The sequence below is a fragment of the Rattus norvegicus genome, chromosome 18 (assembly GCF_036323735.1).
Source record: "Rattus norvegicus strain BN/NHsdMcwi chromosome 18, GRCr8, whole genome shotgun sequence".
NCBI classification, from domain to species: Eukaryota; Metazoa; Chordata; class Mammalia; order Rodentia; family Muridae; genus Rattus; species Rattus norvegicus.
The window spans coordinates 1252336-1383503 of NC_086036.1; the positions used below are offsets into that span (position 1 = coordinate 1252336).

The window sequence follows — 131168 nt, forward strand, 5'->3', positions numbered from 1 at the left end:
GGGGTAACTTGCTGTAGCTTCTATGTAAGTACTTGCTATTTTGCCTTTCACCATTAAATCAAATGACTAGCTAGCCTCTTTCCTTAAACCTCCATAACTGATCTCTGCTAACTTCAATCTCTTCTTTCCCTTTCAGAACTCACAGAATTGAAGATTTAGGTAATTTTGTGATTACCCTCCGAGATGAAGTATTGTGCAGATATGAAATTCTTTATAGACCCTTCCACTTTATCAATAATAAATAAACCTATCTCAATTCTATTTGTATGTTTACTGGAATAACAATTTCCTTCAACAAATTTTAATTTGGATTTACAACTTGCCTAGCTGGACCATAGCCCCACTTTGGGTCAATCTCCGTTTTTTAGTAAACTTTCCTTACTAAGCTTAGTCACTCCATGTAAGCCTTAATGCTATTCTCTATTGACTTGAACATTTAAGCATTCATTGCTTATTTAATTTCAATATTGTGTTAAAGAATATATGATTTGTGGGGCAATAACACACATTTATGGATTAAAACTAAACATTTATTAAAAATCATTAAAAACAAAGTCATTCCGGATTACCATGGCAGAAAATAATGTAAAAATTTATGAAAATCAATATGACAGAGATGTGCCTCAGCAGGTAAGACTGTATACCACACAAGCCTGGCCGTGAGTTCAATCCCTAGGATCCATGTGAAAATGAAAGGAGAGATCAGACCAGAGGCACACTCCCATGTGTGTTCCTCCCCAGGAAGACAATAAACAGTGTCAGACATATAAAGTGAAAACAAACTGCAGGGGGAAATCATTCCGAGAGCTGTTCAAGTTAGGGCTACCACAAATATTCCATCTGTAAAACAAAACAAAAAACAAAACCCTGATCACCTTACAAAGTACAATAAATCAAGAATAACATAATGAATGTTTATCTGGTAGTACGGTGTTTCTCATGAGTGAAACTTGCTTGAGTATTTTTCTGTCCTTTTACACTGTAACTATTCCTTTATATTTTTTTAAACCTTATTTTTAGACAGGGTTGCTTTATTATGTAGCTCTCGTTGGCCTGGAACTCTTTACGTAAACCAAGCTGGCTGTGAACTCCCAGGGATCTGCCTGCTTCTGCCACACCCAGTCAAGAATGATACTAAGTGATCTTTATGACATGAAATCCATTCATTTTTTAAAGAAACATTTATTTATTTATTTTTCTTGGATATTTTATGTATTTCCATTTCAAATGTTATCCCCTTTCCCCCCCTCCCATTCCTCCACCCCTGCTTCTATGAGGATGCTCCCACTCCCACCTACCCACTCCTACCTCACTGCCCTGGCATTATCCTACACTGGGGAAATGAGTCTTCACAGGGCCAAGGGTTTTTCCTTCTATTGATGCTGGACAATATGAGGCTGGAGTCATGGATCTGTCCATGTGTACTCATTGGTTGTTAGTCCCTGGGAGCTCTGGTGGGGTTCGGTTGGTTGATATTATTGTTTTCCAATGGGGCTACAAATGTGTCTAGCTGGGCCAGCTCTGGCTGTAGATGTCAGGTGCTAATAATACTAGAAGATACCAAATGGCTGCAGTCCTTGGACCAAGAAACACTACTAAAACCAAAAGCTGCAGATAAGTCATGGATGAATCACAAATCTTTCTAGCCTTGATAAAATAGTACAAAACCATTTTTGCATGGATAAAGGAATACACAGCTAAAATATGGAAATGCTTACAGAAGGATATCAAACAGTCTGGATTTTATGTTTATGATAGCTGTAATACTGTCATCTAACTTTCCTAAAATTATATGTATTCATTTTACCTTTTTGAAAACAAGGGGGTCTTTCTATATATCCCAGACTGGTGTCAAGTTCATAACTTTCCTGCTTTACTTATCTAAGTACCTGGAATTATAGGCACACATCATCACATCCTGCATATTCTTGAATTACTGTTCTTAAATACTCAACTTCCCAAGTCATATAAATATTAAGCTAGATCTATCCATGTTTTGACATCTGATTTAATCAGCATAATTTATTTTTACTACTTTGTTTTCTGAAATAGGGTCTCTCGTGGCCCAGACTGGCCTAGAACTCACTATATAGCCAATCAAACCCAGGGCTTCACCACTGATAAGCAAACACTCTACCAACACGAGTTGCATCCTCAAACCCATCTCCCATCATAATTTATACTTAAAGGGGCTGCCCATTCCCATTGGACAAATCATATAATGGTGTACTAAATACAGCCTCTCAAAAGGTCTCAGTAAAATTGTACAGGAATTTTAATCCAGCAACACGACTTCTCTGATCACATTCAAAGACGTTTTAGATCTGTGTGATCTAGCTAGAATATAGTCATGCCCTTTAATCCCAAATATTTACATCTAATTGATGGATAAAGTGACCAATCAGAGAAAGATTTGACAAAATGAGTCAGAGATAGGATATGCTCACTCTCATGGAAGCTATTTAAGAGCAGCACAGGGAGTCAGTCAGTCAGTTGAGTGAGTGAGGAGTTCAGTCAACTGGGAATCAGTGCAGGGTAGTGGAGTTGAGTTTATTCGTGAGTTCGGCACAAGTCAGCAGAGGCAGTTGAGCCCAGAGAATAAGGAGCCAGAAGATTAGGACAAATTGCCAGCATTAGTTTGAGGCCAAGCAGAACAATTCACTAAGAAGCTGAGGGAAGCCAGATTGAATTAGTCAGCTTGGAGAATTTGAGCCAGAGCAGCTAAGTTGAACTAGCTAGCCAGAGTTCAGAAAGAACAAGAAAGGGTGAGCTTATTCAACAGTAAGTCTCAGAGATGACAATCACATCAGGTAAATAAAAGTTACTTTTACAAAAATTGAATCCCAGTCACCCAAACAGTGCTATGGTTTGAATTCAGATGTCCCCCACAGGCTCATGTGTTTGCACACCAGGTCCTCAAATGGTAGCACTATTTTGATGGACTGTGGAACCTTAGATTTTGGATTTAGGCCACTAAGTACAGACCACTAAGGGTTACAACCTGGCCCTACTTGCTTTGTGCTCTATGCTTCCTGATCTGTGACAATATCAACCAGCTGTGCTGTAGTTCCTACTTCCATGAACCATTCCATTCCAGCCACATGGCAGATGATATCCTCTGCACCATGAGACAAAATAACTTTCTCTTCCCATCTGTTATTCCTGTCAGGCATTTTTGTCACAGCTATAGAAAAAACCTAACACAATTGACCAATCCTAAAAATATACCTTATACATTGGCTTTTCTGTTTCATTGTTCCCAGTTCCACTGCCCTTCTTCCTTGGAAAACCTTCAGAGTAAATTACCTGGACAGAAGAACTCAGTGTTCAGTGATAACTCAGACTAAAATAATAATCTTTTTTTTTTCTCTCTACAACTGCTCGGCTGACATTAGAGCCACTAGTAATGTAACACTAGAAAAGACTCTCACTGTATCTCTCCAGTCAGTGTGGGGATAAGATTCATATTCTCATCCACGTCCACTGAATTCAGCTTTCACCCTATGTATAGATTCACAAAGTACTGCTTAGAGGCAAATCCAGCTACTAACTTCATTAGGCTCATGGGGACCCTGGATCATCAGTTGATCCCATTCAGGACGTCTGTGGCCCAAATTCATTTTGAGTTTGAAAAATGAAAAGGAAATTTAAGTAATTGCAAATGAATTGCCCCTCAGTTCTTGCATTAATCAGATGAGACTGATAAGAGATCAAGTCTAACTTTTAATAGCATTAGGCTATTATAGAAAGGATTTACTGGGTTCATGCAACTTAGACGGATGGGTAGAGCTATACTTGAACATGAAATAATTCAGAGCTCAAGCTGCTACAATCCATATCTCCATCCCATTTAAGATCCTACTCCCCCCGCCCTTTAAATTTTCTCAACCCATCTTTCAACTGTTTCATGTGTTGACCCCATTTTTCTCTGAGGCTAAGCATCCTCCAAGCAGTAAGAAAGATGTATCAGTTCAAAATTCATCACAGCCCTTGAAGTAACAAGATAGTGCTGCCACAGTGCGTCTGCTTCTTCAGGCAAACTGGCTTCTCGCGAGCGCTACCTTCCGGTGCCGCCCCTGAAACTGCACCAAGCCGTCATTCGTCTGCCGAGAAAACCAGCCTTGTCTGTGCCCAGGGCGGAGCTGACTGCGCGAGACACCCTAGACCGCTCCATTCTAGTGTGGTCCCAGAGCCCGGCCTATGAGTCATACGGCTGAGCCAGATTGCACCGGAGAATATCACCGCTGGCCACTCTAGCTGTGTGTGCCGGGCCGTCTCGTTGCTCCCAACCTGACGTCATCACTGTGAGCCGCAGTACGGTGGTGGGCACGCGCAACCAAGATGTCTCCGACGCCGGCGCTTTTCAGTTTGCCCGAGGCGCGGACGCGGTTTACGGTGAGCTTGGGGGCTGACGGCCGTGGTTCTGACCTGGTTCTATTCTTTTCCTTTCTCTCGCTGAAAATTTCCAAGAGACCGAAGGATTTTCACAGCTGGGTCTGCTCCTGGCCCTTTCCGGGACTGACATTAAGGGAAAGGCACACTGACTACTCGTCTGTGGGTCCTCTGCCCCTCCGCTGGCGAATCCCTGGTTCTTGCCGTTTTCTTGCGGGCGAGCATGGAAACTTCACCCATAGATTAGCTCAGTCAGCTTCAGCTCATCTAGCTGGGCGGAGCAGGTTTCTCGGGCAGGAGCCCTGAAGTCTGTTTCCGCCCCGCCTCCTACACTACCTGGTGGCTAATCTAGCAGTCAGTTAGTCAGTTTAGCCCCCCTTCGTCTTGCTCATTTCATCCAGAGATGGATAAGGAGCTCCTAACCGGGAAGAGGCAAACTGATCACCTTGGGAAGGGTTACCAACTCCGAAGAGTTACCAGCTGCTGTTTCGTTTTGCCTGTTTGGGAAAAGGTTGTTGAGCATTTAGGAAACACTTTATGATGGTTTATGTGTCAGAGTAACACTAAAAGTTTTTTTTTTTTTTTTTTTTTTTGTCTCTAGTGCGTGAGCTAGAAACTAAGACACCTCTAACCCCTCAAAAAACAAAATTAAGTTGACTGACTTTTCTCGTTTTTCTGACTTTAAGTCCACGGTCCTTTTTCTGTTGTCCATCACAGCAATATATGTATAAAGAACACTCTTATAAGCTATTGGGCCCATAATCTATACCATCTGTACTAAGATTACATGCACGTTTCGACTTAGATATGTAACTGTGTTTAGGTAATTGTACTGATGCCAGAAGGAAACTTATGTGAGAGAAAAGAGATTCTTCATAATCAGTAGTTGTTTTAACCATTTTCTGCTTTGCAAGGTGTTTGGTTTTGAAAGATTATGCCTTGCTTATGTCATTAGAGACGTTTTCTTCTGTTACAGTAGCCCTGAAAGGAACATCTCCCTCCGACCCTTTTTCTCAGTCCTGGGAGTAGAAGCAAAGAACTCCACTACTGAACTACAGCACTGTTTAATTAGGGATCATTTAGATTAGTAGTTCTCGGCTTTGCTGTGTGGTATTGCCATGTAGAGATCTTGTGAAATGAAGATACTTATTCATTAAGCCAGAGATTCTGGGTGTTTGGAGACAGGGTTTTCTGTGAGGCCTTAGCTGTCCTAGAACTAGAGGTCTCCCTGCCTCTGCCACCTGAGTGCTGGGATTAAAGGTGCGTACTAGATTGCCCTGCTTAGATTCTGCATTTTTTAATAAGTTCCCATGCAGTGCCACTGCCACTGATAATAGCAAGGATCTATCTGCAGCGCCACTCATTTTAACTGGTGAGGGTGGGGAATCAAAAAGAGAATGAACCCCAGGTTATTCAACTTACCTAGTGATGGAGCCAGTAATGGACACTTAACACACATCGAAGCCTTTATGAAGTAATAAGACAGCTTTCCAAATATATGCAATATTTTTGTCCTGTATAAATTATGGCCAGTTTAAGACAATCATTTATTTATTCATCCTTAAGATTTCCCTGGTACTGTGTCAGCTGAGCAAAACGCTTGGAAGTAGTAGGCCTTGAGCTGAATCTGAAAGAATATATAGATTTTGAATGAACAGATAGAAAGAACAGCGTGAGAATGTGAACATGCTGAAATGAGATTGATAGGAAATGTCTTTAAACACAGCCATGCTTCAGTGTATTTTTAGAGAGTGGGTGTAAGGCTGGTAACCATAGAGTAATGTGGGAAGTAGGTCTTAAGGGAGCTACAACATTTGAAAACCAAACATGTAATTCATGAACCAAACTGAATTGGTGTTGTTTAGACAGGGTTTTGTTATGTAGCCCAAGCTAGGCTGGGAACTCAGAATTCAGGTTGACCTTAAGCTGATTGTTTCCAGTGCTGGTTGCAGGATGCCCCATTAAACTTAGCAAGTTTTTTTTTTTTTTTAAAGCAGGAAGTGTGCATGGATATGATATATAGGAAAGGGGAACCTGTGATGCAAATGTCAAATTAGCTCTTGCCAGTTTCATGTGACAAAGATCAGGATCATTAAGTTGCATTAGAAACAAAAGTTAATAAAAATGACTGGCAGAAAATGTTTCTTAGTTAAAAACATTTTTTTAGTTAGAAAGACTTATAATTAATGAACAGTAAATTTTCATAAACAACAAAAGCTTTTTATTTACTTGTCATTTTTATTTTTGTAGAAATCTACCAGAGAAGCCTTGAATAACAAAACTATCAAGCCATTGTTGAATGCCTTCAGTCAGTTACCTGGCAGGTAAAGTGCAATGTTCATAAAAAGGACTTTATGAATGTTTATAATAGTGAACTGTTTGTGAAATGAAGGTATTTATGTTTTTAATAGTGAAAATGAAAAAAAATGTACCCTTGACCAAGCTTTCAGAGGCGTTCTGGAAGAAGAAATTGTAAGTATTTCCCTCTTTATTTGTTAAAATTTGCTGGCCAGTTAATAAGTCATGTTATTAGAAATTGCTTTATTGTTGGAATGGATGTTTCATGACATGTTTTCTGAGCATGAACACTCTGCCTTTAGAAGCTGTATTGAGTAGGATAGTCCTAATTTAGGCTCTTGATAGCTCAGGTACAGTTTAAGGTTTTGATGATAAGAAAAATTTTGACATTCAGTCTTAAAGAGCAAGAAGTAAAGACTGACTTGGGAAGATGCCCCAGCAAGTCAAGGCACTTGCTACAGAGCTCCATGTCCTGACTTTGATCTCTAGAACCTAGATGTTGGAAGGAGAGAACTCCTGCAAATTGTCCTCTGACCTCCATACACATACAGAATGCACACAGGTATACAAAATACATTTTTTTAAAAGTAGACTCTCACTTTGTTAGATAAATGATGACACACCGTGTAAAGGCATAAGCAGTCTAGTTCAAGGATGTTAAGCCAGAGTGAGGATTACATGTCCTCATTTTCTTGTGGGATTTTCCTCAGCTATAAACATACATAAGTAACTAAGGCTTGTTTAACTTTGCTGATGAAATTTAACCATGAAGAATCTAAATATTGCCTTTAGCAGGGATCCTGAATGAAAGAAAAATTTTTAACATTTATTTTTGATTAAGGAGAAATTGGGGCCCGTGGTGATAGATTCTCTTCTGATGGCCATAATATAATAGTATCCCCCCTTTTTCTCAGATAATTTTGGGTCAGACCAAGTGATCACTTTTTCAGACTTAAAAAAATCTTTTTTTCATCACTTCTCTGTTATGAGGTGCTGAGAAAGTCCCTTTTCTTTCAGAGCTTCAGTTCTGTTTGTAAGAAGAGCAGTAACATTCTGTTGGTGCCGTGTAACAGCACAGAGAGCAGTCAGAGTGCTCACTGTTGCAGTCACCTTCCTACAGAAGGCCCTCAGCTAATGCTCCAGGGTTAACATGGATTCAAGCCAGGCCCTGCTTTTGTCCTGCTGTTGACTTACTCACAGCCTTAGAACTTCTATACCCAATAAGCTTAAAACCTTAGTCAGGTAAAAGTTAACATTTCCCGAGCCCACTGGATTTTGATTGACTCACTCTTTACTGCTTGACACACTTCTATAGTGTTCATGGTTTTTCATCTTACAAAATAACTTTGTGTAAGATATTTTTATTCCTGAATGTATTACTGCTTAATTTCATAGAACTTGTCTTTATTGTTAACAAATTAGTCCAAATTCTTGCTTCTAAATAAAATTGTTTCTCTGTTGGTAGATAAATCATTCAGCATGTGAGAACGTTTTAGCTATTATTTCTCTTGCCATTGGGGGAGTAACAGAAAGTAAGTATTTTTCTCTTTCTTTTTAAAGTTGTTTTATATCTGACCAGTTTTATTTAAGAATCTCAAGATACCTCTACCTCTGTCTAGTTTTGTTCATTCTTTATGTGTGGTGCTAGAGACCAAGCATTAGCACCTCATGCATGCTCTTCTCCCACTGACCTACATTCACAGCCCCCTGTTCATTGACTTCTACCTTTGCCAAGAATTTGTTCATACTTATTTCTCATCTCTATCATGTCATGTACATTTGCAATTTCCTTGTATTTCAGGTGTTTTAACCATGTACAAATACTTACTGAGCACTTATTGTATGCATAGTACTATGTTAAGATTTGGAGATTCAGTGATGAGTAAATTGTAGAGCCCACCTGTAAGAGTCTAGAGGTTAATGGAGGACAGAAATGTGTGACTGTTACTGTGCTATAAGTGCTGTGGTTAAAGTGTGTTGATTATAATGAAGTGAACGTGGCTCTCTAAATTAAAATCTAAAGGAATCAGGAAGAATTTTAAAAAGGAAGATGAATTGGGATCCATAACATCTACCTATAATCTAGCACTTGTCAGGCTGAATCAGGACAATCAGAAATTTGAGACAAAATAAGACAAAATGAAAAAAGGAATATCTGGCCTACAAATAGGAACATAAGGGATTAAGTTTGCCAGAAATAGAGGAGATAGTTATACAAAGACCAAGTTCAGCATAGCTAGAAAATTGTATGAAATGAGAATGGCAAAAAAAAAAAAAAGTGTGGGTTAGTTTAAAGACCAGTGTATCTCATACGGATAGACACCCTTAGAACAGTAAGTGCATTGGGGTAGATTGCTAGCAGAAAAACTAGGAAGAGGTCTATTAAGAAAAACGGCAGTGGGGTGCTGGGAGATGCTCATGAGCTAAGATTACTTGCTGCTCTTGCAGAGGACCTATGTTCAGTTCCAGCATCTATGACAGGCAGCTCATAACTACCTATACCTCCAGCTTCATAGGATATGAAGTCCTCTTCTGGCCTCTGCACATGTGGGGTGCACATACATATACTCAGGAATATACACATACATATAAAATAAATAAATCTTCTGTAAAAATATATCAGTGCCATACAAGTATAAGATTGGTTTAAGACTTTAAACACAGGACATAGGCACATAGAGCCTGATACATGATAAGATCTTGTTAAATATTTTCAGAAAGTGAAATGAAAAACAGTTCATCAATATTTCTTAACCCTATGGTTCAAATTTCATTTGATTAATTTAAATAATATATGCAAAGATGGCCTTTGAACCTGTTAAGTATCATTTGTATCACATTCTTTTGATGCTTTATATACCTAGAGCACACAAGGTAAAAATGGTTTCCCAGTGTCAAAGTGAGCTGTTTTGTAAATCTAACTTCCTCAATTTTGATTTACTTACTAAACTTTTGTGTAAGCTGTTTATTAGTTATTCATTTGTTTATTCAGTAAACAGTTTTCCTCACCTGTTCCTCCATTTATAATATGTGCTTAGCTCATTGACTTACTATATTACTTAAGATTGGTGATGTCTTTACTACAAACTGGGAGCTATGCCTAGAACTTTAGAAAAACACGGACTTCTCTATTTAAGCTGCAAATAAAGGCTTAAATACAATTTTCTGCAAGGGAAAGTCTTATTTTTGAAGAGATTATTATTAGTAATACTTTGTTTTGGGTTTCCAGTTTGTCCATAAATAGGTTTAATTCAGCTTGACACATACTTATTGAACTTCTATTCAATGTCAAACAGTTGATGACTGAAACATTCGTTATTGATTTTAGAGGCATATAGTAACTTTCACTTTATTATTACTTTGTAATTTGCCTGTCCTTGGATTCTTTTTCTTGGGTCGGAAGGCAGTGTCACTAGCTCTTCATTGATTTGTACCCCATTTGCAGGTGTCTGTACTGCGTCCACACCATTTGTGCTATTGGGAGATGTCTTGGACTGCCTTCCTTTGGATCAGTGTGACACAATATTCACTTTTGTCGAAAAAAATGTTGCCACTTGGAAGTCAGTAAGTGCCTTGGTTTACTTTCCTGCTAATACTAGCAGTGTAGAGATAGAATTCAGAAGACAATTTTGTTTGTGCTTTATTTGCTGGTAATTCTAATATTGGTGGTTGCCAAAACATTTGTCCCTATGAAAAAATTATATATTATGTTTTCTTGGGAGAACTAAATAAGAATTAGATATAGAGAAAATTTTGAACTACAAAACTTAAAGTAATTTGAAAGTACAACTTTTCAATCAGGCATAGTATTGTAAAGTTATGAGGTATAGGTAGGTAGGAAAGCTGTGTTCCAAGCTAGCCTGCCCAACACAGGGAGAACTTGTCTCAAATAAAGAAGGCTAGGGGACGGCTTAGCAGTTTAGAGTACTTGTTACTCCTTTGGAGAACCTGGATTTAATTCCCAGCACTCACACATGGTGGCTTACCATCATCCATAACTCCAGTACAGGGCCATCTGATGCCCTCTTCTAACCTTTGGGCAAACACCATACACACATGTGGTATACATACATACATGCAGAAAAACACTCATAAAATAAATGAGTGTAAATTTTTTTTACAATTTTTTTATTGGATATTTTTTATTTACATTTCAAATGTTATCCCCTTTCCTGGTTTCCCGACCATAAGCTCCCTAATCCATACCCCCTTCCCCTTCTTCTATGAGGTCATTTCCCCACCCACCATTCCTCTACACTGGGGCATCGAGCCTTGGCAGAGCCAAGGGCTTCTCCTCTGCTACATATGCAGCTGGAGCCATGGGTCTGTCCATGTGTACTCTTTGGACGGTGGTTTAGTCCCTGGGAGTTGGCTGGTATTGTTGTTATGGGGTTGCAAACCCCTTCAGCTCCTTCAATCCTTTCTCTAACTCCTCTACTAATGGGACCCCATTCTCAGTTCAATGGTTGGCTGTGAGCATCCGCCTCTGTATTTGTCATGCTCTGACAGAACCTCTCAGGAGACAGCTATATCAGGCTCCTGTCAGCATGCACTTCTTGGCGTCAGCAATATTGTTTGGGTTTGGTAGCTGAATATGGGCTGGATCCCCAGGTGGGACAGTCTCTGAATGGCCTTTCCTTCAGTCTCTGCTCCAAACTTTGTCTCTGTATTTCCTCCTATGAATATTTTTGTTTCCCCTTCTAAGAAGGAATGAAGCATCTGCACTTTGGTTGTCTTTCTTCTTGAGCTTCATGTGATCTGTGGATTATATCTTTGGTAATCTGAGCTTTTGGGCTAATAGCCATTAGGTTACCTCATTCAGGATAATATTTTCTAGTTCCATCCATTTGCCTATGAATTTCAGGAAGTCATTGTTTTTGATAGCTGAGTAGTACTCCATTGTGTAGATGTACCACATTTTCTGTATCCATTCCTCTGTTGAGGGACATCTGGGTTCTTTCCAGCTTCTGGCTATTATAAATAAAGATGCAGTGAACATAGTGGAGCACGTGTCTTTGTTGTATGTTGGAGCATCTTTTGGGTATATGCCCAGGAGTGATATAGCTGGGTCCTCAGGTAGTGCAATGTCCAATTTTCTGAGGAACCTCCAGACGGATTTCCAGAGTGGTTGTACCAGCTTGCAATCCCACCAATAATGAAGGAGTGTTCCTCTTTTTCCACATCCTTGCCAGCATCTGTTGTCCCCTGAGTTTTTGATCTTAGCCATTCTAACAGGAGTGAGGTGGAATCTCAGATGTTTAGATCTGCATTTCCCTGGTGAGTAAAGATGTTGAACATTTCTTAAGGTGCTTCTTAGTCATTCAACATTTCTCAGTTGAGAATTCTTTGTTTAGCTCTGTACCCCATTTTTTTTTTCTTTCTTTTTTTCGGAGCTGGGGACCGAACCCAGGGCCTTGTGCTTGCTAGGCAAGCGCTCTACCACTGAGCTAAATCCCCAACCCCTTGTACCCCACTTTTTAATAGGATTATTTGATTCTCTGGAGTCTATCTTCTTGAGTTCTTTGTATATATTAGATATTAGCCCTCTATCAGATATAGGAAAAGTAAAGATCTTAAAGGTAAAGCAAGCACACACACACACACACACTTCTAGGTGTTTACTAGTTATTCAACACATACTGTCATACATATTCAAATGAAAATGCTTTGAAATAAGTTAAAGTAGTGAAACAGACTTATATATTAGTACTCTTTCATAGTTTAATCCCTATGACTTACTGAATGGAGTGGGCAACTTCCAAAGTATAGTAATAATTTTGGTCTTAATTTCAGAATACATTCTATTCTGCTGGCAAAAATTATTTACTGCGTATGTGCAATGGTAAGTAATTCAGTATTAAGTTACTGCTTCTAAAACTGTGACTGTGACCAGAAGAATAGGTGGATTATGATTTAACAGTGAAGGTATCTTAAAGGTAGATTAGGGTCTTGGTTTTTAAGTTGTCCTATTTATTAAACTCATCATTCACTTTCACTGACTTGTCCACAGAACTTTGTTTCTAACTTACTTTCTTTGACAATAACTGCTACTTCCATTTTAAGAACCCTTGCTTCAGAAAAATTCTGAACAAATAGTTAAAAACTCAAGTACAATTATAATAAACATAAAATCATCTCTTCTCTTCAACATTCATTTCTGAACATTGTTAGATCTCCTCAGAAGATTGTCTAAATCTCAGAATACAGTTTTCTGTGGAAGAATTCAGCTCTTTTTGGCCAGACTTTTTCCACTATCCGAGAAATCAGGTAAGGTTTTATACATTATATTCTTTTTTAAGGAAATCTCTCCCAGTTTTTATTGGAGTAAAATCGTCATAATATGAAAACTTAACATAAATTTTTGAAAGCTTAGAAAATTGCTTTATTTTCTTGTAAATTCACCAGTTCTAGCTATGATATAATCTGAAATTCCAAGTTTACTAAAAATGTGCTACTGAATCATAGTAATATATGTAGGTATGAACTATTTTGTCTATATTTCATTTCATAATATAAGCCTATTCTGTCTCCATTTCTCCTACAGTGATTGCTGTTTAGTTATATTTAACTCCTTTAATTTTAGAATTTTTTAAACAAAAAATTGATATTTCATATCTATGAGCGCTTTATCTGCACATGTATATATGCATACCATGTGTATGTTGCCCATGGAGCTGGCATTACAGGTGGTTGTAAGCCACCTATGTAGAGGCTTTGTCCTCTGTAAGAGCAGCAAGTGCTCTTGCCCCACTTCAGTTATCTCTCCAGCCCCTATTTCACAATGTTCTATTGTGAAATGTAACTCATTGCAAAGTATGTAACATAAATGAAATGATGAAGCAAATACTTATAGAACCATTGCTTGGCTCCAAAACTGGAGCCTTCCCTGTCTTAGATCTATTCAGATGCACCAGATTTTAATCTCTTTGATTTGGTTTTTCCCTGCCTTTAATATATTATTGTGATGATTGTATTAAAACATGATGTACATACAATGGTGCATGCCTATAGTAAGCTTATAGAATATGTTAATGGTGGATTTGTGTGCTTTCTTCTTGTCATGCTAGGTCTAGGTTTTCTCTTTCCTAGTCATTTCTAGCTTAGTCTTAATATGTGTATACTACTTCCTTCTGTGGTCATTATCCCTTAGTCTTTTCTTCCTTTTTTCTTTTTTTTAAGATTTATATATTATATATAAGTACACTGTCACTGTCTTCAGACACACCAGAAGAGGGCATCAGATCCCATTACAGATGGTTGTGAGCCACCATGTGGTTGCTGGGAATTGAACTCAGGACCTCTGGAAGAGCAGTCGGTGCTCTTAACCGCTGAGCCATCTCTTAGGCCCTCATCTTTTCATTAGTACAGAACTTGTCGTAATAAGATTTCTAATGTTGCAATAAACACTATCATCAACAGTAACTTGGGGAAGAAAGGATTTATTTCAGCTTCCAACTCCCATCACACTCCATCTCTAAGAGAATTTAGGGCAAGAACTCAAGGCAGGAACCTAAAGGCAGGAAGTGACACAAACTGTAGTGCAACATACTGGCTTGCTCCTTATGGCTTGCTCATTTTGCCTTTTTTCCTCCTTTGAGACAAGATCTCACTATATAGTTCTGTCTGTCCTGGAACTCACTTTGTAGACCAGGCTGGCCGTGAACTCACTGCCTCTGCCTCCTGAGTGCTAGGATTAAAAGCCACTACTATACCTAATACATCACAATACATCACAATACTACACACAATACATCAGTTTCCTTTTTTACATACTCTGATACTAGAGCAGCACAGCCCGTCGTGGCACATCCCACAATGGGCTGCCCTTCTCTCCCCCTTTAATCACTAATTAAGAAGATGCCATATAGGCTTGCCTACAGGCCAATCTTATAGAGACATTTTCTCAACTGTGACTTCCTCTTCTCAGATGATTTTAACTTATGTCAAGTTGACACACACACCAAACACACAAAGAACTGTTATCATACATAACATCTTTTTCATGAAATCTTATTTTCTCTTTAATTCTTGTATTAGTTCAGTGGCTTTAAAATGCTAGGTTGATACTAGATAGATTTCATTTCATTTGTAATAATCTTCTAGTCTCATTCTTTGTTATTCTTTTTAAACTTTTTTATAACCGTGTGTGTGTGTGTACATGTATATATATGAAGATCAAAGGACAACTTATAGGCATCAGTTCCCTCCTACCATGTCGGTCCTGGGGATTGAATTCATGTTATCAGGCTAAGCCATTTTATGACCCTCGTCCTATGTTCTATAGACTAATCAGATGTCTGACTTTTGAAAGAGAATGTTTTTACTGCTTTTAAGATGTTCTTTGATTTTACTCTGATATGTGTATTGTGGATTGCTTTTTACCTAATATTCTTTGGATTTGTTGACATTTTAAATTTGGATTCATGTCTTTTACCACTTTCTAAAAATTGTAGTGATTACATCTTATCATTTTATAAATGCCTTTTTTTCTATTTTTGCATCTCCAATTATATATGATCTATTCTTTGACTGTTTCTGTAGTACAACCACTTTATGACTAGCTTACAAAATAAATGAGATTCATACTATAGTTATTTTGTTTGGGTTTGACAATTACTGGTGGGAAGGGAGGTTGTGATCCTTAATCTTCTCTTCTAACTGCTGGCCTGGCAATCTTACCAGCAGTATATCCCATGCTTGCTGTTTTTCATGGAGGCATCCTTCTCTCCTCTTGTTCTTCCTCCTCTTCCTGGCCTCTCCTCACTCCCCTCTCTTCTCCACCCCAACCAGGTAACTCAGAACCCACCTACCTCTAATCCCGCTAGTAATTGACTGTAGCCAATTTTATATAACCAATTGTTTTAAATCAAGGAACAAGGTTTGCACAACAAAAGCTTATAATCAAGAGAATTCACTAGCAGGCCTAGACATTGGGTATAAAATTTACCATCACAGTACATAGCAACAGATCACACCTCAACAAGTATCCTGTCTTTTATTCTACCTACTTACCTTCCTATCTGAATATTAATATTAATCTGTCTCTCTTCATTACACTCATTTCTGGGAGGTCTTTTCACTTTTTTAGCCTTTTACTCCCTGTTGATACTTTGAACTTTGTTTTCTAGATTTAAAATAAGGTAAACATTTTTTTGTTTATATCTGATCATTTCACTGATCATTTCAGTGTCTTTTATTTTTGTAATATCTTTTTTGTCTTTTTTTGTTTTTAACTTAAAATGTCTTATGTTTCTCCTAACTGTCATGTTTTGGTTTTTTTGTTTGTTTGTTTGTTTTTTGAGAAAAATAGTTTTGAGCCCCAGGATGGGGGCATTTCTTTAGAGAGGGTTTTTTATTGCTTGTATATGGTGCCTCTGAGCTCAGGGCCTGTTACTCTCAACATCATCCAGAGAATTCAGCACCAGGTTACAGCTTTTCACTGTTACCTAAAGATGTAGAGTTGAGGATGGCTTAATAAGAGATTTCTCCATTTATTAGATTTTTCTTCTTCTTTTGGTCCAAAAAACTACTAATAGAACAATTGAGTTTCACATCTGACTCTTTGTGACAGGAATTATAAGGTTAATAGAGATATCTGAATATTATTAAGTAATATCATTGGTGTCTAACTCTAATACAGTTATTAACACTAAGAAATCCACATTGCTACAGTACTCTTTCCAGAAGCTTGATCACCCCTTGCCTTTTTTATTCCAGGATCCACGTTACATTTCATCTTCATGTTTCCTAGTCTTTCCAGTCACAGTCCCTTAGTCTTTCTTGTCATTAGTGACTGGACACATAGGAATTGAAGTTAGACTTTTGAAGAACAGAGAGGGAACTTTTGTACCTTCTCAAAGCATCACTTTGAAGTTGACGTTGACATGTCTTATACTGGCAGTGTTAGGATCACTCACTGTTTAGTTAAGATGGTGTCTCCTATTTGTCCCTGTATATTAGGATAGCAGCGTTTCCCTTTGTGATCTATAATTCTTAAGAGGAGGGGTATTTTAAGACAATACACAGATACTTCTTTTCTCCTTAATCTTTGTCTGCTAATATCCATCAGTGGATCTTGCCTGATATGAATATTATTAGGCCATCATGGCAATTTTCTTACTTTTTCTATGTTATTAATGGTGATCCTTCCATAAGGGAAAATTGTCTTCTCACTGGCATATTAGTTTAGTTACCTCTTTCCAAATGAACTGTGGGTACTTATTCCTTGAATTATAATGTCATATTGTCCAGACCTCCCCAGCAGCAGTTTCCAGCCCCTATGCCCTGTTAATGGAATGTCCCTAGAGATGGAACAAGATAAAGGTCACCTACCCCAGAGTCCCCTAATATACTTTAAATCAGTCCTGCGAGCTCATTTGTTGTCTGTCTTAGTAACAGGATACCTCAACATGCTGGACTTCAGTAGAATAAAACACTCTTTTTGTTTACATACTATTTGAGTCCAGGGCTTGATTCTTCAGCAAATCGTGGACTTTTACAATATATTAATTTTTTCCTCTCATTGTTCCTGTTTCTGCCACTGGGAGCTCCTTCAGATTTTCTTATATATATATATTATTACTCAGGCTCATCTCTGTTTCCTTTCCCAGCCTTGGAGTTGCCCACTTTCCAGAGAGCTTTTTATTTCAGAATGGTAGTTAAAGCCAAGATCTGGGCCCTAAATAAAATCCAGGGTCTGAACCTAAGATACATTTATTGTGTCTAGACACTCTCAGCAGGCAGAGCAAGGAAAAGCTAAATAATTTGGCCATCTTTATAGTATTTTAATAAATTATATTCTCTCAAACTGAAATAAATGTTTTAGCAAAATTCTAAATACTATATATTCTGTGGATTTGTTTTGAATTTTGTGAATAAAAAGGACTAACTCAGCCTGGTATAGTAGCACATGACTATTTCTAGTACTCAAGATACTCAGGTAGAAAACTGACAGTGCATTTGCATGAAAATCTCTTTTCCTTAGGTCTTAATTTGCAAAGTCAGTTTAACCTGGAAAACATCACTGTTTTCAATACAAATGAACAGGAGAGCACCCTGGGTCAAAAGGTAAGTCTCATAAGAAACCTTCTCACAGAGCATTCTTAGAAGTTTTTGTTAAGATAATGGGTATAAATAGGGCCTTTAAATCACCAAAAATTTAAAAATTGTTATTAGTTTGTGTGTATGTGAGCATGTAGGGAACAGACACATAGAAATCAGAAGACAGCTGTGTGAAATTGATCCTACCCTTCTTCCTCTGTGTAAATCTCAAGGTTTGGATTTGGGTGACTAGGCTTGCACAGCAAATGAATTTACCTGCTGAGAGATCGCATTTGGTCCTTCATTTTTTTTAACACATTAAAATAATATGTGTTATGTGTAGAAATTTCAAACCATATTTAGAATACAAAGGATATTGACTGTAATCAAAATTAGATCATGTTATTGAGTAGCTTGTCCTCTGTTAAAGTCGATGTTAGAGAAGTTGTGCTCAGCTCTTTCATGGACATAATTATAAGGTAATTATAGAGGGAGGTTGTTTTCCACTTTGAACATTATCTATGGTTTTTACATGTTTTCTGTAAGTGCGTATTATTTCTATAACCGCTCCTAATATTCACTATCTAATCTTATAAGACTTTTTTTGAATACTTATACAAAGTAATGTTATTTTTTCCTAAATAAGATGATATACTATATAAAGTTCTTAATTTCATTTTCTTTATTAAACTGATATGTTTCAGTTTAATTACAGATTAGATTCTAGAATGGATGTACAATAATTTCTTGTTAGTACACTTTTAAATCATGTTTCGTGTTGTTTTGTTTTTTAATTTTAAGTCAGGGTCTCATATAGCCCAAGCTGCTCTTGAACTCACTGTATAGCTGGAGATGACCTTGTGCTCTTGATCCTCCTGCCTTCATCTCCCAATGCTGGCTTGTGTTACCCTGCCCAGCTCAAATAGTATGTAGTACAAAAAAATTGTTAACATTAGAGTGAACTGTGTGTATAATTACTAACCCGTACACATATCTCCTTAGGATAAGTGAAATTGCTTAGCCAAAATGTACATGCATTTCAGATTTTGTTGTTACTTCTCAGAAAAAGTACATCCATAAGTATTACTTCCCTTACTGATAAGGGAAGACGGCCTGTGCATTTTTCTACAGCCTTAACACCCATGTTAGCGTCTATCTTTTAGTAGTAATGGTGGTGGTGGTGGTGGTGGTGGTGGTGGTGGTGGTGGTTAGGGTGGTGGTGGTGGTGGTGGTGGTAGTAGTAGTAGTAGTAGTAGTAGTAGTAGTATACTATTTGTTTCAGTGATGAAAACAATATTTGAAAAATAAGGCATGTTTTGTGCCTTTACACATGGCCATGTTATGTTATTGTCAAACTACTCTTGGTTTCCTCTCATCTAAAATGCCCATTGCCTTAAAGATTCTAGGTCTGAACAATTACTGTAACTAGGCTTCCCTAATAATAGTTGTGTAGCAATATAGAAATAACACGTCATCTTTGGCTCAATGACTACTTGATGACAGAATGGGTTTTGTTTTGTTTTATTCAGCATACTGAGGATAGAGAGGAAGGGATGGATGTAGAAGAAGGTGAAATGGGAGATGATGAAGCCCCCACGACTTGGTAAGTTTTTAGAGCTTTGATTTCCTGATTTACATAGATAACCCTTTAATGACATATCACATACTGGAATGAAGATACAGACAAGGAGGGGAAGTAATGCTTATAGGTTTTTATTATATATATCCCTTTATGTGTGCTAAGTAAAATAATAAATCCTGAGTCACTAGTAGGCTGTTATCAGTTGCCTTCTAAATTATGGGCAAATACTTAAAACTGTTTGAGCAGCCCATCTTACACATACCCTAACCATGGCAACCTTAGCCCCTCGTTTTTTTCCTTCCATTAAACTATGGGCCTGGTACTCATGGTAAGTGTACTGACTTAATGACATGTAAAGAATTAGAGTCCTCCGTTTCTCTTTTTCTTACTCTTTGAGTTCTGAGCCTTTGTTGCATAGTGCTAGTTTAGAAGCTGTGATGAGAATGGGGACCAGAAGACCAGAGTCTTCCTGGGCTGTCAGAATAGTACTCATCCATGTCTGAAACAATAGGCAATACTGTCAGTTGTAAATAAAAGAATTTCTATAATTGCTGTTGAGAATACTTGTTCTTATAGAGGAACCAGATTTGGTTCCCAGCACCCACATGGTGGCTTACAACTATATAATAGTCCAGTTCTAGGGGAAACTGATGCCCTCTTCTGATCTCATAATGCATATACATCCTTACATGTAAAACTGTTGTACTATTATTATTAACTAACCTAAAATAAGAGAGCTGACTTCATGGCTGGACTTGGTGGCACTTTAATCTTAGCCTTTGGGAGCTAAAGCAAGTAGATCTCTATGCCTTTAAGGCCAGCTCAGTCTACATAGCAAGTATCAGGCCAGCTAGGGCTGAACAGTGAGACCCTCCCTCAAAAAGTAAAAATAATAACCACTACCACCACCAAAAAAAACTAGATTACAAAGCATAACATTATTCATAAATTTATAATATGGAGTCTATTTTAGATTTGATTCAAATAATAAATAAATGTTTTGTTCTTCTTTTTTTGTTTTTCCTCGAACTCGTAGCTACAGACAGGTGTGAGCCACCATGTGGGTGCTTGGAATTGAACCCGGGTCCTCTGGAAGAGCAGCCAATCCTCTTAAGCTCTGAGCCATCTCTCCAGCCCCTGAATAAATATTTTTATACTAAAATTCATGTATAAGATTCTGTAAAATGGTTCAGTGGACCAGGAATGTTAATGTAAACCTGTAATCCCAGTACCTTAGAGGATAAGACTGCCCTGAATTTGCAGGCACCTTGGGTAATATAGTAAGATTCTGTCTCAAAATAATGACACCAAAAATGTTCAACACTTTTTTTTTTTTTTGTCTTTTTCGGAGCTGAGGACCAAACCCAGGACTTTGCACTTACTAGGCAAGCGTTCTACCACGGAGCTAAATCCCCAACCAACACTTTTTTTTAAAAAAATTGTTTTTTAAAACATTTAGTTTAAAATACTTAGGTAATATTCTATTGTTTTGTTGTTCATATTATGATGAATATTCCTTTGTTGACCATACTGTTCTTAAAATTCTAAGCTCAAGAGACCTTCCTGCCTCATATCGAAATGTCTGGGTTTGACTGCATCTTACTTCAGAGTTAGACAGTAACTCTTACCTCTAATTTGTTATTGCTTACAAATGTAATAAGTTGGGCCTGTTGGTATAGGCCTATAATCCTATTCTCATCCTGCTGGGAAGGCTGAGGTAGGAAGGTCCAAGGTTCAGAGTATGCCAGATCCTCTTTAAACAATTTCCCTATGGATAAGTTTATGTACTTTTACATTTGTGGATTTATTTGTTTAGTGTGTATGTACATGCATGTGCCAGAACACAAAAGCAAAGGTCAGAGGACACCTGGTAGCAGTCAGTTCTCTTTTTCCATTATGTGGATGGAAAGATTGCAAAAACCTGCCTTTTTGGAAAAAAAAAAAAAAAAAAGCTGGGGGTAGTAGTGGTACGTTGCCTTTAATCCTAGCAGAGGAAAGCAAGACAAGTGGATCTCTGTGAGTTCAAGGCCCCAGGGTTGCAAAGAGAAACCCTGTCTCAAAAAACAACAGAACATAACAAAAAGCAAATGCAGCAAAGGATGAAGCTCAGTACTTGAGTACTTGCCTGTCACATTGTGGACATCCTGTTCCATAACATTGTGCACACAAGAGTGTGCAAGTATGCGTGCATGTGCGTTATATACCTTGTGTGGGTAAATAGGAAATCTGTAAGTTTCTAAAGAATAGTACAAGTCGACAGTAAATTGGTATTAAAGAGTTGGAGGTAGCTCAGTGAAGTTCTTACCTGGCAAACACAAACCCTAGATTCAACCCTCAACATCAGAAGACCAACTCATTTAGCCATAAAAACATATATCAAGCAAAGGGAACTATAACCATCAAGTGGGAGGTATTTTAATGCCTCAACTATAAAAGTTTCTCAGTATATTGATACTGCTTGAAAATTTACTATAGTTGGGGATTTGGCTCAGTGGCAGAGCGCTTGCCTAGGAAGCGCAAGGCCCTGGGTTCAGTCCCCAGCTCCGAAAAAAAGAACCAAAGAAAATTTACTATAGAATGGGGGTATATCTCAATGGCAAAGTATTTGCTGAGTTCAATTCCCCCCCCAGTACCACAGAAAATATGTGAAACTGATACCCCACCACCAAGCCAGTTAAAGAAGGTTGGAAATGACGATTGGCAACTTGCAATAAAATTCTTCTTCAGAGGGTAAGGGAATACACTTAGGGGATGAAATTGTGGGGAACTAAGTTTGAATCCTCAGAACCCATGTAGAACCAGGCACTATAGCATGCATCTGTACTCCCAGAGCTCCTACAAAAGAATATCTGAAAGCTTACAGATCAGCTAACCTATTGTACACTGCAGCAAACAACAGAGTCTCTGCCTTGAAGAAGGTAGAAAGCAAAGACCTACACCCAATGTGTTGTCTTCCAATGTCCACACATGTACCTGCACTCACACACATAGACAGCATATATCAGAAACCCACATACACATGCACACACAAATAAAGATAGCTAAAAACAAAAGATCCTTTTTTTTTTTTTTTTTTTTGGTTCTTTTTTTCGGAGCTGGGGACCGAACCCAGGGCCTTGCGCTTCCTAGGTAAGCGCTCTACCACTGAGCTAAATCCCCAGCCCCAAAAGATCCTTTTTAAAAAAAGGGTTTGTTTTTTATATGTATGTGCATCTGTGTGTAGATATGTGCACAAGTGCAGGTGCCTTAGGAGGCTAGAGAGGTGTCTACTTACAACTGAAGTTTCATGCAGTTTTGAGCTGCCATATGTGCCTAATGTAGCTGTCTAGCTGAGCTCCAGTCCTCTGCAAGACACTCAGGGCTGTTAACTGCTGAACCATCTCTCCAGCCCTTAAATAAACAAAAGATTCTTATTGGTGTCAAACATTAAATTATATGTAGATCTTCTAGTTCCTGAGACAAAGATGAACATATGAATGGTTGCATGATTCTCTCTGCTAGCAATAACTTTTCATTTTTCTTAGGAAGAATCCCCTGGTCCCCTGATATATAGTATCGTAGCCAAATTGGAAATTGAATTAGTAATGCAATAATGAAGTTACTGGAGAAAGATAGTACTTACTCATGGGGTGGCCTAGGAACTCATTTCTCCCTTGTTTTTCAGCATGTTTGTCCTTTTCCCTAAAGTGCAAGAACACAGATGTTAAAACATGGCCCACATATTGCACATATGACTTCTTCCAACTAATTTCACATAGCCACTCCTAGCAGCAAGAAAGATCAAAAGTCATTAATCTTTCATTCTAAAGAGCCATGTCAAAATTCAGGGGCTCTACCAGTATATTAGAGGGTCAATTGAGGTTTTCTAATCCCTTCAGACTGTTTCTAAAAGTTTATATCATTTTTTTTAATATATACTTTTTAGGGGATAGAAACTTTTTATGAGCTTCTGAAAAAGTTTTGTGGCCCAGGGAAAAAGACTTATATGACTGTCAAATAATTTAAGTGATTTAATACATTATTTATTTTATAGTTCTATTCCAATTGATTACAACCTGTACAGAAAATTCTGGTCACTTCAGGATTACTTCAGGAACCCAGTACAATGCTATGAGAAGATTTCTTGGAAAACTTTTCTCAAGGTGAGTCACAGACCTCTGAAGCTGATACTTCACAGATACTGGCAGAGGTAGACTTTATCTTGTTCAAATATTTTTCACTATAAAACTCCCTCTGATAGTTTGATACCTATTATAATATACAGAAACTAAATTGTGAATTGATTCTTTTTTTCTTTTTTCTTTCTTAAGGATTTATTTATATATAAGCACTCTTTAGCTGTTTTCAGATACAAAAGAGGGCATCTGATCTCATTATAGATTGTTGTGAGCCACCATGTGGTTGCTGAGATTTGAACTCAGGACCTCTGGAAGAGCATTCAGTGCTCTTAACCACTGAGCCATCTCTCCAGCCCGTGAATTGATTCTTTTTTTTTTTTTTTTTTTGGTTCTTTTTTTCGGAGCTGGGGAACCGAACCCAGGGCCTTGCGCTTCCTAGGTAAGCGCTCTACCACTGAGCTAAATCCCCAGCCCCTGGTGAATTGATTCTTAACCACTGATTTTTGTGGTATAGTTTTTAAGTGCCTTTAGGTTTAAACGTTAGTAATTAAAACCTCCAAGGGTTTATTTTTTTATAATAATTGCTGTCAATATAAAGTGATGATTTTATTTTTCAGGATGTCTTCTCTATTTGAAGTGTTTTTGAAGAACACACACCAAAATTTATTGAGAGACAGGGAGCAAAGCCCACAGAAGGGAGCGAGCTTGAAAGAAGTTGCCCTGCTCAATTGTTGTTTTACTCTAGTTGTCCTATTAAAACAGAGTTCATAAAACTATAGCCCCACACCAAGTCAGTCTACTTTATAAAGAGGTTTGTTGGACTACAGCCATGAAGGTTCATTTATCTGTGGTTTTCCTACAATGTTGTGGCAAGTTGAGTATTTGGAACTGAGAACATTCATGCCACAAAGCCCAAAATACTTGCTGTATTCACCTTTAGAAAACATTAGCCAACCCTGTCTTAGAAGAATCCCCATATATGTCTTGTAGACATGGAAGATTGTGATTCAAATAAAAAACATAGATAGTTTTTAAAGCAACATAAGTGTTCTGTGTTAATTTATATGCATCTTAGAGGAATGGCACCTTCCAAATTGAGGTTAAAATAGTGAGATAAGGGAGTTTCTTCTCAGTTGAATTACCATCTTATTGATTTGTTAGTCTTTGCACATAAAACTGCTTTGAGGTTTCCATAGCTGGTTAAACAATCGATTTTATTGCTAAGTTTTTTAAAGTTCTTTAACAGTTTTAACACATGAATTTTAGGCATTTTTACCCTGTTCCTTTCCATTACCACCACTCCCAAACCTTCCTTCCCTGCAAGTTCTCTTCTTTCTTTCATGTCTTCTCTCTGCATCTGACCCAGCTAAGTTTAATTAGATTTGCTTGCATGCATGTGAAGGAGTTACTTACCTGAATATAGCAGTGAATCAGTGGCTATACCCGGAAGGAAATGATCTGCTCTCCTCAATATCCATTAGCTGCTGGCAGACCTGCAGGGTGAAGGGGACTTAAGGGTTCTTCCCCAGTTCATGATCCGAGTGCTGACAGGCTCAGTGTCATGCAGCTCCTGAGCAGGTAACCACAGCTGTAGTGAGGTCTTGAGTACAATAGCTATGTCCTATCCAGAAGGTAGCTTTTTGCTGCCTTTCTCACCTAGTCCTCTGACCTTTACATCTTTCAGCCCCTACTTCTACCATGGTCTCTGCACTTGGTGGTGATGACATATATGTTCCCCTTAGGGCTTGAGCCTCTCACATTTTGGCCACTTCAGGGATTCTGTATCAACTATTCCCTGTTGCAGTAAGAGTCTTCTCTGATGAAATCCAAGCACATCACTAGTTTGTTCATATAAACACGAGCCTTTAAAATGCAATGACAACTGGAGAGTTGGCTCAGTGGTTAAGGGCCCTGACTGCTCTTCCAGAAGACCCAAGTTCAAAATCCCAGCACCAACATGACAGCTCATACTTGTCTGTAACTCCAAGATCTGATATCCTCACACAGACATGTAGGCAAAATACCAATGTACATTTAAAAAAAGAAAAAAAAGGAATACACTATACAGTGACATCATCAGCACTTAGCAAAACAATTCACTGGTAAATTTTTATATACAACAGCTCTTCATATCAGTAGGTTCTATGGCGTAAGTCATCCATAGATTTAAAATATTTGGAAAATTTGTGCCTATACTGACTACATGCAGACTGATTTCTTTTAAAAGTATTTTCATAGCATTTACATTGTATTAGATTCTACCATGGTATGAGATGATTTAGTGAATTATATAGGAAGGTATGTATAGATACTATGCCATAAATGAGACATTTCAGTAGCTTAAGATTTTTTATCCCAGAGACAGTGGATACCCAGGGGAGATGATTGTGCTATCAAAGCATATCTTTTTCTGTTTGCTGCAAAAGTCTTTATTTCCTAAAGATAGATTGATTGATTGGTTGATTGATTGATTGATTGATTGATTTAATGTGAGTACAGTGTTGCTCTCAGACACACCAGATCCCATTAGAGATGGTTGTGAGCCACCATGTGGTTGCTGGGAATTGAACTCAGGACTTCTGGAAGAGCAGCCAGTGCTCTTAACTGCTAAGCCATCTCTCCAGCCCTGCTACAAAAATCTTATAATTCTTGAGGAATAGTGTTTATTCCTGCTTTTAAATATTATGAAATCTCATTCAAAAGTGCTTTTACATCCCCTCCCCATGTTGCTGTTAGAATTTTTTATGCCTTTTTGAAAATATGCCTTACATTATACATGTTGACTGGGAATAAATTCTAAAGTATTCGATAGAGAAAAATCACTGAATGAATTTTTTGTTAGTGTCAAAGGATACTTTTTTCTTTACAGTATTCTGAAGAAGTTTTAGCTGTCTTTAAAAGTTATAAATTAGATGATACTCAAGCCTCCAGGAAGAAGATGGAAGAACTGAAAACAGGAGGGGAGCACGTGTACTTCGCAAAGTTCTTAACAAGCGAGAAGGTATGCGTCCTCTTCCTCACTGAGTATGCGTCCTCTTCTCCACTAAACTTGAGTCCTCTTCCCCACTGAGTATGCGTCCTCTTCTCCACTAAGTATGCGTCCTCTTCCCCACTGAGTGTGCGTCCTCTTCCCCACTGAGTATGCGTCCTCTTCCCCACTGAGTAACATGCAGAGTCTGTTTGTGCTTAGTAGCATTGCTTTTTACTTCTGGTTATAGCCAAGATTAGTTTTAGTTTGAGATTTCTACTTCTTACTTGAATAAGACCAATTTAGTAACGAAGTTTTTCTCCATTAAGTCACTTTAGAAGACTTACTTTAGAACCAAAGTACCTGATTACTTTGAAGTGTATATATTTTAAATTTTAAGTTAGGATTTAATTTGTATTTATAAAAATTTTTTGCAATTCATTTATTATATAGTTAAAATAAGGAGCTTTAAAGTTCCCTGTTGATTTTATATGCATTTCAGTGAGTTTTGTTCAAAGTGGCACATTGAATTTATGTTTTGACTTACTCCTTTTGTGGCAAACATATAGGAATGGCAAGTAAGGTATAAAAAGAGAACACAAAAAAGAAAGCCGTGCTTCCAGAAATAAGTATCTCCATAGATTAGAAAGAGCATATTATGCCCAGTGGTAGTGGCACATGCCTTTAATTCCACCCAGCATTTGAGAGACAGAAACAGGAAGTTTCTTTTCTTAGTTCTAACTAAGACCAACCTGCTCTACAGAATTGAGTTCCAGCACAGCCAGGGATACACAGAAAAATCCTGTCGCAGAAACAAAATAAAAATACTAAATAAATAAATTAATAATAAGGAAATAGCAAGGCATGAGCTTGAAACTGAAGACAAGAGCTAAAACAGAAGCCATGGAGGGGTGCTGCTTGCTGGCTTGCTCTCCATCACTTGCTCAGCATGTTTTCTTAAAGAACTTAGGACCACCAGCAATTTAGGTACTGCTTCCTCCAGATGCCTCTTAGTGTTTCTTAGACAAATGACTATTGCTTAGGCAAGTGAATGGTGAATTAGCAAGGTCTGGAGAACTGCCTTATGAAAAAAACTGATGTGTTTTGTTTTATTCATGAACCAGATAGCAGTTGAACATGAAAAAGAGTTAAGTATATGGTTCTGGAGATTTGGAACAAGATCTGGGTTAAGAGTATAGATTTGGGATTTGATTAGTTTTTAAGTTGCAAATAATGTATACAGTGTATGAAATCAGCTGGAGAGGAGAGTATAGATTAGAAAGAGAAGTGTGAAATCAAAGTCTGAAGAAAACCAAGACTTAATGAGTAGGAAAGAGGGTGGGGAGAAATAGAAGACTGAGGGTGGACTCAGAAAGGAGTGGGGAATGTAGAAGATTGAGAAAGCAGGGATGACTACTAAATAGGAAAGCTTGAGTTTATGGGGTCCAAGCATGCCCAGTAGAATGGAACTAGTCCTCAGACTCCTATACTCACCAGCATATACTCATCAGCATATGCTCATCAGCATATGCTCATCAGCATATGCTCATCAGCATATACCCATCAGCATATACTCACTAGTGATCTCACTACAGAACGGTAAGAAAGCCAGATCAGCAGGTAAAGAACAAATTAAAAACCATAGATAGAATGGTTGGTTTGCAAACTCAGATCTCTACAGAAACGTGACAAGGCCGTTATCACTCAAGCACTTGTGGCCATTGTACTAGGGGCCTCCCCTGGAATTTGGTTATCTTGCTCAGGACTCTCTCTGTATCTGAGTTCTCTGCTCCTGCACCTCATGGATCTGTGGATCCATTGCACTGGGATGAGAGAGACTCATTGATCCTTTGATCAGCCCTTCCACATCACTGAGGTTTCCTCATTGCACGCGATAGGGTGATCATGACTGCTATAAAATAATATAAATTATAAGGGTGAGATGTAGAGGGCCGCAATAACATTCGCCACCACTAGATGGCGCTGGCTTCCACTGCGCCCCACGTGGAAGGCCAGGATAGCCTCCGCCATTACAAGATGGCACCAGCCTTCACCGTGCCAGCCGGCTCCCTTTCAGAAAGTTAACTGTGCGCATGTGCAAGAGTGCCTTCGTGCCAGGTCTTTGCCCACTCCGGGGCGTGCCTTATGAGATCATGGGTAAACAACCAATCAGATGTGGATGCGCCGCACTAGGGTGTATATAAGCGCGCCATGTTGGCGCGGCGGGCCCTTCCTCTATAAGATTATAATAAAGTTGGTCACAGTAAGGAAAAAAAAAAACCATAGATAGAGCTGGTTCTTTTGTCTTTGTCATTTGGGGAGGGTGAAGCAAGTATGGTGAGGTATCTTTCAGGGAAGCTGAATATTAACAAAATGGAACTTGGAAAGGAGAAAGAGAAGGTAAAAGGGTCCAGGAGGCATGGATAACAAATGGGACTTGGCTAGACTGAGGCATACAGATGAAAGGATTTTCTTTGAGCAGGAAGGTGCAGCAGAAGCAGATGAGAAAGCAGGTCTAGTAGCTGAAGCTAAGTTATACTTTGGGGAGGAAGCAAGAAGTTAAATTGCTTCCGATTAAACAAATTTCTTTTCCTCTTGGAAGGCAAATAGAAATTGAGGAGAAATAAGTAGTGTTTTTGGAAAATGGAAAGGTTTTAAATAGTTGCCGTGGGGAATAGAATAGGTGGCTTTAAAGAATAAAGATTGCTGAGTAAAATAAGGATATCTATCCCCTTAGGGTATCAGTAGTAACAGTGTTTGCCCAGCCACATCATTTGTCTGTTTGTTCATTCAAACAGCTTAGCTTTCTACCTGGGTAGATATGGAGAAGGTGACTGCAGTTGTCATAATCAAGTTGTGGGCTTGGTAGATGTGACAGACTGTGGTACAAAAGTGTTTAGTAAGTGCTTGAAAATGGTTTAGCCAAATCTGACCCACAAATTAATTATGTTTTTGTTTTTTCTACTTTAAGTGCTTATGTAAGTATTTACACAATACTCTTAAAGTACTTCTTGGCCCACAACACCATAAGGAAACCTCTTCCTGACAACTAAACCAAAATCCAGTTATAATAAAACCAGTGTGGGATTCGCTGTTTTTATTATCAGCAGAAAACAGAAAGCTCAGGGACTCTCTGAAGTATTAGATACACTGGGAGCAGCTCAGGGTGAGCCCTGAAAGGCTGTGAGATTATAATTGCTCCTCATGGACAGGACTATGAGAGGAAGACTCCAGAGCTGAAATGACTGAGTGATCAGTAGTCTAACTTGTAACCAGGCAACAAACATCAAAGTAGAAGGGCTGTCAGATGGGGTGGAATCCAGAAGCTAAGAGCCTTTGTGATACCAGTAAAGCCAGTTGGGATCTAGAGGAAAGGAAGACTACTGGTGTGCCATTCACATGTGGGAGGGTAAACATGAAAAATTACAGAATCAGATATTCATTTCCCAAAGCTGAGCTAAGGCCGGTTGTAGTTAAGACAACAATGGAGCTTGTTGAGTCATAAGTGTAGAAGAAGGTGCTAGTACTAGAACAGCCTGATATGTGGCAGGCTATTAAAACATACCAGCTGAAGCTGAGCCAATAGAACCTGGGACTTTGAATTCAAAGCCAGTCACTAGGGTTTTCTGATACTGTACTGATAATTCATTTAGAATTAGGCAACTTCCCACTGTTCATCTAGGTCAAAAAAAAAAGGCAGAGCTACAAGTGTGTAGAAAGTCTTTAGTAATCCTTGAGCTCGAGGCAGGGGTTATCAGAATGTCTTTCCTTTTCACCACCACTCTCAAAGAAGAAGCAGCCAGGTGGTAGGTGCTAGAGAACGCCCTTGGTAATGATCCTTGGTCACTCTACTCTATGTTCTGTAATACAGTTAAAATGCAGTTTAGTTCTCCAAAATCTAAAGAGAAAAGGCCCATTTTTAATTTACATATAATTTCTTTCTTGCTTCTGCTTCAACCCTACCTCTTTGCGGGGCCATAAAATGAGTGGTGCCCTTGCCTCTCTCTTCTTGGGCTGAGCAAGGAAGAAGCTCTATGCATTTTTTTTTTTAATGAAACAATCTTCCATTTCTACGACTGTATAATTTATGCTTTTAGTGCTTTTACTCATACTTGGTTTTGATGTGTTGTTTTTCTGTGTGTGCTTATATTTTGAATAGTTGATGGATTTACAACTGAGTGACAGTAACTTTCGTCGACACATCCTGTTGCAGTATCTCATTTTATTTCAGTATCTCAAGGGACAGGTCAAATTCAAAAGGTAAGTTAATATGTGTAGTATATATACAATGACAATGGGAAGACCTTGCAAAGAATTTTTCATGTTTTAGGCCCATAGGCCATAGGGTTTTGGAGACAGGGTTTCTATCTGTAACCCTGGCTGTCCTGAAACTTGATCTATAAACCAGGCTGGCCTCTAACTCAGATCTGCTTGCCTCTGCCTCCTTAGTGCTGGGATTAAAGGTGTACGACATCACTACCTAGCATATTTTTTTAATTAAAAATTACTATTACAGGGCTGGAGAGATGGCTCAGTGGTTAAGAGCACTGTCTGCTCTTCCAGAGGCCCTGAGTTCAAACCCCAGCACCCACATGGTGGCTCACAACCATTATAGTGAGATCTGGTGCCCTCTGCTGGTGTGTCTGAAAACAACTACAGTGTATTCATACACATACAATAAATCTTTAAAAAAAAAAATTACTATTACAGGGAGGGGTGTCATGGTGCACCTGTAGAGATCCGAGGACACCTTTCAAAAGTCAGTTCTTTATCATAGGATCTGGGTATGAAATTCAGGTTCAGATTTGCACAGCTTTTACCCACTGAGCGATCTATCTCGCTGGCTACTACATACCTAAAAGTACTTCTGCTGCAGCAACCAGACCACTAGTTGGGAACTTTTAGATATATGATACTTGTTTTAGGCAAAGTGTCAAAATATACATTTGCTAATGTGAGCCTCCTGTAGAGTTCCAGACTTTCCCAGTCTTTGTTTCTAGTGCATGACAGTCTCTGTTACCTCACGTAGGTACATGCTAAATTGTAAACTAAGGAAATAACACCTTCTAATAGCAAAACCTTCTAGGATATTAGAACTGAAAGAACCAAAGAAGATCTCGAAACAAAAGTGAATTCTAGGCACTAGGCTCAGTTGGTGAAGTGACTGACACGAAAACATGAGAATCCAAATTCATTCTCCAGCACCTATACAGACAGGTACAAGACACACCTTGTAATCTCAATGATGCAGATGTGAAGACAGGAGAGTCTCTGAGGCTTGCTGGCCACCTAGCCTAGTCTAACATTGAATACCATGATACCCTTTCCCCACAAACAAGGTGAAAGGCACTTGAGGAATAACACTCAGGATTGACCTCGGCCCCCATACACTACGCCCTACACACTGTTCTGCTGTTTTAGGTTTTCACGCAGCCTCGTCAGGATCTCTTGTGTCTAAGCCCTGCCAACAGAAAGCATACCATTTGTTCTTTTCTTCCGTAATTGAAGCCAGAGCCTGTTGCTTGTACACAAATCGATGCATAAAGGGCATGGCATTGTTGCCTGCCGGATCAATAGTCCCATGTCAGCACTTGTGCAGCTCCTTCAGAACTGTCGTCAAGTGGCACATGATACCCACCCAAAAAATGTAATTTTTTATTTTTCTATTTCAAAGTTTAGTGTAGTGTGATGTAGAAAGATCAAGGACTTGAAATCATACATAGGTTGAATTCAAGCTTTGGGCTTTAGGGAAGTCACTAGATCACTGTATTCTCTTTAATATGTGCATGAAATGGTTCTGCAGATTCAGATGACAGTGCTAGCTGTCTTTGTTGATGGCTTTGAAGCAATTAGTGGATAGTTAATGGGAGCTGTTAACAATTTTGAGTTTTGCCAATATTCTTTTCCATTACATTTTGAGTCCGTTTTAAAGGAAAATATAACATGTCTATATGAATATGTATCATATAGAACATTATGTTAATGTTTTCTCGGATTTTTTTTTCTTTTTTTTTCTTTTCGGAGCTGGGGACCGAACCCAGGGCCTTGTGCTTGCTAGGCAAGTGCTCTACCACTGAGCTAAATCCCCAACCCCGTTTTCTCAGATTTTTATCTCTGTTAAATGTATGAAATATTTATTACTCTGTGGTCAGAACAGTTAATTGAATGTCTTATTTGCCTTTATATTTTCATGACTTCAATTTTAACACCTGACCATGAAATGTAAGAATTTTCTCAATATTCCCCGTATTTGTCATGGTTCTTGGTAATTTTCCACACAGTGTGGTTAAGGTGCCATGAATAGCCTCAACATGAAAATACTATAACACAGAATGCATTTGTTCTTTCCCTAGTTCAAATTATGTTTTAACTGATGAGCAATCACTCTGGATTGAAGATACTACCAAGTCAGTCTACCAAGTAAGTCCAACATGCAACAACCCATGATTGAAAAAATGGAAATTTAGAATTTTCTTTGTTTCAGCCCCAAATAGGAAAATAAGGATAAAGTTAAGCTCAGGTACAAGAACACAAACACTTCTTGGTTCTCTGCCTACAAACCACTCCTATGATGCAGAAAGTTGTTGAAACCTTAGTATATTCTTTCTAATCACAGCTGCTATCTGAAAATCCCCCTGATGGAGAAAGATTTTCAAAGATGGTAGAGGTATGTATTTGATCATTAGTTTTCTTATTACTGAATTATGATTTCAAAATATTGTTATGCAGAGATGTCTCTTGTTTATCCTAGCATATATTAAACACTGAAGAAAATTGGAACTCATGGAAAAATGAAGGTTGCCCAAGTTTTGTGAAAGAAAGGTAATAAGTTGATTGAACACAGGATAAGTTGGTGTTATTGAAAATGCTGTGTCTGTTTGCCCTACAATGCAGTTATTTTGTCTTCTGTCTGATAAGTGTTCTATCATACTATGAAGCATTTATATTTTAGGGTAAAAGAAATACTTAGCTCCCAAAACTTACAGTTTTGCTGTAAGTAGAATTAAATAAATACAGGAGCTTGTGCACATTAGGCAAATGCTTAACACACATCCATATACAGTCCCCAGAATATGAATGTTTTGTTCACAGAGCATCAGATACCAAGCCCACAAGAGTGGTACGGAAGAGAGCAGCCCCAGAAGACTTCTTAGGCAAAGGGCCCAATAAGAAAATCCTGATTGGAAAGTATGTTACTCATTTTCCTATGTTCTTGATTGCTATTTGAAAATATTATGAATAGAACTCTCCAGTTTGGCTGAGGAGATAGCTCAGCTGTTAAGGCTAGGCTCATAACCAAAAAGACAGAAACTCTGTACATGAACTTGTATTTTGTGTGTGTGTGTGTGTGTGTGTGTGTGTGTGTGTGTGTAACTAAAGCTAACCATAGCCCGTTGCTCAAAACTGTCATTATGTGAATTCATGTAACTACTTAAGCCTTCCTGTTGTCTCCCACTTTGAAAGCCCTTGGCTTTAGGCTCTGCCATCTTTTCTGTGTCATGGACAGTACAACTGTCTGGGCCAGTGCAGTTCACTTATATTTACTGAAAGGGTACTGATCATTCAGGTCTGTCACCTTTCAGTTAATCCTCCATTCTTCATTATTATTGAATAGTTTCTGAGAAATGGTTATAATTATATACTTACATAGAAATGACTATCACCACCCCCAGACCCACTACTTATGTTACATATGCAGTTTTATGACATACTGTGAGGATGCTATCAATACAAAATTATGTCTGCCTTATTTTGTAGTGAGGAGCTAACAAGGCTTTGGAATCTCTGTCCTGATAACATGGAAGCCTGTAAATCAGAGACAAGGCAAGTGTAAAACTTTTATTAGTTTTCTCAATGTTCAGTGAAGTATAATAAAATCTTTCCTTAGGAATGATCAAAGCTTAAAAGTTTATTGTGGTTAAATTTGGGCCTGGCAGAATATGGTTTACTTTAAAACACTTAAAAATGCTGATAAATTTTTAGAAATCATAAAAAAATAAAAGTTTCACAAAGAAATGGGAACTCAACACCAAAAGAGTAACTTAGTTAGGGTTGACTTGGTATTCCAAGAGAGTAAGCAGTGAGGTGGTCCAGTCTCACAGAGATACTCACAGAGATACGCAGAGATGCAGGAGACGAGCCTAGGTTTGGTCTCCTGACTTAGGAGACGCCGCCCGCAAAGGAAGGGAAGCAGCGGAAGGCAAGAGCAGGACACACTTCCCTGGAAGTGGAAATGGAAACCTTTGGTTTCCTGAGAAACAAGAACATGTCATGTAGCTCACATTTCCAGGACCAGCCGCAATTGGGAACCCAAAGCTAAAATTGTCAGCTAGGAAATCGTAGGCTGGTGGTAAAACCTGTCTGAAGGTCAGACCTCCAGATGGAGCTCTTAACACAGGGAAAAGCCTAAAAAACTTATCATCCAAATTTACAGTCAAGGAAACAATCTACCATGAGTTTCATAAAGAATCAAAAGAGATGGCTCAGTGGTTAATAATGCTGGCTGTTCTTCCAGAGGACCCGAGATCTATTCATCACACTCATTCTCTCCAGTCCTAGGGGATCCAACACCCTCTTCTGGCACCAAGGACACAAGTGGTACACAGATGTACATGAAGACAAAATACTCATACATACTCATAAATAAGTAAATAAAGCTAGAATCAGGTAAAGGCTGTAGAGTTATTTTTCAGATAATTAAGAAGTAGCAGCTAAAAACAAGAAAAACTTGGCACTGTCAAAAAGACCAGATAATCAGATGTGGTGGTAGCTCATTACTGTAATCCCATCAGCTGGAGACTTGTTAAAAAATAATACAATACAGAGTTGAGCAAAAACCCAGCAGAGAGAACACATGGGTGTGAAAGAAGCACTGCTTAAGATCAGGACGAAATAGTCATAATTCATAAATTTCGTTCAAGATGTCTATGTATGTGAAAAATGAAGGATGAATGAAAAGAGAAAACAGGTTACAAAAGTAAAATTAAACTAACAGCAGGCTTCAGAAACAAAATCAGAAGACAGTGGAATAAGAGCCTCAAAGAACTGTAATAACAGTATGTAATTTCTAAAGTAAATGAGTGTAAAAAAGGGGGGGGGGGGACAGACAGACCGATTGACCCAAAGGTACACAGAGAAAAAGTTAAATTCAAATGAACAAAAATCAGTCATCCTGGTGTGAAGACAGAATGATAGGTATTTTAAATTTTTATCTACATATTGATAAGACACGGTAAAAACAAAGATATGAAAATGTTAAAACTAAGAATAAAAGGTGTCATGGACAGAGCTTAAGACAGATATCAGAAGTTGAAATTCTCTTACTTGCTGATGAACTTCAGATGCCATTCACTGTTTGCTACCTTTGTTTATCACCATTTTGTTAAAAGGAATAGTACAGTCTATCAGAGTGCATGGTTTGATGAAATAGTGAATAATTTTTAGACCTATACCTTCTTTATTGTCCCATTTCAGAATTGAGCTTTCAGTCTCTTATCTTCTTAAAGAGATCTAGAGAGTCCCTGCATTTAGGTCTTAGGTGTAATTAACACACATGGATACTGTTAAACTCATATTGCCACCATTTTAGAGTATTACACATAAACCTCACTGTTTACTTTACAATGACCAGAGAATACATGCCAACTTTGGAGGAGTTCTTTGAAGAAGCCATTGAACAAGCAGATCCTGAAAACATGGTTGAAAGTGAATATAAGTAAGTAATGTTATAATGAAACGATGCTAATTTTCAGCATGTTTTCTTAGGAATCCTCTTATCCTACAGTTAAGTCAGCAGAGTAGTGCTTTTAGGTGAGTTTATGCATGCAGTTCACATTGCTACAGAACTTCTTTATTTTGTAGTGTCTATTCCTTTTGGCTCTCAAACATGATGAAGTTGAAGAACTCTCATCATCCCTCATCCCATACCTCCTCCTGACCTTTATGAATGTTTGTTCTCTACAACTGTCTCTCCCTGCTAACCAGTTTAGTTTTTGTCCTCCCTTCCTCACCCACCTCACTTTCTTTTCATCCCATCTACTTAATTGAGGCTGTGTTCCCTGTCACTCCACTGCAACAGCTCCCACAGTATTTTTTTCCTTTTAAGCTCCCAACAGCATCTGTTAGCAGACCTGTCTCAGTATTGGTAGAACCGCTCACACTAACCTTGCTGCCTTACTCAAAATTCCTGTGGTAACGTCTAAGAGGCAGTCTTTTATCTAAAGTGTCCCATGTGACAGCACAGTTTTAGTTTTTAGGAAGGTGTTCTGGAGTTGTGATTTAAAGGCAGAGGCCCTCCTGTCAGAATGCATAGGATTCCCCTCCCATGTACCACTTACTGGCCAGATATCTGGTTCTAACAAATGATCCCTGTGCCCCGTTTCTCATTTGCTACATAATAACCACTCATTTCACAGATTCCTTATTCAAAATACTTGAAGCTATATGTGTTTTCAGGTTTGTCCAGATTTGGAACATTTTAGACTCCAGCAGATAAGACAAACTAGACTTTGAGTCAAACAGGAGTGTGAAATAACCGAAGCTCACCTCTGGTGCCATACAATGTGGGACAGCTCACCAGTTGTCTCTCTCACTGTCTCCTTGCTTCTGTGTAACTGCATGAGTGGTTCTTTGTACAGTGTCTATCTAACAGCCAGGACATTGACTTGCTAAAATAAAGCAAAATATTATATAGACTTTCAAATTATAAGATGGTACACTTTGCTGTTATTTGCAATAGAACATAAATTTGTGACTCATTGTGTGAAAATAACTATGGAACTGGTTACAAGGCTGACATCTCTTCTTATAGAGCCGTAAATAATTCAAATTATGGATGGAGAGCTCTCAGACTCTTAGCCCGGAGAAGCCCTCACTTCTTCCAGCCAACTAACCAGCAGTTTAAGAGTCTGCCAGAGTATCTTGAAAACATGGTGATAAAGCTAGCCAAGGAACTACCAGTAAGTGATGTACTTCATTTTCCCCATTTCCTTACTAGATATTATCTCCTTTAAAACTATTATCATTATTTGAGCAGAATTCAGTTTAGGTTTTCCTACAAAATTAGTTGTCTGCAGACCCCCATGTTTTAGAATGGGAGCAAGGATGTTGTTGAATTTACAGAGAAAAAGTAAAACATAGAGATATCGGTAATTTTCTGTGCAGTATGCAATTTACCCAAAGTACTACTATTTTCAGTAAACTAGATCAGATTTTCCTCTTTACTAGTGTTTTACTGTCTTTTGTCAAAAGCAGGATCTAAGAGTAACAGAAGGTCACCTGGCAGAGCCTTCCCCACTGTTTCCTTACAGTATGGTAATGGTGGACATGGTCAATCCCTGTCACCCCTTAGACAGAACTGCCTTAAAGCTTAGGTGTTTGCAAACCTGCCTGCCCATGCTTCTCACTCTTTCTACCTAAGATCTTTTATCTTCAGAAACTGAAGTTCTTTTAAACATTGTTCTTCATTTACTATAGCCCCCTTCTGAAGAAATAAAAACAGGTGAGGATGAAGATGAGGAAGATAATGATGCTTTACTAAAGGAAAATGAAAGTAAGAATTGAATTTTTTTGGCTGTTTTACAAAATTGGAAAAGACTGGGGGATCTTTGTTATTTAATTTGATTTACTTCTCAGTTCTACCATTTTATCTTACTTTTGACTTAAAATAAGTTAAAAACATTGGTCACTTAAAGTCCATTTTATAGAATGAAATTTGGAGATGATAATTTTAAAAGGCAAAGAAGATGGGTGCTTTAAAAGGATGTATACAGTCTATGGAAATTTTCAAGTTTTAAAGTTTTAGGGGATTAGTAACCCACTGGTAATTCTAGCTTTGCTGTTCTTTCCGATATTTTAAATGCACATCTCTATATTTTGCACATAATTTATATCCCCTGTTTTCTAGGTCCTGATGTTCGGCGAGATAAACCTCTAACAGGGGAACAGATAGAGTCATTTGCCAACAAACTTGGTGAGCAGTGGAAGATTTTGGCTCCTTACCTGGAAATTAAAGACTCTGACATTAGGCAGATTGAATGTGACAGTGAGGACATGAAGATGAGAGCCAAACAGCTCCTTGTTGCCTGGCAAGATCAAGAAGGAGTTCACGCAACAACTGATAACCTGATTGGTGCACTGAACAAGTCTGGGTTAAGTGACCTTGCAGAAAGTCTAACTAATGACACTGAAACAAACAGTTAGCTTTCTTTCTTTCTCTCCTTTTTTATTGAACAGTGATTAAGATTTTGTTACCAAGCAGCATTTGATAAAAGGTTCACTGGTTTTGGTAAACAATAAACACTTTTATAACAGCTGTTGTACAGTTAGCTGGTGCTCAAAAAACCACATACCGAACAGGCATTGGAGTATAGGAGGACAGGGTGGGAAAATGGCCAAAGTAAAAGGACCACAAGATCACAGACGACTTTTTGTAAGTATTTTTATAATGAAGTTAAATGAGTACTATTTATGAGTATGTTAGAGTCCTGTCCCAAATTAGTTTCCTGCATGCTATCAGTTATAAAATGTATTCTGAAATCACAAGATGACACTTCTGAAACCTTAGGACTGGAAAGCTGGAAAGCAGAGGATTGGCAAAGGATGGATAGTTTAAGTGTTTTACTGGCAGTCTGCCATGTTTACTCTACTACAGCAAGAGTCCAGACTGATAGCCAGGGGCCCTGCAAACCATTTGCTGTTTGGCCAATACAGAAAATGTTTGCTAGCCTCTAACTTTATGTGAAGTGGAGTCTAAGACCCAACTACTCCTTTAGCTTTATAAAGATTACTTGACATCCTCAAGTCTCTAAACACCCAGGGATTCCTGTCAGTTGACTTGTGAAAATACACTGTATGTAGCAGAGCATGTGCGGTGCTGGCTGAAGGTTCATGTTCTGTTCCCATACAACATTTCCTGTGGGTGTTTGGTGTCTGGTGAAGGTTAAAAGTGTCCTTGCCTGGACCATGCACACTCCACTAGCTGGGGAAGCAGTGGCTGCGCACAGCTCCAGCTTCCTGGTACCCTCTGCACTAAGCAAATTAAGGCATGCTCAGGAACTGAAAGGGAGAATGGATTTTTTGCCTCTTCTCTCTTACATTCAAGGATGCATTCTAAAATACTAAACACCTTATTTAAAACAACACTGGAAATCCAATTTCTACTTTAAAGAATTCTCTTTGGAATGCTTTTCTAGGTCAAATAAACTATCGAGAAGCTTTTTGTATAATAGTTTTTAATTCTCAGTGCACTCTAAACATGGTTTTGGTGTATTTGTTGTAAACCCACCTCACCTGGTTTAGTGGGAAAACACAGGTGCCAAGTTACTTCCTTCTCCAACTAGCCAATGAGACTGAGTAAAACCATTACAGTACACATTCCATGTAAGTTAGCAAACTTTACAAACCTGAAATGCTGGCTTACCCACAGTGTTACAGAGTTATTATCTAATAAAAATCTTGGGTACTTTACAGAGCATTAGAACATATAGTCCAAAATGTCATAATATTCCCAAAATTTTATTATTAATCAACTCAAATCGACCAACTTGCTACAATATTCAACATTTGGTCCTTTCCTTAGATTGCTAAGGAAATTAAGGTTCCTGAAACATAAACAACAGGTATGTGAGGTAATGAAACTGATCACAGAATTCAGTGTCCAAAGGAATTCATCACTTTTACAACTTTGTGTTTCTTTTGAAATAACACTGGCCAACCTAAAGTTTCTTGTATTTTAAATGGATGTTTAACTGCTTAGATTATTAGCTATTTGCAGAAACTGTATAGTATTGAATTCATCTGACTCTTCAGCCAAGCTCTAATACTAAAAAGAGACCAGGTCAAAAGTTGTTAATCCCTCTTTTTCCTTATTTTTAATTATTAAATATCCTTGGTTTCTAAAAATAAGCAACCAGAGCTTGTTTATACATATGATTACCACAAAGACCAATGCAAAGTTACACATAAACCACAGCACATTAGAGACACAATAATAAGTGTATAATCAAGTGTGTTCGTATTAATCACAATTTATTGTAAAGTCATGAAAGGCCAGCAACAGTCAGTCTGGACAATACTTGATTGCACCCAGTTGATGGGATGTGGACAGCAGCACTGAGTTACACGATGAGAGCAACACTTCATTTTCCACCTCCTAGGAAAATATTGGTTAGATAAGGCAAAGGACGGGCAGCTACTGAACGGTGATATTAACCATGCAAGAACAACACATAGGTGTGCAATAAACATCATTGCTAAATCTTGGGTTGAATAGGCAAGGGATAAAATGGATTTCAGCCAAGAATTTGTAACAATTAATGCAAAAGATTTTAAAGAATGTCTTGTAGCTACCTTTACATTAGGTAGCACCCAAACGTAATTATCTGTAGTCTTAAGATTGATGATACACAAGTGGCTTGGTTCTGTTCTCATTCTCTTTAGAGCTCAAGATTATAGAAATATTCAAAACAAAAAAAAAAAACCACCACATACACACATTTATATCACACCTAGGCATAAATAGCTAAATTGAAGGTTACTGTTCACTGTCTTCTTCCATTATTTCAACCCTTCGAGGCCCATAAAGTAGAACATAAGCAATGTGCCAGTCTCCACCTCCAGACAGTCGCAGAATATCTTCTGGTGTTACAATGCTGACCTTATCGTCATCAAATTTGATCCATTCATCTAAATTAAGAAGATACACACCATTATTTTCAGAGTTCTGGTGCAAAAGGAACTGATTGGATATACAATGCTCCCCCTGACTATGAACAGCTCTCCAAATGTGGCTGTACCCTAGGCCATGCAGGTTCAATATAATTTCAAGAGTTCCATGACATCACAGCTATCTCAATACTACTTCTAGAGCATGATCTGCCATTCTACTGTCACTGATTACAGCACACACTACGTTCTCCAAAGCTTCATGATGTGTGCCAATGCGAGTATGAACACAGACAATACAAACGGAAGTAGGAGTTTCCCTGGTAGCCAAGTACTTGCTCAGCATATGCAAGATACCTTTGGTTTGATCCCAGTATCATTAAAAAAAAAAAAAAAAAAAAGAATCCAGCCATATTAAGCTGGACAACAAGACAACAAAAATATAAATCCATACCACTTCATGATTTTTTTCCTTTGCAAATTGTCGTTTTAAGCTAACTTTCTCAGCCGTTAACTGCTGATATTATAAATTTGGATATAAAGAAAGAAGCAAACTTTGAGGCCCTTAATACTGAGAAGGTACTAGGGAGTTTACTCAGTGACATGACACACACATGAAAATCTGAGTTTGATCTCCAGGTAAAAGCTGTGTGTGATGGCTCCTGACTACATCCCTAGTGCTGAGGCGCTAGGGAAAGCAGCAGTTACCTGGGCTCCCTGACTAGCCAGTCTGGCTCAACCTAGCTCTAGGCTCAGCAAGGAGCTGTCAAGAAAATGCTAAAGGAAGATATCCAACATGGACACATGCACCCATAGGCACATGCACGCACGCACGCACGCGCACACACACACACACACACACACACACACACCTGCATAAAGACTAGGCAATTATTCATTTTTAAAAGGCATGAAGTTCACAAACAGAAACACACCCACAATGCTATGAAGTTTGCAATAAAGTAGTTAACAACTGTAATAGTACTCTTACCTTCTTTTCTTTTCACCCATGATACATAATGACCCGAAGAACTAGATCTTCCCTGGTGAGTTAACACTGCTTGTAAGTCATAGTAGCCACAATTATTGGAGCCAATATCTTAAAAGAGAAGGGATTCAATTAAAACAGGCAACAAATAGACGTGCTCTTCTCAAAGTAACAATTATCAAGTTGAGATTGGAGAAACACTGCTCTACTGAATTCCATTAAATACTACTGTGCAGAGCTACAATTAAGTTTCAAGTACCACTTTATTTAAGTTACATTCGGAAATTATTTGTCAAGAACCCTGAATTAGGCCAGGAATGGTGGCTCATGTCTATCACACCAATACTTGGGGAGCTAAGGTAGAATAGAAATAACCTTGAGACCACCTTTATCTACATGGTGAATTCCAGACAATTCTGGACTACACTGAGTAAATCCATACCACTTCATGATTTTTTTCCTTTGCAATTTGTCATTTTAAGCTAACTTTCTCAGCTATAACTGCTGAGTACACAGAGCGCATGAAATCTGATTAAAAAGATAAATAATAAAACATGCAATCTAACTAATACAATCGAACTGAGACATCCACTTACCATCAGCAAATGAAAAGGGTTCATACTTAATCTCTTTTGGAGGACTATTCTTGTCGTTCTAAAGAGAAAAATCTTAATTTTAAATTGTGATATTGGAAATGAGCATACATTATTGTTGAGTACTTATATATTTACACTGTCTACAAATCATTGAATCACAGACAACATAATGGTCTGCCTTGTGAAGTAATTAAGCAATAAACTATACTTACCATAAAAACTATAAAGTCAAAGGCTCTACTCTTCAATAATATGCAATATTACCACAGTACAATAACGTGTTGCCTGGATATATGGCTAAAGTTAAGCCACTAACTAAAATTTTTAACAAAGCAGAGGTCTGGCAGTGAGGTTGACGTACTCTAGAATAGCAAAATAAAATAACTCCATGACTTTATCCGCATGCTATTAGCCAAACTTGTTGGAAATAATCCATGTCTGTGAACCTGCAGGAGCAAAAGCTACCTTAAAACAAAAATAAACAAAAAAAAAAAAAAACAAAACAAGCTCAGTAAAGTTTCTGCACTTGATCAAAGCCATGCCAGCTTCAAGCAGTATGATTAACTAAAATGACGGAAGAATTTAATAAAAATCCACTGCCTCAACTCATCTGACTAATGGGGAAAATTTAAACAGGCCTCAAATCAAATAAAAATAACAGAAAACAGGAAACTCAACAAAACAGGGCCAGACCTTAAAATGATCAGTAAAATTGGGAACCCTCAAGAAAAGAGACAAATTATAGTTAACAGTAAAGAAATGGGCTAGATTTACCCTACAGACATGAAAACAGTTAATACAAATCACCCAGAACAATTCCATAGACAAATGGGACCTGCTAAATGAAGTTATAGTCAATTATGTAAGAACAGCAAATACATTATGAAACAAGTGACTCAATCCTGTACCTGTCCTGTAGTTTCAGAAAACTGAATCAAACCTTTGAAAACTAAAAAGTCTCCAAACATTATTTCCACAATTACATCAAATAGAAAGCAATTCTACCCAGTCTATTTGGACAATAGAACAATGGGGGGGGGGGGGAACAATAGCTCAGAATTTCAGATCAACATCAACAAAGCAAATGATGCCACTTGCAAAAGCATTAAAAAGAACAAACTGGAGATCACAAGTCCAGTCCTTATAAGGAACCTGTATTTGTTATATACGATACTGTGGGCACATGCCTGAAATCCGCTGGAATCAGGAGGATCAGGAGTTCAAGCTTGCCTCAACTATCTAGCAAATTCATGGCCAGCCTGGACCCCATGAATCCCATCTTATAAAAAAAAAAAAAATTGTAGTATGGCCAAAGAACAGATATACAAAGGATTAGAATAAAACTGAAAGCTTCATAAACACATTCACATCTATTGTCAACCAATTATCTACAAAGATGCCAGGGTATAGTCAATTGGCAAATACTAGGTTTTCTTTCTTTCTTTCTTCTTCCTTCTTTCTTTCTTTCTTTCTTTCTTTCTTTCTTTCTTTCTTTCTTTGTTTAATATCCTGGAGATCTGGATATTCAGACCCAAAATAATGGATCTGAACATCTTATCCCACAGAAATTAAATGAACCAACCACGTACCTAAATAAACAAGCTATCAAACTCAAACTTTTTCTTTGCCATGAGGAGAATGACGAGATAAAATGACAGCCTGAGAGAAACACTTGCAATCTGCATAGCTAAGAATTATAATCTACAACAGAACAGACAGTTCAGCAGAGGACACACATGGCAACCAAAACATGAAAAAGTCAAAATCATTAAGGCAGTACCACAAACTTAACCATCTGCTCAAATGTAAACTTAACAGCAGCAAAAGGTAGTCAGAGCATGAGTCAGTCAGGCATTGCTGACAGAAATAAAAAGCAGGTATCATTTGGTACTTTCTTGACAAACTGGGTATGCTACCACCATGCAACACAGCAAATACACTTTTGGATATTCATTTCAGAGAAATTAAACTCCTGCTTACACTAATTTCTGCAAGCAAACATTTTACCAGCTCTATTCATAATAGACAACTGAAAATGTGGAGTCAATTCAAAGTTTATGTCAAAAAAATTGGGAGTTTAATTTCATATAATAACTTTCTTAAAATTACAAAATCATAGAAACATGATGAAAGATGAAACTAAGGTATGTATATTCTGTACTCCCCACTAAAATGCCTCACAAGGAATATCACCACATAGAGAAATGCAGACTTCATGCAGAGCAAAGATGATAGAGCTGCTTCACCACTGCAGAGCAATGCTTCCTGCACTACGTTAGTGCATCTACAGCTCTAAGAGACCCGCATCAAGATATTTACACCTCCTAACTGAAATGCAGGCTGATGGTTTCTTTCTCTCTTTTTTTTGACCAAGTCTTGATTTTTATTACTTTAAAAAGTTGCATATTTATTTTGCTTTCTGACTCTGTGCTTGTGCCTTCAACACTTTCAAAATGATCTTCTGCTCCTCAGTAAGGAAAGCCCGCTTGATCCTGTCATGGACACTCTTGGTGCACATGGAACTACCATAGGCCCTGCTAACCTGCTTCTTTGTCCTAGACAATCTGATAAGGTTTGGGTCTCACAGTGTGAACTCTTCACAGTCTGCCTAGTCATTCACATGAGGATTTAGGTGCTTTCCCAACCTTCTTGGTGTAAAGGTAAACCATCCTGTTGCCAGGGTTTGAGACTGCCTTGTTTTGTTAGAGGCTGTATCGGAGGACGGCCTATAGTATGTTAAACGCTGGACCATCCTGAGTGCCTCTAAGCACCGTCCCCGGAAGAGGAAAAGGAAAAAGGCCTGATCATTTCATAGTAGCAATTCCTGGGCACTAAATGAAGATTTAAATGGCAGTGGTAAAAATACAGCAAAAGGAACCTACTGCATTTGGTTGCTGATTCACTTTTTTATCTTCTAGATCCTTGAATTTTGACCGAAAAGAGATCATTTTCTCTTGAAGTTCCGGTGTACAGAGTTCATACACATCCAACATGAGAGGAAATTTAACATCCTATAACAAACCAAAAACAAAAATACAAATGCAAAAGCACAATTATTTAGTATATATATATATATAGCTCTTCCTTCCTTCCTTCCTTCCTTCCTTCCTTCCTTCCTTCCTTCCTTCCCTTTTAATGCAGGGTTTTTTCTGTGTAGCCCTGGCTGTCCTGGAACTCAGAGATCCGCCTGTCTCTGCCTCCCAAGTTCTAGGAATAAAGGCATGTGCCACCACCGCCTGGCCATAGAACACTTTCAAAATAATACTTTCATAAGTCAAGTAAAGTTGAAAATGAATCTGTGATGTTACAGTGGAACCCATGAAATTGGGAAGCAATAGTGCTATAAGGCTGAGGGAACATAGAAGGAAAGAGTGAGTAGATCTAATTGAAACAAATTACATGAATAGTCAAAGTTCCCAACACTGAAAAAAAATTAAAGAATGATCTGATTCTAACTTTTATACAGTAACTACTTTTCATGATCTTTTCCCATTAAATAATCAAGCCCATACACATGACCACAGAAGCTGCACTTGTATGACAGAACACTGATTCAGAATAGGTAAGATACTACACATGTAATAGGTCCCAATGTGGTGTTTAAAAACAATTTTATGGGGTTGGGGGATTTAGCTCAGTGGTAGAGCCCTTGCCTAGCAAGCGCAAGGCCCTGGGTTCGGTTCCCAGCTCCAAAAAAAAAAAAAAACAATTTTATACACAACACTGAAACAGTTAAAGAACATATTAAAATAGTTACAGTAAACAAAAAAGGCCCAAGCTATATTTAACCTTCACATATAACTAACAGAAAATGTGAATTTCAGCCCATAGGGTAGATTCATACACCTCTTCCAAAGGAAGACTACACACAACTAGACTACACAGTTCAAGGAATCAACACTTAAGCTCTGTGGTGCTTAAATGCAATTACAGTGTGCTTACTGCATCCTTCCTCATTTCCAATCTAATCCAGGGCAGAGTTTCTGGGGATTTCAAGAACTAATAATTATCTGTGAATCTTTTGAAAAATATAAAATGTATGCTCTAAGGCTTAAATGTTTGAGACTGCAGGAAGAAGCCAGGCATGTGTGAAACAAATGGATAATGCATAATTCCAATAAATTGTGAGCTAAGAATCACCTCTAACCACCTCAAAGCTATCCTTAATAGGATAAATAAATCTAATGCATGCTGGGAATTGCATTCAAAGGATTTTATTTAATATACAGACTAAAATTCATTACTAACCTTAAGAACTTTGGCGTTCACAGATTCTTTCTCTTTATAAAAAAATCGAACCATCTGAATAGTTAAGTAAGCAGGTAGCCGGCTGATCTTAGACTAAGGGAGAGAAATGAGAAAAATTCTTTAATATCTAAGGCCATGTAAGGGGTTACATTTTTGGGGTTTTGGGGGGTATAAAAACAAAGACTTTATATTAACTAGCACCCTCTCTCTTTTCTGCATATGTGTGTAGTGTGGGTGAGCATCTGCGTGTGCATTTGCATGCATGTTGACAAGTGTGTAGGCACTTGTATATGTGCCAAGAGCACATGTGTGAATGTGCATGGAGTCACTGTTCCAACTAGTCCAACCAGCCAGCTCCACCTCCAGCACCCTGGGACTAGAGCCAGGAAGCCATGCCTACCCAGCTATTTACATGAGCTCTGAGGCTCCAAATTCCAGTTCTCAGGTTTCCATAGCAAGTTTTCCTACTGAGCCACCTCCTCCCCTTGAACCCTTTCAATGAGATGGAACTCAATCTCAAAAAGAAATGCGTAACTTACAGATTTGATGTACAAAGCATTTCTCTGCAATGTTGGAGACTGTTTAGTAATTTCTTCCTGAAGTCGCTAAAAAAAGGCATTACAAACAACCAAACATCAGATTTAAAAACTATTCCCTACAACATAAAACCACGTATCTAACTTTTAAAAACAGCACTATACAGTACATACATCAGTGGATTTATCCCAACAAACAACAATTAGAATAAACATGATAGAGGAGGCTTCTTTAAATAATTTGCTCAACACTTCTAAGGAATCATATAATATATACTATTAAAAAGCCCTCTGAGGGGGTCAAGGACACCACAAGAACACAGCTCACAGAATTAACTAAGCACAGCTCATAGGGGCTCCCAGAGATGGAAGTGACAATCAGAAAGCCTGACATGGGTTTGAGCTATGCCCTCTGCACATGCTTTGGTTGTATAGCGTGGTATTCTTGTAGAACTCACACAGTGGGAGTGAGGGTATCTCTGATTCTTCTGCCTACTTTGGGACCTTCTTCTTCCTACTGGGTTACCTCATCTAGTCAATACTAGGGGAAGTACCTAGTCTTATTGCAACTTGATATGCCATGTTTGGTTGATATCCCTGGGAGGTCTGCCCTCTTCTGAACTGAAATGGAGTAGATAGAGGGGAACAGGGGAAGGAAGTGAGACTGAAAGTGCGATTGGGGCGGGGGAACCGCAGTTAGGATGTACTATAGAAGAGGAAAATGAATTAATAAAAGAACAAAAAATGGCTCTGAATACAATATTGCTCTAAGCCAAGAAGCCATATTGTTATTTTATTAAATAATAAGGCCTTCTGTCACCCTATATCTATGAATTATCAGAATACTCACACTAGAAATTTAGAGAATGTAGGAAACCCTTGTTCTTCATGCATTACATATGAAAACCTGCCACCATCAATTAGGTTAATTTTAAATCTGAGAAGAATTAACAAAGAAAACTTGCTAATCTTAGGCAGCAATTCTCAACTTATGCATCACAACCTCTTTGGGAGATGAACCACCCTTTCACAGGCATTGGACATCAGATAACCTGCAAATCAGATTATTTACATATGATTCATAACAGTAGCAAAATTACAGTTATAAAGTAACAAAAATAATTTTATGAGTGTTCCACCACAACATGAGGAATTTTACTGAAGGGCCACAGATTAGGAAAGTTGAGAATCATTGATCTAAGGGATGTGAGAAAAGCTTTGGGTATCATTTATTTCCTCTGGTCACATTTGTCTCCATTTTCAGAGTGATGCAAAAATGACACAAATTAGTGCATGCTGAAAACCTGGGAAACAATCTGGCATATAGCTCATCTGTAATAAAGATTCTCTAATATTGCACTATGATAATATATATACATATAAATTAGCAAAGCTAAACAAATATGAACTAGAAAACTTGCTAATCTTAGGCAAGTTTATAATTTAGTATCTTACAAATGTGTAATTTAAAGTCTATCTGGTTTCTATAAAAATCACCAATCACATTATAAAAGGAACCACTGTGGAGCTTTAACACATAACTATGCAAAGGTGAAACATGGAGTAAAACAACTTAAAATCTAAACAAATAGCTATGTCCTGGTAGTGGTGTGTGCCTTTATTTCCAGCACTGAGGAGGCAGGTGGAGGCCAGCCTGATCTACATAGTAATGTCCAGGATAGCCAGGACTACACAGAGAAGCCCAAATAAGAAAAAAAAAGATTTAAACAAATAATAAAAATCTTTAAAATTATGAAGAAAATAATTCAAAAATATGTTTTCAATCAAGTATAGCTAGAAGTAGGTGTGGTGGAACACAGTAAGCCCAGCACCACAGAAGAGAAGCCAGGAGGCCTGTAAAGTGCTGGGCTTATATGCACACATGCACACATACACTAGCTATCAAGTGCTGGGCTTGTATGCACACATGCACTAGCTATCAAGTCATCACCTAGGACTCCCAAGTACACCTTTGCTATAATTATACAAAATTAAGAAAACTACCTACAGGATCCTTGCCAAATCGTTCATTTTGTAACTCAATAACATTCATTTTATTTTGTATGTCCTCTAAATGGAATTCAGGAATGTGTGAAACTATTGTTAATGTTTCATGAGATAAAAGCCCAACTGAAGTGTGACTCTCAAATACACAGGTAACTCCTGGTATACAGAACAGCTGTGCTTTATTAATGACGCCATGAGCAATGAAATAGTAAACACCAAGCCAACTCCAGGAGAAGCCTGGGCAGATTCTTGCAGACTTTGGGCCACCTTTCCATCAACCAATCAGCAGATAACCTATGGGGTGTTTCCATGAGAAGATATCTTTCCTTACCTACAGTGTTGAACCTACATCATAGCGCATCAACCAATCAGCAGATAACCTATGAGGTGTTTCCATGTAAAGATATCAGATAACAGATAACCAATCAGCAGATAACCTATGGGGTGTTTCCATGAGAAGATATCAGATAACAGATAACAGATAACCAAATCAGCAGATAACCAATGGGGTGTTTCCATGTGAAGGTATCTTTCCTTACCTACAGTGTTGAACGTACATCACAGCACCCTAACTCACCCTCAAACCAAATGCATTTTCTTCTTCGTAAGGCACACTACAGTATCCTCATACTTAGGAATGCTGTATGCTAGTGATAAATTGTAAACACCAAAATTACCAACAAAAATAAAGTTAAAAATTTGACTTTACAAATGAATTTTAGCCAAGAGGCATATCCACAAATAAGAAATCTACAAATAAGATTTAACCATGATTTCCTTACCAATTTAAGCCCTGTGAAAAGATACTTCACTTCCTGGTTAATGAAACAACTAAGTTGAAGTTGATTTTCCTTTCCTTTGGTGACCTCTTCTTCTTCAGATTCTGTACATTTCATGCTTTGCAAATTAAGGAACGGCGACAGATATTCAATTTTTTAATTAATCTTGAAAAAAATAAGCTGTCATAGAATTCGTAATAGTCATTTGTTAATTTATTCTAAATATTAGTCTCCCAATAAATATTCTCTGCAACATGCTTAAGAATGTTCATTTGCCTATCAACTTTACCAAAAACTGAGTATGCGTTTAAGAGAAACAAGAACTCTTACAAAATAGACATTGTCATTATAATTCTTATGTATCTCCATAATCCAAAGATGACAGAGATAATCTCCAAATTTCTACCCTTAACCAAGAAAACAAGTTCCTTGAGTTCATGTACATTATTAATAGACCAATTTCTCATAACTGAAACTTCTCTGAGATAAATTAATGAGACACACAGAAAAACATGTTCTTAAGAAAAAAGAATAATGAATATCCTTAAGATATATACATTTATCTAAAGCTCAAAAATCTCTAAAGTACTATTTTATTAATTTCTAATTCTCACTATTTTAAGTTTTTAGACATAGAAACCTGAGGCCTCCAGTGCCAATTAGCCAACTATGCTTTTTAGTGACAACTGCTTTTTAAAAATTATGAAAATCTATACATATCTTGGCTCAAAAAGGATACGTAGTTTCAAACTCAACACCAAAAAACTGATCAATTAAGCTTTTCTTTTTAGAAGGTGTGACTGCTGATGCAGATGAAGACTCGGTCTGCAAAATTAAAAAGAAAATTCGAATTTTACTTTTTGTAGATTTCAACACAATTCAGTTTGCTAATACATAAGATTTTTAAATGAGAACTTTTTTATATTTCATGCTGATTCAAAAACATTACCAAAAGATTAAACATGTAGACAAACAGTAATAGGTTATGTTTAGAAATAGAATAAAATGCAAGTCCTCAAGTTTTTAGGCATAGAATTTTAGGCTGATCATCTAAAGTATTGCAGAAGATACTTATTTTTTTTAAGGTTTGTTTACTTATATGAATACTCTATATAAATGTATGCTTACATGACAGAAAAGGGCATCAATCTCATTATAGACAGTTGTGCGACACCATGTGATGTCTGGAAATTGATCATAACCTCTGGACTAGTAATCCAGTTTTCTTAACTGCGGAGCCTGATATCTTACCTATTAAGATGGATTGATTTAAACCCTTTCAGATGAAAAGACAGAAAGAAAATTAAAATAAAACACAAAGTTGTTGAGGTTTGGTCTGTTGCTATGTAGTGTGTTTCATTTTGTAGTGTTTGGAGAACACATTGATACATACTACAACTAATACATGTTCAGAGTTCCAATGGACTTCTACCTTGAGTTCTGAGAAGGATGATTCTGAGACTGTACATTTATTAGAAATGATGGCTATCTTAGAGATGCCTTTACAGACTGAAACTGATGCTCAGACATAAGAGTACAATTGTATGGACATTATGGCATGAAGCCTATTCTAAACATAGCATACAGTCCTACAGGTCAAGCCATCATAAAAAGACCTAACAGGACTCTGAAAAAAATGCTCATAGAACAGAAGGGGTATCTTTCCCCAAAGATGGTTTAAAATGTGCTTTGGTGACTAAATATTTTAAAAGCTAATGAAAAAAATAGCACAAATGCTAAGAGACACTGGATTTTAGAAAGAACTGCTAAATTAGATCAGCCTATAGAAGTCCTAATTCCAAAATGAGAGAAAGGAAATTATGTTGTGTTGGGAAGAAGATTTTAATTTGTTCCAAGAGGAAAAGAAAAGCTCTATCTTCTATCCAAATTACTGAAAATAAGGCTTGACTGGAGAAGACCCCTGAAGATCTTGGCTATAGACAAATAGGATATTAGCAAGATCAACAAGACAGGTAATGCATGCACTGATCCTGCTACTTGAGAGCAGCTGAGTCTGGCTGAGACCAAATAAAAACGTTTTTGTATAGCCAATAAATCTTATTTCTTATTGACTTCAAAATTCACAAGACTTTTCATACCATTCTTTTAAATGGTATAGATAAAAATTGATATTACAATCTCATATAATCCAAAATAACTTTTATAGAAAAGTTGTCTTTCACCTGCTCAAACCTAGACTGAGAAGAAAATCATCTTTAACTGATCCGTGTACCCTGCATATTCCATACAATGTCTTTGTGGAACTCGGTATTGCTTACAACGTTTGTCACTATAAGGTGAAACAGAGAGCATCCCTGACAGGATTCACCCTCAGGGATGCTGAGATACTAAACCTGCTGTTTCAGCTCCCTGCGTGATCCAAACAACTGAATCAAAGCTGTTTCCTCTGAAGACTGGATACTTTCAAAACAGCCTAGGACCAGACTTTCAGACTGTTCCAACAGGGACTTCATTTAAGCCTGCACTTTCTCAACATACAGAGATTAGACAACAAAAGCTATACTAGCTTTCTTTTTTTTTTTCTTTTTTTTTTTTTTTTGGTTCTTTTTTTTTCGGAGCTGGGGACCGAACCCAGGGCCTTGCGCTTCCTAGGTAAGCGCTCTACCACTGAGCTAAATCCCCAGCCCCTATACTAGCTTTCTTAAAACTAACCATTTTTCTACTTTTCTTGGGCCTCTAAAAAAGGAATTCTTCCTCCACAATTCAGCAGCAAACAATTATAAGAACACTGTCTCAGGCCCTTAACTTGGGATAGAGTGTTTTGGTCATTTTATGAGTTACAGATGGTCATTTTTAGGGATGATTACAAATAATTATGGTTTTAAATAGGGAGGAAACAAAATAGGGAGCTTAGGCTCAGGGATTTCTACCTTTCTTTCTTTCCAAGGTAACGGAAAGGAGAATGAAAAAAGAGGGGATATATAAATATTGTAAGAAACTAGACAAATAGGCGTAATTATTGGATCTACTCTTAAACCAAAAAACATTTCATAGACATAATCTTACATTGATAGAAATCTTTATATTTTGAAAAAGTTATATTTTGTTACATTAGTACAGAATGTTGTTAAGTGATACAGGTTTAAGGTTTTCATTGGTATACATTTTGTATATTGATACAAAATTTAAGATTAACTTTGTTATGATATAATATATGTATGTTTCAACTGTTAGATAGGAATTGTGCCTATGAACCTCATTTAAAATTACAAGGTTTAATCCCATTCCTTTTGGTAGCTGCTATTATAAACTGTTTAGGATAATTAAGTGATGCAAACTAACAGTCATTCAATTAAATTCATGGTCTTGTCAGATACTAGTCTGGATTATCACAGAAATATATGCCTGGGTGGTCCAGATAATAGGTAGCTGGAGACAGGCAATATCTGCTTGTTCAGATATGTTATGAAGAGAAAGATGGTCTTCACACCCTCAGAGACTCACAAATATAGCATGTCAAATGTTTTTATTCATTTAAGGCTTTTTTGAATTGAGACACATCAGCTCCTGGCAGCACCCCATTAGACCTGGAAGAAGATGATGAGAATCAAAAGGCCTCCATATGGAGTTGTTTCAATTGTGGCAAGCTAGCGACTGTGCAAGAAAATGCCCTAACTTTATCTGTAGACAGAATGCTGCTGTCCAGAATGGACAAAGTGCAGCTCTGCCCATACAGGGTAAGCTAGTCCTTCATATTTCCTGCTTCGCAAAAGGTCTGTCAGATATTCTGGGTCAGAAGTCCGAAAATAAATGCTCCAGTCTCGTAGAGAATATTGGGGACTGTTCAGGTAGTCAGCTGTCTCTGTCATTTCTATGATTTTTGGAAGCTGCATACTTGTGCTTCATATATACTCAGGTAATATTTATTTCCTTCTCAGGTCTCTAAAAGCCATAGTCTCACTACAAGCTTACGTTATTTAGGATTTAAGATATTCTAGGTCTGGGGTTGGGGATTTAGCTCGGTGGTAGAGCGCTTGCCTAGCAAGCGCAAGCCCTGGGTTCGGTCCCCAGCTCCGAAAAAAAGAAAAGAAAAAAAAAAAAAAAAAAGCTATTCTAGGTCTAAGAAGTTAGTTTTAGGATGGTAATACAAGTTAGGATAAAAATTTAGATACAGAACCTTAAACTCACCATGATAAGATAGATAATAGAATACTTTCTCGTGAGTTGCCAAGTATGAACAGACTGGATTTTTTAATATATCTCTTACATAATTTCATAATTGTTCCTAGGCTATGTTGTTTATTATTATAAGAGAAAGAGCCTATTTATTTAGACAAAAAAAGGAGAAGGATTGTTGAGGTTTGGTCTGTTGCTATGTATTTTAATACTCAATTCTATACTCAGAAGTCTAGGTCTAACAGTGAATTCTCATACTGGAGGGATTAAAGGTAGGTGCTTTTGAGTTACCTGGTTGGAGGTAGAAAAGAGACAGGAGTGAGGAAAGACCAAGTAGAAAAGGAGAAAGAACAAGAGAGGAGGAAGCCGCCATGATGGGAGCACATGTCTAGGTGAAACAGCAAGTATTTGGGGTAAACTGCTGGGGACATGGCCAGGCCAGCAGTAAGAATAGTTAGTAGATTAGGGTGACCCCCAGTAATTGTCAAAACCAAATAAAATAACCAGTCTGAGTCTTATTTGTAAGCTAGCTGGGGATAAGCCTAAATTGGCACAAAGTGGCATTAGGAAAATCTCTAATCACAAATACACTTCACTTACCTCTCTAGCAGAATCATCCTCTATGGCTTCTAGTTTCTGTTGCAGGACTCTCATCATTTGTATCCAGCACTCGTTAGCATCCTGTGATGTAAAATGAGACAGGGTTTAATCTATAAAATTTTTTCAAGCTATTGTTTCCTTAGGGAAGGAAGATAATTTCTTCTTTAAAATACTCAAGCAGATTTTTTTTTCTTTTCTTTTCTTTTTTCAGAGCTGGGAACCAAACCCAGGGCCTTGTGCTAATTTCTTTAAAATACTCAAGCAGATCTGGGTATGATGATGCACACTTAGAATCCTACCCTTGGTAGGCAGAGGTAGGACTGCCACAAATCCAAGGCTGTCTGATCTACACATAATCCCAGGCAAGTTGGGGTTACACAGGAAAACCCTGTCTCAAAGCAAACACTATTAACTGGACACAGCAATACACATCTTGTTCTTGGTACTCAGAAGGCATGAGGTAAGAAGATGGCCATCAGTTGGAGGCCAGCCTGAGTTACACACATCTAAGTTGGAGGCCAGCCTGAGTTACATACCAAGACTCTATCTCAACAGGTAACTCCTGCTGCCAAATTTGATAACCTGAGTTTGATCCTTGAGATCCACATGGTATAAAGGGAAAACTGATCCCTGACCCCAGAACGCTGTCCTTTAACCTCCATATGTGCACAGTGCCACACATATTCCAAGCCCACACACATACACACATTCCACACAAAATGAATAGAAATGTAATTCCAATTTTTTTTTAATTTTTAAACATTTATCTGTGTGCACGTTCCTGTGTGTATGGATGCCACAAAGACCTTAAAGAGGGTGTTATATCACTGGAACTGGAGCTGAGAGCCACCTGATTTGGGTGCTGAGAACCAAACCTGGGTCCTCTGAAGAGCAGCAAGCACTCTCAACCACTGGGCCATGCCTTCATACCTTAATTATTGCTCAGTCATTCACAAAAAAATAACAGCTTTAGTCAAACTAGTATAAGATTTTTCAAAAAGAATTTCAGAAGATTCGTCCACAAATTTCGTGCTCCTAATTGCACTACACTACTGCAGATATTTCAAAATGTGAGTGAATACAAAAGGTCCAAGAAGTGAACACATACACACAGGAAGAGAGATTTACATGTAGGGCTGGAGCTAGAGAAAGGGTGAAAGCTGAAGACTGGGGAAGGGGCCACAGAGTGGTGAGACCTAAAAGAGACACCGTTACATAAACGACAATCAAGAACAAGAACAAATCAGTACAAAGAAAGGGTTTTCATACATTTAAACAAGAGGGAGGAGCCATAGGCTGGAGAAAAATGAGCAAGTCATATATATGTGATAAAATCAGAGGCATCAAAAGGATTTAGACTGGGGCAGAAAATCACTCATAGTGGTTATCTTATTGGTACCAAATAACCAATTTCTAATATTCACTTTTTGCTTCATGTGTATGTGTGCATGTGTAAGTGTATGACTCATGTGTGAGTGCCTACAGAGAACACAGCAGCATGTTTTCCTGGAACTGTAGTTAAAGAGTAGTTGTGAGCTACCCCAATATGGGTGCTAGGAACAGAACTTGGGTCTTATGGAAGAGCAACAACAAATGCTCATAAACCTTTACAAAAGTGGGACTCGGGAAGAGTGTCATCTGTTTCTCCAACCCCAAATCCCACTTATTTTTAATTTATCTATTCTGGGAGGGTAGAAATCAAACCCAGAGTTTCATTTCTGCTAAGGAAGTGCCTAATCATTTAGCTGTACCCCTCCTCTTATTTCAATGTTTAAAACGACACTTAGGCCTGTGTGACAAAATGTTAAAAACTATTAAAACAGGATTAAAACAACATCAAGATGACCAGCTAAGATTATAGACACACACTAGACAAGAGATACTGATATGAACAAGAGTAGACTGATACCTGTGTGTCCAAATACACTCCAATTACTATACTGAGTACAAAAACCCTGGATTAGAGAGACAACTAAGTGAGGAAAATCCTTGCTGTCCAAGCATAGGACCTGAGTTTGAATGCCCAGAACCCATGTCAAAGTCAGACCTGTAGCTTGAGCATTGAAATTCCAGTGCTACCATTAGAGAGACTCCTCAGCAGCCTGTATGCCAGCTAACCTGGAGTACACAGTAGAAAAACAAGAGTGGCCATCTTAAGTTGGAAATCAAGGACCAACACCAGAAGTTATCATCTGACCATCAGATGCATACCGTGACATGTATGCACCCACATTTACACATAAACACACAAAGATAATGTAAATTATTACAAGATGAGAAAGACATGTCACTCTTTACCTGCTGAAGATACTGCCCTTGTTCGCCCTTCTCTGCAAACTGTGGAAAAGCCATGTGCAGAAACTGCAGCAGAATAATAGGTGGGATACTAGAAGAAGTTTTATCCATGGAATCAAACAAATCTCTAAGAGCTTAAAAAGAAAACAAACATTGGTTAAGAAAAAAAGTAACACATTTAATACGTGGTTGTTTTTGTAGTAAAAATGTTCTAAAATTGTACAACACTATAAATACTGATGGACACATTTCAAATGGATGATTTATTTGATATTCCAGGTTAGCCCTGGCCTTGTCATCATCCTGCCTCAGTCTCCTAAGTATTGGGATTCTAGACATGGGACTACCATGCCTGCACTTCATTAGTTTATTTTTCAAGAAAAAAAAAAATCTATCACTGGTTTATAATCTGGATATAGTCCAAGCTTCTTAGTGCAAAGGTAAAGATACTCAAATATGAATGAAGTGACATACAAAAAGAGAAATTTGTTGCTATTTGTTTGTCAATCTGTTTTGAGGCAGGGTCTCTATGTAGCCTGGCTATCCTTAAACTCACAGAGATCTACCTGCCTTTGACTCCTAAACACTGGGATTAAAGACTTGTGGTACCACACCCAATAACACCACTACCACCACCTCCCACCTCCCCTCTCCTCCTCTTCTTCCTCTTCCTCCTTCTTCTTCATTTTTTTTTTCAAATAAAAAAGTACTATGGCTTTACCTGAAAAGATGGTTTAAGAGGTAAAGATGCTTGTTGCCAAGTCTAAAAAATGGGAGCTCAATTCCCCCTAGGACCCATACAATCTAAGGAGAGAACCAACTCAGTAAGTTGTCCCTCTGACCCTACATGCACACATGTATAAAGTAAACTTTACTAAATATTACAGCCCCTCAGTACATATACTGACCTGCAGTAATATACTGTGCTGAAGCCATTTCCCCTGAAGCTCTCAAGGCACCTGCATACCTAGGAAAATTAAATATAACATGATTGAATTCATCCTGAAATTAAAATGAGAAGAAATTAGTTAAAAGAATTTATTAGATACCCTTGAATTCAAATTTCTCAAAGTATTTTTTCCCTTCTGGTCTTAAAATGAACCTTGACTGGCTATTTAAGTTTAAAAGCCAGGAGCTGTGAGAGATAGATTTAAGAAAACTGGCTGCTCTTCCAGAGTACCCAAGTTCAATTCCCAGCACCAACACAGCAGCTCACAATTGTCTGTAACTCCTGTTCCTACAGGGAAAACACCAATGTACATAAAAAATAAAAATAAATTATAAATATACACATTAAACTCTACACTAACTTCCTATATAATACTGCTTAGAGCAAAAGCCATATACCTACTTTCAGCATTAACTTGTCTAACAAATTAAGTAAGTCATTGTCAGCTCAAAGTCCTAGTATAGAGTTTCTACTTTCACTTTCAACTTTATGATGCTCAGTTAATTTACAACACAGAACATGAAGTAAACAAAGGAAAAAAAAACTTAACCATGGTCACTGCTCACCCATAACCTTTCTATAAACAATCTCAATCTCCATTCATGACAAAGTCACTATGGTAAAACACAGTTTTCCTAACCTATCCACTAGAGTAACTAACATAAGAGACCAACCAGAACTAAAGTATGATCAACCTTCATGAATCTATCTCAATGTTAGGTTGAGTGAAAAGCTAATCCAAAAGAAAGCCTGCATGATCCATTTGTACTCCAGAACTGCAAAGTAACATGAAAGCTTAAGTTGCTGGAGGTATGTGGGGGGAATGAGGATTATTAACTGTAGAAAAAGCATTAACTTCTAGAATATGAAATGTTCCAGTTTGACAGGAAAACAGATTACAGAGCATTCACAGCTCTCAGAACCAATCAAATCCAGCAAGGAAAAAAAATAAACTATCAAATCAAACATGACTGACATGTATCCCTATAGACATAAAGTATATCTCAATTTAAAAACATAAAAGCAATTTGCTTACATTAATAGGACGAAAAAGGGCACAAAAAAGATGTTAAATTGGCTCCAGCTCAAGAGCTTTGCTTTCCAGTCATCATTCCTAACTTTCAGAACTACAATGATGAAACCTTTCTCTTTTTCTTTTTTTAAACTAACAGGACCATATGGAGGCAGGGGACAGAGAACATCTTTAAGAAACTTCAGAATCTCAAAGAAATCACTGTAGGACAAATGTACAAATCAGAGCCAAGCACTGTTTGGAAATGTGAGAGATTGTGGTACAATGAAGTCTGTCCCAAACCATAACACATAATTTTTCATAAACTGCAGATAAAAGCACAGAAAGTTTGAAAAGTTGATCCAAACATTTTGGGCTGGAGAGCTGGCTCAGCACTTTAGAGGTCCTCTTGCAGAGGATCCAGGTTCAATTCACAGTACCCACATGGCAGCTCAAAACCATCTCTAACTCCAGTTCCTGTCCCTGGACTCCCAGGGACATACGAGGCCTTTTTCTGGCCTCCAAGGAAATCAGAAACACCTGTGGTGCAGATGTATATGCAGGCAACGCACTCAATATACACAAAACACTAGTTCAAAATTATATCTGAAAAGTTCTAATTTAGTTAAACTAAAAGTGCCTAATTGATCACCCCACATTCAAAAAAAAAAAAAAGAAACAGAAAATTGTTTTAGAAAATTAAAAATAAAGGAAAATCTAAAAACTACTAGGAAAAAAGAATACCAACTACTCTCAGACCAGAAAGTCATAAGAAACCTTAGAGAAATAATTACTGAAAAAACATAATTTTGACCTAGGATATTTGCACCAAGAAAAATGGGTAAAGTAAACCCATATTTTAAAAAATTACAAAAGGCATGCTATAATTTATATCAGGCCATGTTATTAAGCAAGAATAACAATAAAAAAGTACTAAAGAGAGCTGGAGAGCTGGCCGAACAGTTAACAACATTGTCTACTCTTCCAGAAGTCCTAAATTTAATCCTCAGCAACCACCTATAATGGAATCTGATGCCCTCTTCTGGTGTGCAGGTGTACACACAGATAGAGCACTCATACATAAATAAATCTTTTTAAAGAAGGAAAAAATTACTAAAGAATAAAATAAAACTGTAGGTATCAAGAACTGAGTAATTTGAATGTATGTATTCTCCTTAAGATCTTTCAATAAGGGGGGGGGGGGATCTTTCAATAAAGGCTCCCAATTGCCACTTTATAAACTACAACTTTATTTTTTTATCATCATCATCATCATCATCATCATCATCATCATCATCATCATCATCATCACTACTATTGTGTGCACATGCAGTGCATGCATGCCACAACTGAGAGAACAACTATCAGGAGTCAGTTCTCTCCTGCGAATCCTGGCCCACCACGTGACCTGGTACTGAACTTAGGGTATGCAGCAAGCATACCAACTGAGACATATCACTGATCCCCTAGGGCACTTTTTAAGGATTCATTAATTTTATTTGGTGTGCATTAAGTGTTTTGTCCGCATATATGTATGTACATCAATGCATGTGTCTGGTGCCTACAGGAAGCAGAAGAGGGTGTCAGATCCCCTGGACTAGTTAGAGAGATAGTTGCCATGTGGACGCTTGGAAGTAAATACAGATCTCTATAGGAGCAGTTATGTGCTCTTAATTATTGGGCCATCTATCTAAGCCCTGTTTTTTAACTTACATTCATTGAGAGGAGATTTATAGACACATTCATAGGTTCTCAAGGCATATGACTTTTATTTACTTGTATGATGGTATATAAAAACAAAGTTTCCATTCTTTAAAACTACCATTCAACTAGCATAGTTAAATATACAGGTAAAGTGAACAAAATTAAAAGTCCAGATATAGAAGCTGGAGAGATGGCTCAGTGGTTAAGAGCAGCATCGACTGCTCTTCCAGAGGTCCTGAGTTCAAATCCCAGCAACCACATGGTGGCTCAGAACCATCTGTAATGGGATCCAATGCCCTCTTCTGGTTTGTCTGAAAACAGCTACAGTGCGCTCACATACATAAAATAAATAAATCTTTAAAAAAAAAAGTCCAGATATAAATGATTGTTAACAAAGCTCCTAACACAACTGAATGAATTAGAACAGTCTTTGACAAACACTGCTGGAAGAACTACATTATATATGTGCAAAAAAGATGGAGTAAGACATATACTTCCTACCATACACAAAAATTAACTAATGGTCCACACGCCTCAAGAAATATTCCTCTTCCCTAAAAAAGGAAATGTGGCCAAGTATGGTAGACCACATCTTTAATCCCAGCACAAGTAGAGGCAGGTGAATTTCTACAAATGCAGCACCAGCCAGGTCTATCTAGTGACCCAGGAAAGCCAGAGACCCTGTCTCAAAAAAAAAAAAAAAAAAAAAAAGCATAGTTTGTGATGTTATATTACAGAGTTAATTTCTAACCTGATACCAAAAGTATGAGATAAAATAAGAAATTAAAATTAAACATTAAAGTGTATTTTAAGTTTACTCCATGTGCGCGCGTGTGCTGCAGTGCACACGTGAGGATTAAAGGACTTTCAGGAGCTCATTCTCTACTTCGTTGAGGAAAGTGTTATAGCATACTCCAGCTAGCCAGCTTATAAGCTTCCACCTTAATGACGTGCCTGTCTTTGTGCCTCCCACTCAGCCACAGAAGTGCTGGATTACAGATGCAATTTACATAGGGACCACACTCAGACCAACCATAGTCACCCACTGGGCCATCTCCCCAGCTCGTACATTAAAATAATTTTTAATGTGGGGTAAACATACAATTCACAAAGTTAAACAACTCAGAATACAGAAGTACTTGCAAATTAGCCAATAAGTCAATTTAGAATATATTTTGAAAATCATAACTAAATTTTGTTAAAAGGGCAAATAATTAAAAAACAGACCAAGGATTTTAAAAGATATTTTCTACACATATACAAATGTCCAATAGGCAACTGAAAAGACGTTGCGGTAAAAATTTTTTAAAGAATTTTAAAAAATGGTGGAACCATTCCCACGCGTACTAGTTCCCTCACTAGTTCCAGTCCAGTGGGACATTGGAACTAGCACTAATTTATCTCAGCAGCTCCACGCTGCCCCCAAGTATCTCTGACCCAGGCTGCTGCCACACCAGTTTCGTACAGAGACCACCTACCTCGCAGCTCTCTTACTGTGGAGTCTGTTCACATTTCCAGCCCTGGTCTCAGCAGCTACCCTCTCATAACTTTCTGCCACTGATGTTTACATTCCCAACATCCGCCCCCTAGTAGTTATGGTATAAACTCCCAACAACTCGTAACCCAACAGTCAGATTTATATGTTAAATTCTCAAACTACAATACATCCACACAATAAACTTACAACCAATTGATAAGGATATAAACTGTCCACCTAGATAAGATAAATTTGCTTACAGAAATCCATCCCAACTACCTTGGCAACGCAAGACAGTCTGGATCTGGGTCATCTTTCTCCATCTCCATCTTGATTCTCCTTCCTTCTCCTTCTCCTTCTCCCGCCTTACAAAAGCTTTGTCCCCGCCTTATTTTTTTACTGTCCAATCATAGCCTTGACCTAACTAGTGCCAGCCCTCACCTGCACACTGACATCAACCTACACAAAGATGCTCATCATCATTAGACACTGGGAACATAAACAAGAGCATTCATCAGTCGGCATGCCACACCTGCAGGATGGCTGCAGTCCCAGTCAGACTGTGACAGGCGGAGAGATTACAACTGGTAAAGTGTAAAATCCTGCAGCCTCTCTGGAATTAATGTCATGAGTTTCTCAAATCTGGACAGTTATCCAATGACTAAGCAATCCATTCCTATGTACAGAAGTAAGAGAAATGAATGTCTAAACCTCTGACACGAATGCCTGCGGTAGTCTGAGAAACGTCTCCCACAGGCTCATGTGTTTGGACACAGCCCCCAGTTCATGGTGCTGTTTGGGGAAGCTATGAACTTGCTGGAGTAAGTACATCATTTGGGGTGGCTTTAAGAGTGCTAACACTTCCTGTTTGCCATGTCTGCTTCCTGTTCTGTTCCTGCAGCCATTCCTCTTTGCTGCCATACCTTTCCCACAATTAAAGACACTGTGAGTCTAGAGCTATAAGTCAAAATAAACCTGTCGGTACCTGGCATGCCTCATGGCCAGCAGGGAAGCAAGGTGGATCAAAACTTCCAGAATGCGACCTTAGGGTTTATTTTTCTTACACATTTGAGCATAGTAAAACTTTGGGAAAAAGTTTCCATGTGACAATTATCACAACAAAGCTTTAGGCATAGTTTTATCAAAACTCCCTATCAATGCAGCAAAGCACCTGTGACCTTTACACTAAGAATGAGCTATATTGACTAATGAATAGTACTCGGGGGAAGGATATAAGAAAGATTTGTAATAAACATTAAGGATACAGTCTATTGATGGAGGATACAAAGTACATGGGGCCTCTATCGTAACGATGAGTTCTAGTCACTGACAAACTAAGCTCAGAATAAGAGCTAACCAATGCTCAGGATATGGGGGATTCAGGAAGGCTGGCTCCACAGAACAGCATAAAGATCTCAAGGTTAAACATCCACTCCAGCCTTCAACCAGGCATCAGTGATTTTCTTCCTTTGAAGAAAAACAGGACCGAGTGTTCAACAAATCTGGTTCTTCCAATGATTTCTTTAACGTGTCTCCTACATGAGCCCTTTCTTTAAGCTGCAAATTTAGTCATAGTATTTTATGACAGCATTAGGAAATTAACACAATGTCCATGCCAGCATTATTCATGACAGAGTAGACAACCATCCAAATGCCTATCAACAGAATAATTAAATAAAGTTTTATATGCATATACCTAGAAATAGTAACAGAGTAATACATGTTCTTCATGAGTAAACCTTTGAAACTTTATGGAAAAAGAATAAAACCAACTGGAAGACCACACATTATATGGTGTGTGTGTGTATATATACATATGTGTGTGTGTGTATGTATATGTATGTATATATGTATGTTGCTGAAGGTGGTGGAAAAATAAAAGTGACTACATTGAGCACGCGCTTTTCCTTTGTTTGACCTCACATGTAGACCAGAGACATTAAGGTATGCACTATCATGTCTGGCCACATTTCCTTTCTTAGAAGAAAGGAGGGTTTCAAACTTAGTGTGGTAATAGTTGTACAAGTCTGTGAATAAACACTATGATAAATGAGTATCTCGAAGAGGTTGCCATGGAAGACACCATGCCACTCACCCAAAAGAGAACCACCTTTACCCAGAGACCATTTTTTTTTTTTTAATTTGGGAGGGGAAGAGGCATTTGTTTGTTTGTTTTGAGACAGAGATTCTGAATTCCCTCTGTAGACCAGGCTGGCCTCAAACTAAGGTATTTTCCTGCCTCTGCCTGGGATTAAAGATGTGCAGCCACTACTTCCTGGCTTTAACAAAGTCTTTCCAGTCTTACCTTTTAAGGGCGTCTTTGAGTTCAGGCACAGAGCGAATACACTGAACTGTAGCGTTCATGTAACAAGTGTTACCGAGGTTTGTCAATCCACACGGCAACTCCATCTAATAGAAGGGGATGGAGTAAGATAAACACACTTATAAAATCACATGACATACTTTAATCACTAAAGTTCACACTCTGCGTCAGGAATCATTTACCAGTCCTATTAACTAAAACAGTCTCATTTCCCCCAACAGAAAAATTTTACTTGCATCATGTTGGCAAGAATTCTGTTTAATTATTGTCTAGAAAGTAAGAGGACAAGCCTATCAATTCACCTGGCCAAAAACAAAAACAAAAACAAAAAACAAAAAACAAATAGGTAACAAAACAGGTAGAAAGACTTAAAAACGAGTACACAAAACAAACACACAAATGAGCTGGGCTGGGTAGTGCATGCCTGTAATCTCCATACTCAGAAGAAAGACTGAGAAGACTTTGTTTACAGCCGTGGATTCAGGGTTGTCTGGGTAACACAGCGAGTCTCAGCCTCAAAAGATCCTCCCTCACTTCAAAGAAGATGTGCATAATAGTAGGTGTTTGCTCACTTTAATTTGTCTACTGATTTTATATTTACTCTGAGACAGCGGCCAGGCCACGCTTGGCGGGAGAGCACTTGCTTGAGCTTGCCCTTATTTTGATCCTCAGTAATATTTTTTTTAAAAAATGAAGATAAACTGCATTTAACATGGAAGGTTTTAAGTTTTTAAATATCCTATCATTTAAACTACTCTTTGATCCTGCTTTAAGTAGTAAATATTTCAAATGAATTATCTTCCCAATGTATATTTACTATGTATCAATTTATATCTGTATATTTATGTGCGCTTTTTATAACACCTTCATCTGTAAACTAATGTTTTGGGGTTTTGGGGTTTTTTTGTTTTTTTTTAAGGTTTATTTATTGTATGTATGTGAGTACACTGTTGCTGTCTTCAGACACACCAGAAAAGATCATCAGATCCCGTTACAGATGGTTGTGAGCCATCATGTGGTTGTTGGGAATTAAACTCAAGACCTCTGGTAGAGTAGTCAATGCTCTTAACCACTGAGCCATCTCTCCAGCCCAAATAACTTTTTTAAATATATTTAATTAATAATTATATTTAATATTAACTTTTATTAATATATTTCATAGCTTTGAAACATCAAAGCATAAGCCCTGAATTAGAAATCTCATATGTAATGCTAAATGTAAATTAAGTTTAAGTTAAAATCACTTCTAAATTGAGAAAAGCAACAATAATCAAAGTATACAATATTAAGGAACTCCTGAGTTTTATGATGACCTGACTATAGGACAAATTTAAGCTAGTTACAAAAATATTAAAATTCTACCTATTGCTAACATTATACATCAACGTGAATAATTAGAACCTTTAGATACTACTTTCTGGAAGACATCTTAATAACTGTCCTTCAAAAAGTAGTGACCCAACAAAAAATCTGGTATGTCTTACAGCAGTTGCTAACTGTTCTTCTGTCATGTCTTCTACGAAGACAGTTTTAGCAGAGGGTTCTTCTGGAAGAGCATCTGCTGACCCCATCATTAGTACAGTCATTCCCTGTTACAAAAGAAATAAATTCATGAAAATACTTCAAAACTGATAATGTTATGCTCATAAAGGAAATCTCAAAAGCACCCATACTACAGCATGTCTCCACTAGCTGAAAAAAGGAAATCTGCAACAGCAGGCGTTGGCAACCTAGCCCTGGTGGGAGTTAGCAGTGACTTTAAACGGGCCTGTTTCTTTAGTCAGGTGAGCAGTATCTATGAGCTGGGCGCCATGGCACATACCTTAATCCCAGCACTTGGAGGTCACAACATGGAGTACTCTGAGTTCCAGTTCAGTCTGGACTCCATAGCAAGTTCCAGGCCAGCTATGGTAATATGGTGATAACCTGCCTCAAAACAACAACAAACCAATGACTGGTCCAACTTGAGGCTCCCATACTATGACAGGGAACCCATGCCTGACATGCTTGGGTGGCCAGGAACCAGAGGCTGGATAGCCCAGAAACCTAGGACAGAACCAAACTCAACTGGCCAAAAAAAAAAGTCAGTGAAATGATTACTAATGATATTCTGCTATACTCACAGATTGGTGCCTAGCCCAACTGTCAGAGAGGCTTCATCCTGCAACTGATGCAGAGTTGAGCAGATACAGAGACTCACAGTCAAACATTAGGCAGAACTCAGAGAACTCCGCAGAAGAGGAAGGATTATAGGAGCCAGAGGGGTCAAGGACACCACAAGAATATAGCCCACAGAATCAACTGAGCAGAGCTCATTGGGCTTCTCAGGAAGCTTGAATGGGTCTGGACTAGGTCCTCTGCACATACATTATGGTTGTATAGCTTAGTGTTCTTGAGGAACTCCTAATATTGGGGATGAGGGTTGTCTCTGACTCTTTTGCCTGCTCCTTTTCCTTCTACTGGGTTACCTCATCTATGCTGTGTTTGGTTGATATTCCTGAGGCCTGTCCTTTTCTGAAGGGAAACAGAGGAGTGGATCTAGGGAAGAGGGCAGGTGGGAAAGAGGGCTGAAAAGAGTAGAGGGGAAACTGCAGTCAGGATTTAAACAACAACAAACCCATACACACAAAGACTATCTATGTGTATCAATAACTTTCAAACCTTCATTTTATTTTTTTCCATGGACTTTTTATAATACATTACCAAAGCATGACTAAGGAAATTTCTTCCAGAACTGTCTAAGGATGCAAAATTTAAATATACTCAGTATAAAAACAGGAAACAATATTAAGCTAGGCATGATGGCACATACCTATATGTTCTAATCCTAGAACTTGGGAGACAGAAGGAGGATCTGAAAATCCATGGGCGTAGGGCATCTTTAAAAGTCATCCTACAGGACTGGGAAAATAAATAACTCAATAGGCAAAGGACTTGCCATGAAGAAAGGATATGAGTTTGAGTAGACACAACTCATAAAACAAGACACACTAGCATACATCTCTCATCCCAGTGCTCCGAGGCAAGAAAGGAACCACATACAGGAAAATCCCCAGAAGAGCAGGGTCCAACTCTCCTGGCTGACACAGCAGCAAACAAAGAGACCCTGTCTCAAACATGGTGGAAGACAAGGACTGATGCTCAATGTTCTCTCTCCCTCCCTTAAAAATATCCTCACCGAAAAAACTAATGTAGGAAAAAAGGAAAAGTTACAAATCTCTTAAGAAAATTAAAAATAATCACACACAAGGAAAATCCTGGTCCAAAAGATCTCACTGGTAAATTACTTTATATATGTAAAGAACATCTACTCTTTAACATAAATTATTTCATATATGTAAAGAACATCTAATCTTTAACTCATTGAGAAATACTTCCCTAACTCTCTTAATGAGCTCAGCATAATTCTGACAATAAAATTAAATACGTAATAAAATAAAAATATAGACTATCCAGGTGTGGTGGCACAGGCCTCTAATCCCAGCACCAGGAGGCAAAGGCAAGAAGATTAGTTCAAAGCCATTCATCCTCCACTACTGAGTGCAAGGCTAACCAGAGTCTCAAAATAAGTAACTAAATCAATATAGAAATGAAGACTAACAAGTCTCACAAACATACATGCAAACATCCTAATTAAGAATTGGAACCCAGGCTGCAGAGATGGCTCAGTGGTAAAGAGCACTGAGTGCTCTTCCAGAGGTCCTAAGTTCAATTCCCAGCAACCACATGGTGGCTCACAACCATCTGTAATAGGATCCAATGCTCTCTTCTGGTGTATTGGAAGTGCAGCTGCAGTGCACTCTAATACATTAAATGAATAAATCTTAAAAAAATAAAATAAAATAACTAGAACCCAGCAATATATTAAGGAAGTAAATGTTTCTTCCTCGTTAACAATCACAATACTCTAGATACTGTCTGTGAACCACTGGGCCCTGAAACTCCTTTAGAACCATACAATCATAAATACTATCACAAATAAATCTCATTTCTGAATACACCTGATACTCTGTATTATAATATTATATATTCCACTGAGTGATGCTAGTTCTCAAGGTAATCACTCCTGAAAATACCAAGTCAGAAACTGGGCTAGGTACTTTTCTCAATTTTTTTATTTATGATTTTTAATTTTGTGTGTGTGTGTGTGTGTGTGTGTGTGTGTGTACACAACATGTAATGGTCAGAGGACAATTTGCAAAGGTCAGTTCTCTCATTCTACCATATGAGTTCCAGGGATTGAACTCAGGTCCTTGGGCTTAGCTGCAACACCCTTCCTTACCCACAAAGTCAATTGCCAATTCACTTTGTAATTATTTTTACATGAATGAATAATATTTTAAGTGTCTGTTTTAATATCTCAATATGATACATATCAATGGATAAAGTCCACATACAAAATCCCCTTTGGGGTTAATTGCATTTTTTTCTTTGACATGGAGTCTTATTATAGAGTCCTGGTTGATCTGGAACTCCCAGAGATCTACCTAGCTCTGCCTCCAGAGTGCAGGGATTAAAGGCATGTATACCATATCCACCAGACACACACTTTACATTTTTTGAGGCTGAAGCAAGACTGCCTGAGCCTAGGAGTTCAGAGCCAGCCTAGGCAACATACAGAAATATCAGGTGGTAGGAATGGGTTGAGAATCAATGAGAGCACACTGGGCGTGCACCTCAGTGTTAAAAGAACTTGCCTAGCATGCACTAGACCCAAAGTTCCATCCCCAGTCCAAAGGGCAGAGGATGGGTGATAAGTAACAATGATACTGAACGAAGTATAAAAAAATAAAATAAAATAATCAGATGATCATTTTAACAAGAAACAGAAAAAAGACTTAACATTTAACAGTCATTCATAATTTTAAATGTTAGTGAGTTGAGATAAAATCTCCACTTTTACAATTTTCTATTAAGTAGTATACTAGAAATTCTACTAAGAATTCAGGGAAAAAACAAAACAGAAGTTATTTGTTTTAGCAATTATACTTCAATAAAAGATACAAAAACTAAAACGGAAAGAGCAAACTCGTTATGGAAGATACTATTCCTGTGTATGTAAAGGCAAAGCAATTTCCAAAAACATTACTGGAATATCAAGTGAAGTAAGATCATAGAATAAGAATAAAATAGAAAAAAAATCAATCATATTTTTATGCACTACCCATAAACATTGAGAAACAATTTTAAAAATACTGCTCCAACTGCAACAGAACATTAAATTCTTTTGTTAAATTCTAACAAAAGCCAGGCAAGGTCTCTACACTGAAACACAACTCTGTTGTGAACAAAACAGGTACCAACACACTCTAAGACTCTCAAGACACGGTACTCAGAGTGGGTCCATCCTCTGCAAATTGGTCTAAACACCCATGTATTTTCAAACAAAATTAACTTGTGGAAACTGATTTCTTCTAAAATTATAACTGAATAGAAAAATATTTTTGAAAATAGAAAAAATATAGAGAACTCACAGTCTTATTGTTTCATACTTACTTGTCTTTGTTCTCAAGACCATAAACTAATATAACTTTAATCAGCTAGATCAATGAGACAAGAGCTCATAGACCTGTAGTCGATTTTCAAGAAAGACTAAAATGATCAGTTAGGGTTAAAAAGAAAAAGAATTATAATAAATGGTGCTGAACAACTGGAAATACACATTTAAACGGGGACCTTGAGATTTATTTTGGAGAGACAACTGGCTCAATTCATTGTAATGAGTGTTCTTAATACTTACATTTTTCATTTTGATGTTTCCCCAGTCATCATCCTATTTCAAAGACAAACAAAAATGTTTAACTACCTCTGCACAATTTTAAATTTGAAGTTACCTCAAAATAAAATTTATATGCCTGCTGCAAAACTAGAAATGCTTGACTTGTACATCTCATGTTTTTATGCCTTTAAACTTAAACCTCTTTGATGCTCTGTTCCCTTAGTTTTAAATATAAATAATATACAATTCAAAATTAATGAAAAATCATAAAAGTCTGGTATAGAAGATATATGCGGTAAACGTTAATTATTATTAGTCAGTTTTGTTTGGTTAGTATTTTCTGCTATATTCAAAGTATCCCATTAGGACACAGCCCAGCATAAACTAGTTACCCAAGTCCCTGAAGGCCAAAGCGCTTCATAGAATCTGTGAAGTAAAGCAAGTTTTCATCAATATCTTTATCTATATCCAACCATCGAGGCAGGCAGTCTTTATCCTTAAAGACTGTTCTTCAGAATGTCACATCGAGCCCAATAAAAATAGTTTTCACTATCCTTATGGGTATTATGAACAATAAGAGGAAACGAAAACAAAAACAAACAAACAAAAAAAAAACCTCATTGTTTTTGACCCTCCATCAAGGGCTACTAAGCTTGAACTCTTACTATAGAGTTTGTATGATCATTCCAAAGGGGAAAATGGGTTTTTTCTCCTTTTAAATAAACACTATTCCTTCCAGCTCTAGATAGATATTAGATACCAATTACTCTCTTTTCTTTTTTCTTTTTCAAAAGTTTATGTGCAAGAGTGGGTTTGCCATATCAACATGAGGTATCAGATCTCCTGGAGTTACAGATAGTTAGTTGTAGGCTGCCATGTGGGTGCTGGGAATTGAACCAGGTCCTCTGGAAAAACAGTCAGTGTTCTTAACCACTGAGCATCTTTCCAGCCCCTGACAGCAATTACTCTTAAGAGAAAAAGACTCTTCTTTAAAATGTAGACTATGAGAAAAGGTAAAAATAATGTATAAAATATATCCCATTACTTGAGAACCAGGGCTTTGATGAAGCTGTTAAATTAAGTTTTAACATTCAAATACATACTACAACAGCACATTCTGTAGGGTTTAAAAAAAATTCCTACTGCTGCCATTTTTATTATTCTGTAGTTCATGTGTGTGGGTGTTTTGCATGCTCTGGGAAACCAGAAGGGGCTTAAATTATAGACAGTGATGGGTCCCCAAGGCAGGTGCTGGGACTCTAACCTGACTCCTCTATAAGTGAAACAAGTGCTCCTAACTACTGAGCCATCTCTCCAATCTTAGTTATATACTTATAACAGATAAAATTTTCTATCCCTTTATATAAAATTACTAAAGATATATCAATCCATTTTATACTAATCCAAACAAAAATAAAATTAACATCTTCATACCAAAAAAACTCAAACATTACAGAGAATTAAAACATGCTGTAGTCCTGACCACTGGAGGTATCTACTAAATAAAATTTTAAATGACACTTTCTAATGCTGTATTTTGAAACACACATGATGCTCTTCACCAACACAACATCACTAGAACAGTATAAATGGGAAGCAGGAGCAGGCAGGTTTGAGAGTTTAACCAGCCTGGTTGGGGACAGCCTGAGAAGATTCAGATCAGTCAGGACTACATCATGGGATCATGTCTCCAACAGCCATAGTCTCTAGCATTCGTTCTGTTAAGCAGCATTTATGACATTTTACATCAGTTTTACCTTCAGGGTTCCTCCTTTCACCATAACTTTTTGTCTGGCTGGCTGGACTCCAGTCAATGCAAAAAGCTGGGCCTTGAACACCATTGGAGGTTCATCAGTATTCAATTCTACACCTTCAAATTTCTCCTTTCCCCATTTTACTGTAACTGTAAACAAAAACATAATTATTTTTCAATTACATACTTCTCAAATTTACAGACCTCAAATTTAGAAAATCATTAGGGAATAACCTTTTAAAGGTGAAAATATACCAGGTCTGAGTTCCAAGCCAGCCAAGACATCACAGAAAGACCCTGTTTCAATCCCACCCCTACTCACCAAAGTCAAAGTGTGTCCTTTGTTGTTTCATTCCCAATGAGTAATAATTGAGTAACACTCAATGGATCCAAAACTAAACTTTACTGGATCTAACTCACTTCCCATTATCTAAATACAAGTGTGTTGAGAGTACAGCTCAGTGGTACAGCATCTGCATAATTCCCAGTGCTGTAGGCTAAGGGAAAGCGAAGGCAGGAGGACAAAAAGAAAGGGAAAGAGGAAAGAAGAGGAGGGGAGACTGACTGACTTGAGAAGTGACTGATAACTAATGGTGCAAACTTGATTAATAAATACTCAAGAATTCTACATCATCCTGCAACAATCTCTGTAAACTAAGGTGAACCTCTAAACACTGAATTATTTCTCAAAGTTTCTGGCCTTCATGATGTGGGTAGCCTTAAAGCAGTAGCTCTCAACCTTCCTAATGCTTCCTAATTCTAGCATTAGAAACTTTAATACAGTTCCTCATGTTGTGGTGACCCCCAACCATTAAATTATTTCCATTTCTACTTTACAATTGTAATTTCGCTACTGTGTTTTTCGAAGGTCTTAGGCAGTCCCTATTAAAGGGTCAAGATCCACAGGTTAAAAACCATTGGTTTAAACCAATACATACAGTTAGAACAAAAGAGAATTTCTGAGAAAATAAATCTTGAGAGAATAAAAGAGTGTTGAGAATAGGGTAAGGAATTATATAATTCATGTTGGATATGTGGATACACATCTTTAATCCTAGCACTCAGGAGGCAGGAGGCAGAGAGAGGTGAGTTCATTGACAGCCTTTCCAGAGTTCCAGGCCAAGATATGCATGAGAGGTTTCCTCAATTGAGATAGAAGGGGGGGGGGGGATTATAGAAATTCTTGGGCCTATGAGATGGTTCAGTGGATAAAGTTTGGCCCTTGGCTCACAAGTCTAATGACCAGCATTCAATCTCCAGATCTCATAGTGGAAAGACAGAACCAACCCCTGAAAGTAGACTTCTGACCTCCAAATGTGTACCTACAAATACACAGGTGCATTTGCATGTGCGCATGCATGCAAACACCCACACCCCCAACACACACACCCCATTTTTTGAAAAAGTATTACAATTCTAGACTATAAGAAAGGCATAAGAAAAATGAAAATTTGTTTCCCAAGCAAGAGGTATTCAAATATTCAAAACTCTAAATATACTTTAGCTACATAAAATAGCTGTTTTCACCCAATTTGGTGGTTTCTTGAGGTTTAAAATCTTAGCATATAGCTGAGACTGGGCTCAATTTTGTAATTCCTTTGCCTCAGCCTTCACAGTGGACAAGCATGTAAGTGTAGCTTTTAAAAAAGTGTCTTTTCACTCTTTTTTACATTCTACTTATTACTGAGTACACATGTATGTGGATGGTCCTCAGGCCACTGCAACTGTTGAGGTCAGAGGGTTTTCATGAGTTGGTTTCTCTCCTTGCACCGCGTGAGTACGTGCTGCAGGTGAACTCAGGTGGTGCAACACGCACTTCCACTCTGCTGGCCACCCAAAATGGTGCTTACAACAGATAATCACAAGGGTTGGGGAGAATGTAGAGAAACTAGAATCCTGTTCAACAGTGGTTGCTATGGGACACTGACTTTAAAAAAAAAATTAAGCAGAGAATTATCATATTAAATTCTTCCTAGAAGTATAGAAGCAAGGTCTCAAAGCTGCTACCTGTAATCGGAGCAGCATGATTCAGACAAAAGATGAGAAAGGAGTAGGATGAGGCCAGTGGAAGAGCAATGTGAGTGCCTAGCAAGTGTGAGGCTCTAGGTTTGATCCCTATGGCAAGAAGGTAAGGGGATATAAATGGAAAGGGGAGGGAAGGGGCATGCTGGGAAAAGTCCTCTCATTCAATTTTAAATAGAAAGATTCTTACATATACTTCAACACAGATGAAGGCTGGTGACATGATATGAAGTGAGACAAATCAACCATAAAAGGGCGAATATGTATCTATTTTATGTGAGGCACTCAAAATCAAAGTTTTTAAAGACTAAAAGAATGTTGGTTGTCAGAAGCTAATAATAAAAGAAATGTTTTTAATAGCAAGAGTTTCGGCTTGAGAATGAATAGACTGGAAATAATGATGGTTGCACAAAATGTAAATGAATTTAGGTGACAGAGAACTTAAAACACTTAAAAATATCTGAGATGTGACATGTGCCTGTAATTTCAGCTACTCAAGAAACTGAGGCAGAATACTACCTTGTACTCAGGGGAGCCAGGCCTCCTCAAAAAGAAAAGGAAGAAAATGGTCAAAAAGATAAAATTTACTGCAATTAAAAAGCTTTGCTCAAGTTCACCAAATAGCTAACTTTTAAAGTATATAAATAATAAAACAAGCACATACATTGAAAATTGTATCTTTTTTTTTAACAAAGTTCTAACTTCTAAAATCAAAATCTTAATTCTAAATCCAGACTCCATACCTTGATGCTATCACCAGTTCACTACATGTGTTAAAGCCTGATTTAGTGAGTCCAGAGAAATGGCTCAGCAGGTAAGGGCACTGACAATTTAACCCACAAAGAAAAAGAAGAAACCAATTTCCTCTGATCATCAAACACATTCTGATGTAAATACCCACTCATACACACTAAATAAACATTGATTTAATAGCAACCAAGTTATCCATTTTTAGAGAGAATCTAACACAGTCTAATAAAGTAGAGGGGACACAGTACTACAATGATGTTTATCACAAAAACTAAAAGCTTAAAGAGCAACAATCTTACTTTTTTTAAGACATGGTCTCCCTAGGTAGCCCTACATAGTGGCCTTGAACTCACAGGAGGACTCTGCCTCCCAAGTGCTGGGACTAATGGCATACACCACCACAAACAGCCAAACAAAGATCTTGAGTAAGGAAATATTTCTATTTGTTGTTCTATTTGATCTTGCTTTTTGCAACAGGATCTCCCTCTGTAGCCTACACTGTACCAAAATTTATGATCCTTCTTTCTCAGTGTTTCAAATGTTGAGATTAGAGATATGAGACAGACACCACAGCCCAACTAGGAACAATTTCTTAAAGGAAGAAACTTTTGAATTATCACTGCCAACTTTGAATGAATCTCAAAACAAAGGTATTAGTTAGTGAATTCCTAAAACAGACAAGAAAAACACTTAGCATGAGTTCTGAGATAGCAGTTAATTCCCACTGTAAATGAGATAATAGAATAGTAAGCTTGGGGGGGTAGTAGAGGGGGGGAAAGGGGACATTTGAAATGTAAATACATAAAATATCCAAGGAAAATAAAATTTTAAAAAAAAAAGAGTAAACTGGAAGCTAGTTAATAAGGGCCAAATCAGAAAGGTAGCATATGGCCAAGCAGTGGTGCATACCTTTAATCCCAGCACTGTAAGGCAGAGGCAGATGGATCTCTGAGTCTGAGGCCAGTCTTGTTTATAGAACAAGCTCCAGGACAGCCAAGGCTACAATAGAAAAACCCTATTTCAAAAAACAAACAAACCAAAAAGGTAGCATGTGACATACTAAAACATACATATGGCCTCTTATGATATAAGCAATGTCTAATCACTTATAAATTTAAATAAAGGCTGGTTGGTCTTTTAGATTATTAGACATCTCTAGCAGTAGCAGGAAAGATGATTCAAATGCGACACAAAGTGGAATCATAAAGAGACAAAGGAAACAGCACTGGGGATATAAGTTAGAGGGATAGTTTCTACTTAGCATGCACAAGTCCTGGGTAGGTCTGAACCTCCTCAAGATCATAAGAGCAGCAAGATGTTTTTCCGTTTGGTTGGTTTTTTTGTTTATGTATGTGAGTACACTGCCACTGTCTTCAGACACACCAGAAAAGGGCATCAAATCCCATTAAAGATGGTTGTGAGTCACCATGTGGTTGCTGGGAATTGAACTAGTCCTCTGGAAGAGCAGTGCTCTTTTTTTTTTTTTTTTTTTTTTTTTTTTTTTTTTTTTGAGCTGAGGACCGAACCCAGGGCCTTGCGATTACTAGGCAAGCGCTCTACCACTGAGCTAAATCCCCACCCCATTGAGCCATCTTTCCAGCTCATTAGGTTGGTTTTTTGTCATTGTTTTTGTTGTTGTTGTTGGTGGTGGTGGTGGTGGTGGTGGTGGTTGTTGTTTGTTTTTTGCTTTCTGGGTTTTTTTTTGGGGGGGGGGCGAGGGGGGGTGAGACCAGGCTAGCTTCAAAATCAGAGATCCACCCTACTCTGCCTCCCAAGTGCTGGGATCAAAGGTAAGCCTACAAGTTTTAAAGTAATACATAATAGTACAAGCTAAAGATAACATAGGACTAAATGAAAACAGTATTAGAAATAAAGGAGAGGAGGCCAGGCACTGTGGTGCACATCTTTAATCCCAGTAACTGGGAGGCAAAGACAGGCAATCTCTTAAATTCCAGGCCAGCTAAGCCTACACTGCAGACCCTGTCTCCAAATATATAAATGAATAAAAGAATCCACCCTAAAACCAACGATTTTTCTAGGTTCATATCATTCTTAAAAGCAATTATCTTGTAAAGGAATTATGTATGCCAAAAGTGGAGAGTCAGAGACAATCAATAAATCACATATCTATAGCCAACCAGAGTCGCCACACACATTTCGGAGGCCATTTTGACTAAGATGAGGTACAGGGAAGTCCGTTAAGTAAGGACGACGTGATGCTCGGTCAATACCTTGTAAAGACATCAAGAAAAGACTCCTGCCAAATGCCAAAGTGAAAGAAATAGCATTTGCCAGTATTTGTATTCATCTGCCCTTCGAAACTAACGGTGTATTTCAACTTCGAAGTCCAAAACGATGTATGCTGAAATTAAAACTAAGCATCAAAGACTGATTTGCATCGGCTTCAAGATAGAACTGAAATTGGTACAAAGGGGGCGGTATAACCATATGTGTGAGCGAAGGGAGCTACTGAGAGCAATCCCAGGCAGTAAGTAAGCAAACCTAATTCCTGAGACCTTCCATCTCCAACTTCACTTCCAAGCTCATTCCGCCCACTGCCACCATCCAGCAACTCAAAGCAATCACACTCCAGCAGCCTGACCACCCGAGCCCCAAGACACACCCTCACCTTTCCCAGCACACTCTAGGACAGCGACAGAAATTATTCTGCAGAGTCACGACTCTTGAGATTTTCCCCGTCTCTATTCCTTCTCCCACCCCACCCACTCGGAGACACAGCGGACAAGCCTCTACGCCTAGCTGGGCTCCAACTCGCGCGGCCGCCACTCCGCATTTCCCACCGTGGCCCATGGCGGCTATGCCCTGCGCACGCCTCTGCAGGCTGGGCCTACGCGGAGGCCTAGCGTCGGCTGCGAGGGTGCGGCACGAGGGAGGACGGAGCTCACCAGAGTAGAGTGGCATGGCGAGGCAGGAGGGAAGAAACGGCGCGGGAGGCTGGGCCTGACAAGGGCAGCCGAGGTATATGAAGCAGCTTGCGGAGCCGGCCGGAGAGGAAGCGCAGTGGTAGCGGCAGCTCCGGTGCGACAAGCCTCATTCAAACCGGCCACTGGCGATGACGCAGCAGCACGCTGTTCGCCCAGGAAGCCACCGCGGTTGGGGGCAGGGGGGAGGCGAGGAAGTGCGGGGAGTGCAGCACGGGGCAGAGGCGGGGCCTGGAGGTAGGGGGAAAAAGGGAGAGGCTGGCCAGGCGGGCCAAAGTGGAGGTGGAGCCTGGACGTGAGTGGGAGGGCTGAAGTTGTAAGGGTGGGGACGGAGCGGCTGGGGGTAGGGGATGGAGGTGGGGAGAAGCTTGACCTGGGGCGGGGTGGGGGTGGGGGTGGGGATGGTAGGAATGATGAGAGAGCAGAGAGAGAGAGAGAGAGAGAGAGGGAGGGAGGGAGGGAGGGAGGGAGGGAGAGAGAGAGAGAAAAAGAAAGAGAGAGAGAGAAAGCGAGCAAGGGAGCGAGGGAGAGCCTAAGAAGTACCGCAGAGCCTAGGGAGGGCTGAGGGAATAGAGGCGGGGCCTGAGGATGAGGAAAGGGAAAGGAGCACAGAGGTGTACCGACAAGTTAAAAAGAACAGCTATTGTGGGGTAAGCAGAATCTAGAAGACAACAGGCAGGCTTAGGACCGGGAATGGAGGCAAGAAGTAGAAGTGGAGCTTGAGGTCCAGAAGGGAGAGGAAGGAGGGGTGCTGACAGAGTGCAGTCAGGAGCACGTACACTCTTTTTTTTTATTTAAAGATTTATTTATTTATTATATATAAGTACACTGTAGCTGTCTTCAGACACACCAGAAGAGGGCATCAGATCGCATTACAGATGGTTGTGAGCCACCATGTGGTTGCTGGGATTTGAACTCAGGACTTCTGGAAGAGCAGTCAGTGCTCTTAACCTCTGAGCTCCAGCCCCCAGAGCACGTACACTCTTGCACACTGTGGCTCTAGGTCCTGCCAAAGGCATAAACCTGGAAATTACCACTTATGACTAGGTCATCCTCACTGCTGTGCTTTCATTAACCCATCTGTTGTATTTTACTAACTCATCACATTTCTGTTTCTTAAACGTGTGCTCAGACATTGTATGATGTGTAACAACCAGATGCGAACAGATTCCCATTTCATACTAAGAATGTACTAAGATGCCCATCCTATAGATGTCCAGTGAGTTAACTACATCAAGTTTGTTTACACTACATACTTTGGTACCACACTAACTTCTCCCAGAATCTCTGGAGACCTGCTTGTCTATATTTAAAATAAATGGCAACCTTTGGAAACATGCTAGCTATGGAAAAGGAGCCTTAAAAAAACTATTTTGCAAAGCTATCTTTGCTCAGTGAAAAAGGGAGTCCAGGACAATAGCAACTTCATTATACTTTGCTAAATGGATAGACTTTTATGTTCAACTATTCGCTACATAATAAATACATTGGTAAGGTTTTTGGTTTGGTTCCATTTGGTTTGGTTATTTTTTGAGAGAGTGTTTCTCTGTGTAACCCTGGGTGTCCTGGGGTAGACAGGTGTCCTCTGCAGACCAAGCTGTTCTCCAACTCAGAGACCTGCCTTTCTTGGCCTCCCCAGTGCTGGGATTAAAAACATGTGCCACCAACACCCAGCAGGTATTGGTAAGATCTTAACCTACATATTTAATCAATAAACAAGTTATGAGAAATATGGCCAAATAGCAGAATATATACTCCTTGTTAATGTACCCAGGACAAAAGAGCAAGGCCTTTTAATCACATTTGTTAAGGGGACTTATAAAATACTACTGTTTAGGATGGTTGTTCTTCTGGCCGACATGATTTCTGTCCATCTTTAAAGACCCCTTCCTCTGTTTTTTTTTTTTCATAGAAATAAAGCATATTCCTACAACCACTCCTTCCCTATCAAGTAATATTACATTCGTGGCTATTCTCTTTTTCCCCATGCGTGTATATGAATCTGAAGCACATAGTATAGGATAAAAAATGAATCAAACACAGATCCTGTCTTAATAGGACCTAGAATAAGTCAAAGTATTAACACATGCGGGCATGAACTCCATTTCTAAATGGAGCCTTTTGCTGGAAGCAACAGAAGCCAGAGATAACCGTGGATGAAGAAAGAACTGTCTGGCTCAGGCTCTCCTCCATATGCACTGAGGCATAGGACATGGACTTCCCCAAATGAAAAAGCCCCTTAGTAGTTTCCCAGAGCTGCTGAAACTCAGCCATAAACTTGGTGATTCCAAACCACATAAATGAATTATCTTACCAGTGCTGTAGCCAAAAGCCTGGGAAGCCTTAGCCTTAAGGTGTGGGCAGGCAGGATTGTATCCTTTCTGGAGGTACCAATGGAGAAATCTTCACGTGTTACAAGCTGCCCATGCTCATTGGCTGCCAACTCCATCGCTGTCATGGTTATCATGTTGTCTTCACTAGCTTCTTCTGACTTTGACTGCTGCAGCTGTCTTTATAAGCTCCCATTGATTACACTGGCCTCACCTAGATAATTCAGGCCAATTGGCTCATCTTAAAATCCTGAACATAAACACACCAGCAAGTCATTATTTGAAGGTAGTATTTATAAGCTCAGGGAATTCAGATGTAGACATCTTTGCAGGAGCATTATTTTATCTGCTAGATACTTCCAAAAACAAGTATGTAAAATAAAAATAACATCCACAGTGCTTTCTCATTACATCTATTATTTTTTTAAAGATGTATTTTTTTTTATGTATGTGAGTACCCTATCACTGTCTTCAGACAAACCAGAAGAGGGCATCAAATCCCATTACAGATGGTTGAGAGCCATCATGTGGGTGCTGGAAATTGAACTCAGGGCCTCTGGAAGAGCAGTCAGTACTCCTAACCACTGAGCCATCTCTCCAGCCCAATATCTATTATTTCCATTCCAGTGTTTTCCTCTCTGCTGCTTAATTCTTGGAGAAAAAGGCCTACTCTTAAATAATTTAGGAAATAAAGAAGGTCTAGGACAGTGCTTTGCCTTAAAAGATTTTCAGTAACTATTTCCTAAATGAACGTAATACAAAGTTGGAAATCAATAAAGATTCAGACTATGCCAAGTAAATGCATAATTGTGTAACAAAAAGGACCTCAAAATCCAGCTGTTGGAAGAAGATAGATGGTTGTGGAACAGTCAGGGAAGAAAGAGGGAAAGGTTAGTGATGGACCAAGATGTTGCTGAAAAATTTTAATCCCAATCCGGGATATCTACTCTGCCTTTGACCATTTAGTTCCCAGATAAAAGACACATACAACCTTTATATTTATAATAAGCCTTAATCAGGACTATATCTACCCTCTATGTTACTGCTAGAATCTACTTTCCTATCCATAACCCTGAGTTATTACTTATTATGTTTCAATTCTGGGCTGCTCTTAACTCACATGGCTATGCTTCTTTAACTCCTAACTCATGGCATCTTTCTCCTCTCTCCACCTTCTTCTCTCCTTCATGGTCTCCTTTGACCCTAAGGCCAGGAATCCCAAACCCTGCCTATCTCAATTGTGCCCAGCTATAGACTGCAGGCATTTTTATTCACCAATCTGAAATAACTTAGGGGCAAGGGCACATAACATCACTTGAATCCAGTGTGAACTCTCTTGTCTCTGAGGCAACCAGGTCTTGGGGGCTCACACGTAGCATTATAGTACATAGCAACTGACCAAATCTCAAAAATTCTGCTTTTTGTCCAAAAGAGACTCCTTTTCTCTCAGATATAAATTGAACAAAATTATAATAATTATGAGAATCATAAGGTATGACATGCATTTATAATATCTGGCCCATTATATTTGGCAATTTATATAAAGTATTCTATCATCTATCCTATCTTGATGAGTTAGAATTTTGTATTTAAGTTATTTTTTTAGTCTTAACTTGTATTAGCATCCTAAAAACATCTTTTTAAAACAGAACATCTTCTTAAATCTTAAACAACTTAAGTTTTGTTGTGAGACTATAACTGTCTTTTCTTCAACCCTATCAGAGATCTGAGAAGCGATAAATATTATTTGAGTATGCAGAAAGCAAAAGGACCCAGCTTCCAAAAATCATAGAAATGACAGAGACAGCTGACTACCTGAACAGTCCCCAATATTCTCTACAACACTGGAGCATTTATTTTCAGACTTCTGACCCAGAATATCTGACAGACCTTTTGCGAAGCAGGAAATATGAAGGACTAGCTTACCCTGTATGGGCAGAGCTGCACTTTGTCCATTCTGGACAGCAGCATTCTGTCTACAGATAAAGTTAGGGCATTTTCTTGCACAGTCGCTAGCTTGCCACAATTGAAACAACTCCATATGGAGGCCTTTTGATTCTCATCATCTTCTTCCAGGTCTAATGGGGTGCTGCCAGGAGCTGATGTGTCTCAATTCAAAAAAGCCTTAAATGAATAAAAACATTTGACATGCTATATTTGTGAGTCTCTGAGGGTGTGAAGACCATCTTTCTCTTCTGAACAAGCAGATATTGCCTGTCTCCAGCTACCTATTATCTGGACCACCCAGGCATATATTTCTGTGATAATCCAGACTAGTATCTGACAAGACCATGAATTTAATTGAGTGACTGTTAGTTTGCATCACTTAATTATCCTAAACAGTTTATAATAGCAGCTATTAAAAGGAATGGGATTAATCCTTGTATTTTTAAATACATAATAAACACAATTCCCAGTTGTGCCTATGAAATATACATATATCATAACAGTTGAAATATACATATATCATAACAAAGTTAATCTTAAATTTTGTATCAATATACAAAATGTATACCAATGAAAACCATAAACCTGTATCACTTAACAACATTCTGTACTAATGTAACAAAATATAACTTTAATTCTCCATCAAAATATAAAGATTTCTACCAATTGTGACTATAAAATGCTTTTAAGAGTCTAATAATCTATCCCTCTTTATCTAATTTCTTATAATATTAATATATCCCCTTTTTCTTTTCAACCCTTTACCTAAAAAAGAAAGAAGCATAGAGAAGAGGAAAGAAAAGATAGAAATCCCTAAGTCTAAGCTCTCTAGTTTACTCCCTGTCCAAGACTATAATTATTTGTAAATCATTCCTTAAAGTGACAATATATCTATAATTTATAAGATGACCAAAATTATCTGCCCCAATTTAAGAGATTGGATGGCAGTCTCCTTATAATTGCTTCCTGCTGAACTGAGATAAAGAATTCCTATTTGGGGGTCAAAAGGAAATTGAAAAATGGTTAAGTCAAAATAAATCTCTCTGATATTATTTGTTTAGGAAGTTCGGGAGTTAACTGAAGTCCTGACTGAAGAGTCTGAAAGGCTGGATGAACCAAGGACATCTGGTATCAGCAGTCTTTTTTTATGAGTTAGTTTGATCATATAATCAAACTGTAATATAACTGTATAACTATATAAATTGTAATATAAATCTCCATTCATAGGGCTGGAGAGATGGCTCAGTGGTTAAGAGCACTGATTGCTTTACCAGAGGTCCTGAGTTCAAATCCCAGCAACCACATGGTGGCTCACAACCATCTGTGATGAGATCTGACACCCTCTTCTGGTGTGTCTGAAGACAGCTATAGTATAAATAAATAAATAAATAAATAAATAAATAAATAAATAAATCTTTTAAAAAATTTAAAAAATTTCCATTCATGCCATATGAAAGGATGGCTTGATGAATTTTGAAGACTCTGTAGCCAGCTGAAGTTCTGGCAAAAGACATTTTTATGTCTCAGCCAGTTTCAGGACTGTTCCTATGTAGAGGGATCAGCAAATCATATTACTTGTTCTGTTTGGTTTTCTTTCTTCCTGTTTGCAGCCAAGATCCCCTATCAAATCTGATCCTTATTACTTTGGAAGGAGTCCAAAGCCTTTTCTTCTTTTCTGTAACACAAATATAGAGCCTCTTTCCCAAAATAGCTTGTCATTGGTCCAGCAAGTCGAAGTCATCAAAGGTATAGATTGATTTAGTTTAGGAGCCTCTTTTAATTTAGATGTGTTTTATTTTGACCTCTTTCATAGAGGACTTGTAATTTGTAGTTTATAATCAATTCTAATTTCCTTCTCCCTTCTTTGGAGATTAATATATCTGTGGATAAATATATTCCATTTCTGTTTATGTAAATTGAGTCAATATCCTTTTCTACATTTAGCTTTATTTACATTTCCTTCTATATATTGTATACACATATTCCCAAGCCACCATGTATTTGCTGAGTTTTTGTGGCTTAGGCCATGTGCCAATCCGAGCATTCGCCAATTCTCCCATGAAAGCCCACGTTTATAGAGACTGGTTGCTCATCTCAGTGGGACACCCATTTTTAAGTTACCTCTCATTAGCTCCTATAGTTCTCCTGTGGGAACCCTACATTTTGAAGAGACATTTCAGAGTAGAATGAAATTCTACCCCATGTTAGCTCTCATGAGCATAGCTTTTCTTTTTCTGTTGGATAAAAGCAAAACAATTCGGCCCCAACCCCAATTCTGGGTATTCACATGGACCTTTGAATATACTTTTCCTAGGGCAACAGAAAACATTATTCCTCAATTTGAAATTACAGCAAAATTATAAACATGCCTTATAAATACACTCATAATCCCCCTTCTCTTACATAAATGTAAGATCGGTGTGTATCAAAATTTAGAGATCTGTCTTTTATTTTCTCAGCTCAGATGCTGTGTTGCACCCAGGCAACGAGACTGACTTCTGCCCTCCTGCTCAGAGCTGTGCTTAGCAACAGTGCAGAGTAACGCCCACAAAGAGCTTCAGCTGGCTCTGTTTAAGTCTGCCATTGCAGTAGGGCTCTGTTGTTTTGCGTGTTCAGTTTGGGGGCACAGCTGTATTTTAGCTCTTTCTTTAACCCCTGAAACCACCCCCTGGGATCACATGCACCAAATCAGCCAGCATTTCAACCCTTGCGGGAACCTGAGGGGCTTGGGGAAAAAAACTACTCACCAAGGAAACAATTCCCTGCCTTCCTAGTCTTAAAAAGACAGTGCACGCACATTTTTGGTTTTGTTTTGAAACCTAGGAATGTAAAAGCAACTTTGATAAAAGTGAGTTTTTATCAGATGGTGGGTGGCAATATGTTGTTGAAATTTTTTAATCCTAAACTGGGGTTTCTACCTGCCTTTTATCATTTAGTTCTGAGGTAAAAGACGCATACAACCCTTAGATTTATTAACTTTAGTCAGCACTAGATCTATGTTTCATCTGATCTGCTTTTAACTCCAATTGGCCAGCTCTCATGGCCGTGCTTTCTTGACTCCTAACTCATGACATCTCCCCTCCGCCTCTCCCTTCCCCTTCCTCCTTCCCCTCCCCTCTCCCCTTTCTCTCTATTCTCCTCTGACCCCAAACTCACAAACCCAAGCCCCACCTATCTCAGTTGTGCCCAGCTATAGGTTGTAGGCATCTTTATTCACTAATCAGAAATAACTTGGGGGCCTGTTCACATAGCATCACTTGGGTCTAGTGTGAACTTTCTGGTCTCTGGGGCAACTTAGCATTACAATACATAGTAACAAACAAAACATAAACACCAAGAATCCGTAAAATTCATCTGCCACCTAGTATAGAAGTACTTACATCTCTGACTGAAAGTGAACGGAGCCTATCAGATGGCTCAGTGGGCAAATGCTGCTGAGACTGGGGCTCTGAGTTTGATCTCTGGAGCCCACTGGTGGGAAGAGAGAGATGACTACCACAGTTGTCCTCTGACTTCTAAGCAGGCACAAGAACCAAACTGTGTATACATGCACACACACGCACACACACACGCACACACACACACACACACGCACGCACACACACACACACACGCACACACACACACACATGTGAACATGAATTACTTGGTTTTTTTTTCAAATGTAGATTTAGATTCCTCCATAGATCTTAGATAAGTCTAAACCACTAACAAGTTCTCAGAAAACACTGAAAATCATTCATTGAAAAGGAAGGTGTTAAAAAAACTTTTCTTTCTGCTTTTTCCCTTGGATTTAATAGGTTGCATGTATATGCAGACTTTGGCCCAAGGAAAGAAGCAAGAAAAAGTACAAGACAAAAAAAATTTTTTTAAAGATTTATTTTCGGGGATTGGGGATTTAGCTCAGTGGTAGAGCGCTTGCCTAGCAAGCGCAAGGCCCTGGGTTCGGTCCCCAGCTCCGGAAAAAAAAAAAAGATTTATTTTCATGTGTCTTTGCCTGCAGTGTGTGTGTGTGTGTGTGTGTGTATGTGTGTGTGTGTGTGTGAGGAGGGCACTGGATACCCTGGAGCTAGAATTATTATAAGCATCCCTGTGGGCACAAGGCCCAAACCCACCTCTTCCAAGAAGCAGCAAGTACTAACTGCTGAGCCTTCGATCCAACCCCAGAGGTTTCCTTTTAAATAAGAAGAGAAGGAATGTATACCAGCTGCCCCTACTCACATCTCATGAACAAAACTAGTTATATGGTCATACCTGCCAACGTGGAATCCTGAGAAATGGAATCCTAGCAGAGCACAAGTATACATGCTTAAACCCATCAGTGTGCAGGAAGAACAGTGGGTCTTAACAGAAAACCAACAGCATCTCTTTTGTGCATATTGATCCTTTTGCAAATGATGTCCAAGCTTCTGTTTGTTTGTGTGACAGAGCTCCTGCCCATGCAGTTGTGTCAGTTGTGCATGGATGATGATGATACTGGTACTGGGCCTCCTCAGGGTTGTAAAGTTAAAAGGGCTAATGAATGCTTATGTATCAAAATAATTATCCAACAAAGCTAGTCCATGACAGAACAAATGAATGATAAACATCTACTTTTCAGAATAAATTTAATGACCAAAGCTTTATTATTGTAGCCCAAATGGAAGTATATAATTTTTAATTTTTACCCTCAAAACAATTTCACAGATGAGCCAAGGAAAATAGTACATGCCTGTAATCCTAGTGTTTGGGAAGTGGAAGTGGGTAACTCAGGAGTGGAGTTAAAAGCCAGCTTTAGCTACGTAGCAAGTTTGCAGCCAGTTTGGGCTCCATGAAAACAGTGTCTCAAAAAACAAAACAACAAACAAAAAATAACAGTTTTTCTTACAACTGAACATTAAACAAAACACTATAACAACCATTTTTATTACACAAGGTATTATAAGTAACAAAGATGATTCCACATATATAAGAGAATATGAATAGGTTATAAGCAAATATATCATGTTGTATGAGAGACATGAACTTTGAAAATGTGAGCATCTGCATGGATTCCAAGAACCTACTGGACACTAAAGAATGTCTTTTCGTGCCTTCCAGCTTTTACTTTGTCATTATTGCTGTTGTTGTTGTTGTTGTTGTTGTTATTGTTAGTGATAGTGTTTGTGCATGTGTGTGCACATGTGTGTGTGTGTCTGTGTGTCTGTGTGTGTGTGCCACACTATTCATGTGTGAGTCAAAGAAAAACATTATAGGTCACTTCTCTCCTTCTACCTTTGTGTGGTTTACAGGGTTAGAACTCAGGTTGTCAGACTTACATATCAAGGACTTTTCCCTGATGGCCTACCTTCCAGTCTTTGCTCTTTACTCCTACTGTGAAATGTCCCCACACCCCAATTTCTCTCTACTTACCCCCTTGATAGATGTTTAAACCTTACAGGCTGAAAGTTTTTCTCTATTTTGTATGCTAAAAGTTTTTCTTTGGGGGGATTATAATAAAATTACATTACATTAAATTATATGTTCATATGCTCTTCTTGCTCTTTTTCAAATTCATGGTCTCTTCTTTCAACAATTGTTGTTACGTGCATATTTCTAAATATAACATTCTTAGTCTATACAATGTTACTTGTACGTATGTTTAATGGATTACTACTTGGGCTTGGGTAACCAGTCGGTGTGCTCGTCTCTGAAGAGGACTAATCCTTTCCCTCTTTCCATCCCTTAGTTGCCTGTAGATCTTGTGGCTTCTCCCTCATCCACTTTGGTATGCCTTCTGATGTCATCCTTGTTCAGCTTACATTTAGGCAGCCATGTTTGTAAGGCTTTATGAATGCAGTGTCTGACATTCCTAGGATATACAATCTCACAGCAAACTCCCTGATCCCTGGGGATTCTACCTCCCTTTCCAAGATGCTTCTTGAGTTTGAGGTGCTGGAGTGTCTGGTGGATGTGTCTGCCAGGACTGGGCTCCATAACACTGATCTTTGATAGGTTATGCTTTTCTGTAATGGTCTCTGGTGCCTTTTTATTTTTCAAAAATGTATTGCGTGTATGTGTGTTTGGCCTTCATGTATGTCTGTGTACAATGTGTATATCTGGTGCCCACAGAGGCCAGAAGAGTGTACTAGATTCCTTGGAACCAGAGTTAGCATGATTGTAAATTGCAATGTGTGTGCTAGGACTTGAACACACATTCTGTGGAAAAGCAGCCAATGGTTAGAACCAGCTCTCCTGCCCCTTCTCTGCCTTTGTAAACAACTGCTCTTTGTATCTATTAGCCTTTTAGTGCTACAACTGCTCTTTTGGTAGTTACTATTTATTAGCAATTAATGATGTGGAGTATCAAGCTGAAGAGATGGCTCAGAGGTTAAGAGCACTGGCTGCTTTTCCAGATGTTCTGAGTTCAATTCCCAGCAACCACATGGTGGCTCACAACCATCTGTAATAGGATTTGGTGCCCTCTTCTGGTATGTCTGAAGACAGCGACAGTTTACTCACATACATGAAATAAATAAATCTTTTTTTAAAAAATTATGTGTAGACTGTCAAAGATAATGTAAAGCAGAAAAAGCTACTGGTCCAAAACATACAGGAAATCCAGGACTCAATGAGAAGATCAAACCTAAGGATAATAGGTATAGAAGAGAGTGAAGACTCCCAGCTCAAAGGACCAGTAAATATCTTCAACAAAATCATAGAAGAAAACTTCCCTAACCTAAAAAAAGAGATACCCATAGGCATACAAGAAGCCTACAGAACTCCAAATAGATTGGACCAGAAAAGAAACACCTCCCGTCACATAATTGTCAAAACACCAAACGCACAAAATAAAGAAAGAATATTAAAAGCAGTAAGGGAAAAAGGTCAAGTAACATATAAAGGCAGACCTATCAGAATCACACCAGACTTTTCGCCAGAAACTATGAAGGCCAGAAGATCCTGGACAGATGTCATACAGACCCTAAGAGAACACAAATGCCAGCCCAGGTTACTGTATCCTGCAAAACTCTCAATTAACATAGATGGAGAAACCAAGATATTCCATGACAAAACCAAATTTACACAATATCTTTCTACAAATCCAGCACTACAAAGGATAATAAAGGGTAAAGCCCAACATAAGGAGGCAAGCAAGAAACTAATCGTCTTGGCAACAAAACAAAGAGAATGAAAGCACACAAACATAACCTCACATCCAAATATGAATATAACAGGAAGCAATAATCACTATTCCTTAATATCTCTCAACATCAATGGCCTCAACTCCCCAATAAAAAGACATAGATTAACAAACTGGATACGCAATGAGGACCCTGCATTCTGCTGCCTACAGGAAACACACCTCAGAGACAAAGACAGACACTACCTCAGAGTGAAAGGCTGGAAAACAACTTTCCAAGCAAATGGTCAGAAGAAGCAAGCTGGAGTAGCCATTCTAATATCAAATAAAATCAATTTTCAATTAAAAGTCATCAAAAAAGATAAGGAAGGACACTTCATATTCATCAAAGGAAAAATCCACCAAGATGAACTCTCAATCCTCATCTTCGATTGGTTTATATACAAGTGTGCAATTTCTAGGCTTGAAAGTAAAATGATGCTATCTGGTGCTGGATAGAGGAGCCTTATTTTTTATTATGGCAGCTTGCTATTTTTGTAACATGGTGATTTGGTTGAACACAATAAAGTACAGTAGTAACTGATCTCCCCCTCTTCCTGGATGAGTGAGGAGATGATTAAATGTTGATGTCAGCATCCATGAGCATATTCAGATGAGCTTCTGCTTCTGTTGAAAAGGATGCTGTGTTTGATTGTGGTCCGAAGCTTTGAAGCACTACTTGGCATCTCCTTCCTTGGAGGTCTCACTGTTTAAACATAACAGATTTGATAGCTTGTTGGTAAGGTGAGGTCCAGCTTGTCTCCACTAGGTCATCTTCATGTGAATCCGGTGGTTATACGGTTTTGTTCTAGGGATATTTCATTTTTTTAATAACGGTTTTAGCTGACATTCATGGAGAGAATGAATCCTTAGAACTGTGCCACTAGTGAAAGGAAATCCTGTCTAGAGTATGTTTCTTTACAAAGCTGTGTCACACCATCCTTTGGGCCCTCTGCTGGAAAAGTAGAATCAAGTCTCAAATAATGCCTTTTAAATTGTATCCTCTAGTATTATAGATGTAGGACAGTACTGTATCATACCTCTGTGGATGTAAAATAGCTTGTACCTGCTTTATGATACATAGTAGTGACCGTGCTTTATCAGAGCTGTTTTTAATGATGTTGCTCAGAATGTTTTCTTTCCAGATGATGATTGAGAAGCTAATTTAAAAAAAAATGGTGCCAGGTACCACAAGAGTAACAGAACTGTGCTGTTTTCTCGGGTTTTGTTTTTTTACTTTTTTTTTTTAATGGAGTGTGCTAGATGTCTCTACAGTTTTGTTCAGATGACTTCAGAACCTGGAAAAGCTGTTGCTGCTGTTGATGCATAACACACTGCTATTATTGGTCTTTTTATATAAATATAAATATATATATACAGATATATAATTTGAATTTTTTGAAACTTTACCTGTGCTGTCAACTTTCGAAAAAAGTATCCCCGTTTACTGTGTTGAGTTGGCACTGTACAGAAATTAACAGCCATATTGGTCTAGAAATGTTGAACTTAAGTTTTTTCCATTTGTACAGGGGTAACACACTGTATTAAATATGTAAGGTCTTATATACGTGGGTTTGATTACAAAAACTAATAAAGTATTCTCTAAATTAAAAAAAATAGAAAAAAAATTATGTGTAGTATCCTATTTATGTAAATATATAGCAGTTATATTTTGTATTTCCCCTTAGTCTATGAATAGTTCATTCTACCCTCTTCAACTGTGTCATATCCTGAGGTATGGTAATTTTTATATCTGTAGGGTCAGCTAGGTAACAGAGTGGGTAGAAGTAACTGCATGCAGGCCTGAGAACCTGAGTTCAGTTCCCATATCTCAACAGGTGTCAGGAGAGCACTGAGTCCTGAGAGCTTTCCTGTGAGTACTATGGCATGCACACATTGCACTTACATACATGAACATAAAAATAAACAAATATGGGGTTGGGGATTTAGCTCAATGGTAGAGCACTTGCCTAGCAAGCGCAAGGCCCTGGGTTCAGTCCCCAGCTCCGAAAAAAAAATAAACAAATATTCTGATCTATATGATATACTTCATGCCTGCACAATGATTGCATCTAGTTTGTTCATCTGTGTCTTCTGTAGGCCTAGCTCAGACCACCGTAAACTAGGCAATATACATATATGAAGATATATACATATATATATATATATATATGAATGTTGACAATGGAATTCAAAGAAGAAACACATTGAAGGATATTGAAGACATTTGGAGACATCAGAGCTCAAGGTAATTACAGAAAAATGCAAAACCGTAAAGCAATCAAATCCATTGATTTGCTAATTATTTGTTAATTATATACTCAAGGACCCCTATGTTCCAAGAACTAACTGACATCAGAAAATAAGGAAACAAGGCCAGGCACAAGTCTTTACAGCAAATACAGGAGGTAGGTGTATCTCTGTGAATGTGAGGCCAGCCTGATCTATACAGTGAGTTCCAGGGCTACATAGTGAGACTCGGTCTCAAAATAAAATAAATATATTAAAATATATGGCCCAGAATGTTAGCTTATACGTATAATCTTAGCATTCAAGAAACAGAAACAAGGGGACTGGAGAGGTGGCTCGGTGGTTAAGAGTGCTAACTGTTCTTCCAAATGTCCCAACAACTACATGGTGGCTCACAACCATCTGAAGACAGCTACAATAATATTCATATACATAAAATAAATAAACAAATCTTTAAAAAAAAACGGAAGCTAGAGGATTGTGAGTTGTAAGCTAACCTAGGTTACCTGTCTTGGAAAACTAAAGCTATTACAATATATATATATATATATATATTGTATATATATACAGAAAGCACAAGAAACGCAGAAACACATACAGGCAATGAAAGACCAGTAACACAAAAGATGTCCAAACGAAGCAGCATGAGACAAAATGTCTATGGAAATACCAGAATTCTTTTTCTGTTGGCTATTTACTGCTGTGCATTAGGCCTACCCTTCAGTGTGGTTATACACCCAGTGAAATGCCATTGGAGAAGACTAATTGTTCCTTTGCTACTGGATCTCAATTGAAGATCACTTATTTTTTGTTGTGGATGGGAGATTATGTCCACTACCCCCTCTCAGGGCTGGGAACCCTACTGGCTTGGACCTGTGCATGCTGCCACACTCTCTGTGAGTTCATATGTGTATCAGTCCTGTTGTATCTGGAAGACACTGTTTCCTTGGAGTTATCCATTGACTGTAGCTATCAAAATCTTTCTGCCTCCTCTACCGACAGCTCCCTGAGAGGAAGGTTTGATGAAGACATTCCACTTAGGACTGAGTGCTCCAAAGTCACTCACTCTCTGGATATTGTCCAGTTGTGAGTCTGTGTTAGTTCTCATCTGTCAAGGACCTGCTTTGACGTCTCAGGGTAAACCAAGGCAGACATCAAAGGGGTATGGCTTCAGCAATCAGGACCAAAAGCTGATGACTTCTGGCAATTTAACTCCTGCTGATAGCAGCAGGGGGAAAATTACTTGGATTGTTTTCTCTTTGATTCAGGGACATGTGACTGCTTGTATCTTATGCTAATTTGGGTCCCTAAAATTGTTTTCACAGGAGTCCACATTTAAGACACTTAAGAACCCCCAGTTGGTTCTGATTGGTAAATAAAGATGCCAGTAGCCCATGACTAGGCAGGGTAGACAGAGGTGGGACCCTAGAATTTTTCCCAGGCTGGGACTGAGAGAAGATCTGCCAGGCCAAGAGAAGGAAAGGAAAGATGCCATCCCTGAGAAGGTGCCATCAAAGAGCCAGGGGGATAGTGGCCCAAAAGACTGCCCAACTGGGTCCAGGGCAGCAAAGATAGGATATAGAATTTAGTAAGTAATAACTCGGGAATATTGGAGGGAGGTGGATTAGCCGTGTGGAGGTTAGGATGTGGTTCAACTATTGACTTATATCAAAATATAAAGGCTGTGTGCATGTCTTTCATTTGGGAACCCAGAACATTGGGGCAGGTACCAAGGAACATGCCACCACCATGATCTACATAAGTATTTAATTGGGTACTGCTACAGGGATCCCTCACTGGCCAGATGAGAGCTTGGCGTTCCTTAACTCTTCATGAACCAGAGAGAAAAGAAAGAAAAGAAAGAAAAGGAGAGAAACTTCATTTGTTCTTGATATTAATGCCATAATTTCATCTGATAGTCCAAGAGTTTTAATAAATTTTATATTATATGCCATAAAATGTTGTATTTGCTCGTATTGCATATAATACATATAGTAGTGAAAGACCCTCAGAGAGAATCTTCCTCTCAGGAGGGAGATCCTCAAGCCCAATGACCAGTCCGAGTCCACAGGCTGTAATCTGTAAGAGGGTTTATTTTGGGGTACACAGATACCTGTGGGTGTCCCAGTCAGCTCGAGAGGACTGGCGCGCCTAGCAAAACCAGGGACGGGTTTTTATAGGGTATTGGGGAGCAGAAGCAGGCTTACAGAAGCAGATGCATGGTTGGTGGATTCAAGTGAGGCCCGGATGTATGGTTACACACAATTGGCTATTCAAATGAGGTTGCCACACAGCAAGAGAATACGTGCAGGTTGGGGCGTCCGGAATGTCAGGGGCTAGGGGCTTATCTCTCGTTAGGTGGCCCATAAAGCAATACCAATAATTTAGACTGGTTTCTGTATTTTGTTTTCTTTTATGGTCTGTTTCGTCTAAATGATGGGTCAGCTTGTCCCACAAAGCTTGGACACATCTGAACTTTCCCAGGCTTATTTTAGTTCTGAGTCTGTGTATCTAAAAACTTACTTTTTAATTCTATCGTTGAGGGCCTTGGGCATGTACAATTCCCTTTCCGGAAGGGGGTCTTTTATTCCCCCATTTTCTTTTTGTCCTTGAGTGGAATCTTCCACTCAACTTGGTTAAGGTACCTCTGTTTTTTGTTGTTTCACCATCTGGTACTGTTGTCTCAGCACAAAAGTTTGAATGACTGAAAGTCTGTATCTCTTACTATTCCTGTCTGATCTGCATAGAAACAACATTCTTCTTTTAGTGTAGCACACAGACTCCTTCTTTAAGGAATATCAGGTCTAATCTTCTCCTATTCTGAAGGACTACCTCTGAGAGGGAGGTTAGGTATGCTTGGAGGTCAGCTAAAAAGTCTATTTTTACTCTTTTTATATCTGAGTCAATGGCAGTTCTGAATTCTCTATAAGCCTTGCATTGTAGGGCAACAGCAGATGTCCTTGTGTTGCCCTTGCAGCACCTAGATAGCCTTAAATAATTCTCAACTCTCTTTTGTGTCTTATTAAGTCTTTAGCATCAGGATTCCAATCTGGACACTATCTGAACCTATACACCAAGGTCTTTTAGAACTTCTAAACTTATACAGGTTGTGATCCCTGAGGCACAGTCCCAAGAAGTGTTAGGAGTACTAAAATATGCAATGTTATATCACTTGCAATAAAAATCAAGCCTATCTCTACACCTATTTCGAGGGATCCCAGGGCAAACATGAAATTTTTGTTTCTAAAACACACTCCTCAAGTGAGCATTATAGCAACCTCCCAGTCACGTCTCTGATGTATCCACTTATCTGATGTGTAAGTCTAGGGAGCTTTTTGAAGATCTGAGTGTCCCTCTAGGTCCCAGCTATCAGCCCCAACAGCTAGTACTCGGCTGGTGAGGGCTGAGACTTGATGGCTGTCAGGGTGGTCAGCAGCACCAGGTACGGTCCTTTCCAGTGAGGCTCGAGTGTCTGGGTTCGGTGTCATCGTATGTAGCCGAGTCTCCGACCTGGAACTGATGAGATGTCTTGGAGGTCCCTGGGGTATAGGCTGCTGCCAGCTGTGAGCAGATTTCTTTCTGTGTCACCTGTAGGTCTTTTAGCCTGGCATACAAATCATTATTACTATGACATGTTGGTTCAGTAACATCATCTAATATAGTCAGAGGAGCTGAGGCCCCATATAAGATATCAAAGGGGGTAAGGCTGAATCTGGAAGGGGTATTTCTTGCTCTGAAAAGAGCAAGAGGGAAGGAGTACCACCCAGCCTGTGCCAGTCTCCATGGTCAATTTGGTCAGGGTCTCTTTTAAAATTTTATTTATTTACTCTACCTGTCCTGAACTTTGAGGTCTGTAAATATAACATAATTTTCAATCAACCTCTAAATGCTTGGCCACATCCTGGCTTACCTTGGCAACGAAAGTTGGGCCATTGTCTGACCAGATTACCTTGGGCACTCCAAACAGGGAGAAGATTTCTTCTAGTATCTTCTTGATGACTATTGAGGCCATCTCTTGCTTGGTGGGGAAAGCTTCTATCTATTCCTGGAAAGGTATCTACAAGCACTAGGAGATACTTGTGATCATATTTTCTTGGTTTTATCTCAGTGAAGTTTACTTCGACTTTTTACTAAACTTTTTAGGTCTCTTTGCCCTGTTTGCTTGCTAAGCATTCACTTACTGACATACCTTATATTTTTTACTGCCTCTCTGGGTAGAATCTTAAAGTCTATTATATACTTGGACAAGCTTCTTATCTAAGTGAATCCATTTCTGTATTTGGCAAAGTGAGTCTTTTGTTTGTTCTCTGAGGAATATAGTTTTCTCTCAAGTGTGTCATTGTCTTTTTTTTTTTCATTTAAGCAATTTGGGCCTTTTCTTCTGTTGTACATTCTAAGTGAGGCCATCCCTTAGTCCAATCCCAGTTCCCAGTGGCTGTCTCTTGCAGGCCTGTAACCAGGATAGGCTCCTGCATAGCCATTTCCCGAGCCACTTTATCTGCTTTGTTACTGCCCCATGGCACTGAATCTCTTCCTTCCTGATGTCCTGGGCAATGAATAATACTCACAGTTGCTGGCTTCACCAGGGCATCCAAGAGATGGCAAAGACATCTGCAGTGCTGATGTGCTGGGGGGGTTGGGGTTCAGCCATTCCAGATGACATTGTGTTGTCCACCACGGCAGCACCCACTTATCTCTGACCTGCATGAAGAGAACTGTTCTCGTCTGTAGACAAGGTAGCCTCAGCTTTCAGCAGTCACAGAGGTCTTTCTTCCACCCGTGGGCTTCTGCCAGTGCTTGACACTCGTGCTATGGTGGCTCCAGGTCAGGATTGGGCAGCAAGGTGACCAGATTGTCCCCAACCGGTGGAGAATCTAGTCCATGTCAGCTGACCAGTCGTTCCATCCTCTGGGACATTTTACTCAAAGGCAAAACATCAGCCACTCTATCACAGTTTAAGTCCTGGATTGGGTGATAATTGTTAGTGCCCAGCTGGCAGGAACGGTGTGTTCCAGGCAGAACAGCACTAAGCCACACATCTCCCAGCATCAGGTACTGGTGCACTGAGACAGGTCTTAAGCTCCACATACACAGTCTGCAGATATGTATACACATGGCCACACCCAGCCATTTTAGCCCACACAAGCCATTTTGGAGAGCAAATTTCTCATGAGCAAGGGATAGGCGCAGTCAGGGATGACCATGAACTAGTGGGTTACGCGGCCCACGCCAAGGTCCACTGTTCTTCAGGCAGTCCATGAGTATTGTTTGTTGCCACTAGCCCCCGTACTCAAGGTTTTTTGCTGGACACTAGCCCATTTGGGCGTAGGAGCGCAGAGTGTTGGGCCCCCGTATGCACAAAACAACTGGGCAGGCTTCCCTTCTATCTTTGTGTATAGCCAGCACTCTAGGACCAAGAGGCTTGCCTTCGGGGCTGCTGGAGAAGCCCCTCTTGTTTTTCCTGGGGCAGTCCCTGACCCAGTGTCCTTTTTCTTTGCATTAGGCACACTGATCTTTAGCCAGGAATTCTCTTCTGTTGCCAGGTACTGTCTTCCTAGGTTCCCTAACTACGGTGGCCAGTATATGCTCCTCTCCTGTCTTTACCCCTCTTTAGCTCTCTAGCTTTTTCTTCTTTTTGTCTCTTTTCTTTCTTACCTTCCTGCTCTTTTTACCTTCTTTTTTTCTAGTCTCTCTCATATCTTCTGTACCTTCCTCTACACTATTAGATGCTGTCCACTTATGTAACCACACTTTAATTTTATTTTCTCTGTAACTTACACTAACTCTCAGCAACTTAGCTTAACCCTTCAAATTTCTGTAACTTTCTCTCTTTATCTTTTCGTTATCTTAGCCAGATTGGTGGGGCATTTTCCAGCCCCTCGGAGACCCACCCTTGGAGCCTGGCAGCAGACCCGGAGCACTTCCTACCTTCAGGGGTATTCAAGTCAACAGTCAGGAGTGAGGGTGTTCCATCCATGTCTGGAACATTCTTTCTGGCCTCCAGTAGGATTCTGTCTTTCCTCGGTGGTAAAGAAGACCTGTAACAGTTACTAACAAGCATCTCAAATGGGATGGTGAGAAAACAAGAGAATCTTGAGAATAGAGGTCCACTGAAGAGGACAAATAGCATTTAGTCACACAGCTAACCAGGAGGACTTTTTGGGACAAAAAGGCCGTTGTAAAAATAAACACAAGCGTTGTTCCTGTGAAACAGAAAGGCAAGCAGAGAGGCAGCTGATCTGTTACCGACTGTCTCTCTGGACTTAGATTTTACTTAAGGAGTACCTCCCTTCAATGCCAGCTCAGTGGCTCTACCTCTCAAGAGACCCAGCCTCTGAAGGACACTAGGTTTCCAGTAAGAACTAATAACAAAAGGATGGAGAGATGGTTAGGACCTGGGTGCTAGATGCCAAGTGGCTGACATAAGAATTGTAACAGGTTCACCTGAGACTTTCAGGACCTCAGTAGCAGCCCTTTACCAAACTGTCTCAATGGGCTAAAGGCCCATGGAAAAGAAAACATTAATACTGACCTTGGCCACAGCCAAAGCCTGAATTCTAAATTTTGAGTGGCAAAACAAAGTTCTTCACAGTTTGTTGCAGATTCCCTTCGAAACTATCCCAGGGGCTTCTCTGCCCCCCAACCTGGGGCATTTTGACCACAGGAGCAGGAACTGGCTGCTGTGGGGATAGGATCAAAGGCACTCTCCATGTCAATGATGACTAACAGGGAAGGTTACTTAATGTTGGAGATCAACTCCTCTCTTGGAATAGGGCCAGCAGATAAGGCAGGGTCCCTTAAAGAACTTCTCTTAATGAACACTCTCCTTCTGTGAGCAAGTGTTGAAGGTCTGACCACTGAAGGCAGCAACTGGAATTATTTTTTTTCAGGGCCAAAAGTGTCATAAAACAACCACTAACTCTACACTATCTTTTTGTTGTCAAAGCGTCAACCCCGGCCGGCCTCATCATCTTGAAACTCCTCTTACGCTAACTTGGCCTGAACTGCGCCGCTGCCCACGCGCAGCCTGCAGCTTGCTAGCAGGCCTGCATGCTTGCCACTCTCAGCCCCTACATTTTTCTACTCTGTGTTGTCCCTTCCTTAGAAGCTGTGAATGTCTAAGCAACAAGGAGAATTTTTCTTCAGGATCCAAGGCAAAGCTTTCAGGCTCTTGTTAATACCTGCTTCAGACAGGGTCACTCGCTAACCTGGAGTTCTTCATACACAACTGTTAACAGCAGCTAGACTGGACAAGGGGAGCAAAGGGAGGGGCATCTCTCCTTGCGGAGGAGGCTAAGAGAGAAAGATAAAACTCCCCGGCAGAAAACAATTTTTCTCAAGCAAATTATTTTTAACTTTTAACTTAAGCACCAAGAGGACGAAGTAAAACTCTTTGACGAACAAAGCAAACAGTTTCATGATTTCAAACACAGTCGTCAGTCCAAGATTTTAAACACAGTCATCTGTCCAAAGTCCAAAAACAAAACAAAAGCCAAAAAGACACTGGACAATACCACAGAAAACAAACCAGACAAACAAGACCAAGACAAAGCATCCTATAAACAATTTCCACAGATGTTCAAAGTAAATTAGGACACAAAGAAGACAATTCCAACAGTCAAACAGGCAACAGACAGACGCGCCTCGTGGCTTCGGTGTCAAACTGAATTCAGACGGAGGCACCGAGGGTCCGGATCCTTCAGTGGATCCGGCTCTCTCCTCTCTCCTCCAACCCAAAACCAGGTATCCTTCCGATACGGGCTGAGCCCCGAAAAACCGGGCTCCAAACACCCTTGGAACATCTTCCAGGGCTGCAGGGGAGAAGTCCGAGCTCATCAGCTCCTTCTCTGGCCCGCCCAAATACAAACGGTCTAGACCCAAGCCAAGTAACTAAGCATTTACAGAACAAGTCACAAAGCAAGACAAGACAGGACAAGACAAACGCTGGCCAGCTTACCTCCCGGTGGGTGGTCGGCGGTCTCTTGGCAGAGGATCTCCGATCCCGGACGAGCCCCCAAATGAAAGACCCTCAGAGAGAATCTTCCTCTCAGGAGGGAGATCCTCAAGCCCAATGACCAGTCCGAGTCCACAGGCTGTAATCTGTAAGAGGTTTATTTTGGGGTACACAGGTACCTGTGGGCGTCCCAGTCAGCTCGAGAGGACTGGCGCGCCTAGCAGAACCAGGGACGGGTTTTTATAGGGTATTGGGGAGCAGAAGCAGGCTTACAGAAGCAGATGCATGGTTGGTGGATTCAAGTGAGGCGCGTATGTATGGTTACACCCAATTGGCTATTTTAAATATATTTAAATGAGGTTGCCACACAGCAAGAGAATACGTGCAGGTTGGGGCGTCCGGAATGTCAGGGGCTAGGGGCTTAGCTCTTGTTAGGTGGCCCATAAAGCAATACCAATAATTTAGACTGGTTTCTGTATTTTGTTTTTGTTTTTGTTTTTTTTTCAGAGCGGGGGACCGAACCCAGGGCCTTGCGCTTCCTAGGCAAGCGCTCTACCACTGAGCTAAATCCCCAACCCTGTATTTTGTTTTCTTTTATGGTCTGTTTCGTCTAAATGATGGGTCAGCTTGTCCCACAAAGCTTGGACACATCTGAACTTTCTCAGGCTTATTTTAGTTCTGAGTCTGTGTCTAAAAACTTACTTTTTACTTCTATAGTTGAGGGCCTTGGGCTTGTACAATTCCCTTTCTGGGAGGGAGTCTTTTAGTAGTTTTCTCTATCCACATAAATAATTCACATTTCATTGCAAATTTTCTGTACCTGAATTTTACCATTCTCCGTATTTTCCATATTTAAACCATTTCTCTTAGTTATACGCTGTCCAGAAATTTAAATAAAATTCTAAGTGGAAAAGGAAAGAAAGAAAAGTCATGCATGCAGACAACATACACACTGGATGAAGCTGACAAAAGGCTCCACTCTACTTTATTGCTGTTCTTAGTTTTTATACCTTCTCCAGATAATTGATCATATGGTTTTAAAAACATTTTTACATTCTATACGTTTGTAGTACATTTAAGGCAATAGTTTATGTTATAGGTTGCTAAGTCTTAAGGAGTTACAGCAGAGTTGTTTATATGTCTTTCTATTAAGGTTAGGACCTGCCTAAACATTCATTATTAGCTCCATAATGTCGATGCCCACACCGACACGGCACGGAGAACTGGGCATAAGCCTGTGGGATTAAAACACACACACACACACACACACACACACACACACACACGGGTTATTCGTGTTAAGAAAGAATGCCCATTTTGTAGCTTTATTTTCCGAATATGTACCCCAAGTTGACCAGGTGGAAAAATCTAGGAAGCACAGTGGGAAACCCCGGCTTAAGGCTTTGGTAACAAAAGACCGAATATGTGCTCCCAATTTACTGGGGAGAAATCCAGGAAGACCAGCCTAAATCTCAAAAACAAAAGACTGGGAAGACAAAAGGCAGGAAAGAATTGACCATTGCCCAGGTGTGTTGTTACCGGGCTGGACTGTTCCTTTGTTAGGAACAAAAGGCTTCCACATGCATCAGCAGGGCTCAGCAGGGGTCAAACCCTGCAAGGGACCCAGAAGGGTCTGACAAGGGGGGTAAAACACTGCAGGGGACCCAGGAGGCTCTGACAAGTCCCCCTATTTTTTTTTAAGCAAGTCCCCCTATATTAATTTTTAAGCGGTGCCTGTCTTAGGACACTTTGAGATATCAAGCCTCTTTCCCATCTCTGGAAAATTCTGTCAGTCTCAGAATTTCCTGTCTTATGCGAGGCCTGGTCTCAAAGAGTTGCCCATCCTTAGCTAACTGCTTCTCGTGAAGGCTGAGCTCAATTTGGGCAGAAGGTTTGTCTCCTGTCAAGGAGAACAATACCTGCTTAGTTGCTGCCCAGGACTGAGAGTGCTGTTTTCACATGTGATAAGAAGCAGAAGGCCGACTACTGTGGCGCCCTAGGGCCAAAACTTGGAGGGCCATAACACTGAGGGCCATTGTCAAGCCGTTCCTGTATTAAAATTTAGAATTTCCAATCATCAGCAACTACTCCAGAAAGTTAACCCACTGTGCTTGCCTAACAATAGATTGGGGGAGGGTAACTCCAGACACTGCAGACCCAGTGGCTGCAGCAGAATGGCTGCTACAATAGCGGCAGAGATGCCAAAGTCTTTCTCAAGACAGTTCAGGATCGGCCATCCTTCTCTGGAACAACCAATAGGCAATGGAACCATGTCTGAGATCCACATAACCAGGGCGGAGTTCCCAGGTCTCCAGCAGCTTCATGCAGATGTCATTCCTGTGAAGCCACAGACTACAAAATGGCAACACCAGTCACTGCGGCGACAGCCACCAGGGGAATGAGGGAGGCAGGGGTAACAGCTGGAGTCCAGTCTTCTCAGACATGCAGCAGTGCACAGAGGGTCGGAGCGCAGGCTGCAGTGGGACCAGACAGGCGGGGCGGTAACAATGACTGCAGCAACGCCAGAATCTCTGTGATGACAAAAGATGAGGGGGAATCCTCCATCTTACTCCAAAGGCACAGGAATGACTCCAGGGACCTGAACCACAAGAGCTGAATCTTCATGCTCCCAGGATCAGCATGTCTCACCAGCCACTCTGGCAGCTGGCACACACCTGTAGCATCCTGTAGAAACAACACAAACATGCCCTCTTCCCCATAAAAATACCTGAACAGGATCATGCCAATATGTGGATCTTTCTATTTCACCGAGGCAGAAGTATGCCTAATTGTAGGGTGCCATAAACACTCAGAGTGTTCCTTGGTATCTAAAATTTAAAATTGAAATAAAAAGAGCATTATTTAAATAATTGTATAGCATACAGGGATATAACTCCCCCTTTTTACTTATTAAGATATTGTTAAGATATTATTTATTAAGATAAGTCCTCGAGAATTAACACTATTATGTGATACAGGAAGAAATTGAGGACACTGAGCACTTGTATTTATAATTTGACTTTTATACCAAATTATTGTCTCCAGCATTATTGTTTTGGTGATATAAAGAATGAGATTGTTTGACTAATAGTTCCTAGGTAAGGCCTATAATCTACCTGGTATCATTGCCCTCCCTTGCTAAGGGGTCCAGGTAATCCAGTTTGAGTTCTTAAATGGCCTATAAAGGAACAGTACTTAGTGCTCTTAACCACTAATCCATCTCGCTAGCCCCTTACAAGCTTTATTTACCTAAACATTAAGCATGAATTAGAAATGCCAAATCTTGTAAATATTGTCCAGATTCAGCCTTACTTAGAAATCCCTGAGCTGGCAGGGCGAAGCTGAGAGTTGAGAGTAAGAGTCTTCTTCTTTTCATGAGGGTGTGCTATCAGATCCATTACCATTTCCAAAGAGCTGGGTGTGAGTCTATGGTTTTGTTTAGTTGTCTGAACTAGAGCACTGAAAAGACAGTGAGTTGTCAAACATTCACACTGAAATTATCACTCACTGATGTCATGTAGAAAACTTGCCTCTGATAAATCATTAAGTAATTGTAGTAGTATCTAAAAAAGGAAAATTTTTTAATCAATTGTAAACCACAAGCCACACACTGGCTATCAGTATATGAATTGAAAGCTTGATTTTTTTAACATTTAAAAAACAGTGGCTATAGCACATAATTCAATAATCTGTGCTGAAGCAAGGGGAAACTCAAGAGAATAAACAAGTTATCCAATCATATATATAACCTTTTCATTAGATGAGCCAACTATAAATACAGTAAGTGCATTTTCTATGGGTTGCATGCACAAATTTACAGGAAATACAAAAGCATGCAAAGAGTAAAATTATCAATTTTGCCTGAAAAATTTGTATATGTGATAGGCCAAATATCAGTATTTTGTAATAACCAACTTAATTGCTGTTTGGAATAAGGTATGTTTCACCAGGTTTCTTTTTAAAATACTTCCATGACTCTAGCCTACAATTCTGTATTAACGCAACAAAAGCTTTATCTCCAATGAGGATATTAAACAAAGGCTTAAGTCCTCTGGTAAGGTGAGATACTTAGCCAATTAACATATCCTTAGAAGCTTAAAATTAGATTCAAATATTAAAAAGGAATATTGAATCTTTTCAGGAGCATCAACTACTCCCCAAATATTAAAGCTCATTGTGAGAGTAAAGGTTTGTAGTAAAAATTTCCATATACACTGAAAGATTTAAAGTTCTATCTTCTTACATTGAAGCAGCAACAAAATTGCATAATATAAGGCTATTAGCCCTTCTTTTGTAAAATTTTTTAATGATATCACTTCATGGGCTCTCTAAAATTATAAGCAAGCTCACTAAATGAAAACTCACACACCGGCGGATCCCGGACCGCAGCAGCTCTCTGCTCCCAAACCCCGTGGGAGAGAGACCTCACCGCCTGATCAAGTGGGCACTCCTGAGGCTGCAGAGCGGAGGAGACCACCAACACTGCCCACCCCTGCCCACATCCCTGGCCCAAGAGGCAACTGTATAAGGCCTCTGGGTTCCCGTAGGGGAGGGCCCGGGAGCGGCAGGACCCCTGCGCCTGAGACACTGCCGGAACCTGAAGGAAACAGACCGGATAAACAGTTCTCTGCACCCAAATCCCGTGGGAGGGAGAGCTGAACCTTCAGAGAGGCGGACACGCCTGGGAAACCAGAAGAGACTGCACTCTGTGCACATCCAGGCGCCAGAGGAAAACACCAAACGCCATCTGGAACCCTGGTGCACGGAGGCTCCTGGAAAGAGCGGCGCAGATCTTCCCGGTTGCTGCCACAGCGGAGAGGACTTAGGCAGTACCCCACGAGCAAACTTGAGCCTTGGAACTGCAGGTAGGAACAACTTTTCCCCTGCAAGAAACCTGCCTGGTGAACTCAGGACACACAGAGGCAAAATTCCTCTAAGGCCGGGCACTTCCTGTGTTTACCGGAAGTCCCACACCGGCGGATCCCGGACCGCAGCAGCTCCCTGCTCCCAAACCCCATGGGAGAGAGACCTCACCGCCTGATCAGGTGGGCACTCCTGAGGCTGCAGAGCGGAGGAGACCACCAACACTGCCCACCCCTGCCCACATCCCTGGCCCAAGAGGCAACTGTATAAGGCCTCTGGGTTCCCATAGGGGAGGGCCTGGGAGCGGCAGGACCCCTGCGCCTGAGACACTGCCGGAACCTGAAGGAAACAGACCGGATAAACAGTTCTCTGCACCCAAATCCCGTGGGAGGGAGAGCTGAACCTTCAGAGAGGCGGACACGCCTGGGAAACCAGAAGAGACTGCACTCTGTGCACATCCAGGCGCCAGAGGAAAACACCAAACGTCATCTGAAACCCTGGTGCACGGAGGCTCCCGGAAGGAGCGGCACAGATTTTCCCGGTTGCTGCCACAGCGGAGAGGACTTAGGCAGTACCCCACGAGCAAACTTGAGCCTTGGAACCACAGGTAGGACCAACTTTTCCCCTGCAAGAAACCTGCCTGGTGAACTCAAGACACAGGCCCACAGGAACAGCTGAAGACCTGTAGAGAGGAAAAACTACACGCCCGAAAGCAGAACACTCTGTCCCCATAACTGGCTGAAAGAAAACAGGAAAACAGGTCTACTGCACTCCTGACACACAGGTTATAGGACAGTCTAGCCACTGTCAGAAATAGCAGAACAAAGTAACACTAGAGATAATCTGATGGCGAGAGGCAAGCGCAGGAACCCAAGCAACAGAAACCAAGACTACATGGCATCATCGGAGCCCAATTCTCCCACCAAAGCAAACACAGAATATCCAAACACACCAGAAAAGCAAGACCTAGTTTCAAAATCGTATTTGATCATGATGCTGGAGGACTTCAAGAAAGACATAAAGAACTCCCTTAGAGAACAAGTAGAAGCCTACAGAGAGGAATCGCAAAAATCCCTGAAAGAATTCCAGGAAAACACAATCAAACAGTTGAAGGAATTAAAAATGGAAATAGAAGCAATCAAGAAAGAACACATGGAAACAACCCTGGACATAGAAAATCAAAAGAAAAGACAAGGAGCTGTAGATACAAGCTTCACCAACAGAATTCAAGAGATGGAAGAGAGAATCTCAGGAGCAGAAGATTCCATAGAAATCATTGACTCAACTGTCAAAGATAATGTAAAGCGGAAAAAGCTACTGGTCCAAAACATACAGGAAATCCAGGACTCAATGAGAAGATCAAACCTAAGGATAATAGGTATAGAAGAGAGTGAAGACTCCCAGCTCAAAGGACCAGTAAATATCTTCAACAAAATCATAGAAGAAAACTTCCCTAACCTAAAAAAAGAGATACCCATAGGCATACAAGAAGCCTACAGAACTCCAAATAGATTGGACCAGAAAAGAAACACCTCCCGTCACATAATTGTCAAAACACCAAACGCACAAAATAAAGAAAGAATATTAAAAGCAGTAAGGGAAAAAGGTCAAGTAACATATAAAGGCAGACCTATCAGAATCACACCAGACTTTTCGCCAGAAACTATGAAGGCCAGAAGATCCTGGACAGATGTCATACAGACCCTAAGAGAACACAAATGCCAGCCCAGGTTACTGTATCCTGCAAAACTCTCAATTAACATAGATGGAGAAACCAAGATATTCCATGACAAAACCAAATTTACACAATATCTTTCTACAAGTCCAGCACTACAAAGGATAATAAAGTGTAAAGCCCAACATAAGGAGGCAAGCTATACCCTAGAAGCAAGAAACTAATCATCTTGGCAACAAAACAAAGAGAATGAAAGCACACAAACATAACCTCACTTCCAAATATGAATATAACGGGAAGCAATAATCACTATTCCTTAATATCTCTCAATATCAATGGCCTCAACTCCCCAATAAAAAGACATAGATTAACAAACTGGATACGCAACGAGGACCCTGCATTCTGCTGCCTACAGGAAACACACCTCAGAGACAAAGACAGACATTACCTCAGAGTGAAAGGCTGGAAAACAATTTTCCAAGCAAATGGTCAGAAGAAGCAAGCTGGAGTAGCCATTCTAATATCAAATAAAATCAATTTTCAACTAAAAGTCATCAAAAAAGATAAGGAAGGACACTTCATATTCATCAAAGGAAAAATCCACCAAGATGAACTCTAAATCCTAAATATCTATGCCCCAAATACAAGGGCACCTACATATGTAAAAGAAACCTTACTAAAGCTCAAAACACACATTGCACCTCACACAATAATAGTGGGAGATTTCAACACCCCACTCTCATCAATGGACAGATCATGGAAACAGAAATTAAACAGAGATGTAGACAGACTAAGAGAAGTCATGAGCCAAATGGACTTAACGGATATTTATAGAACATTCTATCCTAAAGCAAAAGGATATACCTTCTTCTCAGCTCCTCATGGTACTTTCTCCAAAATTGACCATATAATTGGTCAAAAAACGGGCCTCAACAGGTACAGAAAGATAGAAATAATCCCATGCGTGCTATCGGACCACCACGGCCTAAAACTGGTCTTCAATAACAATAAGGGAAGAATGCCCACATATACGTGGAAATTGAACAATGCTCTACTCAATGATAACCTGGTCAAGGAAGAAATAAAGAAAGAAATTAAAAACTTTTTAGAATTTAATGAAAATGAAGGTACAACATACCCAAACTTATGGGACACAATGAAAGCTGTGCTAAGAGGAAAACTCATAGCGCTGAGTGCCTGCAGAAAGAAACAGGAAAGAGCATATGTCAGCAGCTTGACAGCACACCTAAAAGCTCTAGAACAAAAAGAAGCAAATACACCCAGGAGGAGTAGAAGGCAGGAAATAATCAAACTCAGAGCTGAAATCAACCAAGTAGAAACAAAAAGGACCATAGAAAGAATCAACAGAACCAAAAGTTGGTTCTTTGAGAAAATCAACAAGATAGATAAACCCTTAGCCACACTAACGAGAGGACACAGAGAGTGCGTCCAAATTAACAAAATCAGAAATGAAAAGGGAGACATAACTACAGATTCAGAGGAAATTCAAAAAATCATCAGATCTTACTATAAAAACCTATATTCAACAAAACTTGAAAATCTTCAGGAAATGGACAATTTCCTAGACAGATACCAGGTATCGAAGTTAAATCAGGAACAGATACACCAGTTAAACAACCCCATAACTCCTAAGGAAATAGAAGCAGTCATTAAAGGTCTCCCAACCAAAAAGAGCCCAGGTCCAGACGGGTTTAGTGCAGAATTCTATCAAACCTTCATAGAAGACCTTATACCAATATTATCCAAACTATTCCACAAAATTGAAACAGATGGAGCCCTACCGAATTCCTTCTATGAAGCCACAATTACTCTTATACCTAAACCACACAAAGACCCAACAAAGAAAGAGAACTTCAGACCAATTTCCCTTATGAATATCGACGCAAAAATACTCAATAAAATTCTGGCAAACCGAATTCAAGAGCACATCAAAACAATCATCCACCATGATCAAGTAGGCTTCATCCCAGGCATGCAGGGATGGTTTAATATAAGGAAAACCATCAACGTGATCCATCATATAAACAAACTGAAAGAACAGAACCACATGATCATTTCATTAGATGCTGAGAAAGCATTTGACAAAATTCAACACCCCTTCATGATAAAAGTCCTGGAAAGAATAGGTATTCAAGGCCCATACCTAAACATAGTAAAAGCCATATACAGCAAACCAGTTGCTAACATTAAACTAAATGGAGAGAAACTTGAAGCAATCCCACTAAAATCAGGGACTAGACAAGGCTGCCCACTCTCTCCCTACTTATTCAATATAGTTCTTGAAGTTCTAGCCAGAGCAATCAGACAACAAAAGGACATCAAGGGGATACAGATCGGAAAAGAAGAGGTCAAAATATCACTATTTGCAGACGACATGATAGTATATTTAAGTGATCCCAAAAGTTCCACCAGAGAACTACTAAAGCTGATAAACAACTTCAGCAAAGTGGCTGGGTATAAAATTAACTCAAATAAATCAGTTGCCTTCCTCTATACAAAAGAGAAACAAGCCGAGAAAGAAATTAGGGAAACGACACCCTTCATAATAGACCCAAATAATATAAAGTACCTCGGTGTGACTTTAACCAAGCAAGTAAAAGATCTGTACAATAAGAACTTCAAGACACTGAGGAAAGAAATTGAAGAAGACCTCAGAAGATGGAAAGATCTCCCATGCTCATGGATTGGCAGGATTAATATAGTAAAAATGGCCATTTTACCAAAAGCAATCTACAGATTCAATGCAATCCCCATCAAAATACCAATCCAATTCTTCAAAGAGTTAGACAGAACAATTTGCAAATTCATCTGGAATAACAAAAAACCCAGGATAGCTAAAGCTATCCTCAACAATAAGAGGACTTCAGGGGGAATCACTATCCCTGAACTCAAGCAGTATTACAGAGCAATAGTGATAAAAACTGCATGGTATTGGTACAGAGACAGACAGATAGACCAATGGAATAGAATTGAAGACCCAGAAATGAACCCACACACCTATGGTCACTTGATTTTTGACAAAGGAGCCAAAACCATCCAATGGAAAAAAGATAGCATTTTCAGCAAATGGTGCTGGTTCAACTGGAGGGCAACATGTAGAAGAATGCAGATCGATCCATGCTTATCACCCTGTACAAAGCTTAAGTCCAAGTGGATCAAGGACCTCCACATCAAACCAGACACACTCACACTAATAGAAGAAAAACTAGGGAAGCATCTGGAACACATGGGCACTGGAAAAAATTTCCTGAACAAAACACCAATGGCTTATGCTCTAAGATCAAGAATCGACAAATGGGATCTCATAAAACTGCAAAGCTTCTGTAAGGCAAAGGACACTGTGGTTAGGACAAAACGACAACCGACAGATTGGGAAAAGATCTTTACCAATCCTATAACAGATAGAGGCCTTATATCCAAAATATACAAAGAACTCAAGAAGTTAGACCGCAGGGAAACAAATAACCCTATTAAAAAATGGGGTTCAGAGCTGAACAAAGAATTCACAGCTGAGGAATGCCGAATGGCTGAGAAACACCTAAAGAAATGTTCAACATCTTTAGTCATAAGGGAAATGCAAATCAAAACAACACTGAGATTTCACCTCACACCAGTGAGAATGGCTAAGATCAAAAAGTCAGGTGACAGCAGATGCTGGCGAGGATGTGGAGAAAGAGGAACACTCCTCCATTGTTGGTGGGATTGCAGACTGGTAAAACCATTCTGGAAATCAGTCTGGAGGTTCCTCAGAAAATTGGACATTGAACTGCCTGAGGATCCAGCCATACCTCTCTTGGGCATATACCCAAAAGATGCCTCAACATATAAAAGAGACACGTGCTCCACTATGTTCATCGCAGCCTTATTTATAATAGCCAGAAACTGGAAAGAACCCAGATGCCCTTCAACAGAGGAATGGATACAGAAAATGTGGTACATCTACACAATGGAATATTACTCAGCTATCAAAAACAACGAGTTTATGAAATTCGTAGGCAAATGGTTGGAACTGGAAAATATCATCCTGAGTGAGCTAACCCACTCACAGAAAGACATACATGGTATGCACTCATTGATAAGTGGCTATTAGCCCAAATGCTTGAATTACCCTAGATCCCTAGAACAAACGAAACTCAAGACGGATGATCAAAATGTGAATGCTTCACTCCTTCTTTAAATGAGGAAAAAGAATACCCTTGGCAGGGAAGGGAGAGGCAAAGATTAAAACAGAGACTGAAGGAACACCCATTCAGAGCCTGCCCCACAGGTGGCCCATACATATACAGCCACCCAATTAGACAAGATGGATGAAGCAAAGAAGTGCAGACCGACAGGAGCCGGATGTAGATCGCTCCTGAGAGACACAGCCAGAATACAGCAAATACAGAGGCGAATGCCAGCAGCAAACCACTGAACTGAGAATAGGTCCCCCGTTGAAGGAATCAGAGAAAGAACTGGAAGAGCTTGAAGGTGCTCGAGACCCCAAAAGTACAACAATGTCAAGCAACCAGAGCTTCCAGGGACTAAGCCACTACCTAAAGACTATACATGGACTGACCCTGGACTCTGTCCCCATAGGTAGCAATGAATATCCTAGTAAGAGCACCAGTGGAAGGGGAAGCCCTGGGTCCTGCTAAGACTGAACCCCCAGTGAACTAGACTATGCGGGGAGGGTGGCAATGGGGGGAGGTTTGGGAGGGGAACACCCACAAGGAAGGGGAGGGGGGAGGGTGATGTCTGTCCGGAAACCGGGAAAGGGAATAACACTTGAAATGTATATAAGAAATACTCAAGATAATAAAAAAAAAATAAAATAAAATAAAAAAAAATAAAATAAAATAAAAAAAAAAAAACTCCTCACAATCGCCAGGACGTAAACAAATTGCATAAAAACAATCCTCTAAATCTATCTTGAAATGGCAGTTGGCGTAAGCAAACAGGCTTTAATGCTCTCACAAGTTCCAAAACCTCATCAATCCTTTGTAAATCCTGTAACAATCTTTACCTGTTTGATTTTTTTCTTAATTACAAAGAAGTTTGAGTTAGTCAATGTAACACTGGCAATCCTTAACCACAATCTTTAAGTTCTCCTTTTAACACCAGAGCACAACCACAACTTTGGAAAGCAAAACTCAACTTCCAACAAACAATCTAGTCTCCAAAATCCAGTCTCCAAAACACCGAGTCTGTCCTGAGAGAATAAAAAATGCAGCCAAAAAAGTCAGATGTCGTGCACCCAATGTCCTGCCAGCAAGAACGACGCGCGGCAACAGGATTCTTCTGCGAGCAAGCCTTTACTGTGTTACAGCTCTTCTTAGTGTTACAGCTCTTCTCAGTGTTACAGCTCTCTTGAACAGGGACCCCGAGCAGCAAAATCGCTCGGCTTATATAGACAACAGTATGCTAATTATCTCTCAGGGATTGGTGGGGCTTGGATCACCCCACTACTTGTCCTCCAGGGATTGGCGGAGAATGAATCACCTCATTAGCATATTAACGGTCAACTAACACCTGGTGCATAAACTGCACATGTGCAGTACCGCTGGTCACCACTAGAGGGAGCCCTAGCAAGGGGACAAGCCTGCACATGCACAGTAAGTCGTTTATATCCAGACAAGGCTGGATGTCGGCGCCATCTTTGTTTCGCCGCGCCGCTCTCTACAGTCAGAAGTTTAGAAATGCTGTCTCACCCCTAAGAAGCCCTAAATACCTCAAATTCCAGACCCTGCCCTCTACCTGTAAGTAGGTAAAAGGTCACCTTTCTTGAGCCTGCTCTCCCAGGAACTAGATAAAAGGACTTACGATAAGGCCCTTAGATAAGTGATTCCCGACCTAGTAAAGATAACAGAAAGCGTCTCCCAGTAACTAGCTGACCATAAAGTTAGATTAAAATCTTAGAGAACAACCTTGAGAAGCAGGATGCTTCTCCTAGGAACTAGAGGACCATAAAGTTAAGCAATCTTGAGAGACAGGAAGCTTCTTCTTGTGATTTTCCAATGACACCATCCCTGCACCCTTGGGTTGTGGCTTCTTCCTTTAAATACCCCTTCTCCCAGCTACTGGTCGTCGAACTCCTGTGCCCCTGCGTGGGATACGAGTCTCGACCTCAGTGCACTGGTTCTTATCAATAACCCTCGTGTAAATTACAGCAAGGATGGTCTTACGTGAGTTCTTGGGGGGTCGCATCATCCCGAGACTTGAGTGAGGGTCTCCCCGCTCCGGGGGTCTTTCAGTCCTTCATGCTACAAAGTTTGACTGACAATTCCTACATATGAACGCACGATGGTGCAGTCTCCAGTACCTCAATAAAGAGACATTGCCCTAAATTCTTTTAGAAGCCTAGTTTCTAGGATAAGAATTCCATAAAAATATTATCTCAATTTAGACCTGTTTCCCTAGGTTGGCTCACGCCACACGTTGTCTAGAATGACTCCATCCAAATCACCAGTTTTAAGCCAACTTTTTGTTACCAATGTTACAATTTTTTAACCATGTCCAATAACTTAAAAGCCAATAGTCCATAACCAAGGCATGTAGAGCATTTTTATACATTTAAAACCAATCAGAAACAAAATTGAAGTGGCTACACATATCTCTTTTTTTCTTTTTTTCGGAGCTGAGGACTGAACCCTGGGCCTTGAGCTTGCTAGGCAAGTGCTCTACCACTGAGCTAAATCCCCAACCCCTTACACATATCTTTAATATTTGGACCAAACACCATTTTTACTTTTTCTAGCTGTAATTTTAAGAGAAGCACCTTGTCACCTGATAAGTCCAGTAATAAGTCAGGGATTTTTCTAAGAGAAACAGCCATCAGCTCCCTTAACATAGAAGCTGAGGAGCTGCTGGCACCTTTAAGATCAGCTCATGCAGACACTCCACCCATGGGCAGCTTCTCAAGCTGTCCTAGGCTCCTAGCTTCAGATACAGGCCTCCAAAGGCCAATTGAAACTGCTTTTTATTCATTTGTTCCTTTTTTGAAACAAGTTAAAACCAAATCAAGGTGTGAACAACCGGCAGATAAAGTTTTAACCATTTTTTTTTTGAACATGAAATGTAAAACATTTAAGCTACAAGAAACAAAAACCATAGACATAAACTGACAGACATGGACAGCTTGGTTCACCAAGGACAGACAATAGACATAGAGGGAAAATCCTAGATGATGTCCCACCGAAGGGACCCAGATATCCTACCTATGGAACCCAGAACCAGAAATAAGCATTTCTCCAATAGGAGCCAGCAGAGAGGTAGGACGTCTCCTGCCTTCCTTCTGTTCCTAGGAGAGCTCTGAAAAAGTTTCCTTCTCTTTCTCCAAAGCATCTGTGGAGAGTCTGGGAAGACTGTTTTTTCCAAACCCATTTCTCTCATGTCTAGGGTGTAAACTTTCTCTAGTCAGGGTCGAAAGACTGAAACATAACTCTAAAAGAACACATACGCAAAAACACTTTACCCTTACCTTGTCCCTTTTTTTTTTTTTTTTTTTTTTGTTCTTTTTTTTTCGGAGCTGGGGATTGAACCCAGGGCCTTGCGCTTCCTAGGCAAGCGCTCTACCACTGAGCTAAATCCCCAACCCCCCTTGTCCCTTTTTTATTACAAGTTTTACTCATGCTAGCCCAAATCACCGAGGCCTTTTCTAGCCCAGCTTACCCCAATACGTCCCAGCTTCTTCTCCAGCCGACTACCGGGGACATCCTCTGTCAGGAGGCCTTCTCTTTTCCGATCTCGGTGGGACCTCCATTTGTCGATGCCCACACCAACACGGCACGGAGAACTGGGCATAAGCCTGTGGGATTAAAACACACACACACACACACACACACACACACACACACACACACACACACACGGGTTATTCGTGTTAAGAAAGAATGCCCATTTTGTAGCTTTATTTTCTGAATATATACCCCAAGTTGACCAGGTGGAAAAATCTAGGAAGCACAGTGGGAAACCCCGGCTTAAGGCTTTGGTAACAAAAGACCGAACATGTGCCCCCAATTTACCGGGGAGAAATCCAGGAAGACCAGCCTAAATCTCAAAAACAAAAGACTGGGAAGACAAAAGACAGGAAAGAATTGACCATCGCCCAGGTGTGTTGTTACCAGGCTGGACTGTTCCTAGTTAGGAACAAAAGGCTTCCACATGCATCAGCAGGGCTCAGCAGGGGTCAAACCCTTCAGGGGACCCAGAAGGCTCTGACACCATAAGTTCATTATAAGTTTAAAACAATAATTCTTATGTCATAAGTTAGCATGGTTTTATCAAGAGAGAAATCACTCTGGCTTGTGTCTTATTATCTTGACCTTGTACCTACAATGAATTGCCCAATCCCAGTTTATGACCTTTAGCTGCCAGATAGTGATTCCATTCCTAACCTAGTAGGAATGTTTTCCTTGATTGTAAATTTGTTCCAAGCTTGTTTTCTTTTCCTTATGCAATTAGCCCATGACACATGAAGGTTTACAGGGCTCTATTTGCAGCTTTTATTCTATTGGGGGTTTGAGGTTACTTGTATCAATTCAGGAGTTTTATAAAATCATTATCAGGAACCATGAAATCATCACTTCATCTACACAGTATCACTACATGAAAGTACATTTTTATATTGATTCTTCAGGAAATCTATTATGAGCTGATACCCAGGAATCATTAGGCTATCAAATAGGGGCAGGAAAAGCATATCAACATTGAGAAATAATCCTGGGATGAAGTCTCTAAGGACCCAGCATCTCAGAGTTCACTCATTTCATCCATGGAAAATGGTGGGCCATCTCCAGAAAACTCACTTGCTTGCCGTGCCCTTTCCTAGATGGCTTCTGACACCCATCTACTACAAGAGGAAGAAGCTTCTCTGACAATGGCTGAATGAGACGCTGAGTGAGTATGGCAGAATGCCATTTAGGCATCCTTTTATTGTTATGTTCCTTAGCAGAACAATAGTATTTGGTTCTCCCCAAGGCTCATGGCCTAATCAGTCTTGGGTCTTGGCCTGTTGGGATTTTTGTTTGTTTGTTTTGTTTTTATTTTTTAAGCTATTCTATTGGGTTCTTATATCTACTACCCTTTCAACTCTTATTCCACCCTAATCCCTTCAAATACTCATATATTCTGGGAGAACAGAAGAAGGTTAGAGGGGGGAGGGGGTATAGTATATCTCTTTGGACTGCTTCCTGATGATTAGGGGTGTTGAGTTTCTTAGGGCAAGTCCAATCTTTGTTTGTTTGTCAGGATATCTCTAACCTCTCTCGTCAAACCTCGCAACACCAGCAACCAAGAGCAGAGGGGCAACCAGCAACCTCCACAGGCCCTCTCAAAGATCTTCAATGCATACCCTCTCCAGAGTCTCCAGAATTAAACTATCTGAGGCTGGCAAAAATCAGTCACCAGCTTTGAAGCAGCCTCCTATGTAAAACAAAAACATATTCCCATAACATAACTGGATTTTAAAAGAAACATAACTGAGTTTTACTACATTGGCCACCTGAGCAATGTCAGGTGGGGTTCCATCTCATGAGTGGGCCTTAAATGCAATCAGAAAATGGTTAGTTATTTCCATATTTGTACCACTATTGCACCAACATATCAATGTGGACATGTCACCACAGTAAATCAAAGGGTTTGTTGCTGGGTTGGTGATTATCTTTCTCCTCTGGTAGTATGTAAGTACCTTCCAGTACCATGAACACTAGTCATGAATACTATTAGAAATGAAGGCTCTATTTAGGCAACAATTTGATATATGATATATATATATATATTTGATATATGTTCAATTTGATATATGCTGTCTTCAGCAGCTAAGTCCTACCATAAGTTTGTGGAAAACAACCAATAGTTTTGGCAATAGTCCTGATTTGTTTGAGAGTCTCCATAGGGCTCCTTTGGTCATTTAGTCAATGACTCAATGAGATGTAGCCAATTTCTGGCACTAGAGGTTCCATTTAGTAACAAGAGCTGTCTACCTGGAGCATTTTCTCCCCATTATTTGGTGGCTCCACTTAGATTTCTTTTATATATAAATTGCTTTTGTTTTTTGAGACAAGGTTTCTCTGTGCCCTGGCTGCTTGGAACTTGTTCTGTATACTAGGCTGGTCTAAAATTCATGGAGATCCACCTGCCTTTGCCTCTCAAGTTCTGGGATTAAAGGTGTGCATGGTGATGCCTGGCAATATATGTATATTTTAAAGAAGCATCTGGAATAGTAAGCTTTCTTCCTTCCTTCCTTTCTTTCTTTTTTTTTAAAAATATGTTGCTGTCTTCAGACACAATGGAAGAGGACATAGGATCCCATTACAGGTGGTTATGAGCCACCATGTGGTTGCTGGGAATTGAACTCAGGACCTCTGGAAGAGCATCTGCTAAACTTCTCTTGAAAGAGCGTACCCCAAAACGGGAGCCGCGTCTCTCGCTCCAATCGAGGGGTAAGGTGCCCCCAGGAATCATGAGTAGCCATTCTTGATGTATAAGCACGAGGTAGCTTTTATTAACGAGATCCCAGGTCTTAGCGGGATCCCGGGTCGACACGTATCTCACACAGGAGACAGAGGAATCGACCCCGAGCTTCCAAACTCGGGGGTTTATATAGGGGAGGTAAGGGGCATTCGAGAGGTTACACATGCTTGGTCAATTCAAAAGGTGCACGGTTACTTTCGGCGCGAAATGACATCAGCAAGGAGTATGTGTTATCTAGCAGCTCGGCAGGCAGGTAGGGTGGCTCATCTCACTCAGGGGGGTGAAGGAAGGGGAGGGTGTCCTTGGGGAAGGAAGGATGGTCAGTGTCCTTGGGGCTGATAGCTGGTTTGGCAAGTCCTATCTCTGGCTCTCCCTCAGGCACGTCCGGCCCTGCACATCCAGACTCTGACAATGAGCAACCTTTATGAAACTCTGGTTCTGCACATTCGGGCTCTGACAATGAGTAACCTTTATGAAACTCTAGTTCTACACTCTCTAGCCCCTGTAAGTTTTCATATGGCCACTCAAAAGACCTGATGTTAGTTGTCTCTCCCCTCATTTCATCCCTTGCCTACCTTTCCTACCCCCTCTCACCATTTAATCCTCCTGTTACAGTTGCCTCCCTATCTCTCCATAATTAGGTACTCCATTTCCCCTTCCATGGGAGATCCTTGGGAGGATCCCTCAACAACTCTACTCTATACCCAACCTCTATGTCATATGGAATATAGAATGCCTAGTGAAGGCTTAAAAGCGAACATGCTAACACCTGTATATAAGAGCACATACAACATTTGTTTTTGTGATCTGAGTTATGAATTTTTTTTAGCTCCATCTATTTATCTACAGATTTCATAATTTCTTTTTTCTTTTATTCTCTTTGTTTTTTTCAAGACAGGCTTTCTCTGTGTAACTCTATATAGACTAGGCTGAAGTTGAACTCAAGAGATCTGCCTGCCTCTGCCTCCCAAGTGCTGGGATTAAAGGCATGTGACACTCCTGTCTGGCATAATTTAATTTTTTTAACAACTAAGTAACATTCCATTGTGTAAATGTATTACATTTTTATTATTCATCCATCCGTTGATGGACATCTAGGCTGTTTCCAATTTTTGACTATTTTGAAGTAGCATCAATTAAAATGGCAGAGTAAGTGTCTCTGTGATAGGATGAAGCATCCTTTATGTATATGCCCAAGTACATAGCTGAATCTAGATAAATTTCTATCTTTACGAGGAATCTATTTTCCATAGTGGCTATACAGGTTTGCACACCTACCAGTAACAAACAAGTGTTCATTCCTCTTGTTCTGCATAGTCTTCAGTATCAGTCATCATTTGTTTTATTGATCTTGTCCATTTTGAGTGATGACATTGAAAGGTCCCCTGAGCAGGGAGACCCTCACTCAAGTCTCGGGATGACACGACCCCCCAAGAACTCATGTAAGACCGTCCTTGCTGTAATTTACATGAGGTTTATTGATAGGAACCAGCGCACTGGGGTCGAGACTCGAATCCCACGAAGGGGCAGTGGAGTTCGACCCTGAGAGGCTGGGAGAAGAGGTATTTAAAGGAAGAAACCACAACCCAAGGGGGCAGGGATGGTGTCATTGGAAAGTGTGGAGAATACCAGTGAAAAATCACAATCTGTTTCTCAAGATTTTTAACTTTATGGTCAGCTAGTTCCTGGGAGAGAGTTGTCGAACTGGCCGATGTAATTACCCATTCTATGGTCCTAGGAGAAGCTTCCTGGGACATACCATCCCAGGGCCTAACTGGTTTTTTTTCTTCTACTCTGAACCTTTGTCTAGTGGGAGGCAACCTTAAAACTTCTACCTTTCAAAATCTCAAAGTAGTTTTGATTTTCTGATTTCCCTGATAACTAAAGATGTTGAACATTTCAGTGTTTCTCAACCATTTATGTTTCATCCTTTGTGAATTATCTTCAGTTCTACACCCCATTCTTAAGTTGGGTTATTTGTATTCTGGATGTCTACTTTTTTATATATACTTTAGAGTTAACCGTCTATTGGATGAGTAATTGGTAAAGATCTGGTAGAGAGGCTTCTGCAGATTGTTGAATGGCATGGAGGAATAGTGCAGGGCTAGGAGGAAAGGCTGAAAGGAGCTGTGTGGAAAGAGCTAAGGGGACCCTTGTTCACAACAAGAGAGAGTCAGAGTTTGATTGCAGTAAAACAAAGAATTATCTGGAGAGACAGGGCTGAAAGGGTTAGGGTGACTCAGGAGAGTTGGAGTGAGTTTCCAGGGAATGGAGTTGAGTTGTCTGAGAGCTAAGGGTTAGAATGGAGAAACCATGAAAGGAGTCAGGGAGGATTATGTAGATAACCTAAGTCCCACTTGGGGGAGGGGGCAGGGAGGGTGCGGCCCGGTCACAGCAATAACTGTTTCTAGGTACCAGCCTACCTGAGTCCTCCCAGGTCCAGTGTTGCCACTCAGGGCCCCAGGTGAATGATGAAAAAAGAAATAAAAGGCCCTGACTCCTCCTAGGTATGATGGGGAGAAGGTTGATGGTAGATAAAAAGGGAAAGCATAGTCAGAGGCATGGAGACATGTGAGAAGAAGGAGGAGGGAAGACCCTGGAGACCAAAAGGCCAGAAGGTTGAAGGGTAAAAGGAATGAGCCACAGGGGGAAGGGCAGCCCAGCCCCTTGGCTAGAGAGTTTGGGTAGGGGGCAGGGTATACTGGCCATACCTTGGAACAGGTTGGGACCCAGGAGTGCTGAAAGAACCTGTGTAAGGGTCCACGATTCCCCAAAAAAGATACCCTGGACTGAAATAGTATATAAACGCAAAGAATGTTTATTCTGCAGAAGTCCAGCATGTTGACATCTCCCCATTTCCAAGATACCTCTAGCTTACTCCATCTCTAAGGGCATTCCATTACTGGGGTGTGGAGGCTGGAACCTGTTACCACGGAGATCTGGAAACTTGCTGATTCATTGTCCTTGCTTCAAGCTAGGTGGCTGAGCACTTTCTAGCTTCTGATTAGATGTCTGAAGCCTGTTTTTTTAAAAACAGACTTGTCTGGACTTGCTCAGTTTTTTAGGCCTAGTCTCCTAGACTGTCAATTTGAAACCTGTCGTGGAGTCGACCTAGCCTTCTCCCCTGGTGGCCAGGTCTGCTTGGATATGTTAAACAAGCACTTCAGTTAGTTATTTGTCTTAGGTTTGAGCCCTATCGCCAGATGGAAGTGGTTTAGGAATTGGCCACTATTCCTCAGGCCTCACCAGCCTGACCAACCTTCTAGTATTTCTGTTTTGACTGCAAAGAATCCTTTCTAGTTTTTATTCCTCAAATTAACATTGTAAACATACTGTACTAGCTAGAGTTTCTTCTGTGGGATAAAACAGTATGACTGAAGCAAATTTAGAAAATTAGTGTTTCCAAATCACTCTTCATAATTAAAGGGAGTTAGGGACAGGGCCTCACACAAACCAGGAACCTAGAGATAGGAGCTAATGCAGAGGCCATAGAGAGGTGCTGCTCACTGCCTTGCTCTACTTGTCTTGCTCAGTCTGCTTTCTCATAGAATCCAAGACCACTAGCCTAGAGATGGCACCATCCACATGGGCTGCCCCCTGCAATCTTTAATTAAGAAAATGTCCTGTAGGCTTGTCTATAGCTATATCTTATGTACACATTTTCTTTTTTCTTTTTATTTATTATTTTCTCAAAGACATCAACCACATCCTCCCCTCTTGACACTCCTCCCAGTGTAACTTGGTATTCTGTCTTAACTCCACCCCACAGTTGCCTGGCAACAGCCAGATGTTCCTGACACTATAAAAGGGGCTGCTTGTCCCCTCCTCCCCCTCTTGCTCTCTCTGTTCTTCCTCTTCTCTTGCCCTTTTTGTCCCTTTCTCTTCTCAACCCATTCCTCCCCACCCCTTCCCTCCACATGCTCATGGCCAGCCTCCTTTCCTTTCCTCTCCTCTTCTTCTCTCATTAAACCTCTCCATGTGGAACCATTTTGGCTCGGTGTGCTTTATCTGGGTGCAGGCCAAGATTTAAATACTAACCTTGGTACTAACATAATTCACTCTGTAGACCAAGCTGGCATCAAACTCATGAGATCTACCTGCCTCTGACAGGATTAAAGGCATGTGCCAACACCACCACCACAACCACCACCACCTGGCATATACATTTTCTTAATTGAAGTTCAGATAGTTCAGATGACTTTAGCTTGTGTCAAGTTGATATAACTATCCACTAAACATATTTAAACCTCAATTTCTTTTTCTATTACCCCACAGTTTCTTATTTCATTACCTTCACTGTTGTTATTATAAAAAATTATAAAAAAATTATAAAAAATAAAATGGGGTCTTTAACCCTGCACTATGTCCGGCACCACAGTGCCCCAAGATACCTGGTAGATATCTTCATCTCAGTCAGCAAAGCGTCTCACCTGCTTTGCTCCATCTTGCATCACACTGCTGATGGCTTCTCTCTGAGCTTGGCAACAATTCCCAAGGCAGGTTGCCACCATGTCAGAAATATACATCCCAATTCCATGGCAGCCTAGTGCTTCCAGCCATCACATACTCTCTTGACCTTAATTTGCCACATGAAAGAACACACAACACAATAACCTCTGATCCAATTAATAAGAAGACTCATCATTAGGAATGCTTGCTGCCCTTCTAGAGGACTCAGATTCAGTTTCCTGCATTTCACTCACAACTGCCTGTAACTCCAGTTCCAGAAGATCAGACATCCTCTTCTGGCCTCAAGAATGTACATGTGCACATACATTTACACAGGCATATACACATAAATAGTAAAAATTAGACAGAAAATTATCTATTGGTAGTGAATATGCCTAAAATATTTTCAGATGAACAAATTATTTGTCATATTGGCTACACTGATAGTGCTTTTGGGGTAAGTATGGATGCAGGTCATGAAGTCTCCAACATAGGAATGACTTTTTTTTTTTTTTTTTTTGAGACACGCTCTCCCATTATAGACCTAACTGACAAGGAATTCACTATGTTGATAAGCTTAGCCTTGAACTGCTACTGCCTGGGATCAAAGATTCCTCTTCCCCAACGACCCCCACTCAGGCTAACAACTATTAGACTTTACTAGAACTTCCATTAAGATTCTGAGAATGGTGGTGAACCTCTAACTGTCTGAAAAATATTTTTGCTTTATTTTGCTTAGTTTTGCAGTGCTAGGGATCAGAACAAGGACCTCATACATGCTACCAAGCACTCAACCACTGAGCTACACCTCCAGCCACTATCTTTATTCTTGTTTTCTTGAGACAGGGTTTCTCTGTGTAGTCCTGGCTCCCAATGCCACCACTGCCTGGTTTAAGATCAGTTTGCTGCACTGAGATGAGTAGGTTCAAAGTAACTTTCCTTCAACACTTTGTAGATATTTCATTCTCTTTTATTGCTGATAAAAAATTGTTGGTTTGAACTGAACCTATCCCACAGCTCCCTGTACCCAAATCCCATGGGGAAGAGAGCTGAACTCCCAGCAGTGTGGACAATCCTGAGACTTCAGGACAGACAACCACTTCTGACCACTTCTGCCCACATTCCTGGCCCAAGAGGAAACTGCATAGTGCCTCTGGATACAGGAATATAGATAAGAGCAGTCAGTGGTAGGAACCAGTTGGTTTCTGCCTGAGCCCTGAACTGAACTGAACCGAACCGGTACCATAGCTCCCTGCACCCAAATCCTGTTGGGGAGAGAGCTGAACCCTCAAAAGTGCAGTCACTCCAGAGAACCCAGAGGAGACTACTACTTTCTGCCCACATTCCTGACCCAAAAGGAAATCGCTTAGTGCCATCTGTGCCCTCTAGCCATAGGGACCTAGGAGCAGTCAGGGGCAGGACCCTTTTGGTTTCTGCCTGCACCGAGAATTGAAGCCAGTTGCCAGGAGCACCTACATACCTGAGAACAGAGCTCTCTGTTCCCAGATCTGGCTGAAAGAAAACAGGCCTACAGGAGTGCTGACACACAGGCCTACAGGAGGAGTAAGCCGCTTTCATAGACAGCAAGACAAGCAAACACCAGAGACAATCCAATGGCTAGAGGCAATTGCAGGAACCTAAGCAACAGAAACCAAGACTACTTGGCATCATCACAGACAAATTCTTCCACTAAAGCAAATATTGGATATCCAAGCACACCGGAAAAGCAAGATTTTGATTTGAAATCACACTTTATGATGATAATGGAGGACTTTAAGAAGGTCATAAATAACTTCCTTAAAGAAATACACAACACAAGTAAACAAATAGCAGCCCTTAAAAAGGAACCACAAAAATCTCTTAAAAATCCCTTAAAGAATTACAGGAAAACGAAACCAAACAGGTAAAGGAAATGGACAAAACCATCCAGGATTTAAAAATGGAAATAGAAACAATAAAGAAAACACAAAGGGAGAGAACCCTTGAGATAGAAAACCTAGGGAAGAGGTCAGGAGTCATAGATGCAAGCATCACCAACAGAGTACAAGAGATAGAAGAGAGAATCTCGGGGCTGGGGATTTAGCTCAGTGGTAGAGCGCTTACCTAGGAAGCGCAAGGCCCTGGGTTCGGTCCCCGGCTCCCAAAAAAAAGAACCAAAAAAAAAAAAAAAAAAAAAAAGAAGAGAGAATCTCAGGGGCAGAAGATACCATAGAAAATATCAACACAACCATCAAAGATAACATAAAATGCAAAAAGTTCTGAGCACAAAACATCCAGGAAATCCAGGACACAATGGGAAGATCAAACCTAAGGAAAATAGGTATAGAAGAGAGTGAAGACTCCCAACTTAAAAGGCCAGTAAATATATTCAACAATATTATAGAAGAAAACTTCCCTAACCTAAAGAAAGAGATGCCCATAACCATAAAAGAAGCCTACATAACTCCAAATAGATTGGACCAGAAAAGAAATTCCTCCTGTCACATAATAATCAAAACACCAAATGCACAAAACAAAGAAAGAATTTTAAAAGCAGTAAGGGAAAAAGGTCAAGTAACATATAAAGGCAGACCTATCAGAATTCTCACCAGAGACTATGAAAGCCAGATCCTGGGCAAATGTCATACAGACCCTAAGAGAACACAAATGCTATCCCAGGTTACTGTATCCTGCGAAACTCTCGATTAACACAGATGGAGAAACCAAGATATTCCATGACAAAACCAAACTTACACAATATCTTTCTACAAATCCAGCACAAGGAGGGAAACTGTACCCTAGAAAAAGCAAGAAAGTAATCTCCTTGCAACGAAAACAAAAGAAGAGAGACACATAAACATAATTCCACCTCTTAACAACAAAAATAACAGGAAGCAACAATCACTATTCCTTAATATCTCTTAACATCAATGGACTCAATTCCCCAATAAAAAGATACAGACTAACTGACTGGATATGTAAAGAGGACTCAGCATTTTGCTGCATGCAGGAAACACACCTCAGAGACAAAGACAGGCACTACCTCAGAGTAAAAGGCTGGAAAACAACTCTCCAAGTAAATGGTCCCAAGAAACAAGCTGGAGTAACCATTTTAATATAGAATAAAATCGGCTTTCCATCAAAAGTTATCAAAAAAGATAAGGAAGGACACTTCATATTCATCAAAGGAAAAATCCACCAAGATGAACTCTCAATCCTAAATATCTATGCTCCAAAGATGAGGGCACCTACATACATAAAAGAAACCTTACTAAAGCTCAAAGCACACTTTGCACCTCAAACAATAATACTAGGAAATTTCAACACCCCACTCTCATCAATGGACAGATCATGGAAACAGAAATTAAACAGAGACATAGAGAAACTAACAGATATCATGAACTAAATGGACTTAACAGATATTTATAGAACATTTCATCCTAAAACAAAAGAATATACCTTCTTCTCAGCACCTCACAGTACATTCTCCAAAATTGATCATATAATCAGTTACAAAACAGGCCTCAACATATATAAGAAGATTGACATAATCCCATGCATCCTATCAGATCACCACAGACTAAGGTTGGTCTTCAATAACAACAAAAAGGACAGAAAGCCCACGGAAATTGAATAATGCTCTATTCAATGATAACTTGGTCAAAGAAGAAATAAAGAAATAAACTGAAGACTTTTTAGAATTTAATGAAAATGAAGGTACAACATTCCCAAACTTATGGGACACAATGAAAGCAGTGCTAAAAGGAAAACTCATAGCTCTGAGTGCCTTCAAAAAGAAACAGGAGAGAACATATGTCAGCAGCTTGACAGCACACCTAAAAGTTCGAGAACGAAGAGAAATAAATAAACCTAAGAGGAGTGGAAGACAGGAAATAATCAAACTCAGGGCTGAAATCAACCAAGTAGAAAAGAAAAGGACTATACAAAGAATCAACAAAACCAGGAGCTAGTTTTTTGAGAAAATCAACAAGATAGATAAACCCTTAGCCAGACTAACCAGAGATCACAGCGAGTGTATCCAAATTAAGAAAATCAGAAATGAAAAGGGAGACATAACAACAGAATCTGAGGAAATTCAAAAAAATCATCAGATCCTACTACAAAAGCCTATATTCAACAAAACTTGAAAATCTGGAGGAAATGGACAATTTTCTAGACAGATATCAGGTACCAAAGTTAAATCAGAATCAGATAAACCATCTAAACAACCCCATAACTTCTAAAGAAATAGAAGCAGTTATTAAAAGTCTCCCAAAATAATGCCAACCAACCAGAGCTTCCAGGGACTAAACTACTACGGAAAGACGATACATGGACTGACTCAGGGCTCCAACTGCATATGTAGCAGAGAATAGCCTTGTTGGGGCACCAGTGGAAGGGGAAGCCCTTAGTCCTGCCAAAGTTGGACCCCCAGTGCAGGGGAATATGGGGGGGGGATGTAAAGGGGGAATACCTGCATGGGGGAGGGTAAAAGGTATGGGGCCTTATGGACAGGAAACTGGGAAGAGGAATAACATTTGAAATATAAGTAAAGAAATATATCTAATAAAAAATTTTAAAAAACTATGCATATATGGTTATGCTCTCCTATGACAATGTATACTAATCCTTTTTCTTTTTTTGGTTCCTGCGAAACACCAGGTCGATAGATGCTCTTAAAGCAAAGGATTAAATAATTTCTTATTATCATAAATAAAATCCTTACATTTTTCTAGCAAAAAAAAATCTCCATACAAAAAATAGCACAGGACCAGATGGGTTTAGTGCAGATTTTATCAGACCTTCACAGAAGACCTCATACCATTACTGTCCAAACTATTCCACAAAATAGAAACAGAAGGAACACTACCCAATTCCTTCTATGAAGCCACAGTTACACTTATACCTAAGTCACACAAAGACCCAAAAAAGAGAGTGAACTTCAGACCAATTTCCCTTATGAATATGGACACAAAGATACTCAATATAATTGTTGCAAACTGAATCCAAGAACACATCAAAATGATCATCCATCATGATAAAGTAGACTTCATCCCAGGGAGGCAAGGATGGTTCAATATATGGAAATCCACTATATAAACAAACTGTAAGAAAAAAAACACACATGATCATTTTATTAGATGCTGAAAAAGCATTTGTCCAAATTCAATACCCCTTCATGATAAAAGTCCTGGAAAGATCAGGAATTTAAGGCCAATACCAAAACATACTAAAAGCAATATACAGCAAACCAGTAGCTAACATTAAACTAAATGGAGAGACACTTGAAGCAATCCCACTAAAATCAGGGACTAGATAAGGCTGCCCACTCTCTCCCTACTTATTCAATATAGTTCTCGAAGTCCTGGCCAGAGCAATCAGACAACAAAAGGAGGTCAAAGTGATACAAATTGGAAAGGAAGAAGTCAAAATATTACTATTTTGCAGATGATATGATAGTATACTTATGTGACTCCTAAAGTTCCACCAGAGAACTACTAAATCTGATAAACAACTTCAGCAAAGGGGCTGGGTGTAAAATCAACTCAAACAAATCAGTAACCTTCCTCTACTCAGAGGATAAACAGGCTGAGAAAGAAATTAGGCAAATGAATAACACCCTTCACAATATAAGATCTGTATGACAAGAACTTCAAGTCTCTGAAGAAAGAAATTCAAGAAGATCTCAGAAGGTGGAAAGACCTCCCATGCTCATGGATTGGCAGGGTTAATATAGTAAAAATGGTCATTTTGCCAAAAGCAATCTAAAGATTCAATGCAATCCCCATCAAAATTCTAACTCAATTCTTCATAGAGTTAGAAAGAGCAATTTGCAAACTCATATGGAATAACAAAAAACCCAGGATAGCTAAAGCTATCCTCAACAATAAGAGGACTTCAGGGGGAATCACTATCCCTGAACTCAAGCAGTATTACAGAACAATGGTGATAAAAACTCTATGGTATTGGTACAGAGACAGGCAGATAGATCTGTGGAACAGAATTGAAGACCCAGAAATGAACCCACACATCTATGGCCACTTGATCTTTGACAAAGGAACTAAAATCATCCAGTTCAGAAAAGATAGCATTTTCAACATATGGTGCTGGTTCAACTGGAGGTCAGCATGTAGAAGAGTGCAAATTGACCCATTTTTATTGCCCTGTACAAAGCTTAAGTCCAAGTGGATCAAGGACCTCCACATAAAACCAAATATACTTAAACTAATAGAAGAAAAAGTGGGCAAGAGTCTTGATCACATGGGCACTGGGGAATATTTCCTGAAGAAAACACCAGTGGCTTATGCTCTAAGATCAAAAATCAACAAATGGGATCTCATAAAACTGCAACACTTCTGTAAGGCAAAGGACACTGTCATTAGGACAAAATAGCAATCAACAGATTGGGAAAAGATCTTTACCAATCCTACAACTGATTGAGGGCTAATATCCAAAATATACAAAGAACTCAAGAAGATAGACTCCAGAGAGCCAACTAACTGTATTAAAAATGGGGTTCAGAGCTAAACATAGAATTCTCATCTGAGGACTATGGAATGGCTGAGAAACACCTAAAGAAATGCTCAACATCTTTAGCCATCAGGGAAATGCAAATCAAAACAACCCTGAGATTCCACCTCACACCAGTCAGAATGGCTAAGATCAAAACCTCAGATCACAGCAGATGTTTGGGAGGATGTGGAGAAAGAAGAGCACTCTTCCATTGTTCGTAGGATTGTAAGCTGGTACAACTACTCTGGAAGTCAGTCTGGAGGTTCCTCAGAAAATTGGACATTGCACTATCTGAGGACCCAGCTATACCACTCTTGGGCATATACCCAAAAGATGCTCCAACATACAACAAAGACACATGCTCCACTATGTTCTTAGCAGCCTCATTTATCATAGCCAGAAGCTGGAAAGATCCCAGATATCTTTCAACAGAGAAATGGATACAGAAAATGTGTTACATCTACACAATGGAATACTACTCAGCTATCAAAAACAATGACTTCATGAAATTCATAGGCAAATGGATTGAACTAGAAAGTGTCATTCTGAGTGAGGTAATCCAATCACAGAATAACACACATGGTATGCACTCACTGATAAGTGGGTATTACCATAAAAGCTCGAAATTACCCAAGACACAATCCACAGACTACATGAAGCTCAAGAAGGATGACCAAAGTGAGAATGCTTTAATCCTTCTTAAAAGGGGGAAGAAAAATATTCATAGGAGTGGATATGGAGGCAAAGTTTGGAGCAGAGACTGAAGGAACGGCCATTCAGAGCCTGCCCCACATGTAGCCCATATATATATACAGTCACCAAGACTAGCTAAGATCCATTAGGCATTAGGGCATGCTGACAGGAACCGAATGTATGTCTCCTGAGAGACACAGCCAGAGCACATCGAACTCAGGGGTGAATGTTAGCAGCAAACCACTGAACTGATGGGACCCCCGGTGGTGGAATTAGAGAAAGGATCCAAAGAGCTGAAGGGGCCGATTGGTCCTGCTGGGGGGGTTGGGAGGGGCTTGGAGATGGTTGCCCCTGGGAGCACAGGGAGGCTTTCTTCAGAAGATTAGGTGGCAGTTCTGGAGGTGAAGGCCTTCTCTGTCGTTCCCCACAGCGGATCCTGATGAGAAGAGACAGTCTGTGGTTTTAACGCATTTATTGTCATGGTGGAAAGTGGATGAGTAAAACCGTACCCCACTTCTCAAAGTGGGCCTGAGATTTTGCAGGGAGAAGGAAAGGGAAATTCATTGGTTAAGCCTCCAGGCCTTTAGGTACTTCAGTCTTGAGCCTACACGTGACCTGTGGTGAGCCTACACATCCTGTCCTCTACCTGTGAAAGGAGCTTGGGGTATTGCTCTTAGGAGACTGATGGTCACAAGTCTATGGAGGGCCAAAGGCCTGGTTTCCTGGGAGTTAGGCGAAATTCTACTGTCCTTTTCAGGGTCACCAGGGTTTCAAATTTCCTCAACCGGGAACCAGGGTGCCTTTCACTGTCCCACAGGCCTGAGCTCGGACTCCCAGGATCATGTAAAGATGAGCACAGTAGTGCATGCCTGTAATCCAGTGTTGGACACAGGCTATCCAGTTTGGCTGCAGCGCTGACTTCCAGGTTCGGTGACGAGCTCTGTCTCATAAAATAAGGTGATAAGGTGCATGGAGATAAAGAAACATGTTAGACATTGATCTCTGTTCTCCAAACATTACACACACACACACAGAGAGAGAGAGAGAGAGAGACAGAGACAGAGACAGAGAGACAGAAAGAGACAGAGACAGACAACGTGTGTGCATGCAAGATTAAGTATTTAATTTTTTTTTATTGCAAACTTTTAGTATCTGACATTGGTGCTCCAGTTGTTAGCAGTAGTGCCCACCCGTCCTGTTCATTCCCACTCATCACAGTTTCATTCGAACAGTGAGAGGGGTTCAGATCATTACTATTTTGAGTAAGAATCTGCTCTGGTTTAAGCTCTCCTTTCTTCTGGGTTTGGGGTTGTTTGTTGTTTTCTGGTTTTTTGTTTATCTCTCTTGAGGTAAGGTCTTGCTTGGTAGTCAGGTTATCCTGGAACTCACAATTCAGGTCCGAACATACAATTCTCTTGCCTCTGCCTCGAAGTGCTGAGATTATGGACATGTGTCACCACTCCTGGCTTCTGTTCTCTCATTTCCCAGCCTGGTCTTGGGGGCTTCTGTTCCATGTTATGTTGGTAGAGTACAGATATAGTCACTAAGCAGTGGCTCATTCAGTTAGCTGTCCTCAGACACACCAGAAGAGGGCATCGGATCCCACTACTGATGGTCGTGAGCCACCACGTGGTTGCTGGGAATTGAACTCAGGACCTCTGGCAGAGCAACCAGTGTTCTTAACCACTGAGCCATCTCTCCAGCCCTCAATTCAGTTAACTTTATGGTTGCATTGTTGTTACCCAGAATGAAATGGCCATTCTTGGTTGTCAAGGTGACCATATCTGGAATTAACTAAAGCCCAAGCAGCTGGGTGTACTTGTGAAGGTTTTCTGTGAAGCAGGAAGCTTTTGCTTTGTGCCTGCTTGCCCTCACTGCAAGTCCAGTCTTTCACTGGTGTTAGAGTATAATTCTGGCATATACTGAGGACCAGCTGAGACATTCAGCCTCGTGAACTGAACAATTCTTGGATTCTTGGACTTTAATCAGGTGACAACCATTGTTGGGACTAGCCAGACTACAGTTTATAAGCTACTCCAAGAAATGCTATCTTTATACATAGGAATCCATTCTATCAGTTCTATTTCTCTAGAGAACCCTGACTAATACACTCTTCCACCTTCTTAGACCCATGGTCTCTGTCTTCCAGGAAGGCAAAGGTATTGTTTCTTAGATTTCATTTATTTGTGTCTTAGGTATCTATTGATGTGAAGAGACATCATGACCCTGTCAACTCTTATAAGGGAAAACATTTAATTGGGCCTAGCCTACAGCTTCAGAAGTTTAGTCCATTACCATCATGGTAGAAAGCATGGAGGCACACAGGCAGACATGGTACTGGAGGAACCAAGAGTTCTACATCCAGATAGCCAAGCAGCAGGAAGAGTGACACTGGGCCTGGTTTGAGCATTTGAAACTTCAAAACCCATCTCAAGTGACACACTTCCTCTGACAAGGCTAAGCCTAGGCCTACTCCAATAAGGCCACATTTCTCAAGAGCGCCACTTCCTGTGAGCCTCATTTTCATTCAAACTACTACATTTCATTCCCTGGCCCTCATAGGCTGGTGGCTATTTCATAATGCAGAAACACATTCAGTACAACTTCAAAAGTACCCATAGTCCATCAGTCTCAGTCTTGTTTAAAATTTCAAAGTCTCTTCTGAACTAGTGGCAGTCTCTCTTTTTTAAACTGTAATCATTATAAAACTGAAATCAAAAACAGATCACATACTTCAAACACGCAGTGGTACAGGATACACATTACCATTCTAAAAGGGAGGAAAGGTAGCATAGTGATGGAATACTGGACCAAGCAAGACTGGAAATTAGCTGGGCAAATTCCAAACTCTCCATTTCCATGTCTGACATCAAAACATTCTTCAGATCTCTACTCCTTTTAGCTTTGACTTCACACACTTCTTTTTTTGGGCTAGTTCCATTTCCTATTAGCAGCTTCCTTAGGCAAGTATCCCATGGCTCTGGCATCTCTAACATTTTGTG

General features: G+C 39.5%; 2 protein-coding genes and 1 long non-coding RNA gene across 8 annotated transcripts; 1 reads left to right on the forward strand and 2 right to left on the reverse strand.

Annotated features, from left to right (window-relative positions):
• Positions 1-508: 508 nt before the first annotated feature.
• Positions 509-3344, reverse strand: LOC134482897 (uncharacterized). The gene is made up of 2 exons (XR_010059607.1): positions 3229-3344; positions 509-840 (listed from the first exon to the last, which is right to left on the reverse strand). It is a non-coding gene; the product is annotated as an uncharacterized LOC134482897 (long non-coding RNA).
• Positions 706-39621, forward strand: Thoc1 (THO complex subunit 1). Of its 3 annotated transcripts, NM_001398637.1 has the most exons (21): positions 4325-4395; positions 6643-6716; positions 6804-6864; positions 8156-8222; positions 10136-10254; positions 12484-12532; positions 12862-12957; positions 17675-17757; positions 19260-19333; positions 23346-23454; positions 26300-26431; positions 30558-30658; positions 32752-32818; positions 33015-33065; positions 33150-33220; positions 33491-33586; positions 34157-34222; positions 36030-36113; positions 37209-37356; positions 37874-37949; positions 38304-39621. In NM_001398637.1, exons 1-21 carry the CDS (start codon positions 4342-4344, stop codon positions 38597-38599), a joined length of 1974 nt encoding a protein of 657 aa, NP_001385566.1. In that variant the 5' UTR covers positions 4325-4341; the 3' UTR covers positions 38600-39621. The 3 variants fall into 3 exon arrangements, with proteins under 3 accessions (XP_063133343.1, NP_001385566.1, NP_001041315.1); XM_063277273.1 differs by lacking the exons at positions 36030-36113; positions 37209-37356; positions 37874-37949; positions 38304-39621 and adding an exon at positions 36164-37200 and having other exon boundaries at positions 706-4395; NM_001047850.2 differs by lacking the exons at positions 6643-6716; positions 6804-6864; positions 12484-12532; ... (4 more) ...; positions 33150-33220; positions 34157-34222 and adding an exon at positions 11200-11301 and having other exon boundaries at positions 35988-36113.
• A 788-nt stretch (positions 39622-40409) lies between these two features.
• Usp14 (ubiquitin specific peptidase 14) lies at positions 40410-78532 on the reverse strand. Of its 4 annotated transcripts, XM_006254396.4 has the most exons (17): positions 77864-78532; positions 72190-72335; positions 70454-70486; positions 66198-66302; positions 64696-64799; positions 58157-58215; positions 57252-57382; positions 54954-55034; positions 50956-51041; positions 50220-50334; positions 47434-47499; positions 46895-46987; positions 45529-45657; positions 42647-42704; positions 42054-42161; positions 40906-41083; positions 40410-40550 (listed from the first exon to the last, which is right to left on the reverse strand). In XM_006254396.4, the coding sequence occupies exons 1-16, from the start codon at positions 77877-77879 to the stop codon at positions 40932-40934; spliced, it is 1482 nt and encodes a 493-aa protein (XP_006254458.1). In that variant the 5' UTR covers positions 77880-78532; the 3' UTR covers positions 40410-40550; positions 40906-40931. The 4 variants fall into 4 exon arrangements, with proteins under 4 accessions (XP_006254458.1, XP_063133342.1, NP_001008302.1 ...); XM_063277272.1 differs by lacking the exon at positions 66198-66302 and having other exon boundaries at positions 77864-78398; NM_001008301.2 differs by having other exon boundaries at positions 40410-41083; positions 77864-78001.
• Between the last annotated feature and the right edge of the window lie 52636 nt (positions 78533-131168).

Coding starts and splice junctions, on each gene's coding strand:
- Thoc1 (NM_001398637.1), top strand. CDS start 4,342: ATGTCTCCGACGCCGGCGCTTTTCAGTTTGCCCGAGGCGCGGACGCGG. Junction 8,223..10,135: donor CATTGGGGGAGTAACAGAAA/GTAAGTATTTTT, acceptor CCCCATTTGCAG/GTGTCTGTACTGCGTCCACA. Junction 34,223..36,029: donor GCCTGTAAATCAGAGACAAG/GCAAGTGTAAAA, acceptor TACAATGACCAG/AGAATACATGCCAACTTTGG.
- Usp14 (XM_006254396.4), bottom strand. Junction 51,042..54,953: donor AGGATGATTCTGCTAGAGAG/GTAAGTGAAGTG, acceptor TTAATTTTGCAG/ACCGAGTCTTCATCTGCATC. Junction 41,084..42,053: donor ATGGGTGAAAAGAAAAGAAG/GTAAGAGTACTA, acceptor TTCTTAATTTAG/ATGAATGGATCAAATTTGAT.